We start from the raw sequence: 144,179 nt of genomic DNA, 5'->3' as shown, positions 1-144,179 counted from the left end.
ATGAATGAAATTGTCATAATGCATCATCTCATATCATCTTAGGTCTGTTTCATCGGGACAGGGCCCTGCACAGGCAAACATGGGCAATAAATTCGTTCAGAATAAAGGTCTTGGAGAAGGAGACTTTGTCCACCCAGGACCTAGCATGGTCAGAGACATATTTGCAAATTGCCCAGTAGATGTTTGTTGAGTGACTGAATGACTATATAGTGTGTGTTAGCTTGTGTTGGTATGTTAGTTTGCTGGGGCTGCCATAACAAAATACCACAGACTGGGGGACTTAAATAACAGAAATGTATTTTTTCACATTCACAGAGGGTAGAAGTCCAAGATCAAGGTTTTTTTGGGTTTGGTTTCTTCTGCGGCCTCTCTCCTTGGCTTCAAGATGGGCCCCCCTTGCTGCCTCTTCACATAGTCGTCCCTTTATGTGCCTGTATCCTGTTATCACTGTGTGTCTCCTAATCTCCTCTTCTTGTAAGGACCCCAGTCAGATTGGACTAAGGGCCATTCATACAACTCCATTTAACCTTGATTACCTCTCTCTAGGCTCTGTCTCTAAATATAGTCACATTGTGAGGTACAGGGTATTAGGGATTTTACATATGAATTTTGGAGGGACACAGTTGAGCCCATAAGAGTAAGATTAAGTAAGATTAAACCTATTTCTAGTTATTCTTGGTTAGGTGCATATATTCTGGAACTGAATTACCTTCGTTTGAATCCTGGCTTTGCCTCTTACCAGCTTTCGAGGCTTGGGGAAGTTGCTTACTTGTTCAGTGTCTTTGTTTCCCAATCTGTTAAATGGACATAATAATAACATCCACCTCCTAGTATGGTTGTGAGGATAAAATTAAGACATGCAACTTGTTTTATTTTATTTTATTTTATTTTGCGGTACACGGGCCTCTCACTGTTGTGGCCTCTCCCGTTGCGGAGCACAGGCTCCGGACGCGCAGGCTCAGCGGCCATGGCTCACGGGCCCAGCCGCTCCGTGGCATGTGGGATCTTCCCGGACCAGGGCACGAACCCGTGTCCCCTGCATCGGCAGGTGGACTCTCAACCGCTGCACCACCAGGGAAGCCCTATTTTTTTTACTATTTATTTATTTATCTGGCTGCTCCTGGTTTCAGTTGCAGCATGTGGGATCTAGTTCCCTGACCAGGGATCGAACCTGGGCCCCCAGCATTAGGAGTGCAGAGTCTTAACCACTGGACCACCAGGGAAGTCCCAAGATGTAACTTGTTTTATTTTTTTTTTAATTTTTTTATTGGGGTATGGTTTTTTTACAATGTTGTGTTAGTTTCTACTGTACAGCAGAGTTCCCTGTGTTATACAGCAGGTTCTTATTAGTTATCTCTTTTATACATATTAGTGTATATATGTCAATCCCAGTCTCCCAATTCATCCCCCATCCCACTTTTCCCGCCTTGGTGTCCATACGTTTGTTCTCTACATCTGTGTCTCTATTTCTTCCTTGCAAACCAGTTCATCTGTACCTTTTTTTCTAGATTCCACATATATGCATTAATATACAATATTTGTTTTTCTCCTTCTGACTTACTTTCCTCTGTATCACAGTCTCTAGGTGCATCCACGTCTCTACAAATGAATGAATTTCGTTCCTTTTTATGGCTGAGTAATATTCCATTCTATACATATACCACATTCTTCTTTATCCGTTCATCTGCCAATGGACATTTAGGTTGCTTCCATGACCTGGCTATGGTAAATTGTGCAGCAATGAACATTAAGGTGCATGTGACTTTTTGAATTATAACTTGTTTTAACTTGAGGCTGGTACATTGCAATCACTCAGATAGTAGCTACATGGTTACATGTATCTTTATCAGTTGACTATTTCTGCAATGAACATGCATTGCTTTAATGATTGGATAATAAGGGCAAAGTGTTGGACACGTGCAAGATATTACTATATTTTGGAGATGTCATGACAAATTTATCATTGCTATAATGATATGGGACACAATCTCAGAGACCCTTTATGGATTTCTAAAAAAGATCGTATTTGCTAGTTTTTAGAAACCTTGGAAGTCCTAGAACTGTCTCTGTGCAGGAATTTCCCAAGATTTTCTGACTGGGGACAGACCCAGTTTTCTTGTGGTTGTTCAGTGGAATCTGAGTGACTTTGCTGCCTAGGGAAGTTTTAGATAAAAGAGAATTAATGCCTTGATGGTTCTAAAGTCCAAAGTATTCTACCAACTCCTCAAGTGATGCTGCAAACAACACTTCCAGTTGTCTCTGGTAGCGGACCTTATCTTTCAACCAAATTACTAGAGTCTAAGAGAAAAAAAAAAAGATTGATAAAAGTTGTATAACCTCTACTTTCTTTTAGAGCTTGGGAAAACTTCCATCTTCATAAGGCAAGCATGTCCTTAAATTTGGGAGGTGGCCATGCAATCCTCATTTGCTGGAAGAGAATGCTGAGGTACAGGGAGACTGGAGTACTGACTCAAGGTAATGCTGCTGGTAAAGGCAGAGCTGGGACATAAACATGTATCTTCAGTCTTCAAATTTGCAAGGTGACCCTCCTCTGCCTTCAGGGAGATACTGTCACGTTGGCTTAGTCAATAAATACTGTGCCGGGCATAGTTCTAGGCTCCTAAGATTCAGCAGTATACAAAACAAATCCCCTGCACCCATGAAGGACACTTTGGTTGGCTAAGACCCAGCTATTGGTTTGACTAAGATTTGTAAGGCAAGATGATTGAGAAAGGGAAAGGGGAAGGAAGGAGCACTTTTTCTCAGTTTTTTTTTTACTTTTATTGGAGTAGAGTTGATTTACAATGTTGTATTATTTCAGGTGTACAGCATAGTGACTCAGTTATACAAATATTCATTCTTTCTCAGTTTTGCTGAAATTGCTTTATCAGACCTTCCAGACATCATTTCTTCTCAGTGGGAATGATGAAAAGAGAAATTTAGCATCAGTCAGAAAGTAGCAACTTCAAGAAGCTCCCAGTTCAGACAAGGAGTTTGCAGGCTACTTCTTCCTCTGCTTTGTTCTTCATCCTTTGGCAATGTCAAAACTGCTTAGAGTCCCAACACCCCTCTATGAATCAGGGTAGATCATACTAGGCTGCAATAATAAGTTAACCTCAACATCTCAGTGGTTGAACCCAAACTCTGATGCATGTTGGGAGACCCTCCAGGGAAGTTGTCCTCCATGAAGCGACTCAGGGATCCAGTATGCTTTGATCGCATCATGTAGACCCCATGGTTGGAGTAACAGGGGAAAAGAGCTGAGATTTCCACAGTAGCTCTTAAATGCTTGAGCCTAGAAGTGACGCAGCACTTCTGCTCACAGCCTGTAGGTAGAAGTGTTCACATGGTCCTCCCTCTTGCAAAGGGGCAATGCAGAAGAACACCTGGTTATTCAGTGATATGATCAGTAAATATCTCTGCCATCACCTGAAGATGCTTTCCCCCCATATCTTCTCTCTTCCAGTCTCCTCTTTCTGGGGTACCTTCACATTCCCTGGCTAACTTCTAGTCATCCTGTAAGATTGAGCCTCAGCAATGACACTTGAAAGAAGTGTTTCATTAACTTTTAGGTTTGTTTTAAAACTCTTACATGTACATAATCTTCCAGGTTTGTCTTTATCAACTCCATTACACTGTTTTGCAATGCTCTCTTCACGTGCGTATCTTCCCTATTCAATTGCAATTGTTAATATTGAAGTGAACCAGTATCTGCCAAGTAATAGGTTTTACTAAATGCTTGCTGACTGAATAAATGTTTGGTAAATAAATGCTATTGATTGCCTAGAATTTCCTGTATAAGGACAAGTCCCCAAATTAAGGCTTGAATAGAGAATCAGTTGGGAAAACAATCGTCCTACAGGTAGTTTCATATCTTACTCATATTTCCAAGTCAAAAATTACCATTGGCTCCCTACTGACAGTGTAGAACAACACAGGCTTCTGGTCATAGTCTTAACTTTTACAGAATCTGATTGCAACTTACTTTTCGAAAGTTGCACATGCAAAACAAGCACACGCACGCACATGCACAAAATCCAGCACACTTGCACACACATATAGTTGCTCATACACACGCACGCACACACAGCATTCCAGCCAAATAAGTACCGTGCTCATCTCCAAAATAGCCCAGGAGAGTACCACCACCGTGTGTCTGCCTATTTTATACCAGGAGTGCCATTTTATGAGCCCCTCTTAACTGTCAGTACTTTGAACTCAAAGTTTACTCCTGATTCATTATTCAGCACCCTTCCTTTCTATGGAGAGATAGAAGTAGCCTGATGTGAAGCAAAGATACAGGATTGGAATCAGACCAACCTTGGTGGATGTCTTAATTCCACATCTTACTTGCTGTGACACCAATAGGGCAAGTCACTGCACCTCCCAATTTCAGGGTCCTCATCTGTTAAAAGGATCTGATATGGACTGACCTGTAAGCTTGTTATTTGCTAAATACCTGACACTTAGCGGACACTCCATAATGCATGAGTTTGCTTGCCATATATTTGTCAACAGGTGTGTGCTTCCCAGGATAAATCAGTAGTGGTTAACAGTTGACAAAGGTATTGAGGCAGGATGGGGAGGCACCTTTGAGGTCTCTTAACTGAAGGCGATTTATAGTTCTTGAACAACTTCCCTTAAGCCCAGCTTTCCTGCCAGCTTGAATGGGGAGTCAGGGAGGCAGCACAAAACCTGTGTTTCTTCTGTTCTGCGGTGAGCAAATAAAGCTCTAATAAACTGACCCTGGAAAGGTGTATGTAGGTGATACCATGAGTCAGGTTGTGGCTGGTAACCCAAATCTGGTTGATGTCCATGGACTTGAAACTTTCTTCAGCGGCACGTCTGAAGGAGGGCAGTTGTCACCGACAGCCAAACTAAAAACAACAAAATAGGCTAAAGAAATAAGCCAGTGGAATAGTAACAAATTCACTTGGTTCTGGCTTCTAGGTCTCTCAGAAAGGGCCAAAGTGAGGATCAGCAAAGAGTAAAGAAAGAGAATAAATTCTCAATCCAGACGATACTAGTTCCAGCCTGGGCTGAGCATGTGACCTTGGGAAACTGTCGCAAGATCTCCAGTTTCCTGTTTCTTCACCTGCACCGGTCGGGCTGACAGTGTTCAGCTGGGGCCCGGCACATGGGAGCTTCTCAGGATGCCCGCGTGGGCCCCAAGCCAGTGAGCATTCATGCACAGGAAGGTGGATGTGGCATCAGAACTACTTGGGGAGCTTTTTCAAAGCAAAGGGCTCCACCTCAGCCCACTGTGCGTTGGGACTGAGCCCCTCCTGCCATTATCTGGATGCCTTGGACGTGGTGACGTTCCCCCAGAAATGGGGTGGCTGTAAAACAGACAGTCCATACTGGGACACCTTGGATAATGAATGGGGTTGGGAGGTGGGGCAGCTACTAATGATTGCACCGTGTCAAAAAGCAAACGGTGCGGAAGGTAACCCTCAGCAAAGAGCTTAAAATGATCACTGCCGTCTCCCCTGCACCCCGACCACCACTGCCTTTCCTGCCCTGACGAAGCTTCCCTTTCAGCATCGACTCACACTCCCCTTCATCCCCTGCCTGTATCAGGTCCCCCAGCACCCTGTGATCACCTTCTTCAGAGCCCTTTCCCGCTCTGTCATGATGCTCTGGTCATGTACCTGTCCCACCCACTAGACTGTATGCTGCATTAGGTTAAAGATCATGTCTGGGATCCCCAAAGCTCTGACTCAACACGGGCCTGGGGTCCCTCAATGATGCGGACATGATGGGACTGCTCTCCAAATGGGGAGGGTTTTCCACTGACACTGTCCTCTGCCTTTACCAAACATACACTGCTGGGGACTGAAGGCAAATTGAACAGTTTTCACTGTTTTCTTTTTTTTTTTAATGTCTTTTTTTTATTGTGGTAAAAGTCACATAATACAAAACATACCATTTTAGCCATATTTAACTGTGCAGTTCAGTGGCACTAAGTACATTCACATTGTCGTGCAACTCTCACCATCATCCGTCTCCCAAATTTTTCACCTTCCTAAACTGAAGCTCTGTCCCCTTTAAACACTAACTTCCCATTCCCACCCCCCAGCGCCCCACCCCTCCCCCCAGCCCCTGGCATCTACCAATATACTTTCTGACTCTAGGATTTGACTATTCTAGGTACCTTGTTTAACTGGACTCAAAGAGTATTTGTCTGTACCTAACGTGTATTGGAATGTATTTTTAAGGTTAACTTAACATATGTCCTGCAAACAGATGGTACCTTCTTTTTTTTTTTTTTTTTTTTTTTCCAAATAGAGTTCCAAGCGTGCACCAGCAGACCTGTATACCCAGGCAGGCGTGCTCAGCACTGGGGGTGCTGAGACTACCACGACAGAATCCTGCTAGATGAGTCCGGAACCCTCCATGGGAGACACCAGCAGGATTTGGGCACAGCAGGTAGAGGCTTGGAATGGGATGGTAGCAGTGGGGCTGATACCTGAACAGACTCGGAATTCATTCTGAAGGTAAAACCAGCTGGACTCCTTGATGCACTGGATGAGGGAGTTTACGGAAGGCAATAAGCAAACTTGATTTCTAGGCTTGGGGCCTGATCAGATGGATGTATGGTGGTACCAGGGCTGAGACGGGGAAGAATTGAGATGGGACAGGAGGTTGCGGGGAGAGGGGTGGGGGGTCGAATGTGGCAAGAGCTTTGGTCACATTTTGCCCGTGTTAAGTTTGAGACGGCCCATCGGCCAACTGAATAGAGATGCCAAGTAGGCATGTTGGATATGTCTGGAGTTCAGAGAATAGGCCCTACTGTGTGCCAGGCCTTATCAACATGCCTATAAAGCCACACACCTGGCTCATGTTAGTTCTCCAACATTCCGTGTTACCTTCTTCTTCCAGGCCTTCACATGGCCTCTGGTTTCTGAAAGTCTGTAAGTCTCAAGATGGCACCACTTCCTTCAGGCAGCCTTCCCTGATGCCCTAGGCTTAGTCCTGTGCCTTTTCTAGGTGGCCACACAACACCCCATGCTTGGCGTTTATGCCATTTATCACATTCAGTTGGAATTGTCTAGTTTTCTTTTTATTCCAGTCGATACCAAGTCTCTTGAGAGACTCTCTTCCTCTTCCTGTACCTTATGGGCAAACGCAGGACATGGCACTTTGGAGATGGTGGGAGAATTTCTGCTGGGGGAATAAGCACAGCCAGCAGCGGGACACAGGCACAGTCACTGCCAAGTGGAACCACTCTAAGTTAAATTGCGTGTGTCAAGAGCTGCCCTTGTCATGAGAAACAGGCCTGGGCCGACCAAATTTCCAATACATATGGATTATGACTTCTCCAGTCAAAGTAATTAAGAGACCATGATAAATTAGAGCTTGATAAAAGACTCCAGTCCAAGATTTATGGCTCTTCCAGAATTCTTTCAAGTTCTCCCAAACGTACAGGGACTGGCCTGTCTCCTGAAGCTGCAACATCTGACTTCAGTTAGCATGCCCCCGCCTGGCAGGGAGGGCCCCCCATCTGCTGAGAACCAGCCCCCTCATGCAGTGCACGTTTGTGTTTGTGGACCTGGGAAACCGGGGCTGGCCGTGGAAGAGGGGTGTCCTTAAATACACGTCCTGCTTACCCACTGTGTCTTAGAGTCTTGGCGAGCTGGGCTCAGCCCACAAAATTCAGACCTTTGCCATCACACTTTTGAGGACTTTCTGAGGTCGGCAGGAGCTTTCTGCTAAAAGGAGCACAACTTCCTGTGCACGGGTGTGCACACATGTGTTTTGAGATAGCTAATCTATAAAATGGGGTTGACAAGACCTATTCTACAGTGGCACAAGGAACTGCAATGTATATAAAGAGCCACGGCCTAGGAGGCCTCTGTGCTCCGCAAATAGTATCTATAATAAGCTTGATAATGAGTCCTTAATGCATTCTATCAATAGTTATTGAGCATCTGTGTGTATTGGGTGCAGTACCAGTTTCTGGGCAAACAGAGGTTACCAGGATCACCACACCCCATGCTTCAGGGCAGCTGGTATTCCCGTGAGGGGTAGAGGAACAGACAGTGACAAATATAACTTTATAACTTAACTAATTCCGAAGAATGGTGAGCGCTGTGAAGCATCGTGAACCAGTGCTGAGTGGCGGAGGGTGACAAGGGATGGGGTCACCAGCACAGGAGTTGGTCCCTTGAAGACAGCTGGGAAGCATCTGAGCAGAAGCCAGAGGACAAGATGGGGCCGGCCAATAGCAGATGTCAGGGAGGGATGATGCCTTCAGGCTAGAGAAGAGCTGGTGAGACAGTGACTGTGGTGATGATGAGAGAGGTGAAGGGAGGAAGCATGCGTATGAGCACATATACAAATTCACTCATTCATCACCCATTTCCCCACTCATTCCTTGAACAAGCACATGTCAAAACTGTACCCTCTGTGCCAGGCTCTTCAAATCAGACCTAGTTCTTTTTTTGGGGGGGGCTGTGCCACATGGGATCTTAGTTCCCCCACCAGGGCTCAAACCTGTGTCCCTTGCAATGGAAGCGTGGACTCTTAACCACTGGACCACCAGGGAACTCTCCCAGACCTAGTTCTTGCTCTCAAGAACTTTATAATCTCGTGGAAAAACCCCATCCATGCAAATATTCCCCTACTTTGCTCTGTGTTGCTTTTCTGTGCTCACTGGGTTGTTTTCCAGCCTTCATTGCAATTCCTTTACCTCCAGCTGCCACTGTCTTTCACGCCAGTGTTCCTATCTGTAACTTCAAATAAAATTCTAAATGGCAAAACTGGAAATCCTCCCCAGCTGAACATCAGGTCCCCCTCTGGGTCCTCTGACCAAGATACTTATACCACCAGCCTCTGAATAAAACTCCCCACCACCACTGGCTTTCCATGTCATAGTTAGTTCAAAATGCATGCATTCAGCTCCATGTTTATCAACTATGTGGACCTCAGCCTTCTCTGTTTCCTCACCCAGGGCTCAAGGGCTTGGTTTGACCAGGATCAGGCTTAGATTGTGAGGTTTTTTTCTCCTAAAAGCATTTAGGCAGTAACCTCATTGTATCTGTCTGAGTTAATGGGTATCAGTCCCTTTTTCACACCTGCTCCAGACAATGCTTTTTCTGGGTCTTTCCAGAGCTTAGAGCCACTTATCGAAGCTTATTGGCTAGGTCTGTAAATTCCTCTTGGTTTGTAGGGAAGAAGGAATCACATCTCACATTTGTTCCTTTGTTTACAAGGTGCTGTCATATACAGCATCTCGTCAGACCCTCTCTGCTGTCTTGGAGTTAGAGCCAATGACTTCATTTTATAGATGAGACACTGAATTTCAAGGAGGGGCTGCCGCTGGGAGGGGTGGAGATCTAAAACCCTTGAGATACCTGAGTACTTCTCTGATCTGGTGATGCGCCACAGGGTTTCTTCCAAATATTTTTATTAAAAAAATATTTTACAGATATGTGTTAATCACCCAAGGTCTCAGCACGGTAGAGTCAAGACTGCAAGCAAGGGCTTCAGACTCTTGGTCCAGGGCACTTTCTGCTACAAGATGCTGCCTTCATCATTCTGAAGATAAGCTCAATGACCCATCACATGTATGGTGGTGGGTGGGAGGCCAGAGGAAGCTGGAGGGTTGCTGTCCCAGGCCCAGGCTCTCCACAGCCCCCCATGGAGGTTCGTACTCATGCTATATTGAAGTGGGACAGGCCCCGAGCTATATTGGAATCACAGGTCAAATCCAGAGCAAAAGCATAATTATTTCATGAAAGTTCCAGCAGAATATCCTTTTGTCCCATGTGTCACAACTAAGGAAACTCATAGATCAAATATTCTCAAACACGTAACCAAGAAAGAAATGAAGAAATACATTTAAGGACTGAATCCACAAATCCCCTTCCACTACCTGGCTGGCTCCTGCTTATATTTAGGACTCAGCTCACCCACAATCTCTTCTGTGGATCCCTCCTAGCGTGGGTTAGATGTCCTTTCTGTGGCACTTATTACCCTGTAATTTAAAGGTTGGCTTATACGTCGGTCTCTCCCATTCGACCCTTAACCCATTCTGGGACATAGTGTGTGCAGATCTGTTGCTCCCACGAGGCCAGCTCGGTGCCTGGCAACAAGCAAAGAGTCAGTCGAGGCTGTAATGACATTAACTGAATGTTTAAATAAAGTACTATTTCCCACCAGTTCCACAACTTTTTGGGCAGTGTTGAGTCCAGAAGGGAGTTCCATATGCTAATATCTTTGGAGATGTTCAGAAGAATCACAAGTATATGGGTCCCTTTCATGGGAACTTCTCAGAGCCATTATTATCCGCATGTGCGTGGGAATGTACAGAGGACATGGTCTGGCATCCCCTGCTCTCCTAGACACCCTCCTCTGAGGTCTTACCACCTTTGCTTCAACTCCTATGCAAGAACAAAGTCCCGAAGCAAAACCCCTCCCCGGAGCTGTCCATCCAGCACTATACCCACCATCCCTTGGCCCTTGACATTTTCTTTAATTAATGCAACCTGTAGTCACATTAAAGTTTAGTCAGACACATCCCTCCCTTCCCAGTGGGGAATAGATTACCCTATACTAATTCACAATGGCAATTACCATATACTAATTGGCAATGACAATAGCATGCAGTTTCTGACCACCAAGCCCCTAGGGCCAAGTCCCACAGCTGGGCTCGCCAGCTCAAAATCTTCCCTTTCATCTTCCCTTCAACAACAACCCTGTTTCCTTCTCCTCCTTAGTAGTGTTTCCTCAAGGGATTTCTCTGGTCTCTAAACAAGCCAGGGCTATATGATCCTGCAATCCCCTCCTGGGCATATATCTGGAGAAAACTCTAATTTGAAAAGATACATGCACCCCAATGTTCATTGCAGCACTATTTACAACAGCCAAGACATGGAAGCAACCTAAATGTCCATCAACAGAGGAATGGATAAAGATGTGGTACATATATACTACAGAATACTACTCAGCCATAACAAAGCATGAAATAATGCCATCTGTACCAACATGGATGCAACTAGAGATTATCATACTAAATGAAGTAAGTCAAAAAAAGAAAGACAAATACCATATGATATCACTTATATGTAGAACCTAAAATATGACACAAATGACCTTATCTATGAAACAGAAACAAATTCACAGACATAGAGAACACCCTTGTGATCACCAAGGAGGAGAGGGGATGGAGAGGGATGTATTGGGAGTTTGGGATTAGTAGATGCAAACTATTACATATAGAATGGACAAACAACAAGGTCCTACTGTACAGCACAGGGAACTAGATTCAATATCTTGTGATAAGCCATAATGGAAAAGAATATGAAAAAGAATATCCATATATGTATAACTGAATCACTTTGCTGTACAGCAGAAATTAACACAACATTGTAAATCAACTATTCTTCAGTAAAATAAATTTTTAAAAAAAGCCTTCATAATAGTCACGCTGTTCTCTCCCTTTCCAATGCCAAGTAAAAGTCTTTTGGCTGGAAGGATTTCTCTGCTGAACACAGGGCGACCCACTGGGTCAACCAAGCAACAAAGGAAAGGAGTGAACACCGCTGCATCCAGCCGTCCTCCTTGTACTTTTCCCTCAGAGACCTTCCCGGGGCACTTAGAGAGGACCAGGCACTACTGTAAGCGATGACATGAATTATTAGCATGTTTATCCTTACCACGACCCCAAGAGTTCAACTACTATTCCTGTCTCTATTTATGTGTGTGAAAACAGAAGCCCAGTTAAATGCACTCACCCACGATGCCATAGCCAGGAAATGGCATGGTCCAATTTGAACCCAGTCAGTGTGGTTCCAGAACTCATGCTCTTTCCTCTAAGAGACAGACTTCCAGAATTTTCTGAAGTCCCAGTAGCCTTAGTCACTGGGCCCTGGTTCTTTCACTAGGTGGGACTCTGGAGGCCCTCAGAAATGTCCTTTACCCCACTAAGGGCTCAGCTCAGTAAATACCCCTTCAGGTCATGCTGACCTTATTGCCCTACTGTGGCTCTGCTCTCCTGGCCTGGCCTGGCCTGGGTCCCAGTATCCTGTCTGTAGACAAGAAAGGATCCTCAGGCCAGGGAGGCCTGGACTCTAACGCAGGACTTGATGAAGATGAGAGGCATGTGCTGAGAAACAGAGGCCTCCCTCAGGGAAGAAACGCCAGGCAGCCATTGTCCCTCGGAGCCCTTTAGGAGCTTGTGGGCCCTGAATTCTGTCTTTGGGAGTCCAGGACTAAAAGTATAAGCCAGAGCACATTAAAATGACACTAGGTCACTTCAGGGAACTCCAAGGGATACCGCCATCCTGTGTCCTTAGTTCTGCATGCTGACCTTCCCTCTTCTGACCTAGCCATTCCACTCAATAGAAGCAAAACATTCCCTTTGAGACTAATCATAGCAACACAGGACCAAGACAAAAAAAGAACCATTTAGCCCGTCTAGGACCCCTGTAGGGAACAGCTCTCAGCCTCTCAAAATTTGGATTCAAGCTGCTATCATTTCCATAGGCTCACGTTGGAACACAGAAAGGTGGACATGATTGAAATTTGCATTTAAATGGAAATGGTTCAAGGTAAAGGCCCAATGTTTAGAGAAATGAGAGTATCCATTTTTCTAAGAGGGAGGCCGAGTGTTATCGTGTACCATTAAGGTGTCACCGAGCCAAAATATGTTTAGAAATATTAGACATGGCTGCAGCATGCAGAGTGGAGACTGGCATTTGGAAATGACTCCACACTGTGAATGAATCTAAACGAACCCTGCATCGAGCACGATTGCTTATAACATCACCTGCCATCATTACCTAATTCCAGCCCTGTTCGCTAAACGGTAGACGTTCTATTAGACAGCCTTCTGCTACTTTTCAATTGTAATAAATGCCAGAACTGGTTCGTCAACATACAACTTGGCAACAGAGAGCATCTCCCATAGGAGACAGATATACAGATCTTGACGTGTTTGGCTGATGCCATACCAAAAATATCACGTGGATTTAATCTACATTATGCTGACAGTTAATGAGTCATTATAATAACCCAAAAGGAAACGGAAGTCAAGGATGCAGAAAGCGTCGTGTGCCCTTATCAGTCTGGATTCTCTACATTATGCTGTGGTACAAGAAACCTCCAGATATTTGTAACCTTACAGCAGCTAAGCTTTCTTTCTTTCTCATGCTCCATGCCTGTCATAGGTCCAGTGAATTTCTGCTTCATCTTTCACTCCAAGGCTCACGTTGATGGGTCAGCTGCCATCTTGACTGTGCTGGTCACTGAGGCAGAGGGACAGAGAGACCCAGAGGATCTCTCACAGGCAAATAAAGAGTATCGCTAGAAGTGGCACCTGTTTCTTTAGCTCACAACTCATTGGCCAGAATGATTACATAGTTCCAGAAACAAACTGACTCTGTGCCCAGAAGTCAGGGACTAAGAAATATTTGGTGAGCTCTCTTAATAGCTACATAGCACCTTTCTGTCCATGCTATCAGGGAGGTGGCCTATGAGAGTGTCAAAGGCAAGGCAGATCCCCAGGCTGGATGGCAGCAAACACAAGCACTACCTACCAAGTTATCCTTGGAGAGGAAGAACTGGGATAGAGAAACCAAAATAGAGCCAACAAAGAACCAAAAGAGAAGTTGAATCCAAATCATCTTGGAAGGGTTGAGCGAAGAGAAGGATTACAGGCTGGAAATGAGTTCCATGGCTGGGACTAGAGAGCTGGTAGACCAGAGTGATGGGTAAGTGTGTAGCTGGAGTTGGAACTCTTGGAATCTAAGACCCCAAATTCCTGCAGATGGAGGGCCTTTATATCACAAAGAGTCCCATGATCCTCGCTGAGTCAGAAATAACCCCTTAAAGGAAGTAGGCTGAGCCAGAGGGAAGTCTAGAAGACCATGTTGTCAGCTGAGCCAGCTGTAACTTTAAGAGAGTATCGATTAGCCCCAACAAATAAACAAACGAATAAAACATGACAAATTGCATTCAGAGTTTTCAGACTGTTTTCAGCTGCTGACTTCTAGAGAATTCTGTCCTTTGGCCAAGCAGGGATTGCTTGGTTGTCTTCTGAGTATCACCTCATTCTTTGTAAAGTGAATAATCATTAGCTCATTTGTTCAACAAATATTTTTCAAGCTCTCGAGGACCAGAGCTTAGAACAGTGGCTAATGCATGCCAGGTATTTAATTTAATAAATGTTTGTTGAAGGGCTTAACGAGTGACTTCCTACTCTGAGCCAAATGTTGTACTACGTGCAGGGAGAGAAATGAGGCTGACATCAGACACCATTACAGCTCTCATGGAGCCTACATGCAGACCCACATCACAATGAATCAAATGACAGTGGGAGCAATGCCGACAAAGTGGCTTGAAAAATGGTCAGTTCCACTTACCTTATGCTCACTTCTTCTAAGGGCTCTACCTGTATTAATGTAATTAATCCTCAAAACAGCCATGAAAGCTGAGCATGAGATACATATGCACCATATACAGGAAGAAACTGAGGTCCAGCAGGCTTAATTGTCTTGTTCAAGCAGAGCTGCCAGGATTTAAACCAGGGTCTCTGGCTGTGGAACTCATGACTGTGAGAAAAACATTATAGACATACAAAAGAGGAAGACGTTATTTCTGCAGACACATTATCTGGGAAAACATCTCAGTAGGGAGTTACTTAACCTGGACCTTGAAGGATAAGTAGGAATGAACCAAGAGGGAAAAGGGCAGTCCAGAGAGATGGTACCTAGAGGACCTAGGGACTGATGTCCTTTTATACAGAACAGTAAGTCCTTAAGAGAAAAGACCACTTCTGTTCATCTGTGCCCCTGACTCTAGACCATGATCAGCACACAACCATATTTTATTGAAGCTAAGATATAATCAATTGTAAGATGAAACAATATTGTATGTGCCGCTAAAAAAAAGGAAAGAAAGAAAGAAAGGAAGGAAGGGGCTTCCCTGGTGGCGCAGTGGTTGAAAGTCCGCCTGCCGCTGCAGGGTACATGGGTTCGTGCCCCAGTCCGAGAAGATCCCACATGCCGCGGAGCGGCTGGGCCCGTGAGCCATGGCCGCTGAGCCTGCGCGTCCGGATCCTGTGCTCTGCAGCGGGAGAGGTCACAGCAGTGAGAGACCCACGTACCGCAAAAAAAAAAAAAAAAAAAAAAACGAAGGAAGGAAGGAAGAGAGAGAGAAAGAAAAAGAAAGAAAGGATTGAAAATAAAACAATGGCACGATGCTTTCTTATTACCTAGAAATTTTATTTTATACTTATGGGAAAAAAACCCTTTAGACTTAAGTAGACAGATTTGTATCATATATTTGCTGTTATGATAGAAAAGGAATATGGTTATGGTAGTCTTAAAACTTTCTCACAGATTGCAACTTTCCTGAATCACTTTTTCAATTAGACTCTGTGGTTTTCTTTCTCCATACAGTACTATTTTCTCTGCCATCGAGAGTGTTGGTGATGCTGCATTTCTTTAAGGAGTTATGGTCATTGATGCTGGGCTATTAAGTCTGCTTGGCAAGTATGTGGAACCCACCGATTTTTTACTCCTTGGGAATGTTGCTAAACCTAGCTGGTTTATCACCTTCCCACAACCATTTGAGTCCTAGGGGTTTAAAAAGGTGCTATACCATCATCTCTTGGTTACAGTTATCTCTGCAGCTCTGCAAGATTCAATGCTAGTAGCCTTTTGACATGCACACACGTGCAGGCCATGATTGTGTCATGACCGCCTTTGGTGTAGAGCGATGGGTACAGGCTGTGGGATTTTCAGGTGCATTCCAACTTTAGAGATGCTTACATGTGCTTATTAAAATACTTGAAAGATAGTAATAGGAACTGATAAACCTCTGTTGCATAAGTAGATGAATGAGAGCTTGAAAGACCCTGAATATCAGAAAAGAAAACAAAAACAATTTGAACTTTATCCTTCAATCACAGGCAGTCACTGAAGTTTGGGGAATGGGAACACTTGGAATACGTGGTGGTAGGTTCTGATCTTGATTTCTAAACCAAGAATTACTGAAAAGAAAATCCGTGACACTTAGGAATTCCATTGCCTAAAATAATCAGGGGTTTGCACATAAAACCAGATGAAGTTTAGCCGAGCTGATGCTATGGATTTTTCCCAAGGTGAGAGAAGCCTGAGGGAGGGGCTGTGGGCCCAGAGCGCTGGAGGGAATGATTTGCATGCTGTCCCCTCTGCTAGGCCAGGAGGCAGAAGGGTCCACCTCCTGGTCCCTTCAAGCCCACTGACTCTGTATTCTATCAGCAGTGCTGGATGTGGCTGAGGTTTTCAGACCAAAGGGAGTCTGGGACTGCATGCAGACTCCTCGGAGATAGACCAGGGCTGTCTGAAAAGGCCTGAGGACATTCCAGGGCTGTTTAAAATATTATACATTTTCTGTTTATGGATGGAGTGAGCATGGCCTCTTTTGCCAAATCCTGATGCAAAGAATGGCTCTAGACGAATCTCTCAAAGTCAGAATGGGATTAGCTCAAAGCAAAGGATGTAATATGGTACCGTGTATAAATAAGTGTGAGAAACCTTAGGATAATTCCTGGTCGATGGTATCATTACCAACATTATTGGGCACTAGCTATGAACCCTAAATTCATTTATTTCTCAACCTCAGCTTGTGAAATAGATACAATTATTGTTCTGTTTCATGGATGAGGAAACCGAGGCTCAGAGAGATTAGGAAGCTTTTCTTGGAGCCGGCAAGTGGTGGAGTCTTGATTGGAGGCCAGACAATTTGACTCATGGGTTCCAGATCTGTACTTCTACATGGGCACTTTCCACATTCTCGTCTCTGAACCACATGTCCCAATGTGTTCTGGATGCACCCTTCATCAGCTCTGTGCCCTCTGGCAAGTTAGTTAACTTCCTCAGGCCTCAGTTTCCTCAGTTGCAAAGTGATGGTAGAAATAATACCTACCTCGCTTGATTGTTATAAGGGTTAAGGAGCTGGAAGTGCATGAAGAATGTGCCTAGCCTAGAGTAAGTGCTCAATAAATGTTAGCTCAGTAAGACGATTTACTGCTTCCATCATTATGAGCCCGTTGCTGCTTATCATAACTGTTTCTAGGTAACCAAACAGTTAACAGTTAACTAAAGCTGCCTGCATCTTCTCCCACATAAGCTAACTTATCTGAACAGGAGTAGATGTTGCCTCTCGGAACACCAAGAGTGAAAGCACTCTCACAATTCAGACCATATATTCTCCGAATCCCTTCTTTAGCAATGAACCTGATCACCCTGTGCTGGTATTAATGTACCATCTTGGTCAGCGGTTGGCAAGCTAACAGGGACAGGCCAAATTTGGCCATTGTCTGCTTTTACATGGTCATTGAATCGAGTGGTTTTTACATGTTTGAATGATTGAAAAAAAGTCAAAAGAAGAATGATATCTTAGGACATGAAAATTACTCAATCTCAAAGTCTGCAAGTAAAGTTTTATTGGAACACAGCCTCACCTATTCATTTGCATGTTGTCTATGGCTGCATCTGCTCTAGGCAGCAGAGTGGAGTAGCTTGACAGAGGCCACTTTGCTGGCTTGCAAAGCCTAAAATAGTTACTATCTAGTCTTTTCTAGAGAATGTTTACTGACCTTTGTCTTGGTTAACTGTAGCAAAGCCAGCAATAGAACACACTCCTCCTCCCTTCCCTCTAGGACATGCTTCTTCATCCCTTTCCTTCAGCCCCATTCCCCCGCTGTGATTACCCAGCACAGTGCCCTGGACATAGAAAGTCCTCATTTGTGTTTCCCTGCTCGATAACTTAAAACCTGCATTTTACACTTGCCTTATTTTTACTTTGGAACGTAGTTTTGTATCCCTTCACGTTTAGTTTGATTGATCTTTTTTTTTTTTTTTTGGCTGTGCCGCATGGCTTATGGGATCTTAGTTCCCTGACCAGGGATAGAACCTGTGCCCCCTACAGTGGAAGTGCAGAGTCTTAACTGGCCCACCAGGGAAGTCCCAACTGATGGTTTGATAGATTGATTGATTGATCTATTGTTTGATGTCTGATTTAGTCTATGATTTATCATGGGTCCTTAGATCTCAGTCATTAAGTTCTACCAGACTGTTTCCATAAACACTACTTACGTGGATAACATTCTCTAAATCTGAGTACTGGCTTCTTTCTTTTCACCAGCTTTTTGGAGATAAACCTGATCCTGAACTCAGAATCTCAAAAGGATTATCACAAGATACTCAAATAGCTCCTATTTCCTCTCCCTGAATTTCTCTCCTCCTGCCCCCTTAGTGATTTTTTTAACTACTTGGGGCAGGTTTGCAAATATTCAAATGGGGGCTCAGTGGAAAAAAAAAACAAAAAAGGATCCCGCAGTAGAGAATTCACCGGGGTAATGCATTCCTTGCCCTTCCCACCTTTGTAAGTGTCACATCTCTTTCAAAATATTGTCCTGTCCTTTCTCCCACACGTGAGAAGTAGCCCATATCACATGTAGAATATGCCCATTAAAGATTTCTCTAACTTCCACCTACTGAAGTGATGTTTTTTACTTGGAAAGACTTCAATGGGTTACACTGCTGGGGACCAAAAATAAGATTTTAATTGAAATACAGATAAGATAGGGGCCTTTAATCTACCTTCTCCCTAAGCAACAGGACTTTCCTGGCTGCATCTGATAGATGGCTTTTTCCCCTTCTTTCTTTTTCAGCCTAGGCTAGAGCAAAATTGTCTTATCTGCAGATGAAATATTTTAGGGATTTGGGGATTTTGTGTGCCTCAGGACAAAGGACAGTGTTTGTGAAACTGTCACTGTCCTCTTTCGGAGGCAAATTCCCTCCTTATTGAAATTCTGATGTTAGAAAAAGTCTGCCATCTCATTACCATCCTGCACGCCACACATTTTATGTACTCTTATAGATGGGCACAAGACTATTAGGGGCAAGAGAGAGAGGAACACAAGGAGATTTCCCCTGTAATCACGTCAGATGAGACATTTTTCTCCACCAACAAAAGAGTTTGTATAAAATGTGCTGCTGTAAAAGTGAATCACGATATTCATACCGGGGGCTCCAAGGGACAATGCATTCTGGACCGTGAGATCATTGTCATCACTTTCAGAGTAAATAACACAGGTTCTTTTTCTCAGCCTCCTGTCCACGTGCACGCCAGGGCTCTCCCCCCACCCGCAAGCCCAGCACCAGTGTCCGCGGGTCTGACTGAACAGCAGGGCCTGATAGAGAAGGGCACATAAACCACAAGACAGACTTCCAAGGCCAAAGATAACTGAATTACCTGGTTGTCTGTAGTGATGAATACAAGTCATGGAAACAGGATAAATAGTCTCTTTTTACTGCATTTCTGGCTGCAGTTCCAGCTTTCAGTTTCCATGCCTGCACCAAATGGCTGCAACTCCGCTGCATCGGCCATTTCCAGCATATAATGATCCCTCAAGCACCACTTGAAATGCAGCTTTGAAATCACCCTTGCATTTCAGATACTAGATGGAAGTTCATCACTTCCATAAGTGATGCAATTTTACAAAATATTTGACTTTATGATTGCATAAATTATGCGACTTTATTAGTTTTAAATTAGGTTTGGAGACAAGGCGTGTTTGCTAATAATCTGTGTACTTACTTGTTTTTCTCTTTCTTCCTTTCTGGTCAGATGAATTCCACCTACTTTTATTTGGCAGTTCCAATTTTCACCTCTCTGGCTGCTTTGTGGACTCCTTGTAAAGAATTCTCAGTACCAAGAACAGAGTCGGTCCTTAATTCAGTAGAGTAGACATTGGGCAGACAAGAAAGCACAGCAGAGGAAACCCGGCATATTGAAAAAGGCACAAGAATTTGTGTCAGAGCTGAACTAGACTTGATGCCTAGCTCTTGAGAAGGCACTAAAACTCTTCACTACCTCACTTCCAAAATGGCAGATGTAATGCTTATCTGAGAGGTTGAAGTAGGGTTAGGTTTTCCTAATGCTCTTACAAATGCTTGGCATAGACTCTGGCATAGGTGACCCACCAAATATTAATTCATTCCTTTTTCCTGTTTTTAGTGGCTGAATTAGCTAATCAGAAATTACACCATTTAATTGGTATCCTTTTTTTTTTGCCAATTCATTCTCCCTCCCAGGAGAATTAGGAGGTCGGTAGACCTAGAATTTATGATCTCTAAGACATGCAGGGACTACATGTGTTTATTCATTGTTGGGTGGCCAGCATCAGGACAGGCTTGGCATACAATACCTTTTTACTGAGAGAATGTGGAGATGTACCTTAATGACAAATACTCCCCATTCTATTAACAGACTAAAGGAAGATACAAATTCCACAACCAGTTCCACTAACATGTGATATACGTATCCCTAAAAATCACCCATTATGCAAGATTGTTCAATAAAAACCACAGAATTATGGGGAAAATTAGGCTTGGGATCAACATTCAAACACTTCACCAATGGCATGTTGAAAAAAAGAAAAAGATAAGAGTGGATAGAAAAGGTAATATATATTCAGTGGTTACCAAAAATATATGAATATGGCACTAAATATGGTACTCTACCCAGAAAAAGTCTCAAAGTTGCTTACAGAAGTGGGTATGGGAAGGGTGGAAGTTTGTGAGTTATTGCAAAATGGTGGAAGGAGGGTTTTCTGAAATCAGAGGAAAAGTTGTATCACTAGTGTGAATGATAATCCACACGGTAGACTGGGGTGGTGGATGGGTGTTTGAGGGGTACACACGTGTGTAATCTGTGCATTTCCACATGACTCCATCCACATGGGTACAGGTTTTTGCTTTCACTAGTGTTTTCTGCAGCGAAAATGACACATAAGCAAATGCAAATTTTGCATAATGTTTAAAGCATTCCTTAATATATCAATCACAAATGTGTGTTTTCAAAAACAAGAGTTACAGTAAAACTGGCTGTATTTTCAATTACTTAAGGGGCTCTCCTATAGAAAATCAAATAGGTTGCTTCTTCGTTTCTCAGGTGGTGGAGCCATGGGGAATGGATAGATGTTAGAGAAGGTAGCTCTGACCTTCATATGAAACACACCATTGCAACGCCTAGAGTTGTCTGGCCACCAGTTTCCATGGGAGGCAGTGGGCACCATGTCACGGGAGAGGTTCAAGCAGAAGATGGTGATCTGTAAGACAGCTATGGAAGGGGGATTCTATATTGGCCTCTAAAAGTCCCTCAAATATAAATTTTAAATATAAATTCTAATATAAATTTTAAAATTCTTAATAGTATTCTTTAAGTTGTACAGGTAAGGCCAAGAAAAATAAGGTGAGAACTCAAATATTAAGCCAATAAAACATTCATTGTGTCCATAAAATGCTAAATTTCTGGTGTGTAGTTATGTGTCTATGTGTGTTGCTATTATGTGTATATGCATTGGTGTGCGTGTGTGTGTTGGTGTAGGTGTGTCTTTGTGTAGGTGTGCGTCTGATCTATTTGTAAATGAATTAAAAACTATTGTGTGGATAAGTACTGGATAAGGTTAACTCTGGCCACTAAAATAGCTAAACCCTCAACTTCTAGTGATTTAACACTTTGAAGTTTATCTCTTGCTTAAGTTCATTTTAACATGTTTGTCCCTGAAGGAAAGAGTGGCTTTCAAGTTCGCCATGCTTTTCTTCATCAAGCCAGAGGGGAACAAAGCATGGTGGGTTGTGCAAGAAGGCAAGTGTCAATGCCTAATGTGAGGGAGGCTGGTTAGTGTGATCTAGCTGTGTGCTCAGGAAGGGAGTGGGCGGCAGAGCTGGCAACCTCTGCATCAGCAGACCTCACATTGTCCATATGTGTCAATCCACGTGAATATGTTGAGTAAAGTTAACTCATTCCAGGGAGGAGGGGAAATAAAGCCAATGTTTATGAAGAACCTATCATATGCTTGACTATTTTCCTTGTATATGTGCAAATACTGTTTCACATAATAATTACAATCATGCTGCCAGTTGGATATCCGTCTTCCCATTTAAAGATAGAAAGACTGATGTTCGAGACAAGAAGCAAGTTAGACAAGATCACACAGCTATTTACATGTCAGAGAAAAGACTTAAACTCCAAACAGGAGATGTGCATTCTGCTGTCTTTACCTGTGGCCCTTTGCAGGCACTCAACTGGTAACTTTTGGCTTAGGGAGGAATGAATCTTGGATGATGATGATCTAGACAGACCTGGATGTATCTTCAAAGATGGGAAGGGATGAGAAAGGCGAGGGGGACCTAGACAATGGTCAGGATATGGTCCTCAATTTGGTTGTTAAATTTGTATAATTTGGACATACAGCTTGTTATCACAAAAAAGCTCAGAGGCTTAGTACCCAAACCAACCTCAGTTTCTAGACCCTCCTCAGCTGCTGTGGACACCTCAATTTGGTTACACTAGCTATCCTCCCAGAGTTTCAGTTCCTTCAACTAAAAATCAGATAATCAACAAATAATATTTATTTTTTCTGGAGTGAGCTAAGAGTCCGTTAATAGAGAGCGTGCAAGTGAGTGTGTTTTTAGCTCTTAGGTGCTATATAATTATCATTGTTACAGAAAATAGCCATTTGTGTTGCAGGAGAAAAGAACAGAAAAATCAAGTTCAGGTTGTCTGTGGGGAAAATACAAAAACTTGATCCTGAATGCAGAGCGAGGAAAAAAAAGACAGTCTATTTTTCCTCCTGCTGGTTCGATGATAGTTATTAATGTTTTTAAATCTTTCAGATTGGTCTTAAGGACTCACTTTTCTGAGTTCTTGTTGCAGTTAAAAAGCCCATGGGAGCGATTTCCAGTAATCTAAGCTAATAAACTAACTTTTTTTCAAAGATTAAAAAAAAAAAAATACCAACCCTACCACGTTTGACAAAATAGTTGCACCAGTTGTAAGACAGCCGAATTCTGGTTAGATGCAGACACATCAAGGCATTCATGTGGAAAACAAAAAATCTATATATATCTAGAACCAGAGAACCTATTTTGTTTTCTCTTCTCTTATTGAATTTTCTTTTTCCAAATTATAATCCCTTCTTTAGCCATCATATGTTTAGCCAATTTCTGATGACCTTTATCCATACAGATAAATTTTAATTAAAGGAAGAAAAAAGAATTGGTGTTTCATCCACTTGTCTCACCACCCCTCTCTTTGTTGGCATTGTTGGCTTTGTTGGAGAGGATGTTCTGGAGTTTGCAAAGATGGGAGAAAGAGCAGAGATTTTCTTCCAGTAGTCTGCTTTCAAAACAAAGAAGGAAGAGGAGTCAACATTTGGTCAGTGTTTACCATCAACCAGGATGCAATATGGCACATCGTTTAATTCTCTCAAATAGGCTACTGCATAGATTTCACAGCCTCCCTACAACAATAGGGAAAGCAAGGCTCAGAGAGGCTACAACACCCATGGCTGTCAAAACATTAGGAAGCACCCATACCACAATTCAGGATTTCAAAGACCATTTATTGCTCTTAAAGAAATTGTTGGTTGCCTAGCATCATGAACTCAGCCAAAACTGGACTGTCTTCCTTTTTGTGGGGTGTATTAATCAGGATTCTCCAGAGAAACAGAACAGAATATTGCATATATTTAGAGAGAGAGAGAGAGAGAGAGCAAGATTTATTTTAAGGAAGTGGCTCATTCAGTTGTAGAGGTTTGATAAGTCCAAAATCTGCAGGATTGCTTGGCAGGCTGGAGACCCAAGGAATAGTTGCAATTTCAATCCAAAGGCCATCTGATGGCAGAGCTCCTTCTTCTTCTTTCTCAGGGAAGGTCAGTCTTCATTCTGTTAAGGCCTTCAACTGATTGGATGGAGGGCAATCTGCTTTACTCAAAGTCTATTTATTTATATGTCAATCTCATCCAAAAGAATACCCTCTTTGAAGCATCCAGAATCATGTGTAACCAAATATCTGAGCACCTTGGCCCAGCCAAATCGACACATAAAATTACCCATCACAAGAAAGTAATCTATGATGAGATTCAAAGTGATAAAGAGAAAATCCTCTGAGTCTAGAATCTCCTATCCTTGTTCAAAAACCAGTAGAAACATCACATTCTTGGGTCAACCTGTCAAGAGGCAGATCCATTATTCCCAGTGAATGAGAAGGCTCAGGTGACAAAGAGCACAGAAGTTATGGAATGAAAAACATCAAGATGGGCATCTATCATCTACAAAACCCAGATTTCTTAAATTGTCTCTGTATCACATTTTTATTTCACAATGTATGATCATCCATCACCAGCGTGTCCCTCTTCCTTTATGAATTTTATTTCTTTTGACAAGTAAATCCATTATTTGGGGGTTACACAAACTGTTGACTTGCTGAAAGTGTGGTCTTTGCATCATTGCTGTCATTATACTACAATATCAGCTCGCATTAACTCTCACGTGGGCGAGGTACTAGGTGTCCTATTCCACCTGTGCCACCACAGCTACTGCACAAAGGTCACTATCAGCCTCACATTTGGGTGTTGTCATCTGCATTTTGCAGAAGAGGAATCTGAGTCTCAAAGAGGAACGATAATTTTTCTAGAAACGCACAGCTTGTAAATGGCAATGCTGGATTCCCACTCAGGTTTGTCTGTGCTGAAACCTGTGTTTGTGACCACTGGGGGACTTGCATTCTTTGTCATCTTTTTCCAAAGTATTTTTTTCTTTTGTCTCTATGACATTTTTTCCCTGTGTTTATTTAGAATGTACACTGCTCTTGAGTTTAAAATATTGGTTTAATTCAATAATTCCCATTTATAAGTAAAGACTCCACTTGTCGGGTACTGCAGTACTCTGTGTCTTGATGGAGGTAACGTAAAAACTCATCAACCTAGGAACCAACGTTTAATGAGCCTTCTGGAGGTAGGTCAGACCTCAATAAAAGAATTCAAAACGAAAAACCAAAAATTTAAAAATAACCAGAAGACAAAACAAATCAAAAGAATAGGACAATAAAATCAGGATCACAGGACTTTAGAGCGTCTACAAGGAAAGAGACTCATTGAAACATGGGTTCTTTGCTTTGATGCTTTTATCACATGACACTGTCACCGGCTGTCTGGGTATGTTCTTGTCATCCAGCCAGACCACAGCACAAGGACAGAGCCTGGCACATGTGGTCCCTTGACTCAAGCTTGGGGGTTGAGTGAAATCATTTTTCTGCTTCGATTCGTTTCTTTTGCGTGGGTTGACCTGGTATGAGTCAAAAACCTCATCTTATTTACCAGCGGGCCAGTGGCAGAGATATTTATTACACACCTGAAATTTGCAAGGCTATCTCTTCCCATATTGCTGAGCACTCACCTTGATCTTCCTTATCATCTCTTCCTTACCCCGTTAAGTGCCCACTTACCTAAAACACACTGGGTAATGACGTTTATTACCCAACAATGAAACTATTGTTATTTATGGTTACAATCAGGATGTCATCAAATATAAATGCTCCCATTTGGCGAGGCTCTTTCAGCTGATGGTTTATGTAAATGGAAGCATTCGTTCATCATCTCATCCATTTTGGGAAGAAACAATCAGCCAACCGTGTTGTTTCTCCCCGTAATATCTTTTAAATATTCAGTTCCCCGGAAGCCAATCTGCAACAGAGAAAAAAAATTAAAGAATTTAAAGATAAATTTAAGCCTACAGCAAAACACAAAGTCGGCGTGCCTGTAACCATTGGCACAGGACAGGTGGCAGCTCAGCTGTTGTTCCTCTTCTCTGGGAAGCTTAGAATGGACATCCAATCAGCATGTACTTTGCCATAGAGATGCAACCACTCCATCTCAATTCCTTCTACTCAGTCCCAAGTGAAAGAGATTGCCATGCGGCAGATGTAACTACCCAGGCCTATAAATGTCCATCTTCATGAACTCAGGGCTGTCACATTTACATGCTAAGTCTTAGAAAACTTACCCATGAATGGAAAATTAGATGGGCTCTAAGTTATAACTCTAAAAATGTGTGCATAATGACCATCTCAATGGCTAAGTCCCATTATACCATTAAGGGAGAAAAATGTTCTGGCCCTAACACTTGTGATGATTAATACTGAGGCTCTAAGTTTGTAATAAAAAGGAAAAAGGATCCCATTGTAGCATTCTCTAAGGGGTTATACGTGTTTTATCTGTAAAGGATCAGTTAGCAAATAGGTGTGACTTTGCCTACCGTACTGTGTCTGTTGCAACTACTTAATTCTGCTCTTGTAGTGCAAAACCACCCACTAAGACTATGTCAACAAACAAGCATGTCTGTGTTCCAATAAAGCTTTATTTGCAAAACAGGCACCTGGCCAGATTTGCTCTGTGGACCATAGTTTGCTGATCACTGGTCTAAAGCATCATTACCCAAAGTATGATCCAAGAACCTTGAGCTGAACAAGATATTCTTGGGGAAAATAATGCTTCTCTGGGCAAATAAGTTGAGAAGCACTTCACATCTTGACACTCCTGGACGTTTATTGCACATTAACCCCTTAAATGGGTGGGAAAATCCTAATACAGAGAAACTGTTTAAGCCAGAATTTTCCCAAACTTATTTGACCTTCCTAGGTATCTATCCCCTGTGCCTACCCAAAGGACTCTTGTCTTAAGGGATGCTTCTCTGAAGTATGTGTCTGTGAGCAGGCTGTGGGATGCAGAAAAAGGAAGAGTTTTTAACCCCACTTTGCTAACCTTCACCTGGGTGATCCAGGATCTGGGAGGACAGGATTGGGATCTGGGGAGGCTAATAGATCCAGCAGGTAAGATCCATGATTACTTGGTTGGGAAACGTTTTCTTAAAGGGCTGAAGACCAGCCGAGAAGCAGCCTCCTGACCTCATGGAAGGATCCACTTAAGAAACCCTAGTCTTGGTCTTCAGTTTACCGTTCATTAGCTTCACGGTTCTGGAAAGCTGCTTCCGCTTTCCGAGCTTCATCAGCAAAATCACTTTCCTCAGCTGAAAAGAGAAGGCATTCACTGAGGAAATCCACGAGGGTTTGGTTGTCTTGTTGCTTTAACTGTGAGATAACTTTTGCTCTCTTTTAGGAGAGCTAGAATGTAGAGACAAATTCACACTGTGAAGAATACGCAGACATAGGGACCAGCACTTCTTACCCACGGACTTGACTTCTTGACCTTCCATCCCATGAAAACAAAGTTGGCTGAATTTTGTTTCTGGATTCAGAACCACAAGGATCCAGGCCCCAGGAGGAAGGCAGCATGTCCTGGTAAAGACCTCCTGATGGCCTTGCTTTCAGAAGCAGAAATCCTGGTCTGAACCCAATTCGGCATTTTTTATCCATGGGATTGTGCACAAATTACCCACTCTTCCTCTCCTGATCTCAGTTCACCTGTGTCGCTCGAGATGGTGGTGTTTTCTAACCTGCTGTAATAAGCAAAGAGTGTTATCATTAATAACAGCAGTGCTACCATCTCTCTGCACAAAACATAAAATGCAAAACAAAATGACATTGTGAATAGTAAACGCTTCATACAGCTGACAAAGCTGCTGAGGGAACAGCGATTGCTCTGTAGCCCTCCCGTGGTACAGACCAGCATTCTCCTCGGCAAAGTGCGAATCTTTTAACACCCCTTTTACTCAGAGGCCTGTTGAGAGAATGACTTGTAATGTCTCAAGCACTATTAAATGTGTTTGATGTATTATTATACATAAAAGCAATGGTAATGATTATTAATGGGATATTCCTCATCTAAGAACAGGAAGACAGCCTCAATTTCTGCAGGAAAAGTATGCTAGAAATTGCAGGACAGTCTATCCCAGGTGGGAATATGAAGAAATTGGCCTTGAATCCAAAAGTTTGTAAGGATTAAAAAAGAAAAAGCATGACTTTGCTTTCTTGAAAATGTATCCGATTGAATTTCCTTTCAAACGAGAACTGAAGGATTCCTTCATTTCGGTTAGAGCCTGGCTTCATAAATACCATCTCTGCACAGTATATTATGCACATCATTTATTCAGCAGATATCATAATATATTCAGGGCTGTTCTTAGGAAGAGCAATTGCAATATTAGATAAAAATAGTGAGATGGTGACCATAACTGTGTTTGTCTGGTACATAGAGTAAATAGGATTGTTAGCGATTGCTAAAGGCTTCGGGAAAAGTTAGGGAAACAAAGATAACTGTGCCAGATTCTGAGCCAACCAGTTGCAGAGGTTCAAGGAAGCTTGATTACTTTCTGCCATCGTGTACTTCTAAGCAGTCCTGGTGATGAGTTCCTCCTTCCTTATATTTTCTCATAAGAATAGTTGAATGTTATCCTAATTAGAAATCTGCTCAGATTTGGAAACAGGCTGGTGTTGCCTTCGCTCCCCATCCTTTTATCCTACCCTCTCTCTCTCTCTCTCTCTCTCTCTCTCTCTCTCCCACACACACACACGCACACACACACACACACACACACTCACAGTAATGTTCAATGTCACAAAGAGTCAGAGGTCTCGGCTGGGCTCCCATCACTAGCTGGCCATATGGACGTGGGGTTCTCAGCCGCTCTGAATGTGCATTTTTCAATCTGGGTTGGCAGGGACTGGATGGGAGTCTCTCCGAGCCTCCTTGTTTATATCCTGTACATTTCAGGGCTAACCTATATTGATCACTAAGGATACCAATTCCTGGTCACGTGCTGTCCATGCATTAACTCATTTAATCCTCATAGTACCCTGGGAGACAGGCAGCATTAACCTCTGCATGTGATGGATGAGGAAACCGAGGCACAGAGAATTTACTGAGTCGGCCCAAGGGCACATCAGGAGTTGGCCCAGCCAGAATTCCAACCTCAACCCCGTGGTTCCAAAGCACAGAGCAGAGAGCACTGAACAACCTCTACGAGGCACAGATCTGCAGTGAATTAGCCTTGATCAGACCCTCCAAGGCTGCGGCTTGTGCATATTCACTAACGTCTGTATGAATTCACATGCCCAGCATGTGAGAATTGCAGAAGTGTCCTATTGTGTCATCAGGAGCCCTAAAGATTGTTGGAAAGAGTGGACCTGGGGAGACAGAGCTGTGAATTTGGGGAAGAAGTCAGCACAAGAAAGGAGATTCCACTGATGCCAGGCAGAAGGGAGGTGGCCCGGGGTTGAAGAGGTCCCGAGGTCCCTAATGAAAGACAGGTTTGGAACAGGCCATGAAGGTATGGAACCAGAAAGAGGCAGGCCAGGTGGATGAGCGGTGGGGGAAAAGCACAGGGCAGGAAAGTAAGAGGCAGGCATTCAGGCTATGACAGCGGTGGGGCTCAACTCAGGGCTCCTTCCTCCAAGGAAAGGAAGACAAGGAGGCTGTGATAGCCAACTGGAGCTCACTCTCCTGCTTTGTTTTGTTTTGAATCATGCTGGATGCCAGTGGCTTTGGAACGTCTGGTTGAGTTTTTGTACGAGGATTCTCAACTATGTAGATGGTAGGCAAGGCTGCAGGCCGAACCTGTCATGCTCACACTTACCAAATTCGACAAAAGCTCTCTAAATGGCACACAATTACCTTCTGGATGTGGGCAACGTGGATTACTATCTAAGAACATAGCATCTAAATTATTAACAATGAACTCATCCTCCTATCCATTCTTCTTATCTTTTCTCCTGCAAACTCCCCGGAAGATGAATAGATGGATTGGTTAGAGTGTGTATCTCCCTGTGCACTGCCCCCACGTGTGTCTTTCCCTTTGGCTATTCCACGTGGGGACCAATGGGCCAGCCACACAGGAAGAGCCAGGGATGCGTGGGGAACGTGAACGCTCTGTGGGTCTAGAACTTGCTCTCCAGCCATTGTTTCTGCCTCATTAAGAAATTCCCTGTTTCTGCGCCCACCAATCATAGTTTTTGTGTTGTTTTCTGAAGCATTCTGACAGTTTCAAAGCCAAGAAGCATGACTCAATCCTAGTGGGGACTCTGTGGATTCTCCTGAATGTAAAGAATGAAATTCCAGATGTAGGAAGATTCTTGAATCTTTCTTCATCTACTCTGTTCACGCACCTTCAGAACCAAGCTCCAGACTGAAGTATAACAGGTGCTAATGTGTGCCTTTTCATTTGCTTCTGCTTCCTGAGGGGTCAGATTCTCTAGCAGGGACTGGATGCCTTCCTATAGGAGTTCCCACTCAGCCCCCTTTATTCCTGCACCATCAGCTTCCTTATTGCCATGGACAAATGAGAAGGCTAAACTTTAGGGCTATTACAGAGTGAAAAAAATGTAGAAAGTGGTGAAGGGAAGAAAGAAAGAAAGAAAGAAACAAACAAAGAAACAAAGAAAGAAAGAAGAAAGGAAGGAAGGAAGGAAAGAAGGGGGGAGGGAGGAAGGAAAAGATTCAGACAAAAGTGGATCTGATGAAGACCCTGAAAGGAAGCTTCTGGTTCAGTTTTCCCATCTATAAAATGGGGCAGTAAAAGGTAACTCAAATGCTGATTTGGAGAACTGCTTTATCCACTGCTTACACAGTGCAGGGGACAAGGCAGGTGTCCACAGATGTCAGTGGGATTTGAGCCTGGATCTTCTACAGGAGGAAGGGAGGGAAGTGCTGCTGGGTTGATAAAGGAAAAGGAATCAAGGGGTCAAAGTCTTCCTCAAGGAATCAGCCATCTGATTTCAAATCAAGTGTGTGTAGCTCAGCCTGTGGACTGCCTGGCAAGGCCAAACCTCACCAGATCCTCAGCTGTGCTCTCCTTCCTTCTTGCCTTCTTACCCCACCCCCTCCCTTGTCCACTTTCTAGGAAATAGGAGGAAGAATGGAGAGAAATCTGAGTGTCAAGAGACCTGGGTTTCAATTTTCCTCCTTGTTTCCTTCTGTGTGAGCTTGGAAAAGTCTCTTGAACTCTCTGAGATTCAGTTTCTTCCTGCATAAAAGAAATTGGACTAAATTATTTTAAGATTTTTAAGTCTTAGCATCTCCCCTCTCCCCCCCTCTCCTTATTCACTTCCTCCTGTTGTCACCTACTATCCAAGAAGCCCCAAGAACACAAGAGGAAGACACACTCAGAGAGAACACCAGAGCTGGATTTCTCCCCAGGATTCTCCAGATAGATGTAGGGCCATACCTCTCAGCCGGTGCTGAGGGATTCTGAGAGTCTACGTGTCTGGAGTACAAAAAATCTGGTTAGCATCCTGCCCTGGAGAGAGTCTCCAACCCAGACTGTCCCCATGGAAACACCCACAGCAGGAGCCATGACTGATGCCTCCCACTGCCCACCTCTGGGCACCCTCCTCCCTGCTACTCCTAATCGAGGTACAAACAGAGCCTGGGAACAGGGTTTACAGATAAGGGAGGGGAAAAATGAGACCTAGAAAAAGTGGGAAGCGAGAAAAGGGAGGAAACAGAAGATGGAGAGAGAGCAGGAGTCAGGAAAAGAGAAGCAAAGCAGAAAGAGATGGAGGCAGGGAAGCAACAGAAAGACAAAGAAATGGAAAACAAATGGGAAACAGGAGAAAATTAGGAGACGGGACACGCTTAAGACTAAACGCTATAACTCCTGCCCTTTGCTGTTTGGATCTTCAAGTTTATAATTTTTACTAACATAAACTGAAGCTGACTGTACAGTTACAAGTCACCACATCTCCGCACTTCCCTTACTCAGTCCTGGCAGACACCCTGCCGGGAAGACTGATACTTGTCACCGTCATCAGGAGGACATTGGGTCTTAGACAAGATCATTTTCCTGAAGCTGCTTGAGAGGTGAGTCCAGCACCAGGCCCGCCTGATTCCAGAGTCCAGGACTGTCCACTGGGCTGGGATGCCTGTCTCCAAGTTCAACCCTGTTTTCACCCAAAGAATCTCAGACACACACTGAAGTCCAAAGCATGGAAATCTGTTAGAACAAGTGAGGGAAACAGTTTTCAACCTGAACCACACATGCCAATTGACCTGGGGGCCAGCACCCAGTGCCCAGAATGTTTCCTTTTTTTTTTTAACTTCAGGCTAGAAAAGTCAATTTCTACTGGAAAGTTGTACCTAAGGTGCAGATGTGACTGCAATTAATGTATTTGTTGGTTCCTTAATTCATCATTTGACTGCTAATACATGACCAGGTGGAGTGTGCAAGCTCTGGGGATTATACCATATTAAATCAGGACAAATTCTGCCCTTCAGGAGCTTACCATGTAGTGAGAGACTTTACATATATGTTTAAATGTCTCTTAAGAGTTTTAAAAGGAAATTCAAAAAGGAAAAATGCCAGCAACCTGCAGGATCTGGATAAGAGTATATATAAGCTTTAGTACTAGTCTGGCCTCTTTTACAGACCAGCTTGGAGGTCAAATCACCCTTTCAGATCCTCAGTTTTCTCACCTATAAAATGGAGCAAATAAGAGCTGTATCATCAGTTGCTATACAAAGTCAAGGTGATACATCAGAGCACTTGACTGCCTGAGTCGATTTTTTATCAGGGAACCAAAAACTACACGTCCCAGTTACATTCCAAACAAGGAATTTTTTTTCCATTTCTGACTTGATACTATTTCCTTATCTCTTTTATTTTTCTTCTATTCTTAATAAGTTTAATCAAAGGGACAGTGAACTGGAAAGGGAAAACATGTCAAAATGCCAAGAATTCTGAAAATATAACTTTCCAAATCGTGCAGCTTGGTGCTGGCAAGATGACAAGGGCCCTACAACCCAGTGCAAACACAGAGCTGCAAAATCACGCAGCTCGCGCGTGCAGTATATGTATGTTACATGCCAAGTGCTAAGCAAGTGCTTTTAAACAAATGACAAATACGATAAGACTCTTGGAGGATAAGGCCAAGTGAGTGTGAGGGTTTTCTAGATTCCGACGTGGACATGTGCTCATCTCATCCCCGTCTGCCAGCCAGTACCACACCAGGGACCCCACCTAGCAGGGACCCCCTCCCTGTCGACCTGTGTCCAGTGGGCGCCCACACACAGGCACACACCATCAGGAAAACGCAACTCCATTTCAGATGTTAAGCGTTTGGGCTAGAGAATCTCGGACAGCACATTTTCTCCCAATCAACTTCATAAATGTAACTAATAATTTCATTCGCCTCATGACAAAGCCACTGCTTGTGCCAACAGCAACTTAAATGGAACGGGTCATAAAAATTCCCTCGTCTGCCGATGCTGGATGCCATCGTTAAAAAAGAGAAAGGTTGACAAAGTGAAAGGGAAAATGCTGTGATGCTTTTATGTGAAGAGTACATTTAAAAATAACCAACTAACTGTCTGCACTTTTCGGGGTCCTGACGTTTCAAAACGCGTTTAGATTGATACAGACTGAGGCTGAAGTTCTCGTGCTGAGTAAACAGTCAAGTGTTCTTAATAGGAATTGCAGTTTCTCGACATCTGTTAGGGAAAAGGGAATGGCGAAACAACAATTTAGAGTGAGATTGGTTTTGTTAAATGCATTTAAATTCCAAGATTAGTGGTGTTCTTTCTTTTTCAATTAGCATATACTTGTAGAAAGGTTACAGCTGAAAGGACTGGGGGGGAGGTCGGGTGGGGTTTTTTTCCTCACTGAGAGGGCACTCCAAAGCATAGTAAAGCTAAAATAAGAAGAGAACAGTAGACTTAAAAGAACTTAAAACCGGTGCCAGATCGAGATGGCAAATCTTGAAGGAGAAAGCATTCGGAAAAAAAATATATTAAAATAAAAAAAAGTTGAATCCGGATTGGATGCTCCTGTCCTCTGGGTAGAGAAATCATAAATTGCTTTGAGAAAATATAGAGATGTGTATTTTCCTAGCCAGTTACTGAGTGAAATTTGCATGACTTCCCAAATATATGCCACGGTTCTGTTTGAGTGTGTAAAGAGCTGTAACTAGCTCAGTTTTTCTTTTTTTTTTTTTTTTTTTGATAGAAACATAAACAGAGACAAAAAATGTAGGGAATGTTTTACCTGTTTTACTGCCATTAAATAAACCTCATCTGCTACCAAGCTGTTTTGGGTGACATTTGTTAAATAAATACATTTTGTGGGAGACTGGAGCACTAAAGGAAAGAGACGTGCATGCAGTGTTCTCGGATAAATTGTTTGCTTCTCAGCACCCTTACCCCTGCCCTGGGGACAGAACGAGGTGGTAAATTCAGATTTATAGTTTCCCATAGGTATTTTAGGTCTAAACTTACACAGCTACAACCAAAATCTCATGTTATTGTTAGTAAAGTTTCTTTTAACTCTCTCTCTGCCTCTTCCCCCATTTTTCTGGCTTTGTGACTTTCACCATCTCTTTTTCCCTCCGCAAAACATCTCTATTCAGTAGTTGTGTTTATCTTTAATTAGGGGCAAATTTGATATTTCTTTTATACTTCTACATTTTTTTATTCTTTAATCTATTAGTGTGTATATTTTGTGCATGGCTTCAACCTTAAAATATTGTTAGATGGTCATGATTCTTTATATATATATATATATATATATATATATATATATATATATATATATATATATAAGATATTTGTTTAATGTAAAGCCAGTCCTACCATTTCTAGTTTAAAACCTAATAAGTAGATAAGGCTGTTCTCTAGAGTATTTCTGTGGATACTCTAAAACGCACCAGGATGGATTATGATTTCTGATGATTTCCTGTGTAAGGTCTCTGCAAGTTTTCAGCAATTATAATTGGAGAAATGAACAGGGAAGAAGTTCTGAATATACACACTGTTATTGCATTGGCTGGGCAGCCAGGCAAAGGTCTTCATGGTCCCCGACAAACAGGGAATCCATGTGATGATAACTAAAAAGTTATATGGTTCTAGAACATTCTGCAACGAGACTTTGGGCAACAGGATGCCTTTGTAGGCAAGGTTCCTCTGACTTTTCAGCTTGCTTCCTCTGAGAAATTGCATATGCTGATTCTTTTCAATTATCTGTCAATTTTCAACATGAAAATAGAAACATGCATGTCATCACTTTGGTACTCACCAACTGATCTCCTCCAAGCACCCAGACCGTAAGTGAATGCCGTTCAATATGTTCTCTTCCCTTTTTTAAGTGGAGTTAATATTACTGAACAGATTTTGGTCAGCTTCCAGGAACCCAGTGTGTAGAGGCAGAATTTTATTTTAGAAGCACAAGTAGGTTTGAAAAATGTGAACTTAACCCAACTATTTCTTTGTTTCATCTTTCTTGCTAGACATACTTTTTCTAAAATAAATTTCTTCATCTAAACACACAAGCGCACACACACAATTTTGGCCAAATTATGATTACTGCTTAGAATGTTTTTAATTATTTTACATGCTTATAATACAAAAATGATAAAGTAAGAAGGAAAAATGGTCCAAAACAATAACCAATAATAAATACTTTGGCATGATTTATTTGCATTGTCTTCTGTGCATGTACATTTTATAGAGTTGAGTTCACTGCATTTTGCTCTTAATCTCATCAATAAATATTTCATTATATTGCTAAAATTTCCTCATTTATATACTCTAATATTTATATATAATACTTTAGCTAATCTTTGGCCTGTTTGGGGGCATTTTGTAGTTTCCCTTTTTTTCTTCATAATTGCAGTAATGCTTAAATAAAACAATTCATAGAAAATGGCTATGTTGGATTACTTTCTTAGAATGGATTCCTGGAAATAGAATTACAAGGTCAAAGGGTACCAGCATATTTAATGTTCCTGATGCATATTGGCAAATTGCCTTTCATAAAAATTATACCAATTTACCCTCCTGCAACAAGCATATAAGAGTGCTTGTCTCACAGCATCTCCTCTGTTGCAAGGTTTTTACAAATGTCTGCAAATTAGAAAGGTGACCAAAAAATGGTAACTTTTGCCTGAAATAATTTTTAAACGTACATCAAGCAATAGATTCATTTAAAAAATATTTTAATTCATCAAGAAATTTCAAAGCTTACCTCCAGAATGTTTTCTGATCAATGAATGCCACAAAATTGTGATACATTATCATACATAGTAGACTATGTTGTTAGAAAAGCTATTTTTTCTTTCAAAATGAATCAGAGTTAATTTACACTGTGTTAGCTTCAGGTGTACATCAAAGTGATTCAGTTATCTATCTATCTATCTGTAGATAGTCTCTGTACCCCGACACCAAATTAAATCTTAGAGACACTTTTGGGTGAAGTAGACAAGAATAGTTTTATTGCTTTGCCAAGCAAAGTGGACCACAGCAGGCTAACACCCTCAAAACTGTGTGTCCCAACCTGGAGGGGGTAGTGAGGAGTTTTATAGTAAAGGTTCAGAAAGGGCGTGATCAGCTCGTGGACAATCTTCTGATTGGTTGGTGGTGAGGTAAGTGGGAGTCAGCATCTTCAACCTTCTGGTTCCCAGTGGTCTGTGGTTCAGTGCTTGTGGGCAGCAGACAGTTAACTTCTCCCACCTGGTTCGGGTTTCAGTATCTGCAAAACAGCTCAAGATACTGTTATGCATATCCCTTGAGGGGGAAACAGGACTCTGCCCCAAGCCTGCTCAGTTGTTTCTTGACTGTCCTTCCCTTGTCTCCAATACCCTCCCTTCTCTAATTAGCATCTGTTTAAACCTGCCCCTTGGAACTCCGGGAAGGTCATGGAGGCTAAATGAAGACTATTTCCTATAATCAAGAAATGAGGAACACAGAAAGGCTTTTGTGCCCAGGAGCCCCACAGGGTCCTGCTCGGTATCAATATCTATCTGTCTATGTATCTATCTATCTATGTATCTATCTATCATCTATCTATATATTTTTTTCAGATTCTTCTTTTCCTTTATAGGTTATTACAAGTTGCTGAAGTCTTTCTAGTCCAGGGAAAATTTCATGGAAACAAGGGTGATACTAGATTTTTGCATAAAATTTAAGTCAGTTTGCACTAGATTCTAAACGTGATTGAATTAGTGCATCTTCAAGGACTTCATATTATTGGGCTTGGTACTATGCCAAAGGGAGAAGGTGGATGGTGCACTTGGTATTTGGACAGACACTCTGAGTTCAAGAACAGAAGAGATGTTTGGGAACCTGGTTTCAAATGGTTTCTCTTTTTGAGATTTTGCCATGAGAGCCATAGAGAATACTCGACTGAACAACCAGGAGAGGCAGCGAGAAAACCGCTCAAAGGGGCAAAAACAACAACACAACGAGAACAACAAAAGAAAAACTTCCTCGCACCAAAAGATTTGTCAAAGCCCACCCAAAGGTCTTCGAAAAACACCTTTGTGTTCTGTCCTGTTAGGGTCAAGAAGGAAAGATTCCGTGAATAAATGCTGCTTTTGTGTAAATGTGTGTTATTCCCCTAGGCTACTGTGTTTTCCAAACTAATGAAGTCCACCCTGTTCCTTGATGTTTTCTGCTGGACATTCAACTTTCTGGCTAAGCAAGGGTTGACATACAGCCATCCTAAAAGATCTCCAAACAGCTCTAATAACTGAAGGTGGACTTTTGTGGTCAGGGGCAAGATTGATCCCTCTTTGAACAAATTCAACATACAGATTAGCACCTAAAGTGTCTGCATTTATATGACTCTATTTATTGCGACTTCACTAACAATTTTCAGCAGTAGTGAATAGGCGTTCCTGCGTCACTGATTATTTAAAACCAAAAAAGGCAGGCCAAACACAAGAAAGAAAAGGCAAGAAATCCAAGTACCACCAACTCAAAGGAGCATACCCCTCCCTCCCCAAATCCTCAATTCCCTTAACTGTCAGATTTTTAAAACTGAGCACACCCTTCTGAGAGGGTGGCATTTTTCCTTGTAAGAGTATTCCTTCCAGTGATCCATTCCTGGCTTAATGAAATGTTCCCTAAATTAAATCTACCCTTTCTGAAAGGTTACTCCCCAAACAAAATGAACAGGAAAATGCCTCTAGTCCATATAAATGTCATCCTGCCCTCCAGTAAATCTGTTTTAATCACTACTTTTAAGGAAGCAGCCCAATTGAATAGGAGGGAAACTCATTTACTCTGTATACCAAGACGACTGTCAGAGGGGGTCACAAACAGTGTCTTTCAGAGGAGCCTTCCTCTTGAGAGATGCGAGGCACACTTTGTTCTGCAAATGATTTGTCCTTTTCCTTTGCTGAGCGACAGCTCCACCTCCCACCGGCAAAGAGACGGGAAGAGAATGGATATCAAAGGAGGGATCACTGTGCCAATGCTATTTCCTGTACGTTTTCTCACCAGTTCTTTAACACAAGATTTTTAGTGAACACTTTTCCCTTCTGTTGACAGAAATGGAAATGGGGTCCCAGAGGGGTAGAGTTCACCTTCAAGGTCACCAGGCCAGAAAGGGAAGGGGTGAGTCTTGCACCCAGTTCTGTGCAATTCCAAAGATTTTACTCCAGCTAAGAGGCACCAACTCTGTTTTCCACTGAGCTTTATAAGCCCATTTAAAAGAAATAGTCAGTGTGGGAGGATGAATCAGTCAAATGACTCTTCATAAAAGGTTGGGTAAAACCTGCTTCCCTGACACTTAGAAGCAAGTTCGTCAGCAGAATTCCTGGTGTCTGCGGATTGCTAGTGAACCCACAGACCTGGAAGGCAGGCTGAACCCAGGACCAAGGCTTGCCGGCCCCAGACCAATATTTAAAGGTCAACCCAATAGGGCTAAAAATGACCACTCCAGAGAACTTTGGGTGGGAAATGACAAACAGCAGATACCTCTTGACACGGATTCCAAATAAGCTTGTGCCTCGCGTTGGGTTTCGGCAAAGGCGTTCATATGCTTTGCAAAACTAATGTGCAGAGGCAGGCCTTCAGTGCTTATGTTTTTTGGAATTAAGTTGAATGACTGTGCCTTGCTCTCTAAAATGTGTAAATGTGTAAATTATGCTACAACAGATTGCCAATGCAAGTTGAAGAAATGAGAAATATGGTGTACTCTCACGGTAAGGGTGCAGGGGTGTGGCTTGCTGCCTGATGTTAAAGGCAGCCTCCAAACTCTCCATCCTTGGGGGTTCTGGAAAGGATTATTAGAAAGGAGTCGTGAAATGAGAAGTAGCTAGATGGCTTTTTCAAGGGCCCAGTTGCATCTGAACACAATCTCTTTTACTGGCACAAAAGAAGTTATGTAAATTATGTGTTATATAAGTTCTGTTTCCAAATCGTGTTTAATTTCCCCAGTTCACCATATACTAATAGAAATACCCAGAGTCACATGCCAAATCTTGATCCCTAAGATGCTCAAGAATTAAAACGATAGGGAAACGCCCCCACCACTTCATTAACTCCAGCGGTGTGTGTGTGTGTGTGTGTGTGTGTGTGTGTGTTCTAGCTACTCATTTTTGTTTTTACTAGTGAATTTGTTTTTATTTTTATTGGGCTATAGGGGATGGGTTGGGAAATATCTCTGTAAGTTATGCGCTACTAGGGAAATGTCCATTCTAATTTTCCTGGGACAGTTTTCGGAGCTTTTTCTTTTTCTTGGAGCTGTTGTTCTTGCTGGCAGCAGCCTCTTCAGGTCCACTGCTGAGAGGCTCCTCCTTGGAAGAGAATTTCCCCTTTTTCTTGGGACTCCTCTTGTTTCCTGACTCTTCAGGGTCACTATCTGGTTCCTCTTTGGGGAAAGATTTCTTCCTCTTGGTAAGACTTCCACTGCCAGCTGTCTCTTCAAGATCGCTAACCAGCTCCTCCTTGGAGAAAGATTTCTTTTTGGGGGGTTTGGAGGAGACAGATGGGTCTTCCATTCCATTCTCCTGAGGAGCCTCCTGGGGTTTTTGCTTTTTCTTCGTTTTGGGTCTTTCACTTGTCTCCTCACATTCCTCTGGGGTACTACTGCTGTTTTCTGAAGACACCAGGGCAATCGCAGCCAGTCTTTTCTTTTCCTTCTTCAAGCGTTTCTTCTCCTGTTTCTTCCTAGTAATCTCAGCAGTCACTTCCTCTGCCTGAACCATTGCCGCCTTCATGACATCCAGATTCTTTCGTGGAATCTCTCCAGTCTCATAGAAGGACAGCCGCTCCTCAACTTGTTCTCGAAGCTTCTCGCCAAATACACAGGTAGGTACCTCAGAGAAGCAATCAATTTGTGAGACAATACTGCCTTTGTTTGCCAGGTATCAGGAGATGTGGCCTTTGTTCTTGGCAGCTGCTAGACCAATAAAAGTAGAGTGGAAAATGAGTCTATATTTTGGGGTGCTACCCCTTGTCTTCAGGGCTCTGGAAAGTTGGTCCCTGTGCTGGGCCCAGGGAATCACTCAGACACCAGGACTGGCCATAGTTACTCATTTTAATGTTGTCTGAGTTTATTGTGATGCGGAGAATAATCCCATCTATGGAAATGCCATGAAACCACACAATAGCCCCTTTCTTCAAGGAAATGAAAGGAAACACTCACACGCTCCAACATTTTATAGGTTGAGAAGGAAGAGTGAATGCCCATCATTTCTGCAGCCTGAGACTCTCTCATGAAATGAAGAAATGTGAAAATTGTGTTGGGTCCATAATAACGCTGTGAGCCATCAGGGCCAAAGATGTTCCCTGTGACTAATGAGTCATATTGCTAAAAGATACCTAGAGTCCAATCTGTCCTTGGAAAACTAAAAACACCAGCGACTTCCCAAGATCATACATGGACTCTGATAGAATATGCCCTAAACTCTTACTAACCCCTTGTCTCCTGTTCTCCGTGGTACGTTATTACTTGGAGAGTCAACACAATTATCTTGCAAATTAAGCCAGACTGTATTTCTTTAGCTTCCAAAAATGTTTCAAGAATTAGATATGACTCCTGTTTTCAACGAAATGGATAATGAACGTTGCAAATTTCCCTAAAGGTCATAAGTTGCACAATGAAAAGGAAGAGATTTAGATACTACATTTATAGGTAGGTCCTTACAGCTTTGTCAAGAGGCGGAAACATGTTTCTATAGAAACTCGTTGACACATGCAGCCAATTTAATTGGGAAGGAGATCTGGGATAGGAATGCTGAAAATAGTGATGTCTAATTGTGGACAAAGGTTTCAGCGGTGTTAAGGAAGCTTCCAGATTTGCGATTTTCAGTCTCTTGTTCCTCCCTCCCTTCCTGTTCTATTGTTCCCTCTCATTTCCTTTCATCTGCCATCATGAGAAAGAGACAAGATGCTGGAGGTGACAGCTCAGAATTGGCAGTGCCCTGAAGATTTTTTTCCCCTTCTAGTCTTAATATGGAGCACTGACTATATTACAAAGTGTAATGATGGATTCATGAAATTAACCCACACTTCTGGTTAAAGTCACAAAATAGTGGGACCCGAGAGAGAAGAGGGACAAGCACGTCTGCATGTTTGCATCTGTTACCTCGGACCTTGCATGAGATTGGAGATTTGGATCTGAATGTTCCATTAATTTCTCACAGATATCAAAAAAGCCCTGGTATCGCAACGATTATGTCAGAAAATAGTATTGCCTTGTTTACATGTAAGATTCCTGGGTTTGTGCAGGAATTCTACAAGCTGAGCTAGAGATCAGCCCATAAGGAAGCCCATAAGGAAGATCTTAGACATCTGAGAATCAAGGTCTACCATTCAGTACTATTCTTGCCCATTCCAGCCAGCTGTTTGTAAGCAAGGATTAGTGATGCTTCAAGGCACTGGAAATTATCTAGAGTCTCCAAGAGGATTTGATCTTAAGCTACCATCACTTACACATAAATATAATTATTATATGAAAATACTTTGTCTCCAGATCTGTTAAGCAGTTATTCTGTGAGTTTCTTGAGACCAAAGAGTATACTTTTTATCTTTATCCCTGCTTTAAAATTTTTATATTCTCATCACCTAGCACATTACCTATCATTTAGTAGGCATTTAACAAATATTAGGTAAATAAATGGATGAAACAAAAAGTCACTCAATTAGAAAGAGCCTAGTTTTTCTAGAACTCAAGTGCTTTGGACCTCTGGTTATTTGAAACAGTTCTCTGCTCTGTTTCTATTTTATTTGTTAATGAATTTTCTATCTGCAGCTCCCAAATATGGTTTAGTTCACTCTGTCTTCAATATAAATATCCAAATTAAATCTCAAGGGAATGTTATGAAAATTAATATATGCATTGAGAAGTATGTCCTGTAAATTCTTTTCATATTTTACTTTGATTGAAGGTAGACAATTATAAATAACTCTTAGAAATAATTTTGATAAGCTCTGGGGCTTACATCTGTGTCGAGAAGTCATCGTAGACCTTTTCATATATATTATTTAATCACTCATAGCTCTGCATATAATGTCCACTCTATTCTACCTCCTGACATCTTACTCCAGAATGAAGGACCATTTCCAAGGTCATTCAGAGAATGGTGGAACTGGAATTTGAATCCATGTGTGTCATTCTTTGCAACCGTATATCAGCATAAAAAATGAAGAATTCTTTTTAAAATAACTCAAGATTCTGGAGGATCAATCATGAGTGCACCGTATTTACCCAGATGCTCCATCAAAGAATGCCATTTATCAGGAAACTACTTCACAAGAACTTTAACAATTTAGCTTCTTGAGTGATTGATTTCAGAGTTGACTCTCATTAGATTCTTGCAGGCTATGTTTAGCAAAATGGATTATGTAATCCATTTTTTGAACTGAATTTTTATTATCAGATATATTTTCTAGTCAACTAGTCATGATTGAACTTTTTGATGGCTCCAACTTCAAAGCTACATCTTACATAATTTTAAAATCTGGCACTAAAAATATGTTGAGAAACATAAATTAGCATTTCTGGGGGAAGAATGATGTGTATTATTCAAGTTTTCTCTGGAAGAGTGGTGAAGTGTAGGAACTAATGTAGTGTGATCGCTCTAGCACTTACCAATGTATGATTGTAAACGTGTCGGTTCATCTCTTTAAGCCTTGGTTTTCTCATCTGTAAATTGGGGAAAATAAAAGCATACATCTTTTCAAAAGGCTTTTGAATTGGCATGACGGCACAGAGGAAATGGCTCTGAAAAAGATTTGTGAAACTCTAAAGTAAATGTAAGCTCTGGAAAGAATTCATGATGCTATTTTGACCAGTAGAACTTACTAAAGAACCAGTCACCAGAACTCACTAAAGAATTGATGCATACCTGTCAGTAATTTTGAAGGCGTTGATCAAGATGATTATTACCACTGGTAGATCATTTGTTATTAATCTATTGTTTTCAATCGTGGAGTCCACCGGTTTTCACTCTCAACCTTGAAAAGTTAAAGAATCTTTATTGAAAAATATTATAGTTATTAACATCATCGTAATTATCTTATAGTCATTAAGACACTCATAATTATATTCTCATTCTGTCTTCTGTTTAAAACACAGCCTATGTGGGAGAGGGTCCCGTGATGCCTTTGCAACCGTCAGGCATGTACCATCCCAGCCTGGCACACTTCCAGAGAGGGTAATTGCATTCTGCTCACCAAAAACTCCCTGTAGTTTTCCCCAGAGAAGGGCTCCCTCATTTCCTGCTCAAAACCAGCTGTGCTGTGGGGCTGGCAAACAGCTGCCATGTGGCTACCCAGAGGTGGCCGTGTTTCAACACGGACCAGAACAAGGCTTGGGTATTTCTGTGGCCAAGGCTCCAGAGAGAACCTGCAGAGTACCCAGGCATTTTCTTTTGCTAGTGAAAAAAAAACCCTTCTCAATCATACTTATCAGTAGATGCTACAATTTGGGGGTGGGGGAGTGAGAAATATGGCTTTATTTCTGCCTCTATTTTGAAGTAGAAAAAGCTCATCGTTGTATAAGAGCGTGTACCTCCAGCTGCCACCCTCCAATCAGGGAACTAATAGTCTGTTTTATTTTAATTGTTCATAGTTAAAGATGACCTCCTGTACCTCCTAATTAATTACTGAGTTTCTTGTAAGATTCTCCAGTTAGAGCTAAAGTTGATAGAAAACCTAGACCTCTTTCTGAACTGTGATCTTGCAGACATATTTTTGAATGAGAACATGATTCTGTTTACATGATGTTTAGTGAAAGGGACGATGTAGAAGTCTGTGGCTTCATGCGGGCCTCCCATAAAACCCCATGCAGAAGATGAAACATGACACCCGCTTTGTAATCCATCCAAGACTCCTACCCCCAGTCCATACGTTTCATATGTATGTAATCAACTTTTATTGGTTCTTGAATTACATTCTGCGAGCACAGAACTCCCCTTTGCCAATTTGAGCACAATAACAGAGCTTGGAAGTGTCATTAATAAACGGCCGTGTGGCTTGAGCACAGTGAAATGTTTATAAAAACTCCTGCTTGTACCAATGCTTATTTTGGTGGGAGCGAAGCATTAGAGACAATATTTCGCACATAAAAAAATAGAACATCAGAATTAGAACCTTGATAGACTGAAGTGAGAAAACTTCCTTTCATTCATTAATTCATTCATTCTCTACTTTGCTGAGTGCTTCCTCTGAGAAGGGCATAGCTTAAATGTACATGACTTTGCCCTGGACATAAAGAACTCATGCAGGGGCTTCCCTGGTGGCACAGTGGTTAGGAGTCCGCCTGCCGATGCAGGGGACACAGGTTTGTGCCCCGGTTCGGGAGGATCCCACATGCCGCGGAGCGGCTGGGCCCGTGAGCCATGGCCGCTGAGCCTGTGCGTCCGGAGCCTGTGCTCCACAACGGGAGAGGCCACAACAGTGAGAGGCCCGCGTTCCGCAAAAAAAAAAAAAAAACAGAACTCACGCAGAGGTGAACCAGCCCTAGCCGTCAAGAGGTTATGGAGTGTTGTCATTGGAGAGGAAATGCATGTGGTTACAGAAGAATGTTTCTAAAAGCTGCTAATCATGACTACATTATGGTACAGGACCAGGAATTGCTATTCACCTTGGGACATTCAGGAACTCGATCAGGTTGGAAGAGATAACCCATCCCTCATGCCTGGACTCATGCTAACCAAGCACAAAAAGTCAGATGTAGAGCTACCAAAATGTTCATTGGCTCGGTTCAGATAAGAAATTGACGGCCAGTGACAAAATGCCCAAGTTGACCAAAATAGTCACTCTACAAACGCAGCTATATCAAAAAAGTTACTGAAACGCAAAGGTTTCTTAAGGAGAATGGCCACTGGGACCCAGACAGTGAGTGGGTGACTCTGACATCTGGCTACGACAGCCTCATACCTGAATCACCACCAGGAAAATTTCTGAACCAAGGACTGCTTTTGCTGGGACAGTTCTTATGGGCCCTACCAGGTCTAGTCAGCTGAACTTCGCAGTTCTTTTTTCAGGTTGCCCACCCTTCAGCTAATCACAAAGGTTCTTCTCCTGATAAGCATAATAAAAGCCACCAGGTACCCACATCCTAAAGGATAAGCTCATTGCACCCCTGACTCTTAGATACTGCTGATTCCTTGATTTGGGTTTGAGCTGTACCCAAACTTCAGTGCACATTTATGGTTTGCTAAGTTCATGCCCAAAGATGGCCAACCCACCCATAGTGTGTGGATGGGGTGATTTTAATTCTCAAAGGCAAATGCTGATTCTAGGGTTTGGGAGCACTTGTGATCTCCAAGAGGAATCAAATTTCTGTGCAACCCAAACCTCAACCCACAAGCACATACCCTCGTAGCTGTAATTTTCTTCATTATGTCCCATTGGGTCTGGTTCTTCATTCTTGGTCCTGCACATGCAATTTCCAGGACATTCATGTCTCGCCGGCCCCTCTTTTGACTTGGACAATTTTGTCACACGTTCCTTCCTCCAAATATTTATTGCATCTGTCCCTTCTTCATCTTTCCCGCTGCTGTCATTGTGAATCAGTTCCTGGCTACTTCTGGACTGATCTTCCATAAACATTTTATTGACACTGAATCAAGCCTCCATGTTCATCAAATCACTTCCCAGCACAAAACTCTTCATAATACTCCATACACTGCAGCAGAGATTCCAACATCTTCAGCCTGAGTTTCAAGTTTGCACAACTAGCTACATGTGCTCAACAAAGAATATCTTTCAGAGTCTGCAGATCTGGATTCTAGGTCCACTTTAAAAATAGGTTAGGAGCTGAAGAAAGCCATTTCAACACTCTGAACATCAGGTTTTTTTTTTTTTTAATTTAATTTTTATTTATATTGGAGTATGTTTGATTTACAATGTTGTGTGAGTTTCAGGTGTACAGCAAAGTGATTCAGTTATACGTATACATCAGTTTTTAAGTGTAAGCTAGAAAAAACAAAGCCTATCTCCTATGATGTTTGAGAGGATCCCAAGAATGAGGTTTCGCAGCTGCACCACTGAATGCCTTTATCCTGTCCTCCAATGTTCACTTTCCAGCCTGTACCCCATTTCTAAGGCAGACTGGGGTCAATCCCCTTTCTCCCTGACTCTAAGAAGATTTCACAGTCCAGCTCCATCACCAGTTCTTCTCGACATCTCTTTTTTATTAGTTTTATTGAAGTATAGTTGATTTACAATATTGTGCATTGTATTGAACATGATGGAGAAAGAATGTGGGTCCAGAGTCCAACCCACACCTGCTCAAATCCTAAGTCTGACACCTACTCTAACTGGGATTAAAATGTGTAAGAGTCTAGTTCTTTCCATCAACACCCCCCCTTCGTCCTCTTCTAATTTTTTTCTCTAGTTTTCCTTCCTTTTTATTTCTTCTTCATATTTGCCAGTGTTTTGTTGTTAATGGAGGAATTTTATTTTCATGTTTTTATTTGCTTCTCACTCTATGAAGTAAATTAGACAGGTGTAATGCCCTAATTTATAGACTGTTAAGTCAAACTTTAGACTAGTCTAGTAACTTGACTAAGGTCACACAACTAGTAAATGAAGAGCTGTGACCTGAATTTTATCTTCTAACCCTAAGATCCATGGTCTTTCAACAGAAGCCCTTTTATTACCATGCAGTCAGTTACCAACAAATGTTCCAAATTGTAAGCATTCTTACAACTGACAGTTTTAGGACAAATCTCCAAAACATTTTTTAAAAAGTAATATATTTTCATGTCCCTGTTGGCCATCTGTACAGGTTCTTTGGAGAAGTGCTCAACATCACTAATAATTAGAGAAATGCAAATTAAAACTACAATGAGGTATCACCTCACATTAGTCAGAGTGGCCATCACCAAAAACTCTACAAATAATAAATGCTGGAGACAGTGTGGAGAAAAGAAAACCCTCCTACACTGTTGGTGGGAATGTAAATTGGTGCATCCACTATGGAGAACAGTATGAAGGTTCCTTAAAAAACTAAAAATAGAGATACCATATGATCCAGTAATCACACTTCTGGGCATATATATGGAAAAGATGAAAACTCTAATTTGAAAAGATACATGCACCTCTATGTTCACAGCAGTACTGTTTACAGTAGCTAAGGCATGGAAGCAACCTAAATGTCTATCAACAATTGAATGGATAAAGAAGATGTGGCATATATATACAATGGAATACTACTCAGCCATAAAAAAGAATGAAATAATGCCATTTGCAGCAACATGGATAGACCTAGAGATTATCATACTAAGTCAGAGAGAGAAAGACAAATACCATATGATACTACTTATATGTGGAATCTAAAAAAAATAACACAAATGAACTTATTTACAAAACATAAATAGACTCACAGACATAGAATACAAACTTAAATATAAAAAATATACATATAATATATATCTGAATCACTAATTTGCACACCTGAATCTAACACAACATTGTAAATCAACTATACTTCATTTTTTTTAAAAGCAATATATATTTTAATAGACTTAATAGATACAATAATATATCACTGAATAACTCAGGAATTTATTTTGTTTTTATTTGCAAAGGAAGAGGTAGAAGTTTTTTTTTTTTTTTTTCTGGAACAGTTCTTGAATTTCTGATCTTTCTTACCCATGGTTTCTATATATTTATAAGGCAGGAACATGGGTAGTCTCTCCTAAATCTTCTGGCTTGAAGCATTAATATCAATCTTTCTTTCCAAGGTGATATCTTAACTGAATATGTCCCTGGTGGTCTAACAGTTAGGATTTGGCACTCTCTCAACTGAATATGGACATGAGGTTGGCAGCAGAACTTTCTCACCACATGAACTGTCTTCTCCAGAATAATCACTATCCATTTACTACTTTTTATGATTTTTCCCCATTTTTGCACCCCATTCTGGCTTTCATTCTGAAGAATGATTTTCTATCTGTGCTAAGGATACTCCATCAAGAATACATGATGTGTCTCATCAGTCCTCACATTTGGTATCTCTGAAACCAGCACTGGAGCCTGTGATTGGAATCCCAAGGGGACTCACCATAGTTTTCTAATATGAATGGAAAATAGGTTTAGGGGAAATGAAAAAACCGGATTATCAAGTCATTGGGGTCAACCTCACATAGAATCAGGATTTTTAGTCAAAGTGACCCAGAATTTTTTTTTCAGTCCATCCCCTTATTTCCAACTGTTTCAATTGTTGGGAAGCAATTTCAAGAAGAGATAATTTTCCCAAAATCATGAGGCTGGTCAGTGGCAATTGGGGATGTCCACTCATGGATGCATGTTCTCAGGCTCAGAGGTCTTAGAGGACTCTCTCGTTGGTCGTCTTGCTATGTTTCATACTCATGTACCCCTAAAATCCTCTTACATTGTCATCTTCTGCTCCTAGAATGCTCCTTCCCCCATCCTTTACATCGTTCATTCTTTCTGATCAGGTCACTTCTCAGAGGCGACCTCCTCAGTCACAACTTCCCTGATCCTCCGCTCACTGCCTCTTTCCTTATCCTGAATTACATTTCTCTACAGAAACTTTCAACACCTAAGCTCCACAGTAGACAAGATTTTTACATAAAGTATGTACTTGATTAGTATTTGACCAACGAAGGTTGCATGGGTGGGTGGTTGGATAGTTTCATGTTGTGGATTGCCAGAATTGCATGAGCTTATTTGAAAGACATTTAAAAATGTAAACTCTCAGTATGACTTAGTTTGGTTTCCCTACAAAATTCCTGCACAGCAGGCACTTAAAAATAATGGTCTACTTCTAGGAACAAGAGCTTTGGGTTTTCAGACACATGTCTTGTAGAGTCACTCTGTGCCCCCTCCAGAAGCTCAGATGCCTTGCAAAAGCTAAAACATCTTGACACCAGCAATTTTGGCTCTTGGGATGCCAAGGTCCCTCCAAAAGACTGCCCTGTGCACCCCTCCAACCCCAGGCCCTGAGGTTTTTCTCTGGTCTCTCTCAAAGAGCAGGGGAATATTACTCTGCTGGTGGTAGTGAGAGCTGATGAGTATGACAAGGAGCCAGACACTAGATTAGCAGTGCAGCCATAGGAACAGAAATGGTGAGTATCAAGTGGAGGGATGGCCCTCAGGAAGCCAGTGCAAAGTAATCTTGAGGGAAAAAACAACAACAACAACAGCAAATAGAGCTATAGGCATCACCCTCCCGGACTTCAGACTATACTACAAAGCTTACAGTAATCAAAAAAGCATGGTACTGGAAAAACAAAACAAAACAAAAACAACACATAGACCAATGGAACAAAATGGAGAGGCCCAGAAATAAACCCACCCACTTATGGTCAATTAATCTTCAACAAACGAGGCAAGAATATACAGTGGAGAAAAGACAGTTTCTTCAACAAGTGATGCTGGGAAACTGAACAGCTACATGTAAAAGAATAAGATTAGTACATTTCCTTACGCCATATGCAAAAATAAACTCAAAATGGATTAAAGACCTAAATGTAAAACCTAAAACCATGAAACTCCTAGAAGGGAATATAGGCAGAATTTCCTTTAATATAAAACAAAGCAAAGTTTTTGGGGATCTGTCTCTGAAGGCAAAAGACAAAAAAGCAAAAATAAACAAATGGGATCTAGGTAAACCTAAAATCTTATGCAAGAAAAGGTAACCATGAACAAAAAGAAAAGACAACCTACAGAATGAGAGAAAATATTTGCAAATGATATGACTGATAAGAGGTTAATAGCCAAAATATATACAACTCAATATCAAAGAGTTATCCCAATCAAAAAATGGGCAGAAGACCCAAATAGACATTTTTCCAGAGAAGATGTACAGATGGCCAATAGGCACATGAAAAAATGCTCAATATTGCTAATTACTAGAGAAATACAAATGAAACCAAATATGAGATGTCACCTCACACCTGTCAGAATGGCTATTATCAAAAAGTCTAGGGCTTCCCTGGTGGCGCAGTGGTTGAGAGTCTGTTCAGAGTCCGCCTGACGATGCAGGGGACACGGGTTCGTGCCCCGGTCTGGGAAGATTCCACATGCCGCACAGCGGCTGTGCCCGTGAGCCATGGCCACTGAGCCTGCGCATCCGGAGCCTGTGCTCTGCAACCGGAGAGGCCACAACAGTGAGAGGCCCGCATAGCGCAAAAAAAAAAAAAAAAAAAAAAATTGTCTACAAATAACAAGTGTTGGAGAGGGTATGGAGAAAAAGGAACCCTGTACCCTGTTGGTGGGAATGTAAATGTATTGCAGTCGCTATGGAAAACAGTATGGAGTTTCCTCAGAAAACTGAAAATAGAACTATCATATGATCCAGCAACTGCAAAACTGTATATACATATGGAAAAAACAAAAATTCAAAAAGGTATATGCACCCCAATGTTCATAGCAGCACTATTTACAATAGCCAGGACATGGAAGCAACCCAAGTGTCCATCAACAGACAAATGAATAAAGAAGATATGACGTATATGTAGATAGATAGATATACAATGGAATATTACTCAGCTCTAAAAAGGAATGAAATATTGCCATTTGCAGCAACATGGGTGGACCTAGAGAATGTTATGCTTAGTGAACTAAGTCAGACAAATACTGTATGATATCACTTATATGCAGAATCTAAAAAATAAAACGAATGTATATAGCAAAACAGAAACAGAGTCACAGGTATAGAAAACAAACTAGTGATTACCAGTAGGGAGAGGGAAGGAGGGAGGGGCAAGATAGGGGTAGGGAACTAGGAGATATAAACTACTATGTATAAAATGGATAATCAACAAGCATGTATTATACAGCACAAGGAATTACAGCCATTATCTTAACTTTTAATGGAGTATAATCTGTAAAAATACTGAATCACTATAGTGTATACCTGAAGCTAATATCATATTGTAAAGCAACTATAGTTCAATAAATAAATAGATAATTTTAAATGAAAAAAAAAAAAATAAGTGAAATCATACAGTTAAAAAAAGCCGGTGGGCTGGCTTGTCTTCTGGAAAAGGAAGATGGAAGATGCTTGGAATGGCTCACCAATGAGATGACACTGGCTCCATCTCTCCTCTGTTTTGTCTATTTCCCCTGTAGGTACATCCTGTCTTGTAAATCGCCATAAAATGTTGGGGAGTCTGCTATTAAATGGCAACAGCTGTCAAAAGACCTTTGTTTTGACCCTGGGTCTGCCTTGAGAGGTCATGCCCACTTACAGAGCCCATTTCCTCATCTGCAAAATGGCCTGAATCATTCTTGCCCCCTCTAAATGAGAAGTGCAGGGAGTTGGTAAGCTGTTTTTCTAAATTCTTCTTAAACCATGTAGTCTGGCACAAATGCACAGTCTCACTTATCCATCACAAAATCTTATTAAATGGTATCTTGCTTTGTTTGGTTTAGTTGTTCAGGAAGAAATGTTTATCCTGGTCTTCCATTCTGAGAGCTCACAGGAATTTTAAATCTAATTTGGTTTCTCTGATTCTGGCTTTCCCTTGACTTCCTATTTCAAGAGCGAAACTGAAGGAGGATCTATTTCTCTTTGGTTTCAGGTTCTAACAGCGGGGCTTTTTTTTTTTTTTTTTTTGCATTCTGATTGCAAGCACAGCCTAACAAAGCCATATTTAAACGCAGGGAAATGTCACCTTACATGTTAAAAAGCTCACAGAAGCAGGTCTGTCTCTGCTGAACCTTTGAAGACGCTGCTTAATAAAAACGAGAGAGCTTTCTGACGCTGTCCAACAAAACCTCCAGTAGATTTGTTCCGTGCATATTTTTGACGAGGAGATAAAAAGAGGGAAGAAGGCAGGGTGCATCACAACAATCATTTTTTGTTACAGTAAAAGATATCCTCAAGCTTCAGTGCAATGGAGTCAATCAGGAAAAGTTGGGTATTAATCATGAAGGTACACTTCAATTTATCAGCAAAGGATATCAAACAGGCCAAACACCACAGCCTCTCACATAATTTATCTCTTCCTTGTAGGGAAGCACATAGCAGTGATTTGCAAATTGCCTCCTCTGCAAAAAGAAGGGAGAAAAACATACACACACAACACACAATTAAAAGCAGAAAAGCATCAGGCGATGTGTCACATTTTCAGCAGAAAGCCAAGAGTGGAGGTCTTAATCTCCGGGGTTGGTTTAGCTGAGAGTACTCACTGATACTTTCCTTGACGTGACTACTTAACTCCTATTAAAATTAATAGGGGTCAGGCTTGATCATCAAAGGAGAAAGGGCCTCCTGGCACGTATAGGCTTCAAGTAATAAGGATTCGGTGATTATTATATTATTTGGCCGTTCATTTTCAGATTATCTTGTAAGTGTATGCTCTTTGCGATCTTTGGTCCAATTATAAAGAATAACATGTCGTGCAGGATCTATTTTTATTAAAGCAGCCTTCTTCTCTTAAGCATATAATTTAAGAGGGCATATTGACAAGACCTTAATGCAGAGAGCTTGAAACTCCCTCCCCCTAAATAAATCATGTCAGTTACCATTTCTAAACTAGGTGTACCTTTGTGAGACCTCTAACCCAAAGATGTGGAGAGCATCAATTCATAAAGAAACCCAACTCAAATATGTTTTGGATAATGGAAGGAGAGGGTAAGTTTGCTTGAACAAGTGACATGAACATGGAGTCAAATGATAAATGTGAAAAATCCAAGGCAGCAATAGTTCCCCAAAATCTTTGAGACTCAGTTTACTCTTTTGGTAACTGGGTGTAGTGTCATCAGTCTCAAGGTCGTTTGAAGGAAGGCCACATTTGTAAAAATGCTTGGAACAAATTGCCATGGTAAATAACACAAAAGACACCCAATGTCACAGACTCTGATCTGTGTACTGAGGAGAATCGGGAAGAACAAGAGAGTCATAATCCATTTGCAATTTTTATTTTTTATTGGAGTGTAGTTGCTTCACAATGTTGTGTTAGTTTCTGTTGTACAACAAAGTGAATCAGCTCTATGTATACGTATATCCCCTCCCTCTTGGACCTCCTTTCCACTCCCTAACCCATCCCACCCACCTAGGTCATCATAGAGCACCTAGCTGAGCGCCCTGTGCTATACAGCATGTTCCCACTAGCTATCTATTTTACACATGGTAGTGTATTATTTGTTAATCACTGTACCTTTAAAAATGTCCTTTCTCCTACAAAATGATGCTGTTGGTGTTATTATGTTTATTGTTGTAATTTTCTTAATGGATAAAATTCAAAGTTTGAAATACTTAAAAAATTGAAGATGAACATATATATATTTGCAATTTTTAAGTATTTCAAACTTTGAATTGTATCCATTAAGAAAATTACAGCAACAATAAACATAATAACATCAACAGCATCATTTTGTAGGAGAAAGGACATTTTTAAAGGTGCAGTGATGAACAAAGTCCCCACCATGAAAACATACTTCATCTCTCTCTTATTGTTCTCATTTTGCTGCAGACTGATGAAAGTGACCTCACAAACTATCTTTGACCTACAGGTAAGCATTCAGGAGCCTCTGAAATAGACCAATCGCAGCTCAGTGTCATGGAGAGATTCAGTAATTCACAGAGACGTTAACAAGTAAGCAAGCAGGTGTGGCTGAACTTTTACTTTCTCATCTGCAGATGGAAGAAACACTGTGCTGCAACCTACAAATGAAAGAAGATATTTGCAAAATATATGTCTGATAAGCAGTTAATATCCAAAATATATAAGGAACTCATGCAACTCAACAACAGAAATCGTCCTCATCATCATCACTGTCACCATCACCATCGTCATCTGATTAAAAAATGGGCAGAGGACTTGAACAGACACTTCTCCAAAGAAGATATACAAATGAGCTACAGTTACATGAGAAGGTGCACAACATCACCAGTCATCGAGGGAATGCAAATCAAAATCACGAGATACCACCTGACAGCTGCTAGAATGGCTATTATTGAAAGACAAGACATAAATGCTGGTGAGAATGTGGAGAAAAGGGAACCCTTGCGCACTGTTGCTGGGAATGTAAATTTGTACAGCCACTATGAAAAACAGCATAGAAATTCCTCAAAAAAATAAAAATAGAACCACCATATGATCCAGCAATTCCACTTCTAAGTATGTATTCAAAGTAAATGAAATCATTATCTATCTCAGAGATATCTGCACTCTCATGTTCACTGCAGCGTTATTCACAATTGCTAAGCCATGGAAACAACCTAAATGTCCATTGATTGACCAATAGATAAAGAAAATGTGGCATATATATACATGGGATAGAGAAAGGCAAATACTGCATGATCTCACTTATATGGGGATCTGAAAACATCAAACTCACAGAAACAGAAAGAATGGTGGTTGCCAGGGGCTGAGGGTCAAGGTAGATGGGGATATATTGGTCAAAGGGTACAAACTTTCAGTTATAAGATGATAAGTTCCGGGGATCTAAAGTACAACATGATGACTATAGTTAACAATACTCTATTATATACTTGAAAGTTGCTAGGATGGTAGAGCTTTAAAATTCTCACCATAACAAGGACGTGTTAACTAGCCTTATTGTGATACACATTTTGCAATATATACATGTATGAAATCATCACATTGTATACCTTAAACTTGTATAATGTTATAAGTGAATTACATCTGAATGAAGCTGGGGAAAAAAATCATTGCAAAGTCTGAGAAACAATCAGATCCCCAGATCCCCCCTTAAAAAATGTGCATGTATAGCTGTGCTATATACACTCTTAACAAGGCTATTTATATTTCTACATTTTCTGTCACTCTCACTCTTCCTTTTCTTATAAGTCGTTGGATCGAGCTTATTTTTACTGTTTGAATTTTCCTTAATAACTTTTTGTCTGCCTGAGTTACCCGTTTCTGAGAGATGTTAAAATCTTCCTCCTCCTCTATGTAGTTTGAAAACATGTTGTTAGGTACATACAGGTTCAGGATTGTTATATGTTCCTAGAGAATCGTTGCTGTTTTAAACACTATCTAACAGAATTATTTTCCCTAATACTTTTTTGTCTCTATTTTTTCTGCTTTTGATATTGCTGTTCCATCTCTCCTTTGCATTGGGCTTTTACTGTTTCTTTTTTTTAATCTCTTTACTCTCGACATTTCTGTACCATTATCTTTATTTATTAATATGTCCCTTGTAAATAGAAAGTAGGTGGAAGTTGTTTGCTTGTTTGTTTAAACAGCTTTTCATTTTAAGATAATTGTAGGTTTACATACAGTAGTAAGAGACAACTAAAATAGATCCCATGTACCCTTTACCCAGTTTCACCCAATGTTAACATCTTGCAAAACTATAGTCCAATATCACAACCCAGATATTGACACTGGTTCAGTCAAGGTACAGAAAATTCACAAGGATTCCTCGCATTCAACTTTTATAGCCACACCTACCTCCTTCCTGTCCTCACCACTCCTTAGCCCCTTGTAACCACTAATCTGTTCTCTCGTTCTATAATTTTCTCATTTCAAGAATGTTATATAAATAGGATCATACAGTACTTAACCTTTTGGGATTCACTTTTTTCACTCAGCATAATTCTTTAGAGATGCATCCAAGTTGTTGTGTGTATCAAAAGTTAGTTCTTTTTTTATCACTGAGTAGTATTACATACTACAGTTTAACCCTTCACTCATTGCAGGACATCTGGGTAGTTTCCAGTTTTAGATATTGTGAATAAAACTGCTATCAACATTTGTGTACAGATTTTTATGTGAACATAAGTCTTTTTTTTCTCTAGGATAAATTGCCCAGGCATGCAACTGCTGGGTCATATGGTAGTTGCCTGTTTAGTTTTTAAGAAAACTGCCAAACTCTTTTCCAGAGTGGCTGCACCATTTTACATTCTCATCAGCAACATGTGAGTGATCCAGTTTCTCTACCTTCTCATCACCATTTGGTGTTGTCACTATCTTTTTTTTTATTTTTGCATTTTATTTTGTTTTATTTTTCTATTGAAGTATTATTGATTTACAATGTTATTTTAGTTTCAGGTGTACAGTGAAGTGATTCATACATTTTTTTCTTTTTTAGATTCTTCTACATTATAGGTTATTAAAAATATTGAATATAGTTCCCTGTGCTATACAGTAGGACCTTGTTGTTATCTATAAGGGGGGGGGTGGTAAATTAGGAGTTTGGGATTAACAGATACACACTATCTTTTTTTTTTTTTTTTTTTGTGCTACGTGGGCCTCTCACTGTTGTGGCCTCTCCCATGCGGAGCCCAGGCTCCGGACGCGCAGGCTCAGCGGCCATGGCTCACGGGCCTAGCCGCTCCGCGGCATGTGGGATCTTCCCGGACCGGGGCACGAACCCATGTCCCCTGCCTCGGCAGGCGGACTCTCGACCACTGCGCCACCAGGGAAGCCCACACACTATCTTTTGTTTTAGCCACTCTGATAACTGTGTAGTGATATTTCATTGTGGTTTTAATTTGTATTTCCCTAATGGCTAATGATGCTGACATCTTTTGATGTGCTTATTTGTTGTATGTATATCTTCCTTGATGAAATATTCTTTATGTCTTTGACTGTTGTCTAATTGGATTGTTTGTTTATTGTTGAGATTTAAGAGTTCTTTATGTATTCCAGACAATAGTCCTTTATCAGATTTGCAAATATTTTCTCTCACTCTGTAACCTGTCTTTTCATTCACTTAGCAATGTCTTAGGCAGAAAAGGTTTTGCTTTTTTTTAAATTTTGATGAAACCCTACTTATCAATTTTTTTCTTTTATGAATTTCATTTTTGATCTTAAGTCTATGAACTCTTTGCCTGGCACTACATCTGCAGATTTTTTTCTCTTTTTTTTTCTAAAGCTTTTATGATTATACATGTAAACCCCTTATCCACTTTAATTTAATTTTTGTAAGGCATCAAACTTAGGTCAAGAGCCCTTTTTTGTTTTTGTTTTTGTTTTTGCCTTTGGATGCCCAACTGCTCGAGCACCATTTGTTGAAAGGGCTATTCTTCCTCCATTGAATTGCTTTTGCACTTTTGTCAAAAATCATTGGACATATTTGTGTGGGTCTGTATCTGAATTCTCTACTCTGTTCCATTGATCTACTTCTCTGCCAGCACTACACTGTCTTGATTACTGTAGCTATATAGCAAGTCCTGAAATTGGGTAGAATGATTACTCCCAATTATTACTCTTTTAAAACATTGTTTTAGCTATTCTAGTCTCTTTGCTTTTCCATATACATCTTAGAACAATCTTGTCTATATCTACTCAAAACATCCTGCTGGGATTTTGATAGGAATTACATTAAACTTACATATCAGTATGTGGATAACTGACATCATTACTATGCTGGGTCTTCCAATCCATGAACACAGTATATCTCTCCCTTTATTTAAATTTCCTTTGTTTTTTTTATCAGTGTTATGTAGTTTTCAGTATGCAAGTCCTATTCATGTTTCATTAGGTGTTTTCATTACACCTAAGTATTTTATTCATCTGAGGGATTATAATTGGCACTGTATTTTTATTTTGGTGTCCATACATTCATTTCTAGTATATAGAAATAGAATTAATTTGCCTTTGTCTGTCATATCCTGTGACCTTGCTGAACCCACTGTTTCTAGGAATATTTTGTAGATTCCTTGAGGTTTTCTACTTAAACTGTTTACTTTTACTGTCTTCTTTCCTAATTCTTTTACTCTCAATATCTCCATGCTATTATTTTTATCTATAACTCTTGAAAATATTATATAGCTGGAAAGTGTTTTTACTCTAATACACGCATCTTTCTTAAAACTAGCAAATTTCATTTACTTATTGTGACTAATGATAAATTTAAGGTTAATCCAATAATCTTATTTATTATTTAATGCAGCTTTTTAATTCTTGTTTTCCCCTTTATTTTCCCTTCTATTACATTCATTGGAGTTTCTTTATTTTTTTTTTTTAATTGTCCCTTCTTTGGTCGTTTCCTTCACTTTTAAAATACATATTTGACTTAACAAACTCTAGTCAACATGATTATTCTTCTGAATATTACAAGAACTATAGAACATCTAATTTCCTCTCCTATCTTTCATGACATTGTGGTATAACATTTTAGTATTCTCTTATTTCTAAACCTATTCAAATTAATCTGTATGATAATTACTCAGTTTGCTATAAATCTGTATGCAAAATCAATCAGTGTTTTTGCCCAACATTGTTACTTACATCCCTCTGCATCCTAAATTTCAGTGTCCTTCATCCATGTGTATACCCTCCAACAGTTCTTTAAGCAGCAGTCCCTGAGTGATACCTTCCATGGACATTGTTTGCCTAAACTGTCTTACTTCACTCTTGAATCAGCATTTAGCTATGTCTAGAACGAGGTTGCGATCTATGTTCCACCAGGGATTTGAGGATATTGTTCTGCTGTCTTCTGGCCTTTGGTGTTGGAGACAAGAAGTCTGTTACCAGCCTAATTGTTCATCCTTTCCAGATAATCTGACTTTTCTTGCTGGTTGCTTTAGGAATTGTCCTTGCGCTTTACCAGTTTAACCATATGTGCCTAGATGTGGTTTTATTTTCATTTTTATTTTCTGCTCAGACTCAATGGGCTGTAGCCCAAGATTGGCCACTACTATCACTACATCTTCTCTCAAGTACCTTTAGTTTGATGCTCCAGTGATTAACAGTGTGGAGAACCTTTCTTTGAACTTGCCTTAAATAAAGCACATTTGGTGCTCAAGCCAAAAGAAACTGGGAACAGAAGATGCAGCAATAGCTACAGAGAGGGTTTAGAAGTAGAAGTCAAACAACCTGCAGAAGAAGGAGGCATTCTTTGGCAAAATATACTCTGGTACTTTAACAGCACTCCCCCCACCCTTGTTAATGGGGGACATTCCACTTAGAGTACTGTCCTGTTACTACCTCTTCCTTTGACCTTGGGTTAGTCCTTTTCTTTTTGACCATGTACAGAAGAAAAGGCAAGCAAGATCATCTTCAAGCTCCCTTGTACTGCTAACATTTTAGGACACACGTGGTCTCTCCAGTTCTTTCCAGGGCTGAGGAGATCATTCTATCTCTTCCAAGTGGCTAGCCGTGAGTGCAGTTACTCACTTGGTGCCGAGAACATGCAAGGCATCCACTGTGTCTGTCATATCATCGGATACTTGGGTTCTGGCATGCCTGCTGCCAATCCTCCTCCCCCTGACTTCCATCTAAAGTGATGCTAAGGGTCCACATCTCATTTCCTTGACAAAAATGTCAACGGCATTATCTTATGGATGTGTTGTACAGATAAGGGAAAGTCACTTTAAACAATCTGTTCCATTCACTTTGGGTTTACTGGCTTCTGTCTTTATTTTTAATTCAGCAAAGCTGTGGTCTTTGTACCGGAGATGGCAAAGCCAATCCCAGTCACTGGCTAGGTGAGTGGGTCACCTTCCACTGTGTGTTACTTTGTCATTTTCTCAAGGAATCTAACCGTCAATCAAAGAAATGAGACATTCTCCGGTCCTCCAGGGAAAACACATCTTGCGTATTTTTGTACAAAAATCTCTTACAAAATAATTAATTTTTAGCACCCAGCCTGGTTGAGTCATTTGGGGAGTGTAGACTAGAGGTAGCTTTATTTGTGGAGTGCCTCAAGTTCTATCTTCCAACTCAAGTGTGACAGTGAGATTTTTTTGTCCCCATATTTTGACAACAGGATTAGAGACAGCTAACCGTCACTGAGTGCTTACTACCTGCCAGGCACAAAACACTCTATATAACACCTTTATTTTTCCAGCTCTTATAACAGCTCTCTAAGATATATACTGTTACATTTTTTCATTCATGGATTAGGAATCCAAGAATTATTAACTTGCCTAAAATTGTCTCTCTTGGTGGTAACTGAGAAAGATTTTGACTCCAGGTTTGCCTGAATCCAAAATCAGATTTTCAGCCTCTATTATTTACCCCCCAGGTACCAGTGCATGAAGAATTGCTGTGTTCACTGTCCTGAGTGCTGTCCTGACTCGTTATGAGGCAGCGATCTCAGAGGTGGCAAAGGAGAGGTATGAAGATGCTGAGTCACCTGCCCATTTGATCCCTAAACTAAAGCTTCCAACCAACCACTGCATTGGACAGCTCGGAGAGCAATCAATTCTGACATGGAGAAGAGGCAGGGAAGATCGACCTCTGCTCACATTTATAATTTTTTAAAAGAAGGAAAATACCCCTAGATTAACAAAAATTGATATTCTTACCACTTTAATGCAGAGCAAAGTAAAACAGAAATTAGAAGTTTATCCTGCTTTTGAGGTGGATGTACAGCAGAGGTAACTAGAGTTCGAAAAGAAGGTTTGTTATTTTCTTAGGCATGCAGGTGAAAATGGGTGAACTTTGCAAATACATTGTATATAGCCTAGGAGGGCTCACATAAGAATTCTTCACAGCATTGCTGTGGTGTGTTCAACAACTTCAGGCCATGTGCACACATGCACACGTGCTAAAGTGAATAATTTTTACAAACAACCTACATGCTGATGTAGCAAAATAAATGAAAACGAGACTCATACAAGCTGAGCAAAGTACCTGGGAATTCCACTTTTAGGAGTTTCTCCTACGTATTATATGATCTATGCAGAGGCTGTTTGTTGCAGCTTTGTATGTGCCTGTGTAATAGTGAAAAATTGCTAACAAGCTAAATGGACTTTACTAAATTAATTACAGTGTACACATAATATGAAATACCAGACAGCTTACGAAGAAGATAGCTCTGACACGGAAAAGGTTTCCAAAGCCTATTGGTAAAAGTCAGTTGTGGAAAAAAATGCATAGTGACTTCCAATTATGTAAAAAATTAAAATAAATCAGATACATGTGTATGTGTATCACACGTACATTGAACCAGAGGCAAAATATGTTTCTAATACGATTTGGCCATTAGAGACGGAGACCCTTTCTTTACTGTAGCAACGGTTGAAAAACTTCAGCTGAAAACTATTTTACATCTCAATTACTCATGATTAATGTAATCAGATGGAATCAATTAATAAAGTCAAAATATACAGAGAGAATTAAAACAGCACAACTAGCACTCAGTTATGCAGATATAAACAGGAGGGGAAGGAAACACTGCACACACCTAGCAATGAACGTTCAAGAGCGATATGAAAAGTAACCTCGCCGGGTTAATGACTGGTGCATTATGAGGAACACAGTCATTTTGTTGGGAGTACAATATTTTACTTCAATATACACGTGAGACAGCACAGTCGAGGAGATAAGGTGAAACCGCTGGGGATTTGGCAAACCCTGGTCACAGAACCTGGCGGTTAGGGAGGGAAGCAAGCATTCATTCATCAGTCCAGCATCAGCTTCATTCCTGCAGCCCTTCAGAAAGCCAGGGACCCTCATGCAATGGGCAATTTATCCTGTTGTATATTGAGGGCTTCCTATATGGTTGGCCCAGGAATGTAACGGTGAGCATAAGCCAGCAACGGTACCTACTTTCATGGGTGAAAAGACTAGCCAGCTAGCGGGACAGGGACACATGTTAATCAAATAGGTACAAGGGTCCGCATATAATCTCAAGCTGCAATGAATAGGACAAAAGAATTTGTTTTGAATGACAATAGTTAGAGATGAGAGACAGCATCATTGTGAAATGATGTTTGAACCTAGCCTTAACAATGGATAGGAAAAACATGCAATTAAAAAAAAAAAAAAGGTAGGAAAAATAAAGTGAGAGTGGGGGAAGGGTTGAAATGTAAATAGGGGAAGAACATTCCAGGCACAGAAAACAGAAAGTTCAAAGGTCTGTGAGACCTTTAGAAGGTTTGCCTTTATCAACTCAGGGGGTTCTCGCCACTCTCCCAGATGGGTAGATAACTTGAATTTTCTCATTTTACAGGTGCAGAAACTGAGGCACAGAGAGATTAAGTAATTTGTCTGAGACCCAAGGGGTAAATCCCAGGAGTCGCTCTTTCAAAGCTCAGCTCCATCCCCTGCTGTGTGACCCTGGCAAGTTACATGCCCTCTCTGAGCCTCCCTTCCCACCTCCCTGAGAGGGAGCTGGAAGCGGGGGTCACTGTTTTGTAGGAAGTCTCGCTCCTGTGCATGGAGTGTCTGGCAGGAAGGCATAGTCGCTGTCTGTCACTAGGGTCATGGATGAATATTCGAGTTATTTCATCAGGAACCAACACTAATAGGACCAGCATTGTCGAGTACAGCACGATGTTGAGTGCCTTAAGTCCATTATCCAGCCCTTGAGACGGGTACGTGATTTCATTCTCCGGTAATGCTGCACAGATCCGCTTACAGATGAGGACACCAGGATAAGGAAAGTCAACAACTGGTCCAGGATCACACTGCTAGTAATCCATGGACCAGGACTCAAACCCAGGCCTGAGGAAGTCTGCAGGCCACCAGGGCCACCACGCCCCCTTTTTCAGCATCGGCTGGAACAAGGTCCTTACTGGGACTTTGGCCTGAGCACGGCCTCCCAGGCCGAGTGCCTGATGCAGAAATGTGTCTGCCAGAGGAAGGGGCACCTTGTCACATGCAAACAAAAGGGCCTTCGGATGAGCTGTGGCCCTGCCACATGTTCTTTTTCTCAGCAAAGCCACCCTGAGGGCCCATTTTGCTGGAACAAGATGGGTTTCTCTCCAAGAGTCAGTGTATTAGGATGAAAAGCAGAGGCTCTTCTTGGCCAGCTCTTTCTTTCCAGGTGTACATGGGATGAATCTTTAAAGCAGACGAATGACATTCCATCCCTCTCACTTCATCGCCAGAGGATAGCACGGCCTGAGAGTTCCAAGTGGAGAAATGACCCTCTGGAGACAGTGGGAAAATGGGTACAGGAGTCTCTGAGCTATAGAGAAATCTGCCAGCTGGAAATGCACACTCGTGGGGCAATACTGATACTTGCTGTGCCAATGCCCCACACTTTACCCAGTGCATCCCTTTCCAAGGTGCAAGAAGAAGATGTAAATGCAATGATACCCGCTGTCAGACAGAAAGTTATACCTATTCCCTGTTGGTTACTCTCCGGATGATAGGATAAAGGAACAGGAATCAGAATTCCTGCACTAAAGGAGGTGTGATCAATTTCCTGGGTGGGACAGAAGAGGAGATGGTCGTTAATTGTGTGGACTCTGGGACAGACTGTGGGGTTCAGATGTTCAAAGCTCCCAGCTCTCACTCAGCTAGCTCTGTGACTGGTCAAGTCACCCAACTCTATAAGCTTCCATTTCCTAAACTTTAAAAGGGATTCCTAGTGACTACTTTATAGAATTGTTCTTTGGCTGCAGTGGTCGGAATCAAGGGTTTAGAACACCAAAGCTCTCCCGGTACCCCTCTAGTATGTTACCCATCACGGTTATTACCTCTTGCCATTCGCCATGGTGCACCCTTTCCCTACCAAAATGAATGACCAGCTGAAAGTTGTTATGTGGTCTCAAATCCAAATGGCCTCTCCTCAGAACATCCTTCATCTTTCAAGTTACTACCTCTCCTCAGAACATCCTTCATCTTTCAAATTACTACCTCTCCTCAGAACATCCTTCATCTTTCAAATTACTAAGTCCAGATTATTATCTTTATAGATCAATGCCCATGTCACCTCTTCCAGGAAGCCTTCCTTGGACACCCTAGCCTGGTATTAAGGACCCCTCTCTGGAATCCTCTAGAAACTCTATTGTGGCATTTATCACTGTGTATCATATCTAGCAGTTAACTTATCTGCTCTTTTATTGGACAGTGAGAATTTTGCAGCTAGGAATTACATTTTATTAAGTTCCATTTCTTTAGTGTTTAGTACCATGCCTGAATGCAGTAGTTATTCTATAAAGTTACTTGATGACTGCGTAAATGAATGAGGTAGACTAAAAGATGCATTATTGAAGTGGGAGAAAAAAGGTCCAGCTGAACGAACTCTCTGAGCTCTAGCTATGTGACAGCATGATATCTTGGGCAAGTCGTTTTAAGAACTGAAAACTGCTGAGAAAATTGAAAGACCACAGAACTGCCAAAAAAAAAAAAAAAAGTAATAATTCACCGTCACAGATGTGCTCATCATTGAAACAGCCAGTACAAGCAAGGCATTGTGAGTTAGCCGCATCAGACTTGGATCCAAATCTGAAAGATCGCGGGCATCGGCACTGCCCCTTTGGCACTGCAGACAGGCAGGTCCCTTGAGGGCAGAGCTGGGCCACAAGGTCACCTTGCTCAGTCACAGCGTAGATGACATCAGCTTCCAAGAATAACAAGCCGGCATCTTCTGCATTTTCTTCTGTACCTTTAAGTCAACCTCAGGGGAGCTGATTGAAAAGTCGGAAGTAGGTTTCAGGGTCACGTGGTATTCATGGCAATGAATTCTCATAAAACAGATAGAAAGAAATAGTTACAGATCCTTTTAATCTGCCTCTCGCCAGCATTGCTTTGCTGAAAAGTTCTGCAGGTATAGGCTAGGGTGCTGGAATTTAGGTCAATGACATTCATGCCACTTCTTAGAACAGAATCTTTCTGCAGCAAGGGCATGATTTCCTGTTATGACTTTGGATCTCGCCAGCAGTGAAGTGACTGTTTGTTTATAATTCTTAACAATGGGCTTTTGGGGAAGGAGGGACCGACGTTGCAAATGTTCTGACGAGCGGCGCAGAGCAGGCAATGCCACCTGAATAATGCATGCCCACTTTGTGTGTGTACCCGCCACGGCCCGAATGCAGGATAATGCTGCGGAAGGCTTTGAAACACCTGCTCTGAACAGCTCCGATGACAGCCAAGAGTCCAGATAAGATCTGAGTTCTGCCTTCTCCCCGCCACCCTGCTCACCAGGCCGCCCCCATTTCCCTTTTTGCATTTAAAATAAGCTCTGAGACTAAGCCACCGAGAGATGCTGTCAAAGACATCTCTTGCTTGCCTGTGGCTCCTATCAGTCCCTTCTTGCCAGCCGCAACCGGTTCTCATACCTGTGCGGTATGGCAAGCACAGCCTCCCAAATGCCTGTCCCGTCGGTGGCCCCCAAGCCACCCTCCACGCAGAGGCAGCTTTCGCACAAAATAAAGGCCACCTCGGGCTGATGCAACCCCAAAGGCACACGGCTGAGATTTAAGACACATCACACTCCCTCCACGAGCGTGCTCCTATCCTGCTTGATACACTTTAGTGGTTTCCCTTGACTGTTTCCACATTGTATTCGACCTTCTCAGTTCGGCACAGAAGGCCTTTCATGATCTGTTCCACTGCAGTCTCACAGCCCCCTGGTCTCACCCGGTCACTGGGCTCCAGACGCCCCGCCCTGTGAGGTTCCCTCCTGTCCTACCTGCATCCCCACACCTCCTCCTCCCGCGTCCGTTGTCCTTTCTGTCCATCAACCCTGGCAGCCACAAACACAGCAATAAAACAGTGGTCAACACCAACAGTTGATTAGTTGATTTCAGGCCCTCTGTATACATTCCTTTACTGAGCCCTTGAAGCCACACTGTGAGGCATGTGCATTTCTTAACTCCATCACGAGGAAGCCAGTGAGCCTCAAGGTGATAACATTTCTCCTCCAAGGTCACACAGCCAGAACGTTGGCAGACGCAGGTGTCAAACCCAAGACCATTATCAATCACAACTTGCATGCCCACTTACTCAACCCTGGGCTTCATCAAATCTTTACCTCTGCTTAAAAATTGTCTGAGTTCTAGCAACTCTGAAATGCCAAATCTATCCTAGGTCCCTCCCCACTTAAAATTCCACCTCTTCCTCCTTTTTGTACAAGCTGAGATGTTCTGCCTCATTATGGATGTAACAAAACTTTGACCTCCTTTAAACCCCTGTACCTCCCAGAAGCCTTCCAGAATCACAAGATACAAGAAAGTCCATCTCCCTCACACATCTACAGCATATTCATCAAAACTGGAGTAATTCCAGTCATCATATACCCACATTATACTACACTATGAATATATATATGAATATATATAATATATATATGAATATATATATATGAATAATTACAATACTTCTTCCAAAATATATATAAGCTATAAAAAGTAGAAATACAACAAAACACCTGTATGACCCACACAATTTAGACACCTAGCCTGACACCTTCCATCACCAGCTGGAACAACTCATCTGTCTTTTTATGATTTTCTTATTTTCTTTAGAGCTTTACCACTTGCCTACAAATTATTGTTCATGGTTTCATGTTTTTGAATTTCATGAGTGGAATCATCCTGAATGGGTTCTCTTGACAACATGCTATTTTTGCAATGGTTGTGGTGTGTTCGTTGTGCATTTTTGTCTCAACACTGTTTCTGAGATGTATCCTTGTTGTGTGTCTCTGTGTTTTATGTTCACTGCTGGACAAACTTCTATTGTGTGACCAGGCCAACATGTCCTTACAGAGTCTGCTCCTGGTATGCATTTGGGTTCTTCCCAGTGTTTTACTAGCTTCTCTGGACTGATTATTCTACATTGCCAGATCTCATGTATAGGAGAGCTCTAGGGTATATTCCAACAGAGGAAGTGCTTGGATTAAGGATGTGTATATTTTCTTTCTTTTTTAAATTTATTTATTTTTTTAAAAATTTATTTTATATTTAAGTATAGTTGATTAACAATGTTGTGTTAGTTTCAGATGTACAGCAAAGTGATTCAGTTATACATATACAAGTATCTATTCTTCTTCAAATTCTTTTTCCATTTAGGTTATTACAGAATATTGACCAGAGTTGTTACTAGATAATGGTAAATTGTTTTCCATAGTAGTCTTACCTCTGCACCCTCTTGAGAAATGTAAGAGCCTCCCTTGCTCCCCTATCACTGCTAAAATTTATTATTAGCAGTTATTTGAAATTTTGCCCTTCTGGTAGGTATGAAATAGTATCTCATTATGATTCTAATTTTTATTCCCATTTACCAATGCACATCTCCTGCTCTCTCACTGGCCATTTGAGGTTCTGGTTTGGGGAAGTGTCTATATAAGTGTTTTGACCATTTTTCTATTAGGTCACTTGTATTTTTCTTACTGAATTGTAGGAGTTCTTTATCCTGTATAGTAATCATTTCTCAATTATATATGCTATAAATATCTTTTCTATTTTTAAAGATTCTATTTTTTCTTTATTTTGCTGTCTTCTGAATTTATTCATCTTTTCTTTCATGGATTTTGCTCTTTGTGCCCTATTTAAGAAAACTCTCTTCACATAAATTCATTTAGTACATTATCCTATGTTTTCTTTTATTACATTTATGAATTTACCTTTTACATGTTTTGTTTTGTTTTGTTTTGTTTGCAGTACACGGGCCTCTCACTGTTGTGGCCTCTCCTGTTGTGGAACACAGGCTCTGGACGCACAGGCTCAGCGGCCATGGCTCACGGGCCCAGCCGCTCCGCAGCATGAGGGATCTTCCCAGACCGGGGCACGAACCTGTGTCCCCTGCATCGGCAGGCAGACTCTCAACTACTGCGCCACCAGGGAAGCCCTACATGTATTTTTTTAAACTGAAATTCATTTTAGTGTATATTGCAATGTAAGGTTCTAATTTTTCTTGTGGATTACAAGTTGTCCTCCGTTGTGTATTTAAAAATCCGTTATTTTGCCACTGATCTGTAATGCCACTTCTGCACATAAAATAAACACACACACACACACAGACACACACACTTCTGACTCTTAATCTGTTTCATTGGCTGGTGTGTCTAAGCCAGGAACAATATCACACTGTCTTAATTACCATCATTAAAGTAATTACTGATATCTGCAAAAGCCAGTCAACCAACCTCGTTCTTCTCATTCAGAAGGATCCCCCTTTTCCTGCCATTTGCAATTCCATATAAATTTTAGAATCAGCCTGTCATATTTCACACACATACCCACATGCCGACAAAACCTATTGGTTTGGTCTTGAAATTACAATAACTCTGTAGATGAATTTGGAGACAGTCATCACTTGTATGACACTGAATCTTCCAACCGTTAGTCCACATAATCTCAATTTCTATATCTTCAAGGTCTCATAATAATTCTTTTTCTAATTCTCTTCATAAAGACTTTGAACATATTTTGTTAGATATACTCCTAAATTCCTAATATTCTTGATGTTATTAACAATAATATAGCTATTAAATTAAATTATCTACTTACTGTCCGTGTATACACGTCATTGAATTTTGTAGGTTGATTTTGACTTTGGAAAGCTTACTGAACTCTTCTACTAATTTTCATTCCTGAAGGTGAACCTACTTGGGCATAATGAATGATCATTTTTATATAGGGCTCTATTCTGTTAGCTGATATTTTATTTATGATTTTTTCATGTATGTTCACAGGGAGATTGGTCTCTAATTTTTATTTCCATAAAACGATTCTGGGACTTTGGTATTGAGGTTCCTTTGGTCCCCAAATTTGTTAAGGTGTGTTCTCTTCTATTCTATAATCTGTAACAATTTGTATAACATTGGATTATTTGTTACTTGACTCTCTGGTAAAGCTTGCTGATGAAGCTACGTAGGCCTGGAGCTTTTCGGGGGGAAGGTTTTTTAAGTGTGACCAAATTTCCTTACACATTATAGAGGTATTCATATTTTGAATATATTCAATATTCTTATTGAGTCGGTTTTAGTAAGTCACATTTGTTTCTAAGAAAGTTTCCATTGTACTGGAAATTTAAAATTTATCAGTATGAAATTGTTTGTAATATCCTGTTATTATCATTTAAATGTTTTTAACTTAGTAGTAACATACCCTTTCTCTTTCATTCTTACTTCTGCTTACTCTCTTCTTTTTGTAACAATTCTATTTTCTTTATTATTATTTTTTTAAATATCAGGATTTACTCTACCGATCCTCTCTATTCATTTTAATTTCACTTTTTTACTCATTTTTTCAAAAATAATATCCTTTTTGAAATAATTTCTTGTCTTTATTATTGTTGTGTTTTTTAACCTCCTAAATTGGAGAATAAGCTCATTAGTTTTCAACTTTTTCCTTTTTATAGAATAAGCTTCAAAGGATATAAATTTTCCTCTACATACTGCATTGGCTGTTTCACACATATTTTGAATGTTTTCAAATTAATATTCAGTTCTAAATACTTCTAATTTCCATTACAATTACTCTTTTAATGTATGAGTTGTTAAAAACTATATCTCTAAATGTCCAAAGATATAGTGATTTTTTTAGATGTATTTTTGATATTGATACTAATTTATTTACATTGGGGTCAGAGAATGTAGTCTGAATGAGATTTACTTTTAGCCTAATATGTGGTCAGTTTTTGTATTTGTTCTGTGTATGTTTGGAAAGTATATGTATTCTACAGCCGTTGGCTAGAGTAGCCTGTATATGCCCATTGGTTCAATTTAAAAAATAATGTTTACATATTGAACTATTATTCATAAGATAATTTTACAAATGCTCTCTGTATACTAACATATGATTTCCACAAAATCTTATAAGTGAATCCCTATTATTTTACAGATGAGAAAACTTAGGAAGAGTCACTAAGGTCTACAGCCTAGGGTCACAGCTAATAAGTGCCAGTGCCAAGACTTGAACCCAGGTTGTCTATGCAATACTAACCATATCTATCAGTTACAAAGAGAAGTATGTTAAAATTTCTCTCCCATAATGTCAATCTCTCCTTGAAGTTGTCTTCTTTTTTTTTGCTTTATATATGTTGAGACTATCTTCATAGATGCATTGGTTTTGGGAATTGTTACTTGAAACTTTTAGCATTATGAGGTGACTCTCTCTGTTTTTGCTTTTTTTTTTTCCTTTGTTTTTATCAATATAGCTACCCTTGCCTCCTTTTGACTAGTAGCTACCTTCTATATATTTTCCCATGTCTCTGCTTTCAAGCTATCTTTATTCTTGTATTTTAGGTGTATCTTTTTAAAACAGTGTAAGGCTGGGCTCTATTTTTTATCCATTCTGAAAATTTATATCTTTTAACTGAAGCATTTTGATAATGTGCATTGATTGTAATTATTTCTAAATTCTGATTTATTTTGAGTCAATTGATTTTGTAGATGCCAGTAACCTGTCTTTTCTTCATTTTTTTTTTTGCCTAATAACTTGCATTCTGTTGTTTATTTTTTTTGCATGAGATTCATATTTGTTTATTTATTTATTTTTGGCCGCATTGGATCTTCGTTGCTGTATGTGGGCTTTCTCTAGTTGCGACGAGCGGGGACTACTCTCCATTGCAATGTGTGGGCTTCTCATACCAGTGCTCCTCTTGTTGTGAAACATGGGCTCTAGGCACGCGGGCTTCAGTAGTTGTAGCTCATGGACTCAGTAGTTGTGACTCACAGGCTCTAGAGCACAAGCTCAGTAATTGTGGTGCGTGAGCTTAGTTGCTCCACGGCATGTGGGATCTTCCCAGACCAGGGCTTGAACCCATTGGCAGGTGGATTCTCAACCACTGAGCCACCAGGGAAGTTCTTCCCTTCTTTTGTATTGATTACTTGTCATGTGATCTTTTCTCCTCTCCTAGTTTGGGTGTTATATTCAGTGTTTTCTTTCCTTTAATAGATACCCAAGAAATGTTCAGATTTATACTTAATTTATCACAGACTTGAGCTAATTGGCATTACCTCCCTTCTAAATAATACAAAGACTTTGAAAGAATCTAATTCAAATTACTTCTTCCTAACTTTTGTGTGTTGTTATTTATGTATCTTGATCAGTCTTTTTAAAGTTGACACATCTTTAGTATTTTTTCATACTGCTAATGTTTGATTAGATATCTCCACAGAGATACCACATCATTTGATCATTTCCTCTGAATTTCAGGACTTCCATCTGGGTTTACTTGACTTCTGCCAGAAAAAAAATGGCCTTTAGAAGTTCTGTTGGTTGTTAAACTCTCTCCATTTTTGTTTTCTGAAAATGTCTTAATTTCACCCTCACTCTTGAAATAGTTTTTCTCTTATATAGACAATTCTTAGTTGACAATTGTTTTCTTTCACTATGTGGAAGCTATTATTTCCTGTCTTCTGCCTCCTGCTGTGGCTCTTAAGAAGACAACTTACCTTCAAATTTTAAAGGAAAACCCTTTTCTTCCCTTCCAGCTGTTTTAAAGATTTTCTTATTGTCTTTGTTGTTCTGCCTTTGAGTATAATGTGTCTAAGTAGGTATGAATTTATTTTGTTCAAGCTGATTGGGATTTGTTTAGCCTGCTGAATTTGCAGATTGATATACTTTATCTGTTATGGAAATTTTTCGTCTATTATTTCTTAAATATCACCTCTGCCACATTCTCTCACAGTCTCCTTTTTGAACTGTTAAACATATTTTAGACCTTCTTACCCTATCCTCCATATTTCTTAACCATTCTTTCATCCTGTTTGTCTTTCTAAGGTGCGGTTTTAGAATATTTTTTTCAGATCTATTTTCCAGTTCATTGATCTTTTATTTAGCACTGTTGTTAAACAGAAACATTTTCATTGTAATTATTTTTTTTTTATTTCTTGTTTTTCTATTTGGTTCTTTTTCTGATAAAATTGATTCCTTTTATCATGTCTTGATCTTATCTCACATTTTTCATTGTTTTCTTTTACTTTGCAACACATTTAAAATATTTATTTTTAACAACTTTACAGAGGTTTTAATGAATACAATAAACTCTGCACATATTACAAGTGTACAATTTGATATATAGCAAAACATGTTCTTTAGTTTTTTTATCAGTTTTTTAATGATACATCAGTATCTTTTGCTTACATCAGTGTTCCCCATAGAGCTGGAAAAGGAATTTTACACTGCCCTCTTCATTTCTGTATTATTTTCTTCATCCACCCTATCTCAACCCCTAAAGCAGATTACAGGGTACTTCTGACATACAGTTCTTAATAGCACTTTTCTAGAAATAAATTTTCTAAAATTGTAGAATCCAGAAGATCTTTGTCATAGGGAGAAACTAATTCCATTGATGTTTGAAAAATCCCTGCTTTGGCATTTCTGTTCTTCACTTTCTGTTTACTAATCAATGTGATAAAATTTCATTCACGTTTTGTTAGTTTTGTGCCATATTTATATATGTGAAGGATTCAAATATTTAAAGAGAAGGGCATCAAATAAGCAGTACCTCTCCATTTCTTGGGTTAAGTCTACTTGTGACATCCTAGTGCCTTCTATTTATATGTCCTATCATTATTCTCCAAAAGTACAAGTATGGCCATAATTTCTGTCAGTTATGGGATTGTGCAGCTTGGATACCTGTGCCTAACTAGCCATCAGGCAGTCTTGATTTCACAGTGATATCAAAAAGGCCTTCCTTCAAATTCTATTAATCATAATTAACCATAGTGGTAGTTCACATTTAGTGAGGATCCCCAATTGCCAGAGACTATGCTAAGCTAAAAATGTGCTAACAAATTTAATCACTACAGCAATCCTTTTATTATCTCCATTTTCAGGTGAAGAAACCGAGGCACAGAAAGGGTAGTTTTTTAACTAAAGTCATAAAATCTTGTAAATGGCAATTCCAAAATTCACACCCAAGCTGACTAGCTCCAAAGCCCAGACTTTGAGCCACAATATAATTTTTTACTGTATTCTCTGATCTAATTTCAAGAATATGGTTATTATTTAAATGTACAGTCTCATTTAGGGTGAACATCTCTGTGATTCTAAAAATATCTTAAATACCAGGCAATTCTATTTGCGTTAACTATGAGGTTTGATATTTACCAAGAATTTTTATTTTATATAACCTATTTGAAATCTGGCCACAATTTTTAAGGTGATTTAATAACCCTGTTTACAAGGTTAGAGACTGAGATTTGAGGAGGTCAAGAAACTTGACCAAGTTACAGAATTGTAATTTAGAGACAGCTCGACAAACTTCTGCTGTACATCTATGTCAGGTACAGAGGAGATTTCGTCAGTATGGAAATAAAAGAAAGGTCAAGGAATTGTAGAAGTACAGAGATCCACTGAGGGAGGGACGGGGGACCTAAGAAAGCTACTTGGGCAGTTGACACCTGAGGTGGGTCTTGTAGAAGGAGGAGAAATTATCCAATAGAATTTGTGGTTGGATACGTGTTGACAAAAGTCAATGAGAGGTGAAAAGATGTTGCCTCCTAAAGGAATGGCATAAGCAAAGACCTAGGGACATGAAATAGCATGGTATACAGTAAAAAGTGAAATGTGTTCCACTTTACTGAAGATAAAATGTGAGACAAGGGGTGCCAGATAAGCTTGATGAAAAAGGCCACATGATCCAGGTCACATTAAAGAGTTTAGCCTTTATCTCAGGGGTGATTCAAAACCAAAGAAAGGTTGTAAGCAGTATTTTCAGGAGCCTTCTTTAAAAAGAAAATGTACATAATCATGAATATACAGTTGGATACAAAGGTAAATATTTATTTAACATGAGAAAGAAGGCACATTGGAAGGGACCCTGCAAGTAAGGGGCTGTGAACATCATCAGCTTCACGGTCAATGGTCGCTTGTGATAAAATGAGAAAGAGGCAGAGTTTTCGGGTGTTCCCCGGTGAATTTTCCTAACCTTCTGTTATTTTGCCATATTAGAGTAGCAGTGTATGGAGTGGATTGAAGAAGAAAAGATGGAGAGACTGTCTAGAAAAGTTTTTCAGTAGTTCCTCTGACTTGATGTAAATCTGAACCAAGTCATCATGGTCCGGAATGGGAGAGGAGTGTAGGTTGAGTATTTCAGAGATTAAATTAACAGGATTTAGTCAGTGCCTGTTTCAAGGAGAAGAAAAGTTAATGGCAACTATCATATTCTAGCTTGAGTGGCTGGTTGGATGGGTAGTAAGTGGTGGGTATCACTCACTGCAATAGGGAATTGGGGCGTACAGTTGAGTTTAAGTATCTGCCGGACATCCAAAACGAGAAACCCAGTTGGTTCCTGAGTCAGGCGCTCAGGGGGTATCTTAGGGCAGGAGGCATGGATCTGGGCCTGATGAGCATGCAGGCAGCATTGAATGCCATGAGCATTTGGTGTGAGAAGAGAAGCAGAGCTGGCAGTGCATCTTCAGAGACTATATACATGTGAGACTTTGGCAGAGGAAGCAAGTCACAGACAAAGCTGATGAGGACTAGTCAGAGAAGTAGAAGTTAAAGTGGTAAGACCTGTCATGGGAGAAAAGGAAGAGGGTGATAACAGCATCGAATGCCCCCCAGAGGCCATCTAAGTTGGATACTGGAATGCGTCCACTGGGCTTTTGTGACTTCAGTGAGAGTCATTTCACACCAAGCCTACTACTCTTTCCATTACACCATCATGATTTCCAAAGAATTGTACATTCCATGATGTGGTTTTAAAAGATCTCTTATTAGTTATCTGTGACTGCATAACAAATTACTACAAATGTAATTGCCTAAAACAACACACATTTATCATGTCACAGCTTCAGTGGGTCAGGAGTTTAGGTACAACTCAACTGGGTCTTCTGCTTCACAGTCTCACAAGACTGCAATCAAGGTGTCAATCAGGACTGTAGTGTCATTGAGACTTGACTAGAGAAGGATCTGCCTCCAAGCTCCCATGGTGGTTGGCAACATCCAGTTTCTTGCAGGTTGTCAGACTATGAGCCCCAGTTCCTTGTTGGATGTCTGCTGGAGGCTGCCCTCAGCCCCTTGTCACATAAGGCAGTGTACAACATGGCAACTTACTCCTTCAAAGCCAGCAAAGGAAGAAGTGTATCTCAGAAAGATAGATATTATAATCTCATAATGGTATCACAGGATTGATGTCCCATCACCTCTGTGGTTTTCTTTTGGTTAGAAGCAAGTCATAGGTCCTGCTCACACTCAAGGGAAAGGGATCACTCAAGAACATAAATACCAGGAGGTGGGAATCATGGAGGTTACCTCAGAACTTGTCTGTCACAGGTCCCTTTATAATGTTTACCTTACCTTCTTACATATTCTCCTGTCAGCTGTTGGTCTTTCAAGACCAGTCACTGCCATTATTAGTTTGTACCCAGAGGAACTGGGTCATTGCCTAAACTTGCCTCTAATCCAAAATTCAATTTTTATCTGGATTTTTAAATGGCTCCAATTATTCACATATGGCCACTGGTGGTAGATATTCCTGCCTCTTATCTGAGTTTCTCTGAACACATTTTTCCCTTTTCTGAACTTCAGTTTCCTTCTCTCAAATAGGGATGTTGTCAGTTTCCAGAATTAATCACAGTGATTCATATAAATTGTTTAGCGCAGTGCCTGACCCATAGAACTTTGTCCTTGGTAGCCATTTCTTTTTTCTGCTAATAAAAGAATAAAAGTGAATGGAAGGCAAAATGGGTGTTATGTTTTTCCCTGTGAAGTACTATTTCAGGGAAGGAAAAAAGCTATGAGCATGGAAGATTAATGGTGATTACCCACCACCATGTGACTTAGGAGGAAAAAAAATGCAATGCAATCTAAGAATTTAAATGTTAACAAATGCTGCAGGCTTAACCACGAAGTCCTTCAACTGGATTTCCCCTTCAACTCTTTGTGTTATTAAATACTCTTTTTAAGTTGAGTTCCTCCAGGCTGACATACAAATGGAAAGTTTTGGCCGTTTCTAAATTAAACCTCTGTTTTTCATAACAAAGTTCAAGGTGGAAATTCTGAAGAATAGAGAAACTTGGGTCGCTCTATCTCAGAAATCCAAACAAAGCTGTCTGGGTGATAGGAACACTCAGGAGTGGGATTACATTTTGATATGGGGAATTTATGGACCCAATTTTACTTGTATTTTTATAAGTATATAGATTTATAAGTATATAGATTTATAAGTATATGTATTTTTATAAGTATATAGATTTTTAAGAGTGGGCCTGGAGAATGTACTTCCAGATGAGATGAAAACCAATCTTTGAATATTCATGTAGTATTGACTAGATAATTGGAGACATTTTAAAATCCAAATAAAAATCAAGTTTTCCATTAGAGGCAAGGTTGACCCCAGAGGTGGTTCAGAAATCCAGTCTTCACATACTCATAATCTTCAGAGTATAAGTAGAAACGTCTTGATTTTTTTAATTGGTGGCTTATAATTAATGTTAGCAAGACATATTAAGACCTGGATTCTCAATTGTAGCTAGCTGAATGCCTAAAGAGCAGAGAAGAAAAACATCTTTAAAAGGGATCCTCAAATCCATATGCACAGAAATCATTGTCATTTTTATTTTTATTTAGTTCCAATAAAATTAAGCACAGAAAATAATTTTTTGTCACTTTGAAAACTAAGTATTGATTCATCAGTCCCCATGTCTCAGTCCCAGGGCTAAATATTTAAATCCATTACCTTATTCAGTGTGCTCGGCAACCCAGCAGGCAGCCACTCTTGTTATCCCCATTTTATAGGTGAGGAAACTAAATCCCTGAGAGCTTAAGAAGCTGCCTTAGAGTCACCCTTTTATAAAGAGGTAAATCTAAAGCCTATAGCCAGCTTGTCTCCAAACCCAAAGCACTTTGGATTTCCAGTAAATTCAGACTAGCTTCATTACATTATTTGAGAAGTGCTGCTTAAAGATATAACTACTATTATTTGGGAATCCATAGAACATTTCTATGTTGTATGAAATTACAATTGTCAAAATAATTAGGAACATTAGTTGAGGACATTTCTCCACTAATTATGTACCCTAAGGTTGAAATATACTCTATATTCTTAACAAACAACCTCTCCAAGAATTCTGCAATTTCAACAATAATTTTGTGTACTTCCATTTTACAATCTATTTCAGATAATTGAGAGGTTCTACATACATATGAGACAATGAGAGATAACCGGATTAGAATATACCTAGCTCTTCCATGAGGAGCCCTGGGAAAGTATGGGCTGACTTGGGACAGTCTAACAATGAGACCTATGTTTGGTTAGTGACATTGGGAGTAGACCTCACATTTCATGTCTATACTGATGTTCTTTTCCCGCAGACCTGGGTAGGAGGATGGGTTAATGCTGATAGAAACATCTGTTAGACATTCTTTTCTCCTCCTCATGTTTCCCACATCCAGTTGGTCAGTAAATCCCATCAAGTTACCCCAGCCCAAGTAGGTGCCCATGCATTTGCCTGCAGTGACTTTCACCCAGACCCTCATCATCACCAGCTGTGATCACTGCCATATCCCTCGATCTGACCCCCATACACCCCATCTGATCCCACCTTCCAGCCTGTTGTCAGGGCCATCCTTCCAAACCATCTAGAAAGTCAGCCTCACTTCAAGTTCCCTTCTCTGGACAGCGTGAAATTAAAGACATCAACTGTTGTTAATTCCAAATAATTTAAAGCAATCTAAATTCTCACTTCAGTCTATTGAGAAAATGCAAAGTGTGTAGGTAGGTTGGAAATTTTCCCCTTAAATATATGGAAAATTCCAAATACTAAACAATTCATTATCTTTCTTTTTATACCTTTTGCATTTTTAAAACAACATGGTGACATCCTGTACTTGCTTAAATGACTCCAGCACTTTCCCGCTCTCCATCTGCCAAAAGCAAAACAAAACAAGACAAAACACCAGTTCATGGGCACATTTGTTCATTATTTATTTACTTTTCCATTGACTCATTCCATTCATTAATTGACTGTCTCACCTATGCATTCTTTGATGCATGAACTCATTCATCTATTCCCCTTTTAAACACTTCATGAAGACCTGTAATGTTGTAAACATGGCAGTGGGTTCTAGATTCTCAGGGTGTTTGTGAACTGGTGTCAAGTCCTTTGCTGTTTGGTGGAGCTTGGCATGGTTCGCCAACTTGCCAAGTTCCCTTGGGCATCCAGGAGCCCATGTGGGAATAAAGTGCAAATTGATGCTTTCTTAAGTAGTTTCTGGGCTGTTCACTCATGTCCAGGAAGGGAACTGCTGTAATCATGTCAGCCTCCTCAAGATCTCATACCTCAAATCATCTCTTTCTTTGCTGTTTGCATGCATGGGTTCCCATCCTCTGAAATACATCCCTCATTTCTAATCTCTGCATTCTGAAGTGCTCCTCACTTATTATAGCCCACATCTGATGCCACATCCTCCAAGATGTGCCTCCTGGTCACCACAGAGTCTACTCAGCTGGTCTCTCCTTTCTTTGACATCCCATCACTTTTTCTGGTGACGCTACTCCTGGACAGAGCCTGTGTGGTTGGAAATGACTTGTTGTCACCATTATCCTCATAATTAACTAAAGTAGTACCTTTTGGTCAGTTAGAGATGAGTTGAAAACAGAGCTTGTTCTCCAGTTGGTTATAGCCTATAAGCGGGTCCATGAAAGTCAAAGTAGCCTGTCCATAGAAGCCAGAGGGCTGCAAGAAAGGGTTCTACGGGATGTTACATGAAAGAAGTATCATTTAAATGGTGGCCAATCTCCGAGAGTGGACAGGCCGCATTGATATTCCTCTAGTGCTTTACCCTCCTGGGATCCCTGTGTAGCCGTGCCATATCCTGCCTTGTCATAGGTGGCAGCTGTTGACTCAGAGATTGGGTGGTATGAAAGGTCCTATTAGAATTGCATGGCCACTCATGCTGCACTCCCTCTGTAGCATGCCCCTCAAGAATACCTATAAATACACAGACCACAAGTTCCATCTGCTTACCTGACAGATAAGCAAGAGACCATAGTTGAATGAGGTCAGAGATCATGCCTACATTTTCTGTCCTGCTGCATTAGCAACTTAATCAAGAGTAAGTAAAAGACTAGGAGTCCTTTGTCTCCAATATCATGATTTCCCTCAAAGCTGTACTACTAAGACATCCACTAGTGCTACAAATATAGGGTCCCTCCCTCCCTCCGGCTTTGAGCTAAAGTTGATGGAATGAATGCAGTTAACCAGATCTGCTTGACCAATATGTGGTGGCTGAAAAAGACCAATCAAAAGGGCGGGGGCTTAAGAGAGGATGAATACTTTAATACATCACTTCATCACTCCCTCCTTCATGGATCCCTTTTCCATCCAACCACTCATGTACTCACCCAACCACTTGCTCCTTCATGCACCCATATACTCAGTGATGTATAATTGATTGACTCATTCATTACTCGTTCATCATACTTTTATTCATCTATCATTCACTCACACACTCATTCAACCAATATTTTCTGAATGTCTGGCCTGGTTAAGGCACAAGGAGTTTGCCTTTTAGGAACTGAGAGGACAGAGTGACAGGTGGACAGGATAGGGACTCCAACACTTGAGCAAATCCTGTAAGTCAATATATAAGGGCCATGATAGAGAGCAGTCACAAAGTGCCCGGGGTTCCCACCATCCTTTTCTGCATTTAATGTAGTATGTTTTCAGCAAGTTCTAAAAAATTCAATACTTATAAATTCAAGATCCTCAGGGGAGGAAAAGATCAGAGGGGAAAAATAAATCTTAGCAAATGACGAGATCTAGAGAAAATCTCTTCCTTCCCACTGTCTGATTGAACATAGAAGGAAGAGCTCCAGCAGCCAGCGTGGATTTTCCAGCTCTGTCCAAAGGATCAGGCTTCTGAGCCTATGTGTAGGCAGAGCAGAGGGAAGATCTGCTCCACCTGAAGGCCCAGGCCCAGGGTCTTCCAATCCTGGAAGTGATACACAGGGACCTCAAAGCAAGGTAGTTCTTGTTGTGATTTACCATCTTGCTCTTGCCCTCTAAAGTTGGTCTTTGTCCATCTAGGTTTTCTCTCTGAACTCTCAAGATCTGAGACCTGCCTTCCTAAATAGGGCCAACTCGGATATTTGTAACGCATACTCTGCTTTTATTGGGACCTTAAAATCTATCCCTCGTGCCATACAGGTCCATGGGTTTCCCTCAAAAAGAAAGGGACTTGGATGATCTGCGTTTGCATTATAGCACTTTGTTTACCACTATGTGATCCCAGATGAGTTACCTAACCACTCTGAGCCTCAACTAGATCATCCTTCAAATAAAGAAAAGAATTATCAATGATAAATTATCTAGTTTTATCGATCCTTCAGTGTGTACTAAACTTTTTATTAAGCATGTTACATAGCTTTTTGCATATAATTCTCAAAATTATAGGTAGCTTGGTAGATTAGATTATTGCTCAGAACTATGTATTGATCCCCCAGCTACAGGTCCAAGAGGAAGACTTATTTCTCTACTGATGCCTCTACATGGCCATGAGGCTCAGTTTGACCAAGGGGCAATCATTGTGATGTGACTGAAGCCCTCAAAAACACTTGTAAGATGAAGCTTGTTCTCTTGTATTTCTGCCATTTCTGGAAGAACCGGCCTTATCAAGACCATTTGCCCAATGAAGATGAGAGACATGTGGATCAGAGCCACCCCGCCCAACCAGAGACCCACAATGAGAATGAGACATGGAGCTGCTGCTGCAGCTGAAGTTGGACCACTCAGCTGAGCCCCACCTAGATCAGCTAGGCCTTAGCTGAACCACAGACACACAAGCAGTAATAACCGGTTGTGGTTTTAGCTACCGAATTCTGTGGTTGATGGTTATGTACCAAAACTAATGTCTACAATAGCTTTATTAAAAGCTCTAAATCATAGACAAGCACACTGGAGAACAATAAGATTAAGTAAAAATTACCAAGATAGTAATGGCTGAGCCGATCTTTGATCTTTTGATCACTTTGCAATATTGCCCCTTGCTAAGCTTTGTCCCCTTTAAAGTACGATCTAATCTGAGGTTGTTATGAGAATAAGAAACGTTAGTGCAAAACACCTTGTCCTGTGCCCATTAATTTATTGTGTGTGCTGTTACATGCCAGAGCTTGCTTGAAGAGCTTTCCATGGATTAGAATAATAAAAATATCAACTATTCTGGTTACTTCTGGAATCGCATGGCAGTTCCCTGCAGATATGCAGGGCTGTCCCCAGTGGATGGCGGGGGTCCTGGAACACAAGGATACATCCTATGTATCTTGGCATGGTCAGGGCTACCACAGTGCTAATGCAGAGCAGACTCCAGAGATATCCAGAGATATCACAAACAAACAGCTTCCCTGAAGACCTATGACAACAGTGAACTTCAGCAGCTTCTTTCTAATTTAAGTTACCTGTCCCTTGTTTATTGCATTCACTTCATTAAAATATATATATATATATATATATTGCTATATTTTTTTGCTTGTCTCCTTCATACTCACAGACGCAACCACACATACATACATTTTGTCAAAACAGTAGCTTGACAATAACATACTGCACCTTGGCAAACTCTCATCCCTGCTAAAATTACACCAAGCAAAGCTTGTTTTGGGTTATATTTTTTAAAAAGACATAATATCCCATCTCATCAACTTCAAGTTAGAAATTGCTCTGAAACTTGGGCAGCAGCATATAGCAACACCACACACACACACACACACACACACACACACACACACACATGCACGCACACACAGAGTCTGCATTTTGCACCTCATGTAGTTCTGTCATATCAGTTGCCAACACAGAAGGGGCACATGTCTGAGTTTCTTTGCTGCTCCTAATTACGCAGAGATGGGAACTTTCATATCGTCTGCCTGGGAGAGCTGTGCTTTCCCCCAAGGTCCAGAGAGAGCCTCGCTGCCTTTGTCCTTTGGTTTGGCTGAGCCTGGGCAGTTAGACATGCCCCTTATTTGCCTGTGATGTGCCAAACAGGCACTAGAGAAATGCACGTCCTTGGCAGTGCTGAGGCTTTGTCTGTAGCACAAAGAGCAGGGACTGAGATGGTGAGTGAAATCCTGCAGTGTGGAACTGAGGTTGTGGGTCCCCAAAAGCAGAGGTTGCAATCTCACTGTCCCAGGTGCTGAATTCAGCCTACGGATGTGACTTCAACCTTACTTTCTTTTTTTCTCCCATTCGATCCAATATTTAAAACTGGAATTTTACATCTAGGTTTTCAGCTTCCCTTGAAAAGCTGGAAGATGTGGCAACAATGGGCCTCATTTCAGCTTGTGGCCACAGTGGCTGGAGCTGTGGAGGGCTGAGTCTTTCACGGGGACACTCACACCCCACTCGGCACATCCCAACCGCCCTGCTGTCCCCCTCGGTGGGGCTCAGTGTAAGCTTCTGGCTGTCACTGCAGTGTCCTGTTTATTATTTTCCCTTATAGTAGGAAAACATTTCTCTTGCTCATGTCCCTATCAAAAGCATTTTTTTTAGGATAAACTAAAAACGCTATATATTTTGAGAAAACTGGAAATGAACACATTTCAGTTTGGAAATGAAGACTTTCTTGTGCATTGAATACGGAAAACTTCAGCATGATATGTGTAGAGATATCCCTCAATGTCCTTGCTTCTCAGGGCATTTCATGGCCTCTTGCAGGTGAAGACCCTTGTGGATCCGATCGTGAGGCAGGTTATACAGTGAATAGGGCACAGGATTTGGCATCAGGTAAACTTGGACTCAAATCTTCTGTTTGCAATTCCACAGTTCTGAGAGCTTGGAAAAGTTAAAGGACTTCTGTGAGTCTCAATACTCCTATCTATGAAGGACAAATGATAGAATCTACTTCATGGAGTTACTGTGAGGAACATGAAAAGATTGTGTGTGAACTGCAGAACAAAATTTAGGTTCACAGTAATAAGTCCTCAAAAATATTATTTCCTTTCCTGACCAGGAAGAAAAAAATACACATAAAGAATACCTAAACCAACAACAACAAAGACATCTTGTGACACAACAGCAAATTAAATAATTACTATTGAAGTGATTTTTTTAAATGTCTGTATATGTCATCTCTGCAATTTTAAATCAATACACACACATTGTGGAGCAGAAAGACAGCCGGTCACCAAAAGTCACTTTCTTTTGCTTCCTCTGCACTTAGGCTTCCACATTTCCACGTCCTTGTAGTGAGCTATAACCATGAGGCTAGTTCTTACCAATGGAATAAATCAAAATGGTGGGGTTCACTTGCTTCTGTGGAGTTTTTAAACAAGCATTGGGTCTAGCTCATTCTCCTTCTGGCTTCTGGACACAGGTGACAGCAAGACAATGGTAGATAGTGAAGCCACAAGATGAAAAAAGGCTTGGATTCCTGAGTCACAACATGGAGGAAAGTTGCTTGCCAACTACACATATATATAGTGGAGGTTATATTTGAGTCATTACATTGGGTCTTACTTGTTTGGGTACCCTAACTAATGTCCACAAGATTCACACAAGCACATAATTTATGAGGCTTGGGGTTCCATATAAAACACTGTAGCCGAGCATTAAAAAACATTTGTAAATCAGGAAGTTCTTTAAATCACATACGAGAATTAACAATGAAAAGATTTTTAATGCCCAATTATATATTGAAATAAAGTTGCCCATCAGTCACTTAGTCAACAAATATTGGGTGAGTACTTATTTTAGGAGTTTGGGAGTCAAATTGTTTTTTTTTAAGGTCCAGGCTGTGGTTGGGTGAGAGTTTGTTGCTTGTGATGGGGAATCCTAAACAACTTCTTTTTTGTGTGTGTGAATTTTATTTTACTTATTTTTTTATACAGCAAGTACTTATTAGTTTTCTATTTTATACATATTAGTGTTTATATGTCAATCCCAATCTCCCAATTTATACCACTACCACCACCCCCACCCTGCTTTTCCCCCTTGGTGTCCATACGTTTGTTCTCTACGTCTATGTCTCTATGCCTGCCTCACAAACGGGTTCATTTGTACCATTTTTCTAGATTCCTCATATATATGTTAATATACAGTATTTGTTTTTCACTTTCTGACTTACTTCACTCTGTATGACAGTCTCTAGGTCCATCCACATCTCTACAAATGACCCAATTTCGTTCCTTTTTATGGCTGAGTAATATTCCATTGTATATATGTACCACATCTTCTTTATCCATTTGTCTGTCGATGGGCATTTAGGTTGCTTCCATGACCTGGCTATTGTAAATACTGCTTCAATGAACATTGGGGTGCATGTGTTTTTGGAATTATGGTTTTCTCTGGGTATATGCACAGGAGTAGAATTGATGGGTCATATGGTAATTTTATTTTTAGTTTTTTAAGGAACCACCATATGGTCCTCCATAGTGGCTGTATCAATTTACATTCCCACAAACAGTACAAGAGGGTTCCCTTTCTCCACACCCTCTCCAGCATTTGTTGTTTGTAGATTTTCTGATGATGACCATTCTAACTGGTGTGAAGTGATACCTCATTGTAGTTTTGATTTACAATTTTCTAATAATTAGTGATGTTGAGAAGCTTTTCATATGCCTCTTGGCCATTTGTATGTCTTCTTTGGTGAAATGTCTATTTTGGTCTTCTGCCCAAACGATGCTTGATATGATTTCAATGGACAAAGGAGATTAATCCTTCGTCCATTGATTCTTTTGCAAATACTTTCTCCCATTCTGAGGGTTGTCTTTTCATCTTGTTTATAGTTTCCTTTGCTGTGCAAAAGCTTTTAAGTTTCATTAGGTCCCATTTGTTTAATTTTGTTTTTATTTCCATTACTCTAGGAGGTAGGTCAAAAAAGATCTTGCTGTGACTTATATCAAAGGGTGCTCTTCCTACATTTTCCTCGAAGAGTATTATAGTGTCTGGTCTTACATTTAGGTCTTTAATCCATTTTGAGTTTATTTTTGTGTATGGTGTTAGGGGGTGTTCTAATTTCATTCTTTTACATGTAGCTGTCCAGTTTTCACAATCCACTTATTGAAGAGACTGTCTTTTCTCCATTGTATATCCTTGCCTCCTTGTCATAGATTAGTTGACCATAGGTGCATGGGTTTATCTCTGGGGTTTCTATCCTGTTCCATTGATCTATATTTCTTTTTTTGTACCAGTACCATACTGTCTTGATTGCTTTAGCTTTGTAGTATATTCTGAAGTCAGGGAGCCTGATTCCTCCAGCTCCATTTTTCTTTCTCAAGATTGTTTTGGCTATTCGGCATCTTTCATGTCTTCATACAAATTTTAAGATTTTTTGTTCTAGTTCTGTAAAAAATGCCACTGGTAATTTAATAGGGATCGCATTGAATCTGTGGATTGCTTTGGGTAGAATAGTCATTTTCACAATATTGATTCCTCCAATCCAAGAACATGGTATATCTCTCCATCTGTTTGTGTCATTTTTGATTTCTTTCATCAGTGTCTTATAGTTTTCTAAGTACAGGTTTTTTACCTCCTTATATAGGTTGATTCCTAGGTATTTCATTCTTTTTGTTGCAATGGTGAATGGTATTGTTTCTTTAATTTCTCTTTCTGATCTTTTGTTGTTAGTGTATAGGAATGCAAGAGATTTCTGTGCATTAATTTTGTATCCTGCAACTTTACCAAATTCATTGATTAGCTCTAGTAGTTTTCTGGTAGCATCTTTAGGGTTATCTATGTATAGTATCAAGTCATCTGCAAACAGTGACAGTTTTATTTCTTTTCCAATTTGTATTCCCTCTATTTCTTTTTCTTCTCTGATTGCCATGTCTAGGACTTCCAAAACTATGTTGAATAATAGTGGCCAGAGTGGACATCCTTGTCTTGTTCTTGATGTTGGAGGAAATGCTTTCAGTTTTTCACCATTGAGAATGATGTTTGCTGTGGGTTTGTTGTATATGACCTTTATTATGTTGAGGTATGTTCCATCTATGCCCACTTTCTGGAGAGATTTTATCATAAATGGGTGTTGACTTTTTTCAAAAGCTTTTTATACATCTATTGAGATGATCATATCGTTTTTATTCCCCAGTTTGTTAATATGATGTATCACATTGATTGATTTGCATATATTGGAGAATCCTTGCATCCCTGGGATAAATCCCACTTGATCATGGTGTATGATCCTTTTAATGTGTTGTTAGATTCTGGTTGCTAGCATTTTGTTGAGGATTTCTGCATCTATATTCATCAGTGATATTGGTCTGTAATTTTCTTTTTTTGTAGTATCTTTGTCTGGTTTTTGTATCAGGATGACGGTGGCCTTGTAGAATGAGTTTGGGAGTGTTCCTTTCTCTGCAGTTGTTTGGAAGAGTTTTAGAAGGATGAGTGTTAGCTCTTCTCTAAATGTTTGATAGAATTCACCTGTGAAGCCATCTGGTCCTGGACTTTTGTTTGTTGGAAGATTTTTAATCACAGTTTCAATTTCATTCCTTGTGATTGGTCTGTTCATATTTTCTATTTCTTCCTGGTTCAGTCTTGGAAGGTTATACTTTTCTAAGAATTTGTCCATTTCTTCCAGGTTGTCCACTTTATTGGCGTAGAGTTGCTCTTAGTAGTCTCCTATGATGCTTTGTATTTCTGTGGTGTCCATTGTATCTTCTCCTTTTTCATTTTTCATTTTACTGATTTGAGTCCTCTCCCTCTTTTTGTTGAAGAGTCTGGCTAAAATTTTATCAGTTTTGTTTATCTTCTCAAAGAACCAGCTTTTAGTTTTATTGATCTTTGCTATTGTGTTCTTTGTTTCTATTTCACTTATTTATGCTCTGATCTTTATGATTTCTTTCCTTCTACTCACTTTCGGTTTTGTTTGTTCTTCTTTCTCTAGTTCCTTTAGGTGTAAAGTTAGATTGCTTACTTGAGATGTTTCTTGTTTCTTGAGGTAGGATTGTATTGCTATAAACTTCCCTCTTAGAACTGCTTTTTCTACATCCCATAGGTTTTGGATCATTGTGTTTTCATTGTTATTTTTCTTTAGGTATTTTTTTATTTCCTCTTTGATTTCTTCTGTGATCTCTTGGTTATTTAGTAACATATTGTTTAGCCTCCTTGTGTTTGTGGATTTTTTTCATTTTTTTTTTCCCTGTTACTGATTTCTAATCTCATAGCATTGTGCTTGGAAATGATGCTTGATATGATTTCAATTTTCTTAAATTTACTGAGGCTTGATTTGTGGCCCAAAATGTGATCTATCCTGGAGAATGTTCCATGTGCAGTTGAGAAGAAAATGTAACCTACAGTTTTTGGATGGAATGTCCTATAAATATCAGTTAAATCTATCTGGTCTTTGTATCATTTAAAGCTTGTGTTTTCTTATTAATTTTCTGTCTCGATGATCTGTCCATTGGTGTAAGTGAGGTGTTAAAGTCCCCCAGTATTTTTGTGTTACTGTCAATTTCCTCTTTTATAGCTGTTAGCATTTCCTTATGTATTGAGGTGCTCCTATGTTGGGTGTCCATATTTTTATAATTGCTGCCTATCTCCACTTCATTTAGCTGTTTTTCTGGGGTTTTATCTTGTTCCTTCATCTGGTACATAGTCCTCTGTCTTTTCATCTTGTCTGTCTTTCTGTGAATGTGGTTGTCGTTCCACAGACTGCAGGATTGTAGTTCTTCTTGCTTCTTTTGTCTGCCCTCTGGTGGATGAGGCTATCTCTGGGAGTCAGATTAGAGGGATGAGTAACATTGAAAGAATCATTGCACTCAGAGAATTTACATTCCAGTGATAAGTGCCTGACTAGTTTTGATCATCTAATTCTTCACTTCATTGATTTTGATCCAGACTGTTAATAAATAACATTGTGAGTTCTCTAGTTCTAAACCTGCATTGTGATACTTCTGTGGGAAACACAGTGGTCAGGGATGATGTGCCATACATTTGTGTGCTGTCTTTCAGCTCCACATTTGTCCTTCCATATTCTTCTATATTACAGGGGTCTGGAAACCTGAAAACTACATTTCTCACTCTCTTTTGTCACCTGGCTCCAACTATGTTCTGCTAGTGGGAGGGACTTGCACATGGTTGAAAGGCTGGATGAGATCCTGGGGGTGATAGCAGATAGCAGCAACGTTGTCTGTCAGTCCAGCAGTTCAGTGAGATGGCAAGCTCCTGAGATGCTGTAGCTGCAATGGGAATTCATGAGCCCTCCTCTGGATCTGGGCATTAGGAACTAATAGACTCTCCAAACGCTTCCACCAAAATGGACCAACACCAGCCACTTTATTCACAATGACATCACTCCATGGGAGATACAAAGTCCATGGACACTGTGCCTGATTGGCTAAGCTGCAGTTACAGCCCATACCTTGGCTATAGGAGGTCCAGGTGTCCTTAACAACATACCCACCAGCCTCAATTTAATGGAGGACCTATATTGTCTGCAAATGCAAACCAGGTTGTTAATAGTAGAAGATACAAGAGAGCCTCAACAGTGATCTAAGACATAAGTCTAACCATTTTACTCCTCTGCTCAGGACCTTACTCTCCAGCCCATTCAGTGTAACAACTAAGCCTTAGCTTGTCTACAATAAATAGTGTCTGCCACCCTTTCTAGCTGTACCTGTAGTTGCTTCCAATGCCCCTGCATTTAAAATTCAGCAACATTTATAGTTTGCCAAACGTCTTCTGTGTCACACCACTGTGACTTTGTCCAAGATGGTCTCTCTGCCTGGAACACACTCACCCCCTTCTCATTCTCCCCACCCCAACTCTCTTGGTTACTGCTATTAATTTTTTAACCCCTAGCGCAGGTACCTCTTTCTCAAGAAAGCATCCTTTGACATCTTCTTCAGGTGACTTTAGGTGTTCTCCATCTAGTGCAGAGAGTGTCTTTTGTTTATCTATATCATAATACCATATTAAACCTTATTATAAAAGTCACCTCAGGACCCAGGACAGTGCCTGGCCCATTGCAGACAATTATAACAATAACAGTAAACTTTTCCTTATTCACTCTCTGAAAATGCTTGTTGACCATTTTCTTCATGCTAGATAATGCTCTAAACCATGAAAAAATATATATGTTGCACACTCAGTACAAGGTGCTGTGCAAAATTTTACATGCTTAGTATCCAGAAAAATCTTATGAGTGTGAAACCAGTATCAGTGCTAATTTTACACATGCAAAAACTGAGGCTTAGAAAGGATAAATAAATATTTAACAAATGAATAAATGGAAGAATAACTAGATATAATTGTCTCACCAACTGGACTGTAGGTTCTCTGAGAGAAGAAATGGAATCTTCTTACTCAGATCTATTTTTAAGTGCTTAATATGGTATACGACTAGGACAATCCCATATCCTAGTTTGCCCAGCACAGTCCAACTTTTTAATGGAATCTGTTATTTTAACGTAATTGTGAGTAGCACACCCTTTTATTCTCAAATGTGCCCAGATTACCTAATGCCTGGTTCCCAGTGAGTGCCATATTTATGTTAGTTGAACTGAGTAGAACTGCTCCAATGTAAAGAAAAAAGTCAAAATTAGAAAGTAGCCACAGCCCCAAACCCAAAGCTGTTTTCACAACACCACAGTTTGTCTAAAGGAAATTAATCCTTTCTCAGTAGACCTCATGCTCAAACCATCAAAGGAAGACAACCCATAGATCATGTGACTCACTAGGCTGGAAAGAAATTCTTCACTTACTTACTTGGCCACCTTCGTTGTAGAGATAAAAATATGAAGCCAGGTAGGTCAACTGAGCTGCACTGAACAAGAGGTAAAGCCCTGATTGGAACACCTATCTTCCAATATCAAGTCCAATGTTCACTCTGGCACCCTAAGACAGTCTACGAGCTAGTCTTTGCTTACATATTCCTTCTTCCTGGAAGGCTCTTTCTCCCTTGATTACCAAGACTAACCCCATTCATCCTTTACACCTCCACTTCTGTGACCCAAAGGCTCAGTTCTTAGTCTTCCATCCTTCTATTTCTCAGCTTCATCCTCTCCCTTGAATTTCTCAGAGATAACATATAGAGTAACTCTAGGCGGCTAGTTTTCTCTAGAGGGAATCTTCCTCAGGTCTGAACACTTGTCCCATGTGTCTCCTCATCCCACCCTTTCCCACACCCACCACTCTAGTGCCTGCATGTGTTATGTATGTGTTCAATTAAAAGAAACATAACTCTAAGATCTTAATATATTTTTCCAAAATGTGTTTCTCAATATTAAACTTCTGCTCTCGGTTGATATCATGACTCTTTTATCACTATAGATTTAGGATTCACATCCAATGTATTTTGAATTCATAGAGAGTTTATTTTCCATGGTTCTGTTCAAAAACATTCATAAATCTCAGTATCAGACAAAGCCCTGGGCTCTGCAGAGTTTCTATCAGTCCAATGTGAAAGTCAGGGGGAAAAAGCACACAGATCAATGCATGGCTACATGGTACCATGATACCTGCAAATACATTACAAATGCTTCGTTTCTGTAGAAGACAGGCAGTCTCCTATGCTGGAGATGTTAAGGAAGACATCATTAAGGAGGTGATTTTAACCTGTTCCTTGAAGAATGAGCAAGAGATTTCTGTCCATGACAAAGCACTGCAGAAACTATCTAGTGTCTCCATGCTCTTGCCAGGATCCTTTACACATGGGATCCTTGAGTTCTTTGTGATAGGCTTTCTCATCTAGTAGCTGCTACATCAATGAGGACTGAAATGATTTCTAGCAATATGGATGACTCACCCCATGGCTATGTCCCCAGTGACCTTCAGTCACACACCTTCCCCCACTTAGAGTTACATTTCATACCTAGATGTTAGGAGTAAGCACACACTTCTTAGAACCCTACTACCCCTCCGAAGACCATTTGGCTATTGATTTTTAACCCCTAGCTCAGGTACCTCCTTCATGTGGGTAGAGTAAAAGACCTTCCACAATTCTCCAATGAATACCACCATCATCCTGGCCAGTCACAGAGTCTCTTACTGGTTGTGTGACCCTGGGCCAGTTACTGACCTTTCTTAACCATCATGGTCATCATCTTTAAAATGAGGGTAATAATGATAATTACTCCTTAGGGTCGTTGAAGTATTAGAGGAACTTAAGCATGAACAGGCCAAGAGCAGTGCCTGCCACAAGTTAAGTATTGTGTACTTGGTTACCAAGAAAATAACCATCTCCATCACGGTCATCATCATCATCATTGTCATCATCAGTAACAACAACAGCATCATGACTAGTGTAAACACGCACCCAGACTCTCAGGATTCCCCATGGGGGAACACCTTGCCATAGTGCTATCCCTCAGCAACAGCAATCAACCCTTATACCTGGATGACCCTCCAGCCTAAATTAGGGCTTCTGCCTATTCCTCAACCTTTTCAGTCCTCACTCAACTTGGGCAGCAGTAGAAATGCCATCACTTCTACAGGAGAGGAAATGTAGGAGCAAAGTGTTACATGACTTGCCCTGGGGCACACAACTACCCAGTCCAGGCACTGGGAACTCCAACATCACCTCCCAGAGTCCTGTCCTCAGCATCTCCTCCCACTGGGGCTGCTTCATCCAGAAGGCAGTGCTGTCAGAGGCCAGCTTCCCTCACAAGGGTCCTCTCCTTGGTGCCCATGTGCCTATCAGCCACAGAGATCTGTATAAGCTCCCTTTCCTAACAGAAAGCGTTTCCTTAAGGACACTACAGCCTGTATGGGCATCATGTCCCGCTCATATTTTGCCACCTGAATCCACCAAAGCTAAAATGGAAGAAATAACTGTATAGTTGTTATGGATTCAATCGTGCCCCCCTATGCTGAAGTCCTAACTCTCAGTATTTCAAAATGTGACTGGATTTGGAGACAAGATCTTTAAGAAGGGGATTAAGGTTAATAAGGTCAGAATGTGGGGCCTTATCCAATAAGACTGGTGTCTATATAAGAAGAGGAAGCAACACCAAGTGTGTGCACACACATGTGAAGACACAGGGAGAAGGTGGCCATCTGCAAGCCAAGGAGAGAGGCCTCAGGAGAAACCAACCCTGCTGACACCTTGATCTTAGACTTCCAGCCCCAAGAACTGTGAGACAATAAACATCTGTTTTTCAAGCTCCCCAGCCTGCAGTACTTTTTATGGTGGCCCGAGCTGCCTCATACAACAGTAAATAGCAATGTGGCTGGGACAGTATCCACCTAGATGAGCAGTAGCATGTATTTGTAAGGAGGGAGTCAACACAGAGGCCCCCATGCCAAAGCCCTGCATTTACAAGGCAGAGAGCCCCCTTCCAGGCTGAAAGGGCTCTGAGTTTAGGTTTTCTTTCCCTTCCCCATCCATCCTAGACTCACAACACCCAACACACCCAACCAGACCTGAGACCTTGAGCCTGTCCATCCGGACCCCCTGACTTGGCTTGTGTGTCTGTCAAACCAGCCTCCTTTCCTGAAAAGGACAAGTCAGAGCCATCTTTCAGGAGTTTTCTTCCCCTGACAGAAATCAGCAGGGTTAGAATAAACTGCATAAGTTATCAGCTCCTCAGGAAAGAACATGAAAAAGGCCCTTCTATCACTTAATGAAAAATAGCTTCTTTTTTGGACAGAACTTCATAGGCCTGCAATCAAGCCATGGCTCCCCTCTCCCTTCCCTGACGTGCCACGCAGGCAAAGCAAGTCGGCATCTATTAATAATATTTTCTCCTGCTCCTTTCATTTTTCTGCATGTCCTACCACTGTCAGGCCCCGTGATGGAGCGAAGCCTTTATCTCGTCCGAGTCTGGCCTGTCAGGGTGATAAACAATTCTAACAAGAATCAGAATAAAGATCTTCCCAGTAGACTCTGCAGAGAGATAGAGGCTTTTCTCATTTTCTCGATGGAAAAAAAAAAATTTAATCTAGCAGCTCTGGCTTTTTTCAAGCGTCACATTTAAAGAGATGCAAATTTGTCAGAGCCGAGACCCCAGCTGACTCTGAGCACTGCATGAATGTCAAAGGGGGGAGGAAGTGTCTTTGACATGGCTTCCTTTTCTTTGGGGTGGGGGGGAAGCTCTCCACCAAATGTTAAAAAAAATAAGGTTTCGCTTTGTAGTGCATGTTTCAATAATTTTCATAAGTTTTCTTCTGAAATAAAAAACTGCCATTGGGAAGGAAAAAAGAGGAGGAAAGGGACAGATGGAAATTTGGGGTCAAGGAGGAAAGAGCCCCAGAGAAGCAGCTCCATTGAGATTTCAGGTAGGACTGAAATGCACAGGAACTGAGTAGGTTTGCAGAGAGGATGGGTGGGGCCTGAATGAGTGAAGAAGTTGCAATGAATGAATGAATGCAAGCATCAGAGAGTGTGGAGCTCAGCCTTTTGTTAGGTTCAGTTATTTCCCTAAGTTTGTGGAAACCATGCATGCCTCTTTCTGGATATTTCTTCCCCCAATTTACCATTAGCATGAAAGCATCTGCTTGTTCTCATCTGTTCTGTCCGTTGCCTGGATTCAGAGGTCACAGCAAATCTGACTGGAAAGGATCAGGTGGATGAGATAGGAGACCATAGAGGATAGGTTGGAAGGTTAAGGTGCTGATGGGCTGGAGAGAGGCTGGATGTGACCAGCACTGGCCTCCAGGGAATCCCTGGGGCTATAATGCAAGCAGGGACTCACTGCTCAGCTCCCAAGTCCTTTGCAGAATTGAAGCCCTGCTGAGCTGGTCCACAAAGAACCTTTTAGGTCAGTTTTGTGGAGGGGGGTTGCACAACCCCCTCAGCCCTGTTCCTTTAGGCTGCATCCCACACTGGGGCCCCCATCACAGACCCTATGAAGACTTTCCTCTCTTCCAATCCTTCTAGGTCTTTCTGAGTCAAGAGAACTGGATGCCTACATTCCCATGGCCTCTTCTTCCTCTCCATCCCTGCCCTTGTTGATTTCTCCATCACCCCACTTACCTCTACCTCCTAACCACATCCCATGGTACCTCAGTCAGCACCCCTGCATGGCTCTCATTCTCCAGAGGATGACTAGCTCAAAGCTAATGTATGTTGTAGACTAAAGGTCAAGGTTAAAAGAGGATTAGCAATAATATAAGGAGGAGAGGAGGAATCAAAGTCCAATCTTAGCCATCACTCAAGTGGTCACATGGTCTGACTTCTTAAGATTCTTCCTGATGCCTCTGTCTCCTGGCAAGTTTTCTGAGAACTTGGGACCCCAACAACCAGTATCCTTCACTAGATTGGGGAAGTTTCAAGGTGCCTGATCTTTTGTTATGCAGAGAAATGTAATTTTTCTTCTTAGCCTCTCAAGCTCTCCCATCTCGCTTGTAGTTATCATCTTTCTGGAATCGATCTATTGGGTTGCAGGTTAGTTACAGCTTATAGGTTTGCATCAGTAGGACCTTTACAGCTTGACTTATCTTTCTCCCTGGCATCAGAAGTTCAGTGGGAAGTAGGTATATGAGGTCGTTGGTTGGTTAGAGTAGGATTAGGTTAATACATGGGGCAGAGGGTATGTACTGAGGGGAGACGGGCTCATGAGGTCCTTCTAATAGTAGAATATGCTATGAAATAGGGGTCTATTTTATCTTTCTATTGACCCTGCCCTTTTTGTCATGCTGCCTTCCCTACTGTCAACCATCCCCTAAAGCCAGCACTTGAGTTGCAACCAGAAACACTAGTTCAAGATCCAAGCAATGGCTGCTCTCAATCCTGGGTTCTTGCAAGAATGAGCCACCTGAGATGTCATTCTTGCACTCACACTTCCTCTCTGAGAGCCCTGGGTGGTACTTTAGCTCACGGTTGTCTTGCTAACACTTGGTTATCAGCCAATCAGGAGACAGAAATCTTGTGCAACATGAAATGATTCCATTCCAGAGGAAGGGTTCTCCCAGCATACACAGCTCTGGAAGGGAAGGGGGGCAGACGTTTTCTGAAATAGTCAGTTGTCCCAGAAGGTCCACACTCCATTCAACAGCCCGAGTGAGCCCAGGAGGCAAAAAATTGTGGACGTTTTCCCTGCTCTTAAGAATGTTTGAAAACTTAAAACTTTTCCCCCTTAGGGTTTAGGGGACTTCTTGACAGGTGACAGTTTTGACTAGTCAGGACTAGCACTCTACCAGGAAATAAATCATCACAGAGTATTTCTCAACTTGGCAGGAGTAGAAGAATGAAGAGGAATCTGGGACCATACATTTATTTCAACATACATGTGACAGCCTAGCTGAGCTCAAAAGCCTGCATTCACAGGCTATGGTGAAAGACCACTCACTATTTTTAGCCAAGTGTCCTTGGGAAAAGCATGCCTAATCTCTGATGTTTCATTCCTTTGTTAAAAAACCAACAAACAGACAACAATAATGATAACAAGAAAACCTGTAACTCCTGCCCCTTTGGCTCCCAGGATTATTAAGTCAAATAAGATATGAAATGCGCTTTTCGATCTGTAAAGCAGAATGCAAATGTAGTTTGCTTGTTTTTATTGTCTTTTCTTCCTCTTTCTCATTCTACTACTATTTTCACCCTGACATCCCAACAAAATGCCACCACCACCATGAAGTTTCTTCTCATCTTAGATGGGAAATTAATCTCTTTCTTCTGTACATTCAAAGGATATATGTTTTCTTTATCTTATTGTTATATTATCTTACCTTATCTTTATCTTATTGCTATCTTATCTTATCTCATTGCTACTACATTCTTATTCTTTGAGTCGAATCTGAAACTGTCTATCTTGTCTATCTTTACAGATGGATGCTCCTCCAAGACCTATGTGTCTCCTTTTTCCCATGGAGTCTGGCACAGAGGAGGGGCTCAGAAAGGATTGGTGGCTAAGATTAATTCAAGTTTGCATGAGCAAGGATAAATGTCATCAAATATAAACACAGAAACCATATAAAACAGCTCCCTAAACATCTCTTCATGTGCCCTTGTGGTCTAGATGTGGGACAACGTTAATATTTTATTGTCTGAATACTTAGATGAAAACTGTTCTATGTTTAACTTGAATTATCTCATTAGTATTAACAATGACACAAAGTTATTATTCATGTTTTTATTAAGGTAAAAACAATAACATGATTTAAAATATTTGATTAATTTGAGCAAAAGTCTTTTTTGCCTGTCTTTCAGATGGCAAAATGATCATTCATTCAATCAACAAATATTTACTGTGGGCCTGCTGCATTCCAGGTGTTGCTATAATCACTGGGGTTAAAGCTGGTGAATAAGATATGATGGTGTCTACCTTCTTTGGGCTAGTAGGGGAAAGAAATTTAAAAAGTGAACAAAAAGTCAATAAAATGGTTCCAAATTGTGAAAAGTTCTGCAAGGAATGTCATACTCTGTTACAGGGGAAAAAAAGAGTACAATCAAAGAAGTTCTCTCTTAGGAGATAATTAAGCTCAGCTTGCAAATTTGAGAAGGAGGCTTGAAACAAATAGAAGGAAGAACATTCCAGGAAGAGGAAATGGCATATGGGAAGAACCCAATGTGTGAAAGAGCTTTAGTATATTCAAGGACCAGCTCATGGATTAACAAGGCTGCAAATGAGGAAGGAATGACATGAAGTGAGTTTGAAGAAATCTCCAGGGGTCGCATCACACAGGAGACTCCATGTAAACAGACTGAATTTTATCGCAAGTATAATGGAAAGGCACCAATGGCTATCATCAGAGAGTGACATCGTCTGATGATATTTCAAGGTCACCCTTGCTATGGTGTGGAGAATGGACTGGAGGTTCTAAGAGGGGAAGTCGGGGTCTACTGTGGCTATATGGTCAAGAGATGATGGTGGTCTTCCTGGACTAGTTGTGGTTGTGACAGACATGGAGAGAAGTACATGTAATTGAGGGATGCTTGGAGAATAGGATTGACAGAACTTGTTGGTGGACTGGATTTGAGAAGTGAGAGAAATGAAGGAATCATGACAAGTCCTTGGTCTTTAGGTAGGATAATTGGATGGTTGGTGGTTCATTTATTGAATTAAGACAAACTGGAGAATAAGTTTCATAGGTGAGGAATCAAGTTCCACTTTGTTAAGTCATGGATGGATAAGTTACATAAATCTTTTATTCTCAATGTCTAACAGAGTACCTAATGCATAATGACTAATAAGTAAGTCTTTTTTGAATCAGAAAAGAAGTTCTATGATATTCCAAGTAGGCTTTTGGACATGTGAGCCTAAAGTTCAGATTAGAGATAAGGGTCAGAGATAGAAATTGGGAATCATTAGCATTTAGGTATTAATAAACCATGAACTGTAGAATTAATCAAATAGGAAAAGGGTGTAGAAATAGAAAGAGCTGAGGACAAAGACCTGAGCAACATCACCTTTTAAACAGCAAGTAAAAGAGAATGACTCATAGAAGAAGCCTGACATGAAGCCAGGATGATAGAGGAATGGAAGCAGAAGCACGTGATAATCATGAGAGTTAGCACTGGCTCTGAAAGCTTCAGTAAAATGAAGACAGAGAATCATCCACCAAACGTAGTTCCTTAAATCAAACACTAGACTCAAGTGAACTCATTTTAATTGAACATTCTTTTGGTTTTACCACTTGCTGACTATCACCAATGATAAAAAAGATTAATAATCCATGGATTGTAACTCAGGAAAAGATTAATAATCCATGAAAAGTCTCAGTTATAGTAATATAGTAATCTCTAATGTTTTGGGGTGATACAGGGCAATCTGTGTGGGATTAAAAGACAGGCAGATTAAGAATCAAGTCCCAATCTGTCCACTTTCAGGTTCTTGGACTCGTTAAAGTCTTAGGAAGTGTTAAACTCCTAATCCATCCCGAGTGATAAAAATTATATCTCATTTGCTTATTCACAGAGTATTCAAAATAATCAAAAAACCTAACATATGTGATGACTTTGAAACTGGGGAAGTATGTTACAAATATTAAGGGCTATTTATAATTACAGGAAGCAGTGCATCTTCACTTCCCCATTTATTCATTTGTCCAATATTTAGGAACCCCAACTTCCTAGGACAAAGAAAAAGGCACTGTCACTGCATTCAAGTAGCTCATGGCCTGGCTGTATTGTCTTCACTTTGTTAACTTACACCCTAAAGGAGGCATCCTAGGGTTTTGGAAAACATGTGCTGTAGGGAAGTGGTTACATGATACAAAGATAATATTAAATGCTAACTAAAATTATGTCCTGTGAAGCTGAAATTATTAAAATGTGTAACTCACTAAGAACCCTCCCTCAATAAAATAAATTTCCCCTTCAGAGTTGTTGCTCATTCCTAGCTAGGACATGATTACTATTGTGACGAGACCTGTGTCTTGTTCAGAATTTGACATAGCGTTCTCTAAATATTTTCTGAATTGAGTAGATTTTCCAAAGGAAGCATATCTGGTTACTAACCCTGTGACTTCAAATTAGGGGAAGAAAAAAGACATTTTTAAGCACTGTTAAGAGCTTGATGAATTCTGTAGGCTGGAGGTCAACAAAAGACCAACTATAAGGAGGTAAAAATCTTCTAAAGAATCTTAATTGATGGAGTAGAACAACTTTCCCAATGGAGAAGTTCAGTGACAGAAAAAACCAGATTGGTACTTAACTTCTTAGTTCATTGTCTATTCATGAAGAACAATGACCCTCAGCTGCCACCCTGGATGGAGTGAGCACACCATGCCTCTGACAGCCACTAAGAATTCTGCAACAGGCCAGGCAATGACTAGAAACTCCTCAACCTCTCCCCTTCTCTGCCAGGGATGGGGCATGGCCCCAGAGACTTCCCTGTGAAGGTGTCTGAGTGTGTGCTAGGTGTAAGAAGTGTGAGATATATGGAAGAACCACTTTAGCTGATGTGAATCCTTGGAGGTCTTCCACAGCATTGGCTCTTATCTAAAAATTTTCTCCCAGACCACATAGGACTTAAAGAGGGTATAATGCAGGAGACTGTAGTCATTGAGGCTCTGAATTGCAGAGAAATTTTTACCCTTGGCAGATAACCTCCTACCAGGAGTTGCCAGATCATTCTACCTCTGTTTTAAGAGATATGAGGTTCTCCAGGGAACACCTGCTCCCTACATGTTCATTCACCCTGGGCTCCTAAAGAGGTGAGGTCATGACTCCAATCTTTGGTGTTCATAGAAAACATCTGGTCCTCCAATATTAAAGATGTAGATGCTTATGGACTTCCCTGGCTGTCCAGTGGGTAAGATTCTGCACTTCCAATGCAGAACACGTGGTTTTGATCCCTGGTCAGGGAACTAAGATCTCACATGCTGAGTGGCATGACCAAAAATTTAAAAATGTAGATGCTTGGACCTCAGCTTCAACAGGCCTGTAGTGAGTCCTGTAATCTGCAATTTAAGTAACTCTGGCCTTAGGTTCTGAATGATCCTTTGAGCAACATGGAGGGGGTGGGGAGGGGCAGTGGTTGAAAGCACAGACTCTGATGTTAGCATGTCCGAGGTTGAACTCCTATTCTACCCATCACTTGCTGGGTGACATTGAACTGCCATGTAAACTCTCCACATCACAGGTTCCATGTCAATAAAATGGGAATGATAGTTATGTCTACTTCATAAATTTTTTTGTGACTACTAAATACAGTAATTCATGAAAAGCATATATCCTAGAATGTGGCATATAGCAAGTAGTAAATAAGTGGTCATTATTAGTATTATATCGGAAAAACTGAAACAAAAGAAATTAAAATAGCATCTAGCTTTGAAAGTTTCCCACTGTATCACTGTGCCACTTGATTCAGAGAGTGGTTTTATTTTTTATTTTTAACAAGACTTCCAATAAAAATGGGCTGCCCTCCCAGGGTATCCATTAGTTGGGGTAGTACCATGGCAGTGGTACCATGCATTTGGTGGTGCTGCTATATTCAAAATAGTAACATCACTAGCATCATTAAATCTGTTGCAGGTTATGCTAAGAATCCCAGTATCCAATCATCACAGAGTACAAAGCTGAGTAAGAGACTCTCGCTGTCACCAAAACCATCTTACATGAGAGGTACCATGATGAATGTGTGTAGTCACTTGTTCAGCAAGGAAGTATCGGAACTCTCTCTTGTTCCAAGACCTGTTTGTCAACAGCAACAAAATAAAGCAGTGGTCTTGAATGGCATAAAGGAAGAGTAGTGTTCTCTTTCATTTATTAATGTGGAATTTCCTGAGGAGAGGGGTGTAGGAAAGGTCAATGGACAGTCAAATATTTTTCATATGTGTGTGATTTTGTGAAATGTCACCTTATGGCATTGAGGGGAAAAAAAATAGTATTTTGTCCCTTGGGTGTGAGTAGAGGACTTTTATTCTCTTTTTTAAAAATGCAAGGTGAGGGAGGAAAGCAGCATGGTGATTGCAGGCTATCTAAAGGACTTGTGTGATGTGTTCAAGATGGCAGGCTGAACTGGTGACTATTCTACTGCTCATAAAAAATCTCACAAGATGCCAGAGAATATATTCAAACAAGGCAAGAAAACAGAGCAAATTCACAAAAACGAGCCAGAGTACAATTAGCAGACTACAAATGCTGAGGAATCTCGAAGATTGAAAGCAGGGGCTTCCCTGGCTGTCCAGTAGTTAAGACTTCACCTTCCAGTATCGGAGGGGGGTGTGGGTTTGATCCCTGATCAGGGAGCTAAGATCCCACATAACTCATGGCCCAAAAACAAAACATAAAACAGAAGCAATATTGTAACAAATTCAATATAGACTTTAAAAATGGTCCATCAGGGCTTCCCTGGTGTCTCAGTGGTTGAGAGTTCACCTGCCGATGCAGGGGATGTGGGTTCGTGCCCCAGTCCAGGAGGATTCCACATGCCACAGAGTGGCTGGGCCCGTGAGCCATGGGCGCTGAGCCTGCGTGTCCAGAGCCTGTGCTCCGCAACGGGAGAGGCCACAGCAGTGAGAGGCCCGCGTACAGCAAAAAAAAAAAAAGGTCCATCAAAGAAATCTTAAAAAAAAGAAAAGATTGAAAGCAGATATAGGGAGTAGAACACTGAACACACACAGAGGCACACATATTCACATGTGTGCACACAGAAGCACTCCAGGGGAGCTCTAAGCATGGAGTCAGAAGAGACAAGTATGTGGGAAATTCAGGAGCAGAAATACAAGAATGTTGTTCCAGGCAGAGGAAATGAGCATGAGTGAATCCCTGGCCTGGGCAAGGCCAGACATGTTTGGGAAAATAACAAGGTGTCTAAATGAATTGCTGTGTAAGACACTCTGAAATAAATGTTATCACCTTTCTATACCAATGAAACCATATTCTGGGTCCCTGATGTGACCTTCACAGCCATCCACACTCTATCTGCAGGATTTCCTTCACATATGATTTATCAATTTATCTCCCCAACTACCCTTGATGTCCTAACTGTACTAGCCCAATGGTTACTCTCAGAAAAAAGTCCATATGCTCTAGAGTCATACTGTGACCTCTTTGGGGTAACACTTACCCAACCTCTGTTTTTGAAAGGCTAGATCTTCAAATCCCATCCAAATGTCACCCCCTTCTGGAAGCCAGCTTCATAGGAACAAGCTTTGTGAAAGAATCAATTCTTTCCTTATGCCAAACCACCACTTTGAATCTCTCTCTCTCTCTCTCTCTCTCTCTCTCTCTTTCTATATATATATATATATATATATATATATATATATATATATATATATATATATGTATATATATATATGCACTGCCCATTTAAAATGGCAGTCAGCCATATTAAATATAAAAATAAAAACACTTTCTGATTATATATATATATATATATATATAATATCTCTGCTGAAGTTCTGTTTAGTGATATCATTTCCTTGCCTGTGTCTTTAGTAACCCAAGACATGACATCATAAAACCCCTAAAGAGAATATAGGTAAAACATTCTCAGACATAAATTGCAGCAATATTTTCTTAGATCAGTCTCCCAAGGCAAAAGAAATAAAATCCAGAATAAACAAATGGGACCTAATCAAATGTAAAAGCTTTTGCACAGCAAAGGCAACCATCAACAAAACAAAAAGACAACCTACATAATGGGAGAAAACATTTGCATGCAATGTGACCAACAAGGGGTTAATATCCAAAATATTCAAATAGCTCATATGACTCAATATCAAAAAAAAAGCCCAACCAATCAAAAGTGGGCAGAAGACCTAAACAGATATTTCACCAAAGAAGGCATACAGATGGCCAACAGGAACATGAAAAGATGCTCAGCATCGTTAATTATTAGGGAAGTGCAAATCAAAACCACAATGAAGTATCACTTCACATGGGTCAGAATGACTGTCATCAAAACATCTACAAATAATAAATGCTAGAGAGGGTGTGGAGAAAAGAGAACCCTCCTACACTGTTGGTGGGTATGTAAATTGGTGTAGCCACTATGCACCAATAGTGCATAAAACAGTATGGAGCAGTACGGAGCACCCTTAAAAAACTAAAAACAGAGCTACAATATGATCCAGCAATTCCACTCTAGGCATATATCTGGAAAAGATGAAAACTAATTTGAAAAGATACATGCACCCTAATGTTCATAGCAGCACTATTTACAATAGTTAGGATGTAGAAACACACCAAGTACCCATCAAGAGACGATTGGATTAAGAAGATGGTGTAGATTGGTTCAAGATGGCAGAGTAGAAGAATGTGTGCTCACTCCCTCTTCCAAGAACACCAGAATCACAACTGCTGAACAATCATCAACAGGAAGACACTGGAACTCACCAAAAAATATACCCCACATCCAAAGACAAAGGAGAAGCCACAGTGAGATAGTAGGAGGGGAACAATCACAACAAAATCACAGCCCATAACCACTGGGTAGGTGACTCACAAACTGGAGAATGATTATACCACAGAAGTCCACCCACTGGAGTTAAGGTTCTGAGCCCCACATCAGGCCTCCCAACCTGGGGGTCTGGCAATGGGAGGAGAAATTCCCAGAGAATCAGACTTCAAAGGCTAGTGGGATTTGATTCCAGGACTTTGACAGGACTGGGGGAAATAGACACTCCACTCTTGGTGGGCACACACAAAGTAATGTGTGCATCAGAACCCAGGGTTAGGAGCAGTGACCATATAGGAGACTGAACCAGACCTACATGCTAGTGTTGGCGGGTCTCCTGCAGAGGCGGGAGGTGGCTGTGGCTCACTGTGGGGACAAGGACACTGGTAACAGAAGTTCTGGGAAGTACTTCTTGGCATGAGTCCTCCCGGAGTCTGCCATTAGCCCCCCAAAGAACCTGTAGGCTCCAGTGCTGGGTCACCTCAGGCCAAACAACCAACAGGGAGGGAACTCAGCCCCACCCATGAGCAGATAAGCAGATTAAGGTTTTACTGAGCTCTGCCCACCAGAGCAACACCCAGCTATACCCACCACCAGTCCCTCCCATCAGGAAGCTTGCACAAGCTTCTTAGATAGCCTCATCCACCAGAGGGCAGACAGCAGAAGCAAGAAGAACTACAATCCTGCAGCCTGTGGAATGAAAACCACATTCACAGAAAGATAGATAAAGTGAAAAGACAGAGGACTATGTACCAGATGAAGGAACAAGATAAAACCCCAGAAAAACAGCTAAATGAAGTAGAGATAGGAAATCTTCCAGAAAAATAATTCAGAATAATGATAGCTAAGATGATCCAGAAACTTGGAAAAAGAATGGAGGCAAACATCGAGAAGATGCAAGAAATGTTTAACAAAGACTTAGAAGAATTAAGGACAAACAAACAGAGATGAACAGCACAATAACTGAAATGAAAAATACACTAGAAGGAATCAGTAGCAGAATAACTGAGGCAGAAGAACGGATAAGTGACCTGGAAGGCAGAATGGTGGAATTCACTGCTGTGGAATAGAAAAACGAATAAAGAGAAATGAAGACAGCCTAAGAGACATCTGGGATAACATTAAACACACTAACATTCACATCATAGGGATCCCAGAAAGAGAAGAGAGAGAGAAAGGACCCGAGAAAATATTTGAAGATTTTATAGTCAAAAACTTCCCTAACATGGGAAAGGAAATAGCCACCCAAGTCCAGAAAGCACAAAGGGTCCCAGGCAGGATAAACCCAAGGAGAAACACGCCGAGACACATAGTAATCAAATTGACAAAAATTAAAGTTGAAGAAAAATTATTACAAGAGAAAAACAACATACAAGGGAACTGCCATAAGGTTAACAGCTGATTTCTCAGCAGAAACTCTACAAGCCAGAAGGGAGTGGCATGATATATTTAAAGTGATGAAAGGGAAGAACCTACAAACAAGATTACTCTGCCTGGCAAGGATCTCATTCTGATTGATAGAGAGATCAAAAGCTTAACAGACAAGCAAAAGCTAAGAGAATTCAGCACCACCAAACCAGCTCTACAACAAATGTTAAAGGAACTTCTCTAAGTGAGAAACACAACAGAAGAAAAGGACCTACAAAAACAAACCCAAAACAATTAAGAAAATGGTAATAGGAACATAAATATTGATAATTACCTTAAACGTGAATGGATTAAATGCTCCAACCAAGACACAGGATACAAAAACAAGACCCATATATATGCTGTCTACAAGAGCCTCACTTCAGGACTAGGGACACATACAGACTGAAAGTGAGGGGATGGAAAAAGATATTCTATGAAAATGGAAATCAAAAGAAAGCTGGAGTAGCAATACTCATATCACATAAAATAGACTTTAAAATAAAGAATCTTACAAGAGACAAGGAAAGACACTACATAATGATCAAGGGATCAATCCAAGAAGATATAACAGTTGTAAATATCTATGTACGCAAAATAGGAGCACATTAATACATAAGGAAATGCTAAGAGCTATAAAAGAGGAAATTGACAGTAACACAAAAATAGTGGGGGACTTTTAACACCCCACTTACACCAATGGACAGATTGAAAATTAATAAGGAAACACAAGTTTTAAATGACACAATAGACCAGATAGATTTAACTGATATTTATAGGACAATCCATCTGAAAACAGCAGATGACACTTTCTTCTCAAGTGCACATGGAACACTCTGCAGGATAGATCACATCCTGGGTCAGAAATCTAGCCTTGGTAAATTTAAGAAAACTGAAATCATCTTTTCCAAACACAATGGTATGAGATTAGAAATCAGTTAGAGGAGAATAAAACGTAAAAAACACAAACACATGGAGGCTAAACAATATGTTACTAAATAAACAAGCAATCACTGAAGTAACCAAAGAGGAAATCAAAAAATACCTAGAGAAAAATGACAATGAAAACACGATGATCCAAAACCTATGGGATGCAGCAAAAGCAGTTCTAGGAGGGAAGTTTATAGCAATACAATCCTACCTCAAGAAACAAGAAACATCTCAAATAAACAATCTAAATTTACACCTAAAGGAACTAAAGAAAGAAGAACAAACAAAACCGAAAGTGAGTAGAAGGAAAGAAAGCATAAAGATTGAAGCAGAAATAAATGAAATAGAAACAAATAAAACAATAGCAGAGATTAATAAAAATAAAAGTTGGTTCTTTGAGAAGATAAACAAAACTGATAAACCATTAGCCAGACTCATCAAGAAAAAGGGAGATGACTCAAATCAATAAAACTAGAAATGAAAAAGGAGAAGTTAAAACGAACACTGCAGAAATACAAAGTATGCAAATACAAAGAGACTACTACAAGCAGCTCTATGCCAATAAAATGGACAATCTGGAAGAAATGGATAGATACTTAGAAAAGTGTAACCTTCCAAGACTGAACCAGGAATAAATAGAAAATATGAACAGACCAATCACAAGGAATGAAATTGAAACTGTGATTAAAAATCTTCCAAAAAACTAAAGTCCAGGACCACATGGCTTCAAAGGTAAATTCCATCAAACATTTAGAGAAGTGCTAACACCCATACTTCTAAAACTCTTCCAAACAATTGCAGAGAAAAGAACACTCCCAAATTCATTCTACGAGGCCACCATCATCCTGATACAAAAACCAGACAAAGATATTGCAAAAAAAGAAAATTACAGACCAGTATCACTGATGAATATAGATGCAGAACTCCTCAACAAAATGCTAGCAAACAGAACCTAACAACACATTAAAAGGATCTACACCATAATCAAGTGAGATTTATCCCAGGGATGCAAGGATTCTCCAATATATGCAAATCAATCAATGTGATACACCATATTAACAAACTGGGGAATAAAAACCATATGATCATCTCAATAGATGCAGAAAAATCTTTTGGCAAAATTCAACACCCATTTATGATAAAATCTCTCCAGAAAGTGGGCATAGAGGGAACGTACCTCAACATAATAAAGGCCATATACAACAAACCCACAGCAAACATCATTCTCAATGGTGAAAAACTGAAAGCATTTTCTCCAACATCAAGAACAAGACAAGGATGTCCACTTTTGCCACTATTATTCAACATAGTTTTGGAAGTCCTAGACATGGCAATCAGAGAAGAAAAAGAAATAGAGGGAATACAAATTGGAAAAGAAGTAAAACTGTCACTGTTTGCAGAGGACTTGATACTATACATAGATAACCCTAAAGATGCTACGAGAAAACTACTAGAGCTAATCAATGAATTTGGTAAAGTTGCAAGATACAAAATTAGTGCACAGAAATCTCTTTCATTCCTATACACTAACAACAAAAGATCAGACAGAGAAATTAAAGAAACAACACCATTCACCATTGCAACAAAAAGAATGAAATACCTAGGAATAAACCTATCTAAGGAGGTAAAAGACCTGTGCTTAGAAAACTATAAGACACTGATGAAAGAAAAAGATGACACAACTCGATGGAGAAATATACCACGTTCTTGGATTGGAAGAATCAAAATTGTGAAAATGACTATACTACCCAAAGCAATCTACAGATTCAATGCAATATTACCAATGGCATTTTTTATAGAACTAGAAAAAAAATCTTAAAATTTGTATGGAGACACAAAAGACCTTGAACAGCAAAACCAATATTGAAGGGAAAAAACCGGAGCTGGAGGGCTCAGACTCCCCGACTTCAGACTATACTACAAAGCTAAAATAATCAAAACAATATGGTACTGGCACAAAAACAGAAATATAGATCAATGGAACAGGATGGAAAGCCCAGAGATAAACCCACGCACCTATGGTCAACTACTCTATGACAAAGGAGACAAGGATATACAATGGAGAAAGGACAGTCTCTTCAATGAGTGGTGCTGAGAAAACTGGACAGCTACATGTAAAGGAATGAAATGAGAACACTCCCTAACATCATACAAAAAAAAATAAACTCAAAATGGATTAAAGACCTAAATGTAAGACCAGACACTATACGACTCTTAGGGTAAAACATAGGAAGAACACTCTTTCACATAAATCACAGCAAGATCTTTCTTGACCCACCTCCTAGAGTAATGGAAATAAAAACAAAAATAAATGAATGGGATTCAATGAGACTTAAAAGCTTTTGCACAGCAAAGGAAACTATAAACAAGATGAAAAGACAACCCTCGGAATGGGAGAAAATATTTGCAAATGAATCAACAGACAAAGATTAATCTCCAAAGACTATAAACAGCTCATGCAGCTCCATATTAAAAAACCAAATAACCCAATCCAAAAATGGGCAGAAGACCTAAATCGACATTTCTCCAAAGAAGACATACAGATGGCCAAGAGGCACATGAAAAGCTGCTCAACATCACTAATTATTAGAGAAATGCAAATCAAAACCACAATGAGGTATCACCTCACACAGGTTAGAATGGGTATCATCAGAAAAACAACAAATGCTGGAGAGGGTGTGGATAAAAGGACTCCTCTTGCACTGTTGGTGGGAATGTAAGTTGATAGAGCCACTATGGAGAACAGTATGGAGTTTCCTTAAAAAACTAAAAATAGAACTACCATATGACCCAGAAATCCTACTCCTGGGCATATGCCCAGAGAAAACCATAATTCAAAAAGACACATGCAACCCAATGTTCATTGAAGCAGTATTTACAATAGCCAGGTCATGGAAGAAACCTAAATGCCCATTGACAGACAAATGGATAAAGAAGATGTGGTACATATATACAATGGAATATTATTCAGCCATAAAAAGGAAGGAAATTGGGTCATTTGTAGAGACGTGGATGGACCTAGAGACTGTCATACAGAGTGAAGTAAGTCAGAAAGAGAAAAACAAATGTCGTATATTAATGCATATATGTGGAATCTAGAGAAATGGTAGAGACTAACCAGTTTGAAAGGCAGAAATAGAGACACAGATGTAGAGAACAAATGTATGGACACAAAGCGGGGAAAGTCAGGGCATGGGATGGCGGTGGTGGGATGAACTGGGAAATTGGGATTGACATATATACACTAATATGTATAAAATAGATAACTAATAAGAAACTGTTGTATAAAAAAATAAAATTAAAAAAGAAAGGATGTGAATGCTGTGGTTACAAGTGTAAAGAATCTCTTTAATTAAATAAACTATTTGTTAGTTGATTTAAAAAGATAAAAGAAGGGCTTCCCTGGTGGCACAGTGGTTGAGAGTCCACCTGCCGATGCAGGGGACACGGGTTCGTGCCCCGGTCCGGGAAGATCCCACATGTCACAGAGCGGCTGGGCCCGTGAGCCATGGCTGCTGAGCCTGTGCATCTGGAGCCTGTGCTCTGTAATGGGAGAGGCCACAACAGTGAGACCCACATACCGCAAAAAAAAAAGGAAAATGAGGTGCATACACACACACACACACACACGCACACACACACACACACATGATGGAATATTACTCAGCCATAAAAAAAATAAAATATTGCCATTTGCAGCAAAATGGATGGACCCAAAGATTATCACACTAAGTGAAGGAAGTCAGATAAAGACAAATATTACATGATATCATTTATATGTGGAATCTTAAAAATAATACAAATGTATCTACATAAAAAGCAGAAACAGACTCACAGACGTAGAAAACAAACTTATGGTTACCAAAGGGGCAAATGAGGCAAGGGAGGGATAAATTACAAGTATGGGATTAACAGATACAAACAACTGTACATAAAATAGATAAGCAATAAGGATTTACTGTATAATACAGGGAAGTACATTCAATATCCTGTAATAACCTATAATGGAATATAATCTGAAATATGTATATTTCTGAAATATATATGTATACGTCTGAATCACTTTGCTTTACGCCTGAAACTAACACAACATTGTAAATCATCTATACTTCAATTTTTTAAAAAGCACACAAAATAATAAAATAAAGTAAAAAAAGAAGGAATATCTCTCTGCATTTTGCACATAGTAGGAACACATAGAACAATATCTAGAATATAGTAGCTACTTGGTAGGTACTTGGGAAATAAATGGATAAACTTGTAATAGAGTGGGTGTGACATGGTTTTAGAATGCAAGCTGGAGACTTGTCAAGAAAGACCTCAAAAGCCAAGGTGAGAAGTGCAGGATGAATTTATCAGGCCAGGGGAACCACGGCAATTCTGGGTGACACTTGAAAAACCCAAGAGCAGTCAGAGTAGAAACAGTGGAACAAGTGGACTCAGCATTGTCTACACCTGGGGTGAATTTACGGTGAGAATGACGTTTTAAGAGGTGGGTCAGAATTAAGTATTTGGTCCCAAATAAAACTTAAAGAAAAAAAAATAAACTGCAAATAGAAATACAAAATAGAGCCAACCTGCCAGGGAAGGCAACTTGAAACACAGCTGTTTAGATGGCTGCACGCAAAGCCCACTTCAGGAACAAAGTCTTTTACAGTATGGCCCTTGGTAGGTACATGATTTTAATTAAGTAGGGAGACAAAGTACAACACCAACATGTTAAAGGTAGGCATGCCATGCAAGAGGCATCTGATCCAGAGCTGGGCTTGTTTATGGTATTCTTGCCAATATCCTTGTCATCTTAGTGCTCTGTTTACTTTTAAAGCCAGGCTTTGTTTTGCATTATCGGCAAGAGAATTCTTCGTTTCCAACCAGGTTTTGATGTGAGATGTTTATTCAAAATTCTATATATCAAGCAAATTCCATTTTCCCCGAGAATTTGGACAACTTGGCACCTGGAGGGATAGTTTATAAGTAAACAACTAGCAAAAAAAAAGTGCTAAAAATGGCCCATTTATATTTGGGTGTCCCCTAAGATAAAACCCTGGAGTAGTGAGGGGTTGGGATTGCCTTCCTGGGAGTGATTTTTGAAGAGGCAACATCATACAAAGAAAGCAGAAGATGTGAGTCCCAGCCCTGGCCCTGCTCTCGTGACTGTGATCTTGGGAAAGTCATTTCACCTTCTGAGCCTCAGTGACAACATTGTGATGCTATCTCCATGTGGATATAATAATCCCTCACCAGGCAAAGTCCTAGCACTGTTGTGATGAGTAGCATACAAATGTGTGTGGGAGAGCTCTGAAAACTCTGGAGAGATCTGATACCTGTCCTCAGGGTCTCTAGAGACTGTCTAGGTCCCTGCCCTCAGCCTCAGAGATACTGCTGTCCCTCCTCCACAGATGACGTGAGGTCCCTGGCTCTGGTCTTGCTCAGAGATGCACAGAAGGGAGAAGTCAGCTTTGAAAGCATACTGCTCCTTTCTCCTGACCTGTACTCCGTGATGCTGTCCCTACATCCATCTTCTCCTCCTCCAGGGAGCCCTAAGGACGAGGACGAGCCCTAAGCTAGGAATGAGAAGGAGTCATTTTGGTGACCAGTGGCAGGATTTTGTATCACTTGTCTGAAAAACCCCAAAATCTTTGTAGCTTTTCTGGGAAATCAGATTTGTAGCAGATGATAAGCTTCATGTCTCTAAAAAGGTCCACTCTTACGTGGGCATGAGAGCAGAAGCATGACACTGCTTTCCCCCTCTTTTCCTTCCTCCCTCCCTTCCTTCTAGTCTCCAACTTTTCCCCCAAAACACCCTCACCTCCTGAGCCTGGCTTTTCTCTCACCTCCTGCCCTGCCCTTCCCACTGCTGTGTCCATGTGTCAAGATCTGTATACAGTTCTTATTTTTACCCCAGGGCTTTGCTTGGCCTACCCGCTCTCCCATCAGGTCCAAATCCTGCATCTCCAGGTACCTCGTCCCTGGGAAAGGATCTTTGGCACACAAAGTCCCAACCAAAGCCCCCTCCTTTTGGCTTCAGGGAAACATATGCCTCCCAGGTCAGAAAATGGTCTTTAAATTCAGATCTAATTCCCATTGGGTCATTTATAAGCTGTGCAATGCAAGCCAGGTGGATCACCCTTCCAAACCTCAGAAAGGTCCCTCTGATGATCAAACCAGATCATTATACATATCAGGGTCCCCAGAAAACAGAAGCAAAGAGCAAGTTATAGCAGTAAGGAGAGTAACAGGAAGAAGGGGAGGCAGAGGAATTAGGGGCACAATTGCAGTATCAGCAAAAGCAGAAGCTGAGGAAGCAGCCCCGGCAGCACAGAGAGAGGAGCAGAGCAGAGGTGGCGGTGGTGACGGCACAAGTGCGGTAGAGCAACTAGGAGCCTGTGCTTCCTCATCCCGGTCTTCTTGGCCTCTCACCAGGTGGGTGTGATGCTGCCTGGAATTGATGGGAAGAAGTGCATCGCAAGCTGTGAAGTGCTGGGCACCTGCCACACTATGCACTTTCGTAGGTGATGGTTGCCCTTGCTTCCTTTCCTTCTTTGCTCTCTCTTCCAAGAACTTTCCTCTTTCCTGCAAGCCTCCACTGGAACCTGACCCCCCAGCTTCTTCCAAGAGAGTTTGCTGATATGTGAGTGGCTAACCCAACATTCAAGAGGTATAGAGAGCACACTGACTTCCTGAAAACAAGACTGGCCTGGGACTGGGTGAAGCAGAAGCAATGGGGAAGAGAATTCAGGATGTTTGCTTCATCATAAAGTGTGCTCCCCATACAAGCCTCTTCAAAAGGGCCAAGTGGAGGCTCCGGGCACCTCAGGGCTTCTTTCCTCATCCCAACACTGTGGACAAACCCTGTTTTACTCCCCCTTTCCTTATGTGGGAGAAACACAGAATGTGTTAAGCTCAGAGGAGGTGCTCCTCTGATGGACAAAGAGGAAGCCTTTACCGCTGAATGCTTCAAGCAATAGGGTTTTCCTAATATTGTCAGCATGGTTGGGAGCAGTGTTATGTTTTATTTTCAAACTCTGCATGCATTCGAGAATTGCTCTTGGTTGATAACAGTTCTGCCTCTCTCAGGAAATACATTGCAATTAAACTTCATGAGAAGTTTTATGTGGTTTTGATACAGCATCCCCCTTCTGAATGTCCTTCTAAATGAATTTCTAAACCTGCAGTCAGTGCCCATTTACGCAGAGTGTGGGGAAGAGCTGCCCATGACTAATAAAAATAACAGCTTGCAGAGCAGCGTACTTTAACATGCGCTGTGTTTTACAATATCTCAATTCATTACAGGTTAGTAGTTTTAGAAGGGGAAGGAACCTTACAGATCATCTATTTCACTGCTCCAGCCCTGCTCAGGGATAAGGAAACCAACACCCAGAGAGGGTGAGGAATAAATGGCTGGTCCATAATGACATACGTCATCAGGAACAGAGACCCAACAGAAATAAGAACTAAATGCCAGACCAATCATTTGCCTGGACTGTGAGACTGGAAATCATTCCCAGGACATCCCAGCTGGATTGTCTCCTTTACTTCTGGGGGCTCTGCTCTGCTCAGAACCTGATCCAGTCCTAGCCAAAGCTGGACAGCTATCACCCCTTGGTCCACCTGTGGGTGATGCCCAGAGCTGATTTTTCAGCCCAAGACTCTACATCTGACATGCTTGGCATTATCCACAGGCACTCGCTGAAGTGAGTTTCTGCCCCCAGGACAAATTGGCTTCTACTTTGTCCCTGCGCCCAGCTCTCCGATTCCACAGAGACCCCCCTTCAACCCCCAGAAGCTCTAGAGTCCTACTGTGACAGAATTGATTGGACATAATCATGTGTTGTTGTTCTTCTAGTTTCGAGTTTAACTTCGGCTTAGACTGCTGGACCCTCTGGGCAGACGAATTTTCCTTAGACCAGACTTCCCATGCCCTTTAGGCTCTGATGCATTCCACTTGCCCAGCCTCCAGAACTGGCAAAGTGCCACCAGCCCCTTTCTTCTTCTGGCTTGTCCATCTCTCTCTATGGGGCAGAATGCATGGCACCCATCACACCTCAAGGCTATTACTAACCTGAGCTATGACATCAACATTTAATTATAGTAAATAATCCCCAAATACAGTCTTAAAATTCATAATTGATTTTGGAAATCTACCTGAGGTTGGTGATAGACTTAATGCTATGTGTTCACCCATCAGGTCATTTCTTCTTTCTGTCTGTGCCCTCATCCTCCCCAGCTTCTTTTGTGGTTAGGATGGTGACCTGCAATTGGTCATAGCTGATGATATGTATCTCTTCCCAAAAAGGCAGTTAAGAGCTTGTGCGTATATTCTTCCCTGCTCTCAGGACCCTTAGAAGCCAATTATTGGGAGGTTAGGGTCCCAAGATGGAAGAATACTGTTTCCCTGAGTCACTAGATGAACTGCCAACTCTCCTCACATTTTACAAAAGGAAGAAATATGCTTCTGTTTTGCTAAGCCACTCAGGGAACTGGCCTTATTTGTGACTGCAGCAGAGCCTAGCCCATCCTAATACACAGCATGGCTTCTGCCCATCCCCTAAACAATGCTGTTCCTCATGTCCCATGCTCAGTTTCCGTATCTTCACACTCTTCCTGGATACTCCTGTGAACCCCCACATCCTCACCCCACCAATGTGCTGAAAGTACACACAACCTAATGTAGTTTCTGCTTTTGAGATTCAGGTGTCTACACGCAACAACTTGGTCAGTTCCATTGGGGTATCTATTAGGAAACTACTGTCAATGTATCTGAAAGTATACTGACTCTCCTCCCCTGGCCATTCCTCTATTCTGTCTTGGTAGATTAAACTATTGGCTTTACCTATCTAGAAATATAGATAGAAATCTGAACATGTTATTCTCCTGTCCTTCCTATCTCTCACAAGGCACCAGATCCTGCAAGTTCTACATCTGACATAGCTCTTGAAACTATCCATTTCTTTCCATCCCCAAAGTCAATCTCTCTCATTTATTTCATCATCTCTTGCCTCTACTCCAATAACAGCCTCTTATCTGGTTTTCCTCGCCCCAATCTTGTTCTTTTCCTTGTATGTCCACGTGCCATGCTACCCCAGACAGAGCTTGGAAACTCAATCTTATCCATCTCCTACTTAAAGTTCTTCAGTGCTCCCCTTGATCTTTAAACTCCTTTGCAGAATTTTTAAGGCACTTCATGACTAGGTCTCAGTGTAGCAAGGAGTGTCAGAGTGTGGCCTCTGAAACTGAACCCTCTGTTGTCAAGTCAGCCTTCACCTGGGGAAAGTCACTTAACTTCTCTAAGCATCATTTTTCTCATCTATCAAAAAGGATAAATAATGCCTATTTTATTGAATTGTTGTGAGGATTCAATCTGATCATCCATAGTCACATAATTACCACTCAAAACAGTTATTATAAATTATTATTAATAATACAAAGAATTACTATATATTGGCCACTTTCAATGGATCAGCAACTATGCTAAACCATTTACATCCATGGCATCTTATTTAATTTTTCTGACACCTCTACTTTGCCTTAGATGTAGGGAGGATAAGCTACCTTTCCAAGAAAACATTGGTGGTAAGTCGCAGAGCTGAGTTTCCAACACAGGTCTGTCTGATGAGATATATAGTGTTCCTTCCATGGAGTGTGGATCAGGGAGCAACCTAATGATACCACTTGATATCCAGAAATGGAGAAATGGCTTTAACGATAATAGATCATGTATACAATGTTACAGTACAGGATTGCCGCCAAGAGGGCATATCCGCATAGAATGAAGTACAAATATATGGCAAATAATGTGTCCTGGTACATTATACCACTGCTAAAAATTATGTATATGATTATTTTATGATAACATTGAAGAAGCTTCTCTCACAGCATAGTGATTAAGGGCATAGGGCTCAGGAATCAGATTGCTTTGGTTTGAGTTATGGCTTTAGAATTTTCTGGTTGTGTAGCCTTAGGCAAATTACTTAAAGTCTATAAATAAGGAAAACAACAGAACCTATGTGATAAGGTTGTTTTGAGGACCCAACAAGGCAATATATGCATAATGCTTAGAAAATTCCTTATGAATTCTGCTCAAATGTCATCGTCATCATCACTGGCATTATTGCAAGTGATAAAAATTGGGACACAAATTTGTACTTATTTCATATGTTAACCTATAGAAAACAACACAGAGACAGATAAGACTGGAAAAAATATGACTACATGCTAGCAATGGGTCTCTCTGGCCTGTTTAATTATGAGTGATTTTTCTCTCCTCTTTATCTCTGTTTTTTTTCAAATTTTTGATGATGAATATGTGTCACTTTTACAAGAAAGCAATAGCCTTCTACTCTGGCTTTAGACAAAAAGTTTTGTTTTCTGACCTCACTGACTTTTTTTCATACAGGACAATCTTTGGTCATTAAATTCATTTAAAAGCTCTGATCCGTTTTTAATCATCTGGAATATAGTGACAGGCACCAAAATCAATCCTCCGTTCGAGGTTTGCAAGGAACATAAATTATTTGAGAAGTCATGTCAGGTAGAGTTTATTCCAAGGTTTGCTTGCACATTTTAATCAGACAACACAGAAGGTATGTGCAGCTTAGATTGAAATAGCCCTTCACCTTGTACCAGGACTAGGTTGACTTACTGTTTGCAGGCTGAGAGGACTGGCAGAAGTTACGGCTTGTATGATAGACGCAGCCTGGGCAGGAACTGAGGGAAACACATAAAGAAACATTTATTTAAAAAAAAGTAAATCAACCATAAAGATCCTCCCAGCAGACCTAAGAGATGGAAGCCTCTCTCTCATTTTCTCCTTGGCAAAATTTAATCTATCGCTGGGGTTTTTCAAGCGTCATATTCAAACAGATGCAAATTCGTCAGAGCTGAGACCCCAGCTGACTTTTAGCACCTTGTGAATGTCAAAGGGGTTTAAAGGTTGGAGTGACTTACCTCCTTCCATCCTAACTAATTCAAATACTTACGTGTGTGTGGGAGTGCATGCACGTGTGTGTGTGTGTGTGTGTGTTTAAAGAAAACTAAAAGAGAGCACACATTTACCTATGTGTTCAGTGCCTCCTTTGTGTGGATCTATTTGCAGCAAAACTGAAATTTAAGCAAAAACGAAAGTGAAATTGAGAAAATCCACAGTCTCTCACTAAACCACAGGACTAATAAGAGATGTTTTTTTGTTTTGATGCCTTTAAGTGCAATCATTGTATCCATGTGCTATTTCACAATCTACTCCGATTAACTAGTTTAGGGATAACTATTAACTTATGAGTGATCTCTGTCTTCCACATGGTGCACTGCCCATAATTCCCTTGAGTAATGTAGGTCATGTATTTACAATAAAAAATAAGAGGTATTAATTAATACCTCATACACAGACATGGTTGATGGGAGAGTTGTGCTCTGCTCCGCATGGGGATTGGCAAGACTGTCCTAAAGTTGGTTTCCTCTCCATCTTCACACAAACGAAGGATCAATCTACTAATGGAAATTCTGTAACTTGGAGTCATAAGAGAAAAATGATGTTAGTTTTTCCTCTGCATAATAAAAGCCCCAGCTTAAGTATTAGTAATTCCAAGCTCCTCTTATATACACAGAATTTGAAAATGTTTTACTTTCAATTCGAACAATTATTTATTGAGTTTCTACTAAGTGTTGGGCCTTGAGGATGTAAATAGGACCTAGATGCAATGTCTGCCCTTAAGGAGAGTGTAGGTTTATAGGGGAGTGTATCAGTCACCCGTTGCCATAATATGCTGCTGAACAAACAAGATCTCAGTAACATACAACAAGAAACATTTACTGCTCACGTGCTGGCAGCTCTGCTGATCTCAGTTGACCCTGCTCGCATGTCTGAAGGTTGCCTATTTGTTGGCTGGGCAACTGGGATTACTGGGCTCTGCTCTAAGTGTCTCTCACCCTCTGATGGGAAAGCTTGAGCTTGTTCTCACAGCAAGGTCAGAGACCCATTGGGGAGGACAAGCACAGCCACATCAGTGCTTTGTCAACCTCTGCTTACATCACGTTTGCTAATATCACGTTGGCCAAAGGTTATATGGCTGAGTCCAAGTTAGAGAGGAAGAACTTCACAAAGTTATGCCACAAAGGATGCGGCCACCAGCAGTGGTGAAGAAGGAGGCTGTTTTTGCATTCTGCTTCTCAGGAACTGATAAGACATACACCACCGCTTTATAAATATGTATCATAGAAGAGCAGGCAAGGACCCCTGGGGTATCGAGGACAGAGAAATGCGCTCTGAGAGGTGCAAGAATTGCTTTCTATGAAGGATGGTGTCTAAATTGAGTTTGAAGGATAATTAGGAGCTCATCAAACAGATCAGGGAAACAGGTATGATAAGCCATGATAAGCCTACAGACCAAGGCATGGAGGCATAAAATAATGCCGACCAGCATTGCAGGAGAGTGTGGAGTAAGGCAATGGGTGAGGTAAAAGGTACTAGATGAGGCTGAGAGCTTACCTGAGCTCTGATTCTGGAGGTTGGATGATGTTACATGCTTATCTGCAGACCTTGGGCTTCACGTTTAAAAAATAAAAAGAATACATGAGAATACAGTGATGAAGTCTGCTTTATCAACACGTGTGTAGTTTAGGGAAAGGGAAAGGACACCAAGCCATGTGTCTTCCTCTTGTCACAAGGAGATCTTATAACTGAACTTGAAGACATGCGACAAACGAAAAATCTCAGCCCACGCTGCTCAGAAAACACCCCCTAATAAGAAGCCATTCTTTGCATGCGATGAAAAGAGATGGTTGTCTCTTTAAGAAAGTGGTTGGGGCAGTTCTTAGGGGTTTGAAAGTCTGGAGACAGTGGCGTTAGATTGATTAGGTGTGTACATGTTGGCTGAGAAAACTGTAGAAAGGCAAAGGGAAGTGTTTGACAAGATGAAAGGCTATTCAACGTGTTGGACAGCTGCTAGAGTGAAGAGATGTGTAACAGCACAGTGAAATACACTCACCCGCAAATGATACGTTCACGACAGAAGCAACTGCAAGCTAGGTCACACAATTTTTGTCTGGCATGACAGGCTCCACCAAACAAAGTTGGAGAGTGGAGCTAAGCACGTGACTTGCAACAGATGGGCCGTGGCCTGGGAGTTTTGGGGGCTGCTTTGCCCCTCCTGTGTTTGGTGGTCATGGGCGTAAGGATCTCTCTGTGGTTCTCTGTAGAAAAATGAGGCTATCTATCAAAGCTGCATGGTGGGCTAATGAGAGGACGGCCTTTGGAGTCAGACAGCCTTGGGTAGGAACGCTGGTCCCAGGTTCTCTCTCGCTAGTCTTGGACTAAGTGCTTACCCTTCTTGACTCCCAGTGTTTTCTCATCTGTAAAATGGGATAATAGCAGCTACTTGGAAAAGGAAGCATCACCACCTGCATACAGAGTGTAGTAGCTTTCTGTGGCTGCTGGAGGTCACGAACACGGGATCACTGGGCAGAAGTCAAGGTGTCAGCAGGGTTTCATTCCTTCCAGAGGCTCAAGGGAAGGATCCATTTCCTTGCCTTTTCCAGCTGAGACGGTCGTGTTCCTTGGGTCATGGCCCCTTTCCTCCATCTTCAAAACCAGACACATATTTCTCTAACTTCTTCTGTAGTCACATCTCCCGCTGACCTCAGCCAAGTAAAGCTCTCCAATTTTAAGGATCCATGTGACTAGATTGGGTCCACTCAGATAATCTAGGATAATCCCCATCTTAAGATCCTTAATCATATTTGCAAAGTCCGTCCACCATGTAAGGTACAATATTCATAGATTCTGGAGGTTAGGACGTAGACATCTTTGGGGGAGGGTTACTTGGCCACTCACAGCAGGGGAGGCTCTCTTTGACACCACCACAGATAAGAGCATTTTGCAATTAATCTATGACATCTTTCTACATCAAACAGATCACAAAACATAGCTAGATACAAAATGTCTTGGGGTCAAGAAAGGGGTGTTTCTATGATTAGGAATCTAAATGCTAATAATAATGTAAGTGTCACCTCCTTAAAGAATTCTTCCTTGATGGGATGCGTTAGCATCACTGTAGTAGGTGCCCGACATGATCACCTGGGCTTGCATTCTTGCAGAAACAGGGTCATCTCTGCTGTGCTCCTATTACCTTCCTGACATCTAGCCCCGTGCCTGGCACACAGTGCCATTTGTTGACAAATTGCCACTGGAGGCATGAGTATACCATTGATAAATGATCCACCTCGTTCTAGGTATTGTGCTGGTCACTTAGCGGACATTATGCCGAATCTTCATCTTGAACTTTAAGATCAATATAATTACTCCCAATTTGCAGAGGGGGGAACTGAGGCTCAACTCAGAAAAGCCCAAACCCCTTTCCCAAACCTCAGAGGTAGTGAATGGTGAAGGTGAGGTTTAACATAGGCCTGTGGGGCCCCAAAGCCCTTTTTTTTTCCTTTTTTTCTTTTTTTTGCGGTATGCGGGCCTCTCACTCTTGTGGCCTCTCCCGTTGTGGAGCACAGGCTCCGGACGTGCAGCCTCAGCGGCCATGGCTCACGGGCCCAGCCACTCCGCGGCATGTGGGATCTTCCCGGACCGGGGCACGAACCCATGTCCCCTGCATCGGCAGGCGGACTCTCAACCACTGCGCCACCAGGGAAGCCCCCCAAAGCCCATTTTTTTCCCCCGTGTACCTTCTGCAAATAGACTTTGAACCATAAATTCACCCATGGCACAAATACCCAGATCATGGTCATAATAACTAAGCAGCAATAACATTAATAGTAATGGCTATACATATATAGTGCTTCCCTTGAGTCAGACGTTTCTGTGAGTTCATGTCCAACCTACATTAACTCATTTAATCCTGGCAACAACATGGAGGAGGAAACAGAGAGGTTAAGTAACTTGTCCAAGGCCTCACAGCTAGTGGGATGTGAAGCCAAGGAGTTCACAGTTTCCCCCATTGCAATCTCCAGCTTCTTAAACCAGCAGAGAGCTGCTCGTGGTGGAATTAGTTCTGCAGTCTCAATACACGATGCTCATATTAATCCATCACATGATTTACCACAATACTCACGAAACATTTGAGAAACAAAGAGACAAAAATAAAGGAAATAATGCTGCCAACACAGGCAATTTGATCTGAATGGGATCTAAGCTCTCCTTTAGTTCATCCCTTTATTTTTCAAATGTGGACTCTGAGACTTGCTCAGAGAAGGGATTCAATTGCCAAGGTTAACATGGGGACCTGGCCCTGTGTCTTTTTGCCCCCCAGAACACTTTGCTCCAGAAGGGATTGGCCGCCATGTTATAATTGCTGGTCACTCACCTGTCTTCCCTCCAGCCCCCCAGGTGCAGAGGGTCTTCCTAGGTTGACCTTCCAGGTTGATATCAGCAACCAGCATGCAGAACAGGGTTGACATGGCAGCTCTCAAGTTAGTTGGTTCTTAAAAGAATGAAAAGCCTCTAGGTCCTTTCTCCAGAATACATCCCCAAACCATCTGCTGTCCCCACTTGTGTCCAAGCCATCATCATCTCTCCTGGACCCAGATCCCAGCTCTTACTCGATGCTACTGCTTCCCTTCTTACCTCTTTAGATCCCACCTCCACACAATAGTTAAAGAGCTCCTTGAAAAAGTCATTCCATTGCCCTACTTGCACCATCCCATGGTTTTCCCTGAGAGGTGGGCTAAAACCCAACCCCCTTACTGTGGCCTCCAGGGCCTGACCCACCCGAGCCCTCATGTCTCTGATCTTATGTCACACTATTCTCTTCCTCACTTACTCTGTCCTGGACTTCTTTTCTTGAGCACAACTCATTTGTTTCTTCCTCAGCGCCTTTGCACTTGTCTTCCCCTCTGTCTGGAATGCATTTCTCCCTGATTTCCCAATTTCACGTCCTTCTCAGCTCAATTGTCATCTCGTCAGGAAGAGGCCTTCCCTGAACATCCCATGTTACCAGCACCCCCATGTCCAGATTCTATTTCTCACAGCGTGGACCACTACTTGAAAGGATCTCATTCAGCCTCTGCTTAATTGTTTATTGTCTGTCTCCTAAACCAGAATGCTGAGTCCATGAGAGTGGGAACAATGTTTGTCCATCTTCCTCATCACTTCCTCCAGCGTTGCATGACTGTCATCCACTGATCAGAGGTATTGGCTTTACCTGGGAGCTTGTTAGGAATGTCAAGTACCTTAGTCTCCGCTTTACAAAATATGCCTTTTAATATTATCCGTGGAGGCTCTAATGCACTTTATAGCTTGCAAAGCAGTGTTCCTTGAAAATAGAGGTGCCTTGAAAACAGAGATGTTCGACAAACATAATAAATGGATGAATGAATGATGTCACTCTGCATCTCAAAGATGTAGGCAGTCAGTGTTCCATGTCACTGAACTTTATAAGTCTTCTGAGACTACAGAATTTTAATTTAGCTAATGAGTAAAAGGGATTTCCTCAATAATATAAATGCATTTGTCATTAATCATCAAGTATCTGAGAAACCAAATCACAGCACCTCTGATGTGCCTGAAAGTCTGTGGTTTCATAACAGACATGAGCAATGTCCTATTTTAGTGGACAGGCTTATCATTGCTCCAGGAAGACTTATTCATTCTCCTGATGCAATTTTTAAAATGAGGTCCACTGCTCTAACTGGTAATTATTTGAACAATATTCAGTTATGGCCATAAAGTAGCATAACTAATTTTTTTAACAAACACAGCAGAACACAGAGTTCAAACTGAGCCAAGTCCTTCAAATTACCCACCTTGGATTAATATTAAACAGCAAAAGATAAATTAAACTTGGACCTTTGCTATGATTATGACTATGCATACAAGAAGGAAGTGGAAAGGAATGTAGATAGAAGAAGATGGACAATTTGTTGCGGAGAAGGGCTCAGTTTTTCAGTCTTGGTTTTATGCTTTCCACTCATTATAAAATTCTCCCCAATCAATAAATATAAGAAGTTTATTATTAAAAATTATAGAAGTGATACCACCGATGCATTAAACAGGCAAATTTCTGCCTCTTGGTATGGGAAAACCCAAATATTTTGAGGTTACCTGACTGGGTTCAAATCCCTTTCCAGCTTTCCTTTCCAGCAGGATGACTTGAACCCTCAAAGACCTTGATGGCTTAGAGAATATGGATGGGAAGAAACCTCACTTGCAGTGTTGTTTTATGTCAAGTTCTGAGGACGTGTTTGGGGTTCAAAAGTGTCATGGTTCTTTTCTACCTTTTTTCTCTTTTGCATGCAAAAGAACTCATAAGGCTGGTGCAAAATATCTGAAAGACTAACAACAGATAGGACTGGATTTGCTGGCATTCTGCTTATGCAGGGGATGAGTGCCACAAGCAAGTGGATACCAATAAAATTGTTGAAGCTGCAAGATGTTTCAAAGTTACATTAAAGAGCAAAAAGTTACCCGCAAAAGAGTTTACATATTCATATGCATTAGAGTAGTTAGAAGAATATATACTCCTTACAGTAATTTCCCAGCTTTATTAATCTACTTTATTTTATATTATTTTATTTGACTTGATTGTATTTGACTTCATTTACTTGGTTTGACTTTATTTTCTTTTGCAAACACACCTGTGTTGCCTACGCTGGCTTGGACACCATTCTCCGTGCTTTACAAATACCAGCTCATCCATCCTCCCAGCAATCCCATGTGTTGGCACAATTATCAGCCCCTTTTCATAGATGAAGAAACTGAGGCACATAGAAGTGAAATATTCTACAAAGTCCCACTTGCGATTGGCTCAAGATAGTTTTAGCCACTGTAAACATACAGTCTGATTTACTAGTTCGCTCTGCACAATCCGGGGCAGTTTTTAAAAGTCCAATCCACTGAGTGAGAAGGCGATGCATTTGCAGAGAGGCTATTTCTGCAAACAGCATCAGGTATTGCAGCGGTGTTAAAGCGGAACTGAGCTTCTTTTCCGACTCACAGGAATGAGTGGGAGAAAACTCCAAAAAAGGTGAGTAGCTGAAGGCATCTAAACACAGGAAGAGTTTCAAGTTCCGATACACTGCTTAAATAATTTGCATCCAAAGGTGGGCAGCTGAGATACATGAAAAAGACACTGAGCATAGAGATTGAAGAAACGAGCTGCGGCTTCTGGCAGATCTGCCTTCCAGCTGTGTGTCTTTGCCCAAGTCACTTACACTCTCTGACCTTCAATTTCTTCATCATGAAGCTCAAGAGTGTTGCCTTTATTGCCTAGAGGGCTAAAGAAAATCAAACTAATAACAGCTCCTGACACATAGTAGGTACACGGCAGAAACACTGGTTGAGCTTGAATTGAAAGCTGGGATGGTCGACGCATACACAGCGGATCTCTAAAATGGAGATTTGTTTCCCTGCAATTACACTCTGCCTCCAAATTGGAAAACACACCACCAATCTGAGAAATGTACAATATTCATGCTCTTGTGCTGTTGGGTCCTGAATTTTTTATCTCCCAAGAATAATGACCTCAGCCCTGGGCATTTCCAGGGGATTAATGACCAGCAGAATTTAATGACCCCAGCTCCAGCCTAGAGCCATCTCCCATTCCCTAGGTACTCATTAATCCCAGGTTGCCCAGCAGCCTTTCTTCTCGCTGCAACAATCATGCTCAAGTTCAGCCCTGATGCAAGTGGAGGGACCACTGGGACTCCACGCCTCTACTTCAGTCCCAGGCCGGATCCAAGCTCCAGCCACTGGCTCATTTATTTACAGGGGAAGCCAGACAGTAATTAAAATATGCTAAGGAAGTCCCCCCTTTTCTACAGCAGCTCAAATACATCCCTCCCACCCAAACCACCTCCCCTTCAATACACACAATATTAACTTTTAGGGAGGCAGCTCAGCATTGCTTCACATTTTATGTGGAAGGATTTCATGAGATTTTAATGAGTTTCTACCACCGGAAAAGAAAGCTCACAAAGGATCCAAATGGCTTTGTCTTGTGCAGCAATGCTAGAATGATGACACACTTCAATATTTGGTTTCTGTAAGGATATATGCATATGCTGATGTATGCACACCAGCCCCTAAGCATTTCTGCTTGCAAAAGTGCACAGTGAAACAGTGTTGCCGATTCATGGTGTGGTCCATGGGATAAAACCTTGGGCTGGATTTCCCCAGTGGGCATCTGCCGGCTGGACCACATGCTGTTCTGTGTCACCAGCACCAAGGCACCTTCACTTGGATATGCAGTTTTTTCATTTGTCCAATGGTCAAACTGTAAGTCTCCAAAATTACTGCTCCCTGGGGAAAAAAAAATTTCATTCCCATTAATGAGCTGACAGGTAGTTCAAATGTCACCATCTTTCTTTCCAGGGATCAAATCAGAAGTAAAAGAAGTAATGCTTATGAAATGACCAGCATACGTTAGGTGCTTACATACCCCCAACAGCCTCTGAGATGGTCCTTATTTCTCTGATGAGGAGACCAAAGTTCAGAAAGGGTAAAGAAATGGCCTAATCAGTAAGTGACAGTGTGGGGAGAGGAACCCCAGAGACCATATTTCCTTCTCCTCCATATTGTCTGGAGGACAAGCCTTGGAAGGACTTCTGAGCTGCAGTCACAAGTCACGTGGGCCCAGGGCTGGGGTTACAAGCCAGTGAGGCAGGTGCCTCCCTGTGCAGCAGTTGGGGGGTATCACAGGTAGCTGGATGAAGGAGGACCAGCGTGAAAGCGCCAAGACCTAGGGACAGGAGTGATGCCAGGAAAGATGAAACAGAGTGTGGAAATCCCACTTAGTAGCTTGAGATAAAGAAAGTTTTTTTTTAAAGAAATGCCTCCATATTGCTATGTGTGTTAATACATATGTGCATACCCATAGCTTATGCACACACACTTACATATGTATGCTTGTACTAATAGTGACATACACATATGTTTATTATTTAAAACCTCTCTAATTCAAAAATCTGTGTACCAAAAATGGCCAACTTCCCCTTCTGAACTATTTTTGCGATTTTTTTCATTTCATAAGGAGATTAGCTTTTCAACATTTTTTTCTTCTTTTTCTTCCAGTTTTATTTGAGATATCGTTGACATGAAGCTCTGTATAAGTTTAAGATGTTCGGCATAACGAGTTAATTTAAAAACATCATAAAATGATGACGACAATAAGTTTACTGACCATCCATTATCTCCTACAGATAAAAAATTAAATAAATAGAAAACATACCTTTCTTTCTGATGAGAACTCTTCGAATTTACCCTCGTAACAAATTTTGTACATAACATACAGCCGTGTTCATCACACTTATCATGTACATTGATTTTGTAAATATGTTCTTCACAAAGAATACGTCCATATATTTCACAAATGCTTGAGGAAGAAAGTAAAAATCCCCCAATATCCCACCAGCAAGTGCTCTAGACATGACTCTCTAGGAGAGAGGAAAGAAACATGGCCTCTGGGAACACCTTTGCCTTCCAGTTAAATCCCTGTGCTTCCTTATTAAAGCCTGAGCTCATTGTGGGCAGGGACTATGTCTTGCCCATCTCTGAATCTCCAGGTCCTGCCCAAGACCAAGCATAGCTGAGTTTCATAAGTGTAGCTGGTTGAACGCAAGACTGTGTGACCCCAGGAAAGAAACCAAGAAACATCAGTGACCCATCAGAGGTGGGAATTTTTACAAGCCAGAGAATACAACCTTTTAGGTAGATGGTATTAACAATACGGTAGGTGGCTTCTGAGTGACCTTAGAATCTCAGTTCAGTGGTGGAAAGGAGTCTTAATCCTATCAATAACAACATAAACTTCAACTTACAAAGCCTTTTGTACCTATGACCTCATTGGTCTTCATGAGAACCCCATGAGAAAAGCTACTCCTGGTCCCATTTTTCAAATGAGTCGATGAAAGTTTAGAAAGGGCAATTTATTTCCTGAAGGGTCAAATACCTAGAAAGTTCTAGTCTTGGGTTCAAGGACTAGATGTAGTAAAGCTGAATTCTAGACTCTTCCCAAGGTGATAGATATCAAGCCGTCACCACATTTATCCTTCTCTCTCACTCTCCAAGTTCCAAAAATCCAGAGCTAATTCTACGTGAGGTTTCTTTGAACATAATGAAGCAGTCCCTTCTGACGATTGACTAGAACAAGGGGGAAAAAAAGGTCAGGAAAAAGAACATTTTTTACCATTGAGGAATCAGAAGCACAGAGAGATAGGGTGAGTCCCTCAGTTTCACTCAGGGTCCAGGGCTTTGTCCTTTCCATCTCTTTGCACACTTCCTTCCCACAACTTGCTATGACCTTCTTGTTTTGCCCACCCCAAAGGCCTCCACTGCCACAAATTATATATATTGTTTAGCTGAATCCTTGGATAAATTTAAGGCATTGTTTGAAACGCATGCCTTCTTCTGTTGTCTCTGCAAAAATTTTCAGTAGATTGAGCAGCAATAACGTGGATTCTTCTACAAGTATCTCGGGATGCTTGCCTAGAATACTGTCTGTAAATTCCATTGTATGGTAGTCAATTAAACCCCATTGTCTATAAAAGTCACCTGTCTGACTTGGGGGAAAGTGGTATGAATGCAAAAGACCCAACAACGTGTTGAAACTGAAATCTAACCAAATAATTTATGTCACTCAGCTTGAAAGGGGAAAGAGCGAGCAGTATTTTTGGTGCCTGGAAGCTGGGTGGTGATTTTATGAGCCTGTTCTGATTGCTCAGGGTTGCTGATGGGGGAAGGAGGCACCTGAAGTTAAACTGCCTCTGAAAACTAAGACAAGGAAGACAAAGAATACTTTTTTGTCATCTTGGCGCAAATGAAGGAACCTTGTCATTCCAACTTCACAAGACGGTGCTCAGAAATGAAATGCTCAACTCCACTGGGACAGCCATTTTTTTGCTGTTATTACAGAAGAAAATTATAACCATAAAAATGTCCAATTTAGAAAAAAAGGTGCCACTTTAGTGTCATTTGCATAAAAGCTGTTACACACAAATTGTTATAAAGACAAATGTGTAGTACTCTTGTTGAAAATTGCTTATACCTTTGGTGCTTCGTCTCAAACGACATAAAGCCCTCTTGAAACGGAAATTCATTCTCAGGTAAATAAAGCTGAAAGTGAAATTTCACCTATTTGAAAGGACGTGAGTGGTTTTCCTGTGATCTTAAACAGATGCTGAGAGGCTGGGCCTCTCCTTCTACCCTTGCTCAGTCTCATCCTCCCGTTGATGGGTGGCCCCCATCACACGGGCCCTATGAGGACAGGTCCTGAAGCTAGTGATGGACCAAGTCCATGGATGCCCGGGACACCATGCAGGTGCAGGCGGGCAGGAGGCTTGCAGAGAAGGAGGCCCGAGCTGGGAAGGGGCTGATGACTCTTCTCTGAAAATTAGCACTCATAGGAGAGACTGCAGACCTGTCACAGCCCACCTGACACCCCAGTCCTGCCCTCTGGTGTAATCTTGTTCACTCCTTATCTCACACGCTAAGCATCACCACGGGGAACATTTATGATTCTATCAGTGTGCATCTCTGTCACTCCTCCTGTGCTGCCCCTTCTGCCTGGAATGACCTTCTGACTTACCCTGAATAATTTCAACTTATTCTTCAAGAGTCATCTTGAGTGACTGACTTTTCTTCCCCTTACTGCCCATGGTCTGTTGCTCACTCCCTCTGCTAGCCTCCTTACAGAGGTATTAATATTCGTTCATTAATATTAAGTGGTTGATTAATAACTTACCACAACGGTGACTCACTTTCCTGCCATGTCTCCCACCCAAAGGCAGGACCTGTGTCTAGTGCATTGACATAGTTCAATTACAGACCCACTCTGTTCAAACAGTCCTATTCAACAAATGAATGATTGTTATTTATTCATATGATGGGTTGCATTTTTAGTGAACTTCTAATTAGGAAGCACTTCCACTAAAATACCTCCTGACTTATTTTAATCAGGCAATTTTAGAGCATTGTAAAAACAGTTGTATGTTGTCGTTGTAGTTTTCCTTTTTTGATAAAAAAGACTTTACTGAGGTAAATTGATGTAGAAGATGCACACATTTAATATATACATCTTGATGAGTTTGGACATATGTATACGCCCATGATACCATCACCATCATCGAGGAACTAAACACATACCACACCTCCAAAGATTTCCTTATTTCTTTATGTTCTTGTGGGTGTGTTTGTGTGGGTGTGATAAGAACATTTAACATGAGATCTATCCTCTTAATATACTTTGAAGTACACAATACCATATTATTATCTATAGGCTCTTGGTTGTCCAGCCGATTGGTAGAACTCATTCTTCTTGCATAATTAAAACTATATCCGTTGAGCAACAACTCCCCAATTCCTCCTTCCCCCAGTCCCTAGCAACCACCATTCTATCTTCTGATTTTGTGAGTTTGACTGTTATGTAATCATACGGTATGTGTCATTCTCTGTCTGGCTTATTCCGTGTTGTAGCCTAATGCCTTCTAGATTCATCCATGTTGTTGCAAATGGTAGGATTTCTTTTTTTTCAGGTTAAATAATATTCCATTGTATGTATATACCAGATTTTTTCCCAGCTTTATTGAGGTATAATTGGTGTACAAAAACTGCACAGAATTAATGTATATAATTTTATGGGTTTGGACATATGTGAACACTCATGTTACCATCATCACAATCAAGGTAATAAACATAGCCATCGCCCCCAAATGTTTTCTTGTGCCCCTTTGGTTGTGTGTGTGTATGTGTATATGTTTGTGTGTGCTAAAAACACCTAAAAGCATATCTATCTTCTTAACATATTTTATTAGTTTTCCAGCTTTATTGAGGTATAACTGACAAATAAAATTGCAATATACTTAGAGTGTACAAAGGGATGGTTTGGACTTGATATGTGTATACATTGTGAAATGATTCTAACACATCCATCACTTCATATAGCTACAATTTTTTTTTTTTTTTTTGGTGAGGACACTTAAAACCCACTCTCTTAGTAAATTTCAAGTATATAATATAGTATTATTAACTATAGTCATCGTGCTATACATTAGGGACTCAGAACTTATTCATTTTATAACTGAACATGTGCATCTTTTCACTAGCCTCTCCCTATTTTCCTCAACCTCCAGCCCCTGGCAACCAACATTCTACACTTTATTTCTATGAGATCAACTTTTCTTTTCCTTTTCTAAGATTCCACATATGTAAGTGATAACATATAATATTTGTCTTTCTCTGTCTTGCTTATTTTACTTAGTATAATGACCTCATGCAAAAGAATGGAATTAGACTCCACTCTTACACCATGCTCAAAGTCAACTCAAAATGGATTAACGACTTAAATGCAAGACTTAACACCATAAAACTCCTAAAAGAAAACATTGAGGAAAAGCTCCTTGACATTGATCTTGGCAAAGATTTTTTGGATTTGCCACCAAAAGCAAAAGCAACAAAAGAAATAATAAAGTGGGACTATATCCAACTAAAAAGTCTCTGTGTAGCAAAGGAAACATCCACAAAATGAAAAAAGCAGCCTATGGAATAGGAGAAAATATTTATAAACCATATATTGCATAGGGAATTAATATCCAAAATACACAAGGAACTCCTACAACTCAATAGCAAAACTAAATAACCCAATTAAAAAATGAGTAAAGGACCTGAGTAGACATTTTTCCAAAGGAGACATACAAATGGCCAATAGGTATATGAAAAGTTTTTCAATCACTAATCATCAGGAAAATGCAAATCAAAACCACATGAGGTATCACCTCACACCTGTTAGAATGACTCTCATCAAAAAGAAAAGAAATAACAAAAGCTGGTAAGAATGTAGAGAAAAGGAAACCTTAGTACACTGCTGGTAGGAATGTCACTTGGTGCAACCACTATGGAAAACCGTATGCAGGTTCCTCAAAAAATTAAAAACAGAACTACCATATGACCCAGCTAATCTATCTCTGGGTATTAATCTGAAGGAAATGAAATCACGACCTTGAAAAGGTATCTGTACTCTGATGTTCATTGTAGTATTATTCACAATAGCCAAGATATGGGAACAACCTAAGTATTCGTTGATGAATGAATAAATAAAGAAAATGTCACACATACACACGCATGCACATGCACACACACATGCACACAGGAAAATTATTTATCTGTAAAAAAGAAGGAAATCATGCCATTTGCAACAGTGTGAATAGAACTTAAGGGCATTATGCTAAGTGAAATAAGTCAGACAGGGAAAGACAAATACCATATGATCTCTTATATCTGGAATCCAGATAAACAGAAAACAAAACAAAAACAACAAAATCATACTCATGGATACAAAGAACAGATTGATGGTTCCCAGAGGAAGTAATGAGCGGTAGGTGAAAGAAATGGGTGAAGGGGCTCAAAAGATTTTTAAATTTTTTAAGATAATTTTTAAAAGAAATTGAGTTTGCATGCTATTAGTTTATTGTACTTGATACAGGCTGTTGAAAGTTGCTTAAGGGAGACTGAAATTTCCAGTTCAAAGTTTTCCCATCACAAATTTATATTCTCTAACTTAAGGAGAGTAAACTGTTCCCAGAACAGCATAAACTATTTTATTTTGAAATTTTAAAACACTAGTGCTTTAATAGAGAAAAAAAACAAATACATAGTTCCATTTAATACTAGAGGTTTTTTTTTTTTTTGGCTTCTAAATATAAACAGGATTCTGTATAATTTCCTGGAAATGCTAGTTAAGAGAAAATCCTTTCCATCTTGAAAAAGTTTGAAGGAGCTAGTTTAAGTAAGGGCAGAGAAATTAATAGAGGTCTTTAGTTTTGTCACATTTGAATCAACGATGATTGGTGTTTCTTGATATACAATATGAAAATCAATAGGAATTTATCTGAGCTTAGATCACAGGTAACAGTAATATGTAATAATATTCTCAAGTAAATAGAAATTAACAAATTCATATTTTTAACTGAAGAAAACTCAATCTTGATCTCGTCTTAAATGGAATAAACAGAAAACAAATGTTAGAATATTTTGATCTATCTATAAATGTGGCCTAAGCGAACAAAAAAAGAAACTGACTTTTTAATGAGCACCAACTATATGTCAGGGACTCTGATATGTGTCTAATATAAATAGCAATCCTGTAGGTGCATGTTAATGCTGACTAATTATAGATGAGGTAACTGAATCTCAGAAGGAGTTTTAACCCCACGACACAGAGCTTAGAAGTGGAAAATCTAGGCTTCCAGCCTCTCAAACATTGATAATAACATGCCTCATATTTATAGCAGTTTACCACTGGTAAATGGGCTTTTTGCATCCCTCAAATTTACCTTTTGCTCCCATCCTGTGTGATAGGTCTAATTGCTCCTGTTTTAGAGATGATGTGGAGAGTATAATATAAAAGGAGCAATACTGGACTTACAGAAAACCTCATTTTGAATCTCAAATGTGACATTTCCCAGCCTCTGGAAAGTCATTTTCTTCTCACTCTGACTCAACATCCTCTTCTCTGAAATGCCAACTGGGAACCCACATTCAGTGTGTGGCAGAGAAGAAAAGCCTCTGTTCCATTCCATGGAAGTTAGAAAAGGATTTGCAGTAAGGAGGCAGCTTCTATGAGTCTCAAGAAATAAGAAAGAATTACATGAGTGAACAGGTAGGAAGTAAGAAAATGGATACAGGAATAGGGTGGTTGAGAGGAGCTGGAAATTTTGATGCACGTCACTGGGAGAAGACAGATGACGTTGACAAAGTGGTCGGAACCAGGTCACAAATAATGCTGGGAGTCTTCCTTATGTTCGCATTGGTAGAGAATTTAATGGTTCCCGTAATGAATCAATTGGAATCATTGTTTCACTCCCTTGCTTCCCAAATGATTCTCTTCTGTTTTAGCTGAGAGAGGCAAAATGAAGGCAGAGTTGGGAATCCGAGGGTCCTGGGAGGTTGCTGAGTTTCTATTAGGAATGGGAGGTGCTTCTGCATTGACAACAACTTTCCAGAGAAGCAACGGCCAGATCTCTGCACAGATGGTGGAGGCAGATGAGACATAGGAGAAAACCTTCTGGATGTCCAAACAGCAGAAGCCACATAAATGTACAAGAACACTTCGGTCCTCTGAACCACACACAGCAAGTATTTTCCTGAGTCAAAAGGTTTGTTTTCACATGTACATCATTTAGATAGGCTCACATCATTTTTTCCCCTCTAATAGAAGAATAATTCTTTAATAAGTATTTTCCCAACTTTTTCTGGATGAGAAAGTATTTGATTAAGTAACTGTTAGGGGGCCAGACACTTAGATTTTCTATATGAGAAGTTATAAGGAAAAAAATAATTTTATGTTATGAAAATACTCCATATGTACATATTTTCAAAATGGATGTTAAAAAAGAGAGGAGACCTTCAAAATGGCAGAGGAGTAAGATGCGGAGATCACCTTCCTCCCCACAAATACATCAGAAATGCATCTACATGTGGAACAACTCCTACAGAACACCTACTGAACGCTGGCGGAAGACCTCAGATTTCCCAAAAGGCAAGAAACTCCCCACGTACCTGGGTAGGGCAAAAGAAAAAAACAGAGACAAAAGAATAGGGACGGGACCTGCACCAGTGGGAGGGAGCTGTGAAGGAGGAAAGGTTTCCACACACTAGGAAGCCCCTTCGTGGGTGGAGACGAGGGGGATGGAGGGGGGGAAGCTTCAGAGCCAGGGAGGAGAGTGCAGCAACAGGGGTGCAGAGGGCAAAGCAGAGAGACTCCCACACAGAGGATCAGTGCCGACCAGCGCTCAGCATCCCGAGAGGCTTGTCTGCTCACCTGCTGAGGTGGGCAGGGGGCTGGGAGCTGAGGCTTGGGCTTCAGAGGTCGGATCCCATGGAGAGTACCGGGGTTGGCTGCATGGACACAGCCTGAAGGGGGCTAGTGCGCCACAGCTAGCCAGGAAGGAGTCTGGGAAAAAGTCTGGACCTGCCAATGAGGCAAGAGACCATTGTTTTGGAGTGCACGAGGAAAGGGGATTCAGAGCACCGCCTAAACAAGCTCCAGAGACAGGCACGAGCCACAGCTATCAGCATGTTCCACAGAGACGGGCATGAGATGCTAAGCCTGTTTCTGCCGCCACCAAGAAGCCTGGGCGCGAGCACAGGTCACTCTCCACACCTCCCCTCCTGGGAGCCTGTGCAGCCCACCACTGCCAGGGTCCCGTGATCCAGGGAAAACTTCCCCAGGAGAATGCACAGTGTGCCCCAGGCTGATGCAACATCACGTCATCCTCTGCCGCTGCAGGGTCGCACCACATTCCATACCCCTCCCTCCCCGCCCCCCCACCCCCGGCCTGAGTGAGCCAGAGCCCCCTAATCAGCTGCTCCTTTAATGCTGTCCTATCTGGGTGGGAACATACGTCCTCAGGCGACCTACACGCAGAGGTGGGGCCAAATCCAAAGCTGAGCCCTGGGAGCTGTGTGAACAAAGAAGAGAAAGGGAAATCTCTCCCAGCAGCCTTAGGAGCAGTGGATTAAATCTCCACAATCAACTTGCTGTAGCCTGCATCTGTGGAATACCTGAAGAGACAATGAATCATCCCAAATTGAGGCACTGGAATTTGGGAGCAACTGTAGACTTGGGGTTTGCTTTCTTCATCTAATTTGTTTCTAACTTTATGTTTATCTTAGTTTAGTATTTAGAGTTTATTATCATTGATACATTTGTTTATTGATTTGGTTTCTCTCTTCCTCCTTTTTTTTTTTCTATATAGATATATATATTTTTTCCTTTTTCCCTTTTTATGAGTGCATATGTGTATGCTTCTTTGTGTGATTTTGTCTGTATAGCTTTTCTTTTACAATTTGTCCTAGGGTTCTGTCGGTCCATTGTTTTCTTTTCTTTTTTTTTTTAGTAAAGTTTTTAGCACTTGTTTTCATTGGTGGATTCGTTTTTTGGTTTGGTTGCTCTCTTCTTTCTTTCCTTCTTTCTTTTTGTATTACTTTTTAATTTTTTTTAATTTTTAATAATAATTTTTATTTTTTATTTTAATAACATGATTTTCTTTTTTTCTTTCCTTCTTTCTTTTTTTCTCCCTTTTCTTCTGTGCCATGTGGCTGACACAGTATTGGTGCTCTGGCCGGGTGTCAGGTCTGTGCCTCTGACTTAGGAGAGCCGAGTTGAGGACATCGGTCCACCAGAGACCTCCCAACTTCAAGTAACATCAAACAACAGAAGCTCTCCCAGAGATCTCCATCTCAATGCTAAGACCCACCTCCACTCAATGACCGGCAAACTACAGTGCTGGACACCCTATGCCAAACAACTAGCAAGACAGGAACACAAACCCACCCATAAGCAGAGAGGCTGCCTAAAATCATAATAAGGTCACAGGCACCCCAGAACACACCACCAGATGCGGTCCTGCCCACCAGAAAGACAAGATCCAGCCTCATCCACCAGAACACAGGCACTACTCCCCTCCACCAGGAAGCCTACACAACCCACTGAACCAACCTTAGCCACTGGGGACAGACACCAAAAACAAAGGGAACTACGAACCTGCAGGCTGCAAAAAGGAGGCCCCAAACACAGTAAGTTAAGCAAAATGAGAAAACAGAGAAACACACAGCAGATGAAGGAGCAAAGTAAAAAACCACCAGACCAAACAAATGAAGAGGAAATAGGCAGTGTACCTGAAAAAGAATTCAGAGTAATGGTAGTAAAGATATCCAAAATCTTGGAAATAGAATGGAGAAAATGCAAGAAACATTTAACAAGCACCTAGAAGAACTAAAGAGCCAACAATGATGAACAACACAATAAATGAAATTAAAAGTTCTCTAGAAGGAATCAATAGCAGAAAAACTGAGGCAGAAGAATGGATAAGTGACCTGGAAGGTAAAATAGTGGAAATAACTACTGCAGAGCAGAATAAAGAAAAAAGGATTAAAAGCATTGAGGACAGTCTTAGAGACTTCTGGAACATTAAATGCACCAACATTCAAATTATAGGGGTCCCAGAGGAAGAAGAGAAAAAGAAAAGAACTTAGAAAATATTTGAAGGGATTATAGTTGAAAACTTCCCTAATATGGGAAAGGAAATAGATAATCAAGTCCAGGAAGCGCAGAGAGTCCCATACAGGACAAATCCAAGGAAAAACATGCCAAGACATATATTAATCAAACTATCAAAAATTAAATACAAAGAAAAATATTAAGAGCAGCAAGGGAAAAATAACATACAAGGGAATCCCCATAAGCTTAACAGCTGACCATTCAGCAGAAACTCTGCAAGCCAGAAGGGAGTGGCAGGACATATTTAAAGTGATGAAAGTGAAAACCCTACAACCAAGATTACTCTACCCAGCAAGGACCTCATTCAGATTCGAGAGAAAAACTAAAACCTTTACAGACAAGCAAAAGCTAAGAGAACTCAGCACCACCAAACCAGCTTTACAACAAATGCTAAAGGAATTTCTGTAGGCAGGAAACACAAGAGAAGGAAAAGACCTACAATAACAAACCCAAAACAATTAAGAAAATGGTAATAGGAACATACATATGCATAATTACCTTAAATGAAAATGGATTAAATTCTCCAACCAAAAGACATAGACTGGCTGAATGGATACAAAAGCAAGACCTATATATATGGTGTCTACAAGAGACACATTTCAGACCTAGGGACACATACAGACAGAAAATGAGGGGATAGAAAAAGATATTCCATGCAAATGGAAATCAAAAGAAAGCTGGAGTAGTAATTTTCATATCAGATAAAATAGACTTTCAAATAGAGACTATTATAAGAAACAAAGAAGGACACTACATAATGATAAAGAGATCAATCCAAGAAGATATAACAATTGTAAATATTTATGCTTCCAACATAGGGACACCTCAATACATAAGGCAAATGCTAACAGCCATAAAAGGGGAAATCAACAGTAACACAGTCACAGTAGTGGACTTAAACACCTAACTTTCACCAATGGACAGATCATCCAAAATGAAAATAAATAAGGAGACACAAGCTTTAAATGATAAATTAAACAAGATGGACTTAATTGATATTTATAGGACATTCCATCCAAAAACAGAATAAACTTTCTTCTCAAATGCTTATGGAACATTCCAGGATAGATCACATCTTGGGTCACAAATAAAGCCTTGGTAAATTTGAGAAAATTGAAATTGTATCAATTATCTTCTCCTACCACAATGCTATGAGACTAGATATCAGTTACAGGAAAAATCTGTAAAAAATACAAACACACGGAGGCTAAACAATACACTACTAAATAACCAAGAGATCACTGAAGAAATCAAGGAAGAAATCAAAAATACCTAGAAAGAAATGACACTGAAAACACGATGACCCAAAAGCTATGGGATGCAGCAAAAGCAGTTCTAAGAGGGAAGTTCATAGCAATACAATCCTACCTCAAGAAACAAGAAACATCTCAAATGAACAACAAAACCTTACACCTAAAGCAATTAGAGAAAGAAGAACAAAATCCCCAAAGTTAGCAGAAGGAAAGAAATCATAAAGATCAGGTCAGAAATAAATGAAAAATAAGTGAAGGAAATGATAGCAAAGATCAATAAAACTAAAAGCTGGTTATTTGAGAGGATAAAAAAAAATTGATGAACCATTAGCCAGACTCATCAAGAAAAAAAGGGAGAAGACTTAAATCAATAGAATTAGAGATGAAAAAGGAGAAGTAACAACTGACACTGCAGAAAAACAAAGGATCGTGAGAGATTATGACAAGCAACTATATGCCAATAAAGGGAACAACCTGGAAGAAATGGACAAATTCTTAGAAAAGCACAACCTTCCGAGACTGAACCAGGAAGAAATAGAAAATATAAACAGACCAATCACAAGCACTGAAATTGAAACTGTGATTAAAAATCTTCCAACAAACAAAAGCCCAGGACCAGATGGCTTCCCAGGCAAATTCTATCAAACCTTTAGAGAAGAGCTAACACCTATCCTTCTGAAACTCTTCCAAAATATAGCAGAGGGAGGAACACTCCCAAACTCATTCTACAAGGCCACCATCACCTTGATACCAAAACCAGACAAAGATGTTACAAAAAAAGAAAACTACAGGCCAATATCACTAATGAACAGAGGTGCAAAAATACTCAACAAAATACCAGCAAACAGAATCCAGCAGCACATTTAAAAGATCCTACACCATGATCAAGTGCGGTTTATCCCAGGAATGCAAGGATTCTTCAATATATGCAAATCAATCAATGTGATACACCATATTAACAAATTGAAGGATAAAAACCATATGATAATCTCAATACATGCAGAAAAAACTTTCAACAAAATTCAACACCCATTTTTGATAAAAAACTCTCCAGAAAGTAGGCATAGAGGGAACTTACCTCAACATAATAAAGGACATATATGACAAACCCACAGCCAACATCATTCTCAATGGTGAAAAATTGAAACCATTTCTGCTAAGATCAGGAACAAGACAAGGTTGTCCATTCTCACCACTGTTTTTCAATATAGTTTTGGGAGTTTTGACCACAGCAATCAGAGACAAAAAAGAAATAAAAGGAAGCCAAATCAGAAAAGAAGTAAAACTGTCACTGTTTGCAGATGACATGATACTGTACATAGAGAATTCTAAAGATGCTACCAGAAAATTACTAGAGCCAATCAATGAAGTTGGTAAAGTAGCAGGATACAAAATTATTGCACAGAAATCTCTTGCATTCCTATACACTAATGATGAAAATCTGACAGGGAAATTAAGGAAACACTTCCATTTACCATTGCAACAAAAAGAATAAAGCACCTAGGAATAAACCTACCTAAGGAGACAAAAGACCTGTATGCAGAAAACTATAAGACACTGATGAAAGAAATTAAAGATGACACAAACAGATGGAGAGATATATCATGTTGTTGGACTGAAAGAATCAACATTGTGAAAATGACTATACTACTCAAAACAATCTACAGATTCAATGCAATCCCTATCAAACTACCAATGGCATTTTTCACAGAACTAGAACGAAAAAATTCACAATTTGTATGGAAACACAAAAGACCCTGAATAGCCAGAGCAATCTTGAGGAAAAAAAACCGAGCTGGAGGAATCAGGCTTCTGGACTTCAGACTATACTACAAAGCTACAGTAATTAAGATAGTAGGTTACTGGCCCAAAAACAGAAATATAGATCAATGGAACAGGATAGAAAGCTCAGAGATAAATTCATGCACATATGATCACCTTATTTTTGATAAAGGAGGCAAGAATATACAACAGAGAAAAGGCAGCCTCTTCAATAAGTGGGCATGGGAAAACTTGACAGCTAGAGTCTGTCATACAGAGTGAAGCAAGTCAGAAAGAGAAAAACAAATACCGAATGCTAACATATACATGTGATCAAAAGAAAAAAAAATGGTTCTGAAGAACCAGGGGCAGGACAGGAATAAAGACACAGACGTAGAGAATGGACTTGAGGACATGGGGAGGAGGGAGTGTAAGCTGGAACAAAGTGAGAGTGAGGCATGGACATACATACACTTCCAAATGTAAAATAGATAGCTAGTGGGAAGCAGACACATAACATAGGGAGATCAGCTCAGTGCTTTGTTACCAGCTAGACGGGTGGTATAAGGAGGGTGGGAGGGAGATGCAAGAGGGAGGAGATATGGGGATATACATATATGTATAGTTGATTCACTTTGTTATAAAGCAGAAACTAACACACCATTGTAAAGCAATTATACTCCAATAAAGATGTTAAAAATAAATAAAGTGTATGGATCTTAAAAAAATAAAATAAAATAAATACATTTTTAAAAAAAAAGAAATGAAATAATAACTTTGGGACTTTTAGGATATGTGAACTTTTATAATTTCAAAATGAGTGGTAAAGGATTTTTCAGTTACTGTAGTTAGAATAAGTACAACTCAGACTTTATATTTTCAAAAGAAAAATAAAAGTGAGAATATTCAGCTTGGGTATACATGAAATTTTTCTGCCAAATTTTTCAACGTTGGCTTTTTTCCTGCTTGGGAAAAGCATTGCTCCAGCCGTGCGGACCACAGAGACAGTAAGAGACTTTGGGTCTCTTTAAGGAAGGATCACCACAGTGCTAAGATGGGATGTCCCCCTGTATTAGAGAAGAACTTAAAGATGCATGGAGAGGAAAATGTGATTATTTTAAAGATCACAGGTCTCAATGAGATAAGTCTGAGGAGGTGGCGATCTCACCATGGCCGAATTGGATAAGACGTTTTTTCTCAGGCCGTTTCATCAAGGCTTGTCTAGATTAGACACTCATGAAACTGCTGCTGGTAAGTCTGAAAAGGAAACTGCTAAAACCAAGACATTTACTTAGCTCTTTCAGAAAGTTTCATGCAATCTAAAAATACTGTGTATCTCTTAAGATTTGGATATCCATGATTATATGTAGTCTGAGAATGTATGTATAGCAATAGCGTAGAATGGCAGAAATATCAAGACAGTCACACACAGGTTTTGGGAGCATAAGAGAGATATAATAAAGAACATCCCTTCCCCCCACGTGACTATTTTTTAAATTTTTATTGAAATATAGTTGATTTACATGTTGTGTTAGTTTCAGGTGTATAGCAAAGTGATTCAGTTACACACACACACACACACACACACACACACACACACACATATATTCTTTTTTAGATTATCTTACATTATAGGTTATTACAAGATACTGAATACAGTTCCCAGTAGGTCCTTGTTGGTTATCTACTTTATATATAGTAGTCTGTTAATCCCAAACTCCTAATTTATTCCTCCCCCATCTCTTTCCCCTTTGGTAACCACAAGTATGTTTTCTATGTCTGTGGGTCCATTTCTGTTTTGCATATAATAAGTTCTTTTATATCATTATTTTCAGATTCCACATATAAGCAATATCATATGATATTTGTCTTTCTCTGTCTGGCTTACTTCACTTAGTATGAATATCTCTAGGTTCATCCATGTTGCTGCAAATGGCATTATTACATTCTTTTTTATGGCTGAGTAATATTCCATTGTGTATATATACCACACCTTCTTTATCCATTCATCTGTCAATGGACATTTAGGTTGTTTCCATGTCTTGGTTATTTTAAATAGTGCTGCTATGAACATCGGGGTGCACGTATCTCTTTGAATTCGGGTTTTCTTCGGATATGTGATTTGAAACCTATTGAGAAGCCAACCATAGTCAGCAGATTGAAGCCATGGGATGCCTTGATTACTGATCAAGCAACTCATGAATATGGAGGCTTCTATCTGCAGACAAAGGGATTTCCTAGTACTTAAGTCCCAGAATGGGGTTACCACAAGCACCTTTGCTTGAGGAACCTGGCTCTATAAAGCTGACAGCATCAAGGAAGGAGTAGAAGTCACATTCTCTGGACAAATGACTCCCACTGGAAAAAAAGATCTGAGCCGAGCATCCCAGGGCATTCCTTCCAAATTTCCCCACCACAGAGTTCACCCTTCCTTCCCAAGGGAAGAGAGATAGAGATTGGCTAGTCATGGGATGCTAGCAGAATCCCCTCCACCCGCCAACTTGGGAGGAAATTCCAGGATGGGGAAGAAGTACCCACCCCCCTCCAACGGCAGGTTAAAATTGGGCTACTGGCTTTCTCCAGAACACGGAAATAGGACAAGACCCAGCTTCAAATAAGGCTCCAGCTCTGAAGGGGCAGGCAACCAAGATGGTGTGTGGCTTGGAGGCCAGGTCCCCGGGAAAGCTGTGAGAATGAATGGAAACAATTACCCTGGAGAAATGATTCCAAAGCAGCCAACATGCTTCAGACATTTTTGTTTTGCAGGGGTGAGGGAGCTGACTTGTTCTCTGGAATTCCAAATGAAAAACTAGGAGCAGTGGTAGAAGTTACAGGAGACAGACTGCATCTCAACATAAGGACAAACTTTCTGACAGTTGGGGTATGCCTGTACCAGCCACCTTGTGCAGGAGTGAGGTCCTCATCTCTGGGAGTGTGTAAGCTAAAGATGGGGGACCATCTTTCTGGGATGCTGTGAAGGGGTTTTCCTGCTTTGGGTGGGAGGGAGGGCCAGATGGTTCGAGATTCCTCTAGGAGCCTGCATTTCTATGTTTATGTCCTTTCCTAAGACAGACTTGCAGCATTTTGGTTCCTCCTGTGCTTTAAGTCTGAAATTCAGAGATGGTGCGTGCCCAAATTTCAGTAAATGCATAAAGTTCAGAAATTTCTGTCACAGTCCACGGAGAGAACACCTGCAATTTTCAGTGTAATCCAATCACCATGTAAACCTCCTCGTCTAACGCTTTTTACACCCTGGTCAAAATGATGGGCAAAGTTTAAGAGTATGTACCATTTACTCTTCCAAGTAGCTTTGTAAACTTGTAAGCTCTCTAAAACTGCTCAGCAGCTCTATGAGGCAGTACTGTCCTCATTTGGCCCAGGCAATACTTTGGTGTGTTTATACAAGCTCGTAAGTACTGGAAACAGGATCCAGAACCCAGACAGCCTTGGCTCTGCAACCTGCGTGCTTAGCTTCTGGGCCAAGCTGTATCAGTCTGTAGAGCCTTTCAAGCCATACTCTTTTATAGACCTGAGCTCAAGAGATGCTGTTTCCCATCCAAAGAGGGATTCTCCTCTCTTTTATCAAACTACTCCTGCTTCAAAACTCAAACAAAGGGCACTTCCTCTCTGCTCCATGCCCAGCTGGGCTTCAGAATCATTTGAATTGAATAATCTCTTTGTCTGCCTGTTTTCCCCAATGACACAGGGTCTTCCCAATGGCAGAGACTGTGCACTTTTGGTCCTGACACTAGACTGGGCAGAGAGTAGACATCGAATACAGGCTAGCCATGTGAATATGCAACCTGATTGTTCCATTCTGCACAGACAATTCCTTCTGGTACAGGTGCACTTAAATGAAGTTCCATGAAGCAGGCAGCTGAGGTACTTGAAAGCCCCTGGAATCTGGCTACCTGTGAACAGGTGCACTTGACTGGGACAAGGACTTGTCATTTGTCTGTCAGTTGGTTCAGAGAAGCAGGTATGCAGACAGGATTAGACACGCAAAAGATTTATTGGAGGAAACACCCGAGGATGGAAAGGAAGCCAGGGGTTGGGAGAGCCCTCAGACCATAGTGCAGGTCTGACCTGAGTGAACGGGGAGGGAGGAAAGGAAAGCCAGGTGGGGACATCTTCGTCTGTAGGGCTGTGTAATGAAGTGCAACACAGCACTCAGGGAGTCCTCTAGCCAAGCTGCCCACCAGAAGAGTCCTGGGTTTCTAGTTTCTGCACTGCTGTGGTCAGTGATTGGCCAGGAGCAGCCCATGGAACACATGTCTTGGGCACTGATGAGCTGATTGATAGATTTCAGAGTGCAGCAGCTGAGGTTCTCAGTCAGTTATGCCCAGAGCTCTGAGATGTGGATATTCACAGCCATCCCACCTTGACATTGACACTCCCTGCACCACCGAGAATAGTGAAGAACCACAACCATGACTCTTGAGCTGGGCTTTGTCATTACGGTTTCACCAAGATATCTCCAGGGAGAAAGCAAATGCCAGCATCTCCTACAGATTTCAGTGGCTTCTTATCCCTTTAATGATGCTGACTTGCTCTATCATCTTGACCCAGCAAGTTTCTCCAGTCTAACTACAATGCAGAACATTGAAGGGAGAGTCACTGGACTTCCACCCGGGACAGAAGTGGCCAAGATGTGTAAGTATGAGTCTGGAGAGGAGATGAGACTACTGGAGCAACAAGGGATGGAGAGATTCAAGATGCCACTGAGACTACTGATGGTCAGCAGGGCTACCAGCCCTTTGTCCCTCCAGTTTGCCAGGCCCTGATATAAGCACTTGCCATGTATGAAGTCATTTAATGTGTACTGTTTCTCCAGTTTACAGGTGAAGAAACTGAAGCAGGAGGTGATATAACTTACCCAAGACCATATGCCAAATGAGTTGCGGAGCTGAGATTTGAACTCAGACAGTCCAGGTCCAGAGACCACATCCCCAGGCGCTGTGCTCAACCAAAGCAGAGGCAGATAATCCGTAAGAAGCAGCCCGGGGAAGAGGGTGTCATCCAGGTGTGAAAAGAGTTGGACACTCGGGCACTCGGCTCATATAATGCTTGAAGCAGCCAGCCAGCACAGGAGGCACCAAAGAGCCTCACCCTGAGCCAGGAGGACCTTGGCCATCCGATGTATGCACAGGTCACAGCTACTCTGCAGGTCTGCATCCTCTGACTACAGGTGGGATGTGGAAAGACTTGGAACCTATCACATCATCTGCAAACTTAGCATTTCTGTGTGTGTGTGTGTGTGTGTGTGTGTGTGTGTGTGTCTATTTAGACCTGAGAAAACTTCTTCCTAAGCTTGTATTAAGAGCACTTGAAAAACCCTGGGGTAGCTATTGAGTTTCCCCCCAAGTTGAAGAGTGCCAAATGCAATGCCCCAGCTGGTGACAGAGGTCCTGCAGAGCCCCGAGTCCTAGCCCACCTCATTCTGTAAGATAAAGGGTTTCAGACTAGATCGTGGTTTGAAAATGAAATCTCCAGATCTCAGGCAGCACAGAGGCTCTTAAAAGGGAAGTGCAAGGGCAGCTCCTCTTCTATTCATTCCACAGATACTGAATGAGTGCTTGCAACATGCCAGACATCGTGGTGAGGAGACAGCGGCGAGCTTGCTGAGGAGAGACAGAATATAACCAGATAAATACAGAACAGTGTTTAGGAAAAAAATGAAAGCCTGGCGGAGGAGTGACCAAGACCGGAGGAGTGCTTCCTCCTTGTGGAAAGTTCCCTGTGGCCCTCGAGAGCAGAGATCTGAATAAGACAAAGCACGTCTAGGGCACATGCACTCCAGGCAGGGGATGAACAAACACAAAGTGGAGGCCAACGGGACAAGAGAGCGTGGGGACATCGGCAAAGGCAGATCATGGTGGGTCTCGGGACCATGGTAAAGACTGGGGTTTCCAGCTGAGGGATGGAGGGTTATAGAGGGTTTTTTTTTTTTCCTTAATTAACAAACTTTATTTTTAGAGCAGTTTTATGTTTATAGAAAATTGAGATAACAGAGAGTCCTCACACACTATCTGGCACATGGTTTCCTCTATTTTTAATATCTTGCCTTAGTGTTTGTTACATTTTGTGCATTTGTTACAATTGATGAACCAATGTTGATACATTATTATTAAATAAAGTCCAGGGTTTATATTGGGGTTCACTCCTTATGTTGCATATGTCTTGATGAGTGGGTCCTGTCAGGTAGCCACCATTACAATAACATACAGAATAGGTGCTGCCTTAAAAATGTCCTCTGCAAAAAAAAAAAAAAAAAAAAAATGTCCTCTGCACCACCTATTCAATCCCCAACTTTCCCACTGGCAACCACTGACTTTTTTTGTGTCTCTAGAGTTTTACCTTTTCCAGAGTGTCATATACATAGACTCACAGTACACAGGCTTTTTAGATTGACTTCTTTCACTTAGCAATGTCAGTGCTTCCAGATGCATAAGGTTTGTCCATGTCTTTTCATGTCTGGAAGTTCATTTCTTTTGTTCGCTCAATTGTTTTCCAGTGTCTGGGTGTATGAAACTTATGAACGCATGGACCTGATCATCTAAGTTAATCTATTCACCAAGAACATATCAATTGCTTCCAATTTTTCATGATGATGCATAAAGACGCCATAAAGATTCATGTGTAGGTTTATTAGTTTTCAATTCATTTGGGTAAGTATTGCACGTGATTG

General features: G+C 40.8%; 1 protein-coding gene, 1 long non-coding RNA gene and 1 other non-coding gene across 3 annotated transcripts; all 3 read right to left on the bottom strand.

The window, feature by feature from the left end:
• Window positions 1-1,150: 1,150 nt before the first annotated feature.
• TRNAR-CCU lies at window positions 1,151-1,223 on the bottom strand. Its single transcript has one exon. It is a non-coding gene; the product is annotated as a tRNA-Arg (tRNA).
• Window positions 1,224-36,125: 34,902 nt separating this feature from the next.
• LOC116749685 lies at window positions 36,126-115,162 on the bottom strand. The gene is made up of 4 exons (XR_004348673.1): window positions 115,130-115,162; window positions 42,859-42,967; window positions 42,603-42,656; window positions 36,126-36,251 (listed from the first exon to the last, which is right to left on the bottom strand). It is a non-coding gene; the product is annotated as an uncharacterized LOC116749685 (long non-coding RNA).
• Window positions 39,205-39,825, bottom strand: LOC116749684 (nucleolar protein 56-like). Its single transcript, XM_032624330.1, has one exon. The coding sequence runs from the start codon at window positions 39,724-39,726 to the stop codon at window positions 39,205-39,207; it is 522 nt and encodes a 173-aa protein (XP_032480221.1). The 5' UTR covers window positions 39,727-39,825.
• Window positions 115,163-144,179: the final 29,017 nt, after the last annotated feature.

The sequence above is a fragment of the Phocoena sinus genome, chromosome 2 (assembly GCF_008692025.1).
Source record: "Phocoena sinus isolate mPhoSin1 chromosome 2, mPhoSin1.pri, whole genome shotgun sequence".
Classification (NCBI taxonomy): Eukaryota; Metazoa; Chordata; class Mammalia; order Artiodactyla; family Phocoenidae; genus Phocoena; species Phocoena sinus.
This window is presented reverse-complemented; position numbering and strand designations above follow the sequence as displayed.

Bases quoted from the DNA above. Each gene is read 5' to 3' on its own strand.
- LOC116749684 (XM_032624330.1), bottom strand. From the start codon at position 39,726: ATGAAGGCGGCAATGGTTCAGGCAGAGGAAGTGACTGCTGAGATTACT.